At 37.4% G+C, this 144,179-nt stretch overlaps 1 protein-coding gene and 1 long non-coding RNA gene across 4 annotated transcripts; one reads left to right on the forward strand and one right to left on the reverse strand.

Annotated features, from left to right (window-relative positions):
* Positions 1 to 17,528: 17,528 nt before the first annotated feature.
* LOC114027046 lies at positions 17,529 to 37,452 on the forward strand. The gene is made up of 4 exons (XR_003567198.1): positions 17,529 to 17,814; positions 19,877 to 19,991; positions 22,105 to 22,243; positions 36,493 to 37,452. It is a non-coding gene; the product is annotated as an uncharacterized LOC114027046 (long non-coding RNA).
* A 3,161-nt stretch (positions 37,453 to 40,613) lies between these two features.
* On the reverse strand, positions 40,614 to 112,838 carry SECISBP2L (SECIS binding protein 2 like). Of its 3 annotated transcripts, none has more exons than XM_027840882.1 (18): positions 112,663 to 112,838; positions 104,202 to 104,380; positions 101,840 to 102,164; positions 98,841 to 98,976; positions 92,266 to 92,495; positions 91,962 to 91,986; positions 91,394 to 91,509; positions 85,007 to 85,138; positions 80,185 to 80,265; positions 79,450 to 79,617; positions 79,149 to 79,290; positions 76,765 to 76,934; positions 74,563 to 74,695; positions 60,711 to 60,873; positions 59,302 to 59,522; positions 58,100 to 58,254; positions 54,165 to 54,384; positions 40,614 to 42,077 (listed from the first exon to the last, which is right to left on the reverse strand). In XM_027840882.1, exons 1-18 carry the CDS (start codon positions 112,690 to 112,692, stop codon positions 41,407 to 41,409), a joined length of 3,297 nt encoding a protein of 1,098 aa, XP_027696683.1. In that variant the 5' UTR covers positions 112,693 to 112,838; the 3' UTR covers positions 40,614 to 41,406. The 3 variants fall into 3 exon arrangements, with proteins under 3 accessions (XP_027696683.1, XP_027696682.1, XP_027696685.1); XM_027840881.1 differs by having other exon boundaries at positions 98,841 to 98,979; positions 112,663 to 112,837; XM_027840884.1 differs by lacking the exons at positions 74,563 to 74,695; positions 76,765 to 76,934 and having other exon boundaries at positions 98,841 to 98,979.
* Positions 112,839 to 144,179: the final 31,341 nt, after the last annotated feature.

Consider the following 144,179-nt stretch of genomic DNA (forward strand, 5'->3'; position numbering starts at 1 on the left):
AGAGCTGGGTTTTGAACTCAAGCACTCATACATTAAATCTCAAACTCTTTACACTATACCACACTGCACCCTAGTGGAAGCACACAAGAAATATGGTGGGGGTAGAAGAGGCAGTATTTGGTGGCAAACAGCACAAATGTTGAGGGAGAAGGAAGAATCAAAGCAAAAACTCAGGTTTTGAATGTGGTGTGAATGATAAAAAATGGCGAAGTTGGGAGAAGGAGTAGATTTATGGGAAAAGATAATAAGCTCAGTTGGGGACATATTCAGCTTGAAAGGAGACAAGAGTGGGGCAATTAGGTGGTATAATAGATAGAGCACTGGTCCTGGAATCAGGAGTGCCTGAGTTCAAATCCAGCTTCAGACACTTACTAGGTATGTGACCCTGGGCAAGTCATTTAACCTCAACAAGACAGACAGACAGACAGACAGAAAGAAGGAAAGAAAGAAAGAAAGAAAGAAAGGAAGGAAGGAAGGAAGGAAGGAAGGAAGGAAGGAAGAAAGGAAAGAAGGAAGGAAGAAAGGAAAGAAAGAGGAGACAGAGTGGTATGATGGAAATAGCTGGATTTAGAGTCAGGAGAAATAGGTTCAAGGCCCAGATCATCTACTCATTGACCTGTGTAACTTTAAACAGAGAAGTTCTTCTCATGGGTCTCTTCTATTTCTTTTCTATTCTGATCCTTGGAATACTCATTCATTAGCCTGTACTGAACTATATCTGATGTCTACTCAAATCTCTATCTTTGGGACATTGGGAGCTGGTCTTTACTTTGAAAAAGAATGAGGCATGTGTTCACCTATACAAAATAGGGGCAGTTTTGTTATTAGAGTGACAAGTCCTTATCATAGAAAACAGACATAAAACAGATACATTTAACAAATTCAAATTGAATGATATACTGAGTAATTGTGATGCTAATAGAGAGTCAATGGAATGAGCCCTGGACTTAGGACCCAGAAAACTTGGGTTCAAGTATTAGGTAGATCAATTGTTAACTCTGTGCCCTTGAAGAAATCATATAGGATAAATTGGAAATAATCATCAGGGGTAAGGCACTGGCATTAAGGGGAATCTGGAAAGGCTTCTTGAACTGGATGGGATTTTAGCTGGAACTTGAAAGAGTTAGCTACTGAAGTTAGGGGGACAGGAGAGAATTCCAGGCAAGGGAGACAGCTAGAGACAATGCCTGGAATCAGCAGCAGGTGATGTCTTGAACATGAGAAAAGGTTTGTCTAATACTGAGAAGGATTATCATTCCCAGAATATTTGTCATTCAAGGTTATTACTGTACAGAGCAATTGTCTCTGCTTCGCAATGGTAAAAACCTCAAAGCAGGCACCTGTGGGTCCTTTAAAAAGTCAAAGCAAAGATAACAAGGTCTGATGTGTTTTAAATGAAGCAATCATAGGCTCTGTCAGGGTAGAGGGAGATGAGAGTGGATGAGAAGGGCACTGCTTCTCTGGGGCAGAGGGATGAACTCTGGCATGATTCCCTCCTGTTGAATACCTATTGATCCATGGGCCTTGTTGGATTTTAAGGGCTTCAGTTGATGTTCTTCCTTTTTAAGATGATGGTTTTGAAAGGGAATAAACATCCGTTTGGGCAGCTAGATAGTGCAGTGGATAGAGCACCAAGCCTGGAGTCAGGAAAACCTGAGTTCAATTCTGCCTCTGACACTCCTAACTGTATGACCCTAGTCAAGTCACTTAACCCTATTTGCCTCAGTTTCCTCATCTGGAAAGTGAGCTGGAGAAGGAAATGGCAAACCACTCCAGTATCTTTGCCAAGAAAACTCCAAAATGGGGTCACAAAAAGTCAGACACAGCTGAAATGACTGAACAACAACATAAAAATACATCCACCCCCATTTAAGAAAGAACAGTGTTTTTCCTGTCCCCTCAACTGTGCATTTTCAAGTAGAAACTTGACAACTTGCCTGATCAGTGGCCACATGCTTTGGGGACATGAATATGCACATGCTTAGTAATAAAGCATTTATTGCTGTTGAGTCATTTCAGTCGTGTCTAACTCTTCGTGACACCATTTGGGTAAGATACTGGAGTGGTTTGCCATTTCTTCCTCCAGCTCATTTTACAGATGAGGAAACGAAGTCAAACAAGGTTAAGTGATTTTCCCAGGGTCACACAGCTAGTAAACATCAAAGGCCACATTTGAATTCAGGAAGCCAGATACTATCCACTTCACCAACTAGCTGCCCCACCAATACCATTAATCTCCTCTGATCTTGATTACATCATGAGGTAGTTGGCCGTCTTCATTTTACAAATGAAAACGGTGAGATTCAGAGTACTCTGTCCAAGGTCACAGAGCTAGCTAGGGGGTAGTGGAGTTGGTGTTCAAACCCCAGTCTACTGATTCCTGGCCCAGGACTCTTTCTGACACATCTACCGGATTACCTTTTTCACAAATTGATAATGATCCAGGTGATGGCCTTTCAATCCAAGAAACCAAGTAAAAATGAAACATTACCTGGTATCAAGAACCACTGAGTGGATCACCCCAAATGATAGTGCTTGGGAAGTAAATTAGGCTTTCAAAAGATATATGGATATTAAAGTAGGGGTGAGGGATGGCGCTGGTAATAATATCCTCTGACAATGGTTATCTCAGACTGGGGAAATAACCCAGTCACTTTGGAAATTCCAGATATTCCTTTTCTCTTACTCCCAGCATGGGAGTGATCTGCCCTGCCTTTTCCAAAAAATTAAGTCTCATCAGCAGTGGTACCCTCATGAGAGCCACACAGATAAAGGAGGCAGTATGTCTTACAGTCTCTTTTGCAGGGGGCCCTTAGAATCCTCTCATCTCCTGTGAGGTCAAAGTCATAGGATAGAGATGCTTGGAAAGAGTTACTATGAAAAGGAGTAAAATGAGAAAGAAATAGAAGGAACAACTCACGGGGAATGCTGCTCGGAAACTAGATAGAATAGATGGTACATAACCTGGCACCTGAATGATGAGATGACAACTTCTCATCCTGCCAGACACAACAGCTGTGTAAATATAAAAGAAGGCTTCCAAGTCAACATCAAAATACACTCAGTACCACTGGCTGTCACTACACCATCGAAGATCGAGAGACAGGCTTTGTGGGGGCAGCTAGGTGGGGCAGGGAATAGTGCACCAGCCCTGGAGTCAGGAGGACCTGAGTTCAAATCCAGCCTCAAACACTTACTAGCTGTGTGACCCTGGACAAGTCACCTAACCCTAGTTGCCTAAAAAGAAAAAAAACATTCAATCCCCAGTCCCTGGCACATTTTGTTGTTGTTGTTCAGGTATTTGTCAGTCACATACCACTCTTTGTGACCCCATTTGGGGTTTTCTTGGCAAAGATACTGGATTGGTTTACCATTTCCTTCTGTAGCTCATCTTACAGATAAGGAAAATGAGGCAAACAAGGTTAAGTGATTTGCCCAGGGTCACACAGTTAGTAAGTTTCTGAGGCCAGATTTGAACTCAGGAAGATGAGCCTTCCTGACTCCAGGCCTGGCACTCTATCCACATACCTAGCTACTAACCTGACAAATAGTAGGTGCTTAAAAAATGCTTATTGGTTGATTGATGGTGTAGTAAAAAGAGGGCTGGATTTGATGTAAGAGGACCTGGGTTCAAATCCTGGCAGTGCGCTTGGGCAAGTCACAAACTACCAGTCCTCAGTTTCCTCCTTTGTATATAGGAAGACCAGTAACTTTGTGGCTACCATACAGAAGAAAAGCAGGAATGTAGAACAAGAACTAACAGCCCAACTAGCCCTTTTCAGTCTTGTACCCAACTTGATTTATGTAGCCACCAAAGGTACAATGGGATTAAGAAGAATCCCTGTAGCATCAAATATTTTTCCAGCCTTGCTATGGAGTCCTTAGGACTACATGAAGGGAAGCCAGGCAAGTGATGAAGGGATAAAAAATGAATTAAAGGGAATTTTGCACTACACCTAAGATAAGGATTTAGGTCAGAGGTTCCCAAATTTATATGGCCTACTGCCCCCTTTAAAAAAAAATTACTCAGTGCCCCACTGGAAATCTTTAACCCTTTAATGTTTTTTAAATTTTGTGTCATTTCAAAAAAAAATATTTTTTTAAATGATGCATCTTAAATTTAATAATTTATTATAAATTTGTGGGTTTTATGCAATGATATTTTGATGACACAGTATTGCATCATGGGGTTACATGATATAATATCATATTGTAAACAAGTCAGTACACGCACATATTCCTAGTGAGGCTTGCTGGACTTCCCGACAATGTGTCATATGCTTGCCTGCCACCACTTGCTTATTAGGACCTATTGGTGGACTTGACCACTGATCAACTGTAACTTGCATTTTGTGTGTTTATTTGGAAAATAATGTAATCACTGCAACTTTAACTCTGTTACACAACAGATGAAACTTGTACTAACGGTTTTTCAAAATTTTCTTATCTTTTCTTCTTTCCTTATGCTTCCATTGCCCCCTTATTTTTAGTCAATGCCCCCCAATTGCATCCAAAGCTACTACTGCCCCCCCTATCATTCCAGTGTCCCCCATGGGGCAGTATCACCCACTTTGGGAACCTCTTTATACTGAGGTGCCAGGAGCAGAAGTTCAAAAACCAGACTTAAAGACAAGACCTAAAGGTTTCTCAAGCTGTTTGGGTGGGTCTGCCTAGCTGGAGTTTGCATCATAACAGAGCTAAGGCTAATCCCTGAGGCTACCAAGCTAGAGACCCAGGAGATCCCTTCCTCTGCCGCATAGAAGTTGCAAAATAGCAGAAGAGCAGCAGATGATAGCAGAGTGTGACAGCAGCAGCAGAGGAGATGCCCAGCAGAGACTGGCAGCAGCAGGAACAGAGACATCCAGTTAATACAGCACTGAGATAAAGAGAACAAAAGGGCAGAAAACCCTAGCTCAGTGGAGAAAACAGCTTATCCTAGGACTTCACCTAACATCACCAGTTCTGAAACACTAGAGGGATGAGTTTTCCAGATTGTATGTTCCTAGTCATATGTGCTCTGTGTGTGTATCTACTCCCTTTCTGGTAGTATGGTAATCTGTGAGAGAGTGTATGGGGAAAATTTTCTTGTCATTTATCTTGATATGCTATTTAATTAAATATCTTTTGCTTTGAACTATGTAATGTCCTGTGTTTGGCTGGTGAAAAAAAAAACCACTTGGATAGGGGCTCAATAAGCTATAAATGATGACCCATATCTACAAGATGTCTCAAACTTGGGGTAGTGTTCAGGGGACCCACGTACATGGGGGGAATGGGATCCTGAGTGCCACATGTAAAGTGAAAGGTTTGGAATAGATGATCTCTCAGGCCCCTTCTAGCTCTAAATCCCATAATCTGATTTGGAACCAGGAATCTTGGTAGAAAAAGTGCCACAGCCTGGAAACAATTTCTGTGTCATGTTCCAGGTTCAGTTAAATTTGCCCTGAATCCACTTTATTTCCAGTGGGAAAAAGGACATGAATATTAAACAAACTGTCTCTGTCTCTCTCTGTCTCTCTGTCTCTCTCTCTGTGTCTCTCTCTGTCTCTGTCTCTGTCTCTGTCTCTCTCTGCCTCTTTCTCTCTGTCTCTCTGTCTCTCTCTGCCTCTCTCTCTCTCTCTCTCTCTCTCTGTCTCTCTCTCTGTCTCTGTCTCTGTCTCTCTCTCCCTCTTGACTAAGCACAGAGCCTGAGTGAGACTCGAGAGCTAGAAAGTGGATGACAGATGGGAGGGAGATGGGGCCCGACTTCCCCTCTGCTCCCTCCTCCAATGGCAGGGACTAGATGAGACAAGGACCTGAGAGGATCCCATAACACAGATTTGGGAGATTATGCAGAGACAGTGCCACAAGTGGTGGTTGAGATGTCCCACACTGGCAGAGGAAAGCAACAACAGGGACAAAGCTGGGGCCCAGGGCAGCCTTCAGTGAGCGTGGGAAACAAGCCTAGTAGTCAATATTTCAGGGGCTAAACATTACCAAGCCAGCCTGGGGAAGAAATCTAGTTCCTGTTGTGGTTCTCTCCAGCAGAAGTAGCTTTAGCTGAGCTCTTGGAAATCTCAGGCCCCTCTCCTTTCCATTTCCCCTCAAGGGTAACAAATTGAGTCACCAAGGGGCAGCAGGCCACTGACCTCTGCCCAGCCAAGCTCCAGCAAAGGGAATATCTTGACATAGAAGAAGGGGCCACCAGGACACTCCAAGCCTGGCTTGGGGCTAGAAGCCTCATTCTATTTCCCCTTATACCCATGTAAAAGCCCCTGATCCAGGCTTTCGAATGTCCCTCTCTTTCCCCTCCAGAAAAAAGGCAACCAGAATGCCAGACTGAAGCCTGAATCATCAAAGCTACAAAGACCCTGGAGAAGAAAAAGACCAGTGTACGTTTTTTCTTAAATTAAAAAGCTCTTCTCAAGGCAAAAGCAGCTTGGGGGTTGGGCAAGTAGGAGCAAACAGGGATAGATGGGAAGGTGAAACTGTAGTTTCATAGTGTGGGTAGTCAGTGTGTGGGTACCCAGAAAGGACAAAAGAGCCTTAGTCCTAGAGAAAATGTAGCCTCCAGCCCTTTTGGAGAGTATAAAAGGAAGCTGTGTCTCCCACAGGACTCAGGCCCACATTTGTCTTCTGTGTCCATGTCAAAAGGAGGTTAAAGAGGGATCCTACTGCCTTGCCCCCTCCCCCTATCATGGATTGGATTGATAGGAGAGCCAAGTTTTTCTCCCCAGTGAGTTTGGTCAGGAACTCAGATTAAAATAGAATTTTCTAGGCTCTGGCCTGAGTTCTCTGTTGGCCTTTTCAAAGAAGCATGGGCTGGTTAGCAGTGTCCTCTGATCTAGGTTTCTTGCTCAGCTATGCATTCTTTTCTGGTTAGAAAGGGATGCAACACACAGTTCTATTAGCTTTGATGAAGCCCACATTCTTACCCGAGGACTAAGTTCACATTATGAAACCAAAGGTCAGAGGTAGAAAATTAGGCATTGTTACTCTTTCTTTTTGACCTCTCTTGAATCTTTCCCGGCCACTTGTCATATCTTCAGTGCTCCCTGGCTATGTGTCTATTGGCAGTGACAGTTAAGGGGGAAATATTCTTGCTGACATAATCCAAGTTAAATCTCTACAAGGCTAGGACTAATAGTCTCCCTGCCTAATTGTTATGCTATTCATATCTACTACCCAATCAAAATCCTGGTAGCTGTTGTCTACAGATGTCCTGGTCACTCCCCTTCCCTCTCAATGAGTTCGATACCTGGCTCACAATTTTTCTTTCCTCCCAAACTGCTGCCCTCTTACTAGGGGACTTCAACATACATAAACTCCCCCTCAAATACCCTAACCACTCAATTACTCAACCTATTCATTTCCCATGACCTAATCCTCTACCCTACTTCAGCCATACATAAAGATAGTCTTACCCTTGATTTTGCTATCAGCCACAAATGTAGCACCTCCATGTTCAAGAATTCTGAAATTCCCTTATCTGACCATTTGCTTCTCACCTTTCCCTCTAGATTCCCTTATAAGACCCCAGTCTTTGTCCACACCATGACCTCCCATCCCATGGCCCCTCAATTCTCTCCTAGGACATCTTCCCTGCACTGGTCACTCTCCCATCTTTTCTCCACCTTGACCCCTTGATAAACCAATTCAAGTTCCCTTTTCACTTGAATTTCCAGCTCCTGTAACATTTCACTGATTGCACCCTGTTAAGTTTCAACCTTGGATCATTCCCACAATTCTCAGCTTTCACTCCCTCCTCATGTCCACCCACCAGCTTCTCTGGCTTCTTTTAAGTCTCAATTAAAATCCCATCTTTTATAAGAAGCTTTTCCCAATCCCTCTTAATTCTAGTGCCTTCCCTCTGGTATTTCCTATTTTTTCTATATATGTTTGTTTGTTGTCTCTCCCATTAGATTGTGAGCTCCTTGAGGGCAGGGACAGTCTTTTTCCTCTTCTCATATCTTCAGTGCTTAGCACAGTGCCTGGCACATAGTAGGTGCTTAATAAATGTTTATTGATTGATATATCACCTCAAAAAAACTGTAGGTAGGAACTATATTTTGTAGGTTTTGTATAATGTAGATACTTATCATTGCTAACATTTATATATAGTATTATTAAGATTTGCAATGTGATTTATATACTGGGGTGAGTTGGTGAATGTTTAACAACAGGGTTGGGTGAAAGGGAAATGTAGGCACACACAATTTTGAGTTTAATCTGCATTATTAACCCTTTCTTATATCTAGACAATCAACAAAACAAATCAATCAAGACCTGATTTGAAGGTATTATAAATTTCTGAGGCATAATTGCTTATACTGAAAATTTAACAAGATGGTTCAGCACATCTCTGTATATGTGTGTGTACATATGTATGTGTGTGTATATACACACAATGTATGTTATAAATTATATATAGTATATAACATGTATACACACATGCATATATACACATATGCACGTGTGTTTATATGTGTGTATATATGTATGTGTATGTATACACACATATATGTGTGTTTATATATGTATGTGTGTCTATACATATGTAGACACACATACATATATTCCAATAGATCTGTGATCTCATCGACACGGATATTCCACCTAGTGATACATATTGCAACTAATCCATTCCTCATCTTGTGTAATTGTCATCCATATTCTCCTATAAATCCAGAAAATATGCTAGGCAACACTCTCTCCTTAGTTACTACACCCTTAGCTCCATCCTCCCTAGTGTTCCTGCCCAGAAATATTCTTTGTATATGTACACATATATGTATGTGTACATATATATATTACCCAGTGTAAATAGTATGTGTATATATCATACACAATGTATATGTTATATACTCATATACATGTGTGTGTATATGAATATATATATGCTATGTAGCATATATAGTAAGTACGTATACATATATGCAATATATATGTTATACATTGTATATGCACACATATACATGGGTATATATGTGTGTACATATATACTATATAGTGTGTATGTATATATATATATACACACACATATACATACACATATATATAGTGTATTATCACATTTGAGCCTCACACTAGCCCTGTGAAGTAAGTGCTAGTATTATTCCCATTTTACTGAGGCCTGAGGTCAAGTGATTTGCTAACAAGGGTTACACAGCTAATAAGTGTCTGAGGTAGAATTCAAATGCTTATGCATTAGTTTTATTCATTTATGAGCTAGAAATGGGCTGACAGGAAATACAATAATAATTGGTCAGTTAAGAAGCATTTACTAAGGGTCTGCCATATGCTAAGCACTGGGCTCACTGCTGAGGCTACAAAGAAAGGCAAAAATAGATCCTGCCTTCAAGGAGTTCACATTCTAATGGGTAACAACTACATACCTACCAAATACATACAGTATAAATGGGAGGTGATCTCAGAGGGAAAGCACTAGCAAGAGGGGGAGGGCAAGGGCAGGAAAGGCCTCTTGTGGAAAGTGGGACTTGAGTCAAGCCTTGAAAAGAGCCAGGGAAGCCAGGAGGTGTAGGGAAGGAGGAAGAGCAATCCAGGTATGTGGGACATCCAGTGAAAAAGGGATGTAGTTTGAAGATGAAATGTCTTATGACTGGAGCAGTAAGAATTTCAGTGACATTGGATCGTACATAGAAGGGAGTAGAATATAAGAAGACTGGAAAGGCAAGAAGACAAGCTGCGCCTAAACAAATATAGAAAAGAGAGAAATGTGGAAACAAGAATGACTGATTAAAAATAAAGTTAAAATGGGGAAAAACAGGAGAATGGAGAATCTGGGCTTTGCGGAAAGTTACCTTCTACTGCTACCTAAAAAAAAATGTGGAATGATATTTCTGGGCAGGAACACTTCAGAGGATGGAGCTAAGGGCGTAGGGGCTGAGGAGACAGTGTTTTCTAGCAAATTTTCTGGATTTATAGGAGAATATGGATGAGAATTGCACAAGATAGGGATGGATTAGTTGCAATATGCATCACTGGAAGGAATGTCCATGTTGATGAAATCACAGATTCATTGGAATATATGTATGCGTATGTATACACACACATATACATATATAGTGTGTGTATGTTTATATGTATGTGTGAATGTATGTATATCCTAGATTTCTTTTTTTGTGTGTATATCCTAGATTTCTTTTTTTTTCACCAAGAGGATTCTTTTTTTATTAATTTATTTTTTTGTATTTTTTTAATTTAATTTTAATTTATTTATTTTTAGTTTTCAGCATTCACTTCCACAAGATTTTGAGTTCCAAATTTTCTCCCCATCTCAACCCTCCCCCCACCCCAAGATGGCATGCATTCTGAATACCCCTTCCCCTGATCTGCCCTCCCTTCTATCTCTCCCCCCCTTCTCTTATCCCCTTCCCCTTCTATTTTCCTGTAGGGCAGGATAGATTTCTATACCCCATTTCCTGTATTTCTTATTTCCCAGTTGCATGTGAAAACAATTCTTTTTTTCAACATATGTTTTTAAAACTTTGGGTTCCAAATTTTCTCCCTTCCTCCCTCCCCACCCACCCTCATTGAGAAGGCAAGCAACTCGATACAGGTTATATATGTGTAGTTATGCAAAACACTTCCATAGTGATCATGTTGTGAAAAACTAACTATATTTCCCTTAATCCTATCCCACCCCCCAATTTATTCTATTCTCTCTTTTGACCCTGTCCCTTCTCAGAAGTGTTTACTTCTGATTACCCCCTCCCCCAATCTTCCCTTCCCTCTATCCTCCCCCCCCCCATTTTCCTGTAGGGTGAGATAGATTTCCATACCCAATTGAGTGTGTATGTTATTCCCTCCTTAAGCCAAATCCAATGAGAATAAGATTCATTCATTTCCTCTCACCTTCCCCCAGTTCCCCTCCACTGTAAGAGCCTTTTCTTGTCTGTTTTATGTGAGATAATTTACCCCATTCTACCTCTCCCTTTCTCCTTCTTCCAGTATAATCTTCTCTCACCCCTTAATTTTATTCTACAGATATCACTCCTTCATCTTCAAATCACGCTGTGCCCTCTATCTATTTATAATATACATACATATAATTTTTTTCCCTCCAACTACCCTAATACTGACAAAGGTCTCATGAGTTACAAATATCACCTTTCCATGCAGGAATGTAAACAGTTCAACCTTAATAAGTCTCTTATGATTTCTCTTTCCTGTTTACCTCTTCCGTGTTTCACTTTAGTCTTATATTTGAAAGTCAAATTTTCTATTCAGCTCTGGTCTTTTTCTCAGGGATGCTTGAAAGTCCCCTACTTCATTGAATGACCTTTTTTTACTCTGAAGGATTATACTCAGTTTTGCTGGGTAGGTGATTCTTGGTTGCAGTCCTATCTCCTTTGCCCTCTGGAATATCATACTCCATGCCCTCCAGTCCCTTAATGTAGAAGCTGCTAAATCTTGTGTTATCCTGATTGTGTTTCCACAATACATGAATTGTTTCTTTCTGGCTGCTTGCAATATATTTTCCTTGACCTGGGAACTCTGGAATTTGGCTACAATATTCCTAGGAGTTTTCCTTTGGGGATCTCTTTCAGGAGGTGATCAGTGGATTCTTTCCACTTCTATTTTGCCTTCTGGTTCTAAAATATCAGGGAAGTTTTCCTTGGCAATTTCTTGAAAGATGATGTCTAGGCTCTTTTTTTGATTATAGCTCTCAGATAGTCCAATAATTTTTAAGTTCTCTCTCCCGGATCTATTTTCCAAGTCAATTGTTTTTCCAATGAGATATTTCACATTGTTTTCTATTTTTTCATTCTTTTGGATTTGTTTTACAGTGTCTTGATTTCTCATAAAGTCACTAGCTTCCAATTGCTCTATTCTAATTTTTAAGGAAATATTTTCTTCAGTAAGCTTTTGGACTTCCTTTTCCATTTGGCCAATTTTGCTTTTTAAGGCATTCTTCTCCTCATTGGCTTTTTGAAACTCTTTTGCCATTTGGGTTAGACTATTCTTTAAGGTGTTATTTTCTTCAGTATTTTTGGGGTCTCCTTTAGCAAGCTGTTGACTTGTTTTCCTGATTTTTGTGCATCACTCTCATTTCTCTTCCCAGTTTTTCCTCTACTTCTCTTACTTGTTTCTCAAAATCCTTTCTGAGCTCTTCCATGACTTGGGACTGATTCATATTTTTCTTGGAGGCTTTGAATGTAGGAGCTTTGACTTTGTTTTCTTCTTCTGGTTGTATGTTTTGATCTTCTTTGTTACCAAAAAAAGATTCTATGGTCTGATTTTTTTTTTTTTTTGCGCCTTTGTTCATGATCCCAGCCAATTACTTGAGTTTTAAACTCTTTGTTAAAGTAGTGGTCTTCTTCCAGTGTGGAGAATGTACTGTCCTGAGCTTCAGGGGTTTTGTGCAGTTGTTTTCAGAGATACATCTAGGAACCTGTAAATTTTAAGTTCTTCCAAGGTGGTATGATAAGGGGCAAGGTGTTTACTGCATTCCTGGCCTGTGCTCTTGTCTATGAGTGACCACAAGCACTCTTTTCTGCCTTGGAACTGTGAGGAGGATTTCCTCTCCACCACCACTACAAGCTCCACCACGCCAGCACTCCTCCTCACCCCAGGACCACCACTCAGAACTGCGACCCAGATCCAAGCACGGGCAAAGCAAAAGAATCCTGCACCAGCAGAGAGATCTCTGCAATCCCCCTCTGATCAGTCACTCGATTCTCCCTCTGTCTATGGGCCAGAAGCTCTGGAGGCAGCCACCGCCCCGGGGCCAAGCTCGGGGACTGGGGCTGGGACCAAGCTTCTCTCTCATTACAGACACAGACTTTTCCCACTGACCTTCTAAGTTGTCTTTGCTGGTCGATCATGGGTTGAGAAGTCTGGAAACTGCCACAGCTGCCCGTGATTCAGTCCTCTGAGACCTGCTCCAGGTTCACTGAGGCCTGTTTTGCTTGTGCGCCTACGCCAAACTGCACTCCTTTCCCCGCTCAGCATGATATACTTTTCTGAGCAACCATCCAGTCTGTCTTGGGTTGGAAATTTGTTTCACTCTGTCTTTTTGTGGGTTCTGCTGCTTTAGAATTTGTTTAGAGCCATTTTTTACAGGTATTTGGAGGGGTTTGGGGAAGAGCTCAAGCAAGTCACTGCTTTTACTCTGCCATCTTGGCTCCACCCCTTATATACTAGATTTCTAGCACTCTTCTCCCACCAAAAAAATCCTTAAACATCAGATGAATACAATTCCAAAAGCACAACATAATGAAATAGGCATTGGATCAGATTGGATTGGAGTCATTGGACCCAAGTTCAAATCCAGACTCAGCTACTTGCGTGGCCTTGGTTACTTAACCTATCTAGGCCTTGGTTTCCTTCCTAGCAAATAACTAGAGCATTTCTAGTGGGAGGTTGGACTATATAACATTTAAGTTCCTCCAAAAGTAACTTACCAACAAGAAAAGGGGGCCACAGGAGTGGAAGGAGAAGGCAACTGAAGCATAGTGGCCAAGTTTGAAATCACTTAATCTCTCTGGGCCTCAATCTCTTTATTTTTAAAATGGTAACACCTTCAAAGGCTTTGAAGAACATGTACTTAATGTATACAAAAGTGCTTTATGAATTTTAAATGACTACACAAATGGAAGATATTTGTTAATAAGGTATAAAGTAAGTGGAGGAAAAATGCCCCAAAGTAATTATTAGGTATTAATATGTCCCTCTCCCTGTATGTCTTACAGAACAGAAATTATCACTCTTGGACACCAATGAAGACACAGAATCATAGAATCTTAAAACTGAAAAGAGCTTCCAAGGTCATCTTTTCCAAAACATACATGAACAGGAATCTCCTCTATAATATCTCTAGTAAGTGTTCATCCAGCCTTTGCTTGGAGACCCTTCCAGTGATGGGGAACCTGCTATTTCCAGAAGTAGTCCATCCCATTTTTGGGATAGCTGTAATTATTAGGATGTTTTCCCTAAGCAGGATTCAAAAAGGTCCTATATTTAGAGCTAGAAGGGACCTTTGAGGTCATCTATTCCAAATCTCTCATTTTACAGATGAGGAAATTTAAATACAGAGAGGTGAAGGATCCTACATAGGATCATAGGACTTATCTAAGGTCACACAGGTAGTAAGTACAGATCCAGTGTTCAATACCAAGTCCTCTGGCTCTAAATGCCATTGAATCATGTTGCCTATCTGTGGCAAAGCCCCTCTGAAATAAATGCTTACTTAGCACATTGCCTGAAATGTAGTAGGTGCTTAATAAATATTGATTGATTGACTAAGTTCAGGGGCATGGGATCCCTACATAGAAAATGAGAAAAGAACTGCATGGACTTTTTAACCCTAAGTCAGAGTGAAATCTCTAATAAAGAGACATTTGGTGAGTAGGAAATACATTTGAACCTGAAAGTACTAGTTATTTGAGAAAGCTCTGTTCTGTGCACCAAGACAATTTAGAACCTGAGGTGAGAAATTATCCTCTGAAGAAGAAAGCTCATTCGAACAAAGGCTCAGAGAAAAGGATGGATCTTTCCTTACGGAAAAAATAAATAAATAAAAACCAGGAAAGGTTTTTCCCTCCAGTCTCATGACTAAATGTGTGAGATTCTGCTTTTCTTACAGAAGTATAGGGCGAAAGCCTCTGGATTTAAAGCTAAAAGAGCAATGGAAAAAATGGTCACTTCTCCTCCTATAAGGGAGAGGTAGAAACTCAGCTAAAAATTCTGGGTAAGGCTGCAAACAGAAGCACCACAACCTCATGCCCATGAGAGCCATACCTGGCAGTAGCCAGGAACAACCACAGGATCAGCAGGGCAATGCTGGGATCTACCACATGAGACAAGCAGAAAACTTCATCTATACCACTCAAGAACCAATGGGATTAGGTTCAACAGGAGTCAGTCAACAATAAGCATTTATTTAGTGCCTCCTACATGCATAACAGCTCTCCAGAAGACATTAGTGGACCCACTATGGCAGTGGAGGCATGAGTTGCCCCTTTGTGTGCGTGTCCTGGACACACGTGTCCCCTACATAAGTCCATTCTTCCCATTTTGGGGAGAGCGTGCCCCAGATTTAGGAGAAGTTTTATTACTATGTTTCTTACTATGAGATTTCACTAAATACCTATATTTTGAATTAATTATATCCTCTGGTTGCTTAGTAAACATAAACACATCATCAGGGGCTTGTGCTCAGATAGCTATGAGTTGTGTGATTGTGGGCAAATCATTTAACCTTTCTCAACCTAATTTTCCTTATCTTTAAAATGAAAATATTAATAGTTCATGACTCATGGGGTTGTTGTGAAGATCAAATGAGATCATTTCTGTAAAGCAGTTTACAAACCTTGAAATAATATCTAAATGTTAGCTATGAAATAGAAGGGGCCCCATGTGTGGGGAGGGGCTGTCTTCTCAAAGGGAGGCAGAATAGGCTTTTCTAGCCTCTTTTCCTCCCACTTTCCCCAAGGGAGATTTTCATTCCTGTCCAGAGAGGAAGCAAGAAATTGGGACCAGAGGCCACTCTGCTCTCCTTAGACAGAAGGAGCTAGAACTGTATTTATTCCCTTAAATATTTTTAGTCTAGGGGATATGATCAGGTTCAAGTTAACTTCTGATCACTTTGTCTTATTATTACTGGGGAGAAAAGGAAACCTTAAGCTCCATATCCAAGGCTTGACCCTTGTCCCACCAAATACCAGTTCTAAAATTAACACATCTAGTGAGGAGCAAAGAAACCATTTAACCCAATCATAGAAAAACAGAAATTAGAGAAAGTGTACATAGGAGAATATATACCAGACAATACAGAGTGAAGGAGCTCTCCCACTGGGAACAAGATAACTCAGTTCAACTAAGAGAGATTGTCCTTGACGTCACGGAAGGGGAAACTCCCTGAAGTCTCTAGGGTAGCAAGGTGGGGATAAGGACATGATGGAGACTGCAGATCCTCTTGTCTTCGCAGAGTCTTTTCCTTCAGCATTCTGAAGTGGGGTTGGCTTCTTCCTTCCTCCCTCCAGAAGCTAGGAGCCAGAAGCGCCCGAAGCAGTGTGGGCTTGAAGATGACACGAAGCTTGAAGAATCCCGAAGAGAACTCTCTGAGAACTGAAGCTCTCCTCTGTGCTACATACACAGCTTCGCTCCCTCCCTCACATGGGGCAGGGTTTTCATTTCCACCAATGAGGAGAAAATCCCAAATCGAAGGGCAGATGGATGAAGGATGGGGGTTATAGCTATTATCATCAGTACCATCATCATCATTATCATGAACTATGATTTTGTGTGGATTCAGATCCACAGAGTACCTTAAACCTGGAGTTACCTTGTCTAAGGGACCCAACTGTGCCAATTATGGGTGTCTCCAGGTACTAAAGGAATTAATGTAACATCTCATACTTGAGTTTAAAAAAGTCAGCTCCAAAAGTACATGATTAAGAAAAAATAGCAAAATGGTAGTTCCTTTGAAAAAGATCTGGGGATTTTAACAGACTTCAGGCTTAACCTGAGTCAATAGCGTAGCTTTGGCAGGCAAAAAGGTTAACGTTTTCTTTGGCCGCCTCGAGGGAGAATGACTAGAACAAGTGAACTTATAGTCCCACTGTGCTCTGCCATGGTTAGACCACACCTGGAGAACTGGGTTCCATTCTGGGTGCCACATGAGAACAGTGTACACTCTAGTACACTAACAAGCTAGATAATGTACAGGGGAGAGCAATTATTATGGTGATGGACCTCAAGAGCATGTCACCAGAAGTGATATTTAGCCTAGGAAAAAAAAAAGTAGGGGTGAATATGAGAGCTGCTTTCAAGTATTTGAAAAGCATCATATGGAGGAGGGATTAGCATTGTCCTGCTTGGCCCCACAGGGTAAAACTAGGAACAATGGGGAGAAAATGCTGAGAGGTAGATGTCAGCTCAATGTAAGAGCTTCTTACCAATGAGAGCTGTCCAAAAGGGGCATGAGGCAGTTGGGTTCTCCTTACAAGACTGGAGACTCCCCTGTCATGGGTGCTGCTAAAGGAGTTCCAGGCTAGTTATAGGTAGGAGAAAATGTTCTCTGAGATCTCTTCTGATTCTGTGAAAACTGTGCCAGAACCTTCCTTCTGTTAATACCCAATTCATATTTGACTTGATTGATTCAGTCTTTGGGCCCTAAACTTTACTATAAACCTCTGGGGATTGCCTAGAGGAGATGAGTAAAAATGATGCAAGGGTTAGAAAATGTGCTTCCTTCATCCACAAAGCAATACTGTTAATTCCCCATTAGCACAGAGGTATGCACTCTGAAAGATTTCTGAATCCTGGATTTTGTGCCAATCCATCTATAAGCTGGCCCCATTTCTTATGTGGCCTATGGCAAATGTTTTTAGGATAACTTTTTTAATGTGGTCTGGGACTAAAGAACAGAGTGTTTCTTGGACAAAATTGGCTTGTCTGACAAATGAACTAGCAACCTCATTAATGCTTTGCTTTAAGCAACTAAGTTAAGTGGGCCAGACAGCTAAGCAGAGAATAGAGAACTGGGCTTATTTAGGAAGAGAAAAGTCTGAGAGGAACCTAACAACCCCTTGTGCTTCTGTTAGTCCTCTGGACAAATTAATTTGTCATCTGTATTGGCTGTTTGAGCTCCTCACTCCATGACTCCTCCCCCTGGCCCAAAATTCTCTCAGATACACAGCCCATGAGCTGACAGAGCTGGTAGTTCCTTGTGTTATAATCTGAGGGATTCTTTCCCAAATATCTCTCCTAACTGGCTTGAAATTCAATTATTAGAGATTTACTCCCATGGCTCTGGATGGATCACAGATTTGGAGCTGGACCAAGAAAGGGAAGAAGGGAACTAAAAAGGTATGAAGAAATGTGGCAAGGACAAACTTGGCTGACCACCATTTTGCTAAGGGTCATAGCCTCAGGACCTTCTGAAGGTTCCTAAGGTCATGGGGATCCAGGTTAGGAGGCCCTAACAGTGTGGCTCCAGCATAGGATACAAATGAGTGCCATTAGTGAGCTGTCATGGTTACCCAGTATTGGTTTCAGTGTTGGTCTTCAAGACTTGGGTTCTAAAATCAATGCAACCAAATTTACAAGGAAAATCAGAAAACTGGGGGAAAATTTTTGTAACAAATAGCTGTGATAAAGCCTAATTTCTCAAATTTATAGAGAACTGAGTGAAATTCATAAGAATACAAGTCATTCCCCAACTGATAAATGTCAAAGGATATGAACAGGCAGTTTTCAGACAAAAAAAATCAAAGCTATCGGAAGTCATATGAAAAAGTGCTCTAAATCACTATTGATCAGAGAAATACAAATTAAAACAACTATGAGGCACCACCTCACACCTATCAGAGTAGCTAGTGTGACAAAAAGGAAAATGTTGGATGTAGCAGGGGATGTGAGAAAACTGGGACACTAACGTACTGCTGGTGGAGTTGTAAAATGATCCAACCAATCTGGAGAGCAATTTGGAACTATGCCCAAAGGGCTATAAAACTATGCTTACCCTTTGATCCAGCAATACTACTGCTAGGTCTGTGCCCCAAAGACATCCACAAAAAGGGAAAATGACTGATATGTACAAAAATATTTATAGTAGCTCTTCCTGTGGTAGCTTAGAATTGGAAATCCAAGGGATGCCCATCAATTGGGAACTGGCTAAACAAGCTGTGGTATGTGATTGCAATGGAATATTATTGTGCTATGAGAAAAGATAAGCAGGATGATTTCAGAAAAACCTAGTCTTACATGAACTGATGCATAGTGAAGTGAACAGAACCAGAACATTGTATATAGTAACAGCAATATTGTTTAATGAAGAATTGTGAATGACTTAGCTGTTCTCAGCAAAACAATGAACCAAGACAATCCCAAAGGACTAATAATGAAGCATACTATCCACCTCCAGAGAAAGAACTGCTATTGTTTGAATACAGACTGAAGCATGCTATTTTTCACTTTCTTTCTTTCTTTTTTTTTCTTTTATTTGCATCTTCTTGTACAAAATAACTAATATGGAAATGTTTTACATGATTGCACATGTATAACTTATATCTGATTGCTTACCATCTCAGGGAGGGGGAAGGGGAGAGAGGGAGAAATAGAATTTAGATCTCAAAACTTTAAATAAAAATGCCTTTAAAAATGTTAAAAAGAAAAAACTAACTTTTTATTTCAGGGAGCATGATCTACCATTTGACTCATTTCTAATGTTCCCATGGGGGCTCACTTGTCCAGATATTTTCAGATAAAACGAGCTTTTTACTGGCTTAGCTCTGGCAGAAGACTACTTGGTCACATGTGTATGCATGCCTCCCTCTCCCCCTGTCATGTATTTATTTTGGTCACATGTGGAGGTTTGTGAGTAGTCATGGTTCAGGAAAGTACCCCATGGGATGTCCTACTCAGTTGAGAATTGACAGGAAACAATAAATGCAGAGAATATGCTCTCTAGGCACTAACTTTCCGTTTTAATTAGGCAGCTCTTATGAGAAAAGGATTGTTTGGATTTTTCTAAGACACTTAGTCAAGAAACGCCACCTGTCTTGAATGTCCCTGGAGAAGATGAGTCTGAGCTGATGTGTGCTACATCGTTTTCTTCTTTTTTTTTTTTTAAGTAAAAACTATATATGGGTCCTCTGAATGGCTACACTGAAAAGCAATCCAGTAACAGACAAATAACAAAAAAGAAATGCCAGGCACCATGCTATAAGCTAGGAATACAAATAAAAAGGAAAAAGAGGGTTTTTTTCCCCTCAAGGAACTTATATACTAATAGAGAGAGAACACACATATAGAGGTGTCGGGGGCGGGAGTGGGTGGTGGGGGGGGAGGGAAGACAGTTTTGGCCTGAAGACAGTCACAGGGATGGTGAGTGGATGAATAAAGTGGTGACTTGTCACGGTCTTTCCAGGAGCAGTGGCATTATTGTTTTAATTACCGTTTCCAGAGCAAGAAGTAAAAAGCAGGGGCTATTTGAAGATGCGGGAGAAAGCCAGCCCCTGCAGAGCATATGGCAAGATGCCCAGGTAGGCTTTGGTTTCCTAGTGGATGGCTGGATATAGATACAGGCATAAAATTGACAAAGCATCCCCTTCCCATCAGAGGGACCCAGAAAAGAGAAAGTCCCTTCCCTAGGATATCTGTTTATTTGGCCATCAATAAAACATAACAACCCTGTTCATTTTCATTATTGAACAACTAGTGTGTGCTCAGCTAGATGCTAGAGAGGAGGGAGCAAGAAAAGTTCCAGAAGTCTTCAGTTTAAGAATAAGTTCTCTGGAAGCATGCTACCCCACTTCTGATGGATAAATTATGGACTCAGGAGGTAGAGTGAAACAGACATTTTTAGACATAGACAAGTTATCAAAAGTCACATGAAAAGATAGTGCAGATTACTAATAATTAGAGAAATGTAAATTAAATCAACTACACTTCCACCTTACACCCATCAGATCGACCAACTTGACCAAAAAAAAAGGGGGAGAAAAACAAACGTTATAAGGGAAAAGGGAAAATAAGTACATTGAAATAGTGTTGATGGAGCTGTGAAATGGCCCACTCATTCTGGGAAGGAATTTGGAACAATGTCCAAAGAGTTATTAAATAGTTCATAGTCTTCAACCCAGAAATCCCACTAGTAGGCCTAGAAGAGATCAAAGAAAGAGGAAAAAGTCCTACATGTCCCAAAGTATTTATAGCAGTTCTTTTTGTAGTGGCAAACACTTGGAAGTCAGGGGTGTGCCTAACGATAGGGGAATGGCTAAATAAATTATATCAATGTAATGGAAATACCATTATGTAATAGGAAATATTGAAGGAAAAGGCTTCAGAGATATCTGGAAAGACTTGTACCAACTCATGCAAAGTTAAATGATCAAAACCAGGAAAACAATTTATAATACAATAATAGCAATATAAAAAATGATGATGATGAAAAATGCTACCTACACACCTTCTGACAGAGAAATGATAGACTAAATATACAGAATGAGACACTTATTTTCCCCCAATACTTTGAATGGACCTGCCCTCTTATGATTAATCACAGGATCATAGATTCAGCATTAGAAGGGACCATGGAGGTCTTCTAGTCCAACCCACTAATTTTAGAAATGAGGACATTTAGACCCACAGATTAAGTGATTTGCCCAAGGTTACACAGGAAGAAAATGACAGAGCCCGCATTTGAGTCAAGGTCTTCTGTTTCACAAATCTAGCATCCTTTCTCCCAGACTACACTGCTTCCTATTTCCCTGACTTGGTTTGAGTTCATAGTCGTCTAAGCAAGTAGGAATGTAGTTCTTCCTCCACTCCCCTCTCCCCACCCTCCAAGTCAGTTGATATAGTCATTAAAAAGGACAGAATGTAACAATAATACATCAAATAGTTGTTAAGGATTTTTTGCTCCAACCCTAGAAAAATGTAATCACACATGATGAAGTTTTCATGCATAAACAAGATGAGTCTAGCCAGGAATTCATCATGTTTTTTGTACCATAGACCCCTGTGGAAGCCTATGAACCCCTTCTCAGAATAATCTTTACAGATGCATAAAATAAATTACATAGGATTACAAGAGAAACCAACTATATTGAAATTATATTGAAATACATTTATCAAAATATTTTTTAAAAAGTTCATGGACCTTGGGTTAAGAGACCTTGATCTTATGTCAACCCTTTAGAGGGTGTCAATCTCTTTGATTGGGAAACATCAAGAACCATAGGTAAACATAAACACATACACGTATGGTTTCATATATGTATGTGCATATCTACACATATACACATAGATACATGTAAAGTATATATTTGTATTGTGTACATATATACATCTGTATAGTATATATGCAGATACAGATGATATCAATATTGATATGTACTCCTTTGTTCCTCAATGAATTCAGTGTCTGGCTCACAATTTCTCTGTCCTTCATAATAAGGATCTTCAGTATACATATTGATACTCCCTCAAATACCTTAACATTCCAGTTCTTCTGTCTTCTTAATTCCTGTTATCTGCTCTTCTACTTCACCTCAGCCATAAGGTGGAGCTAGAGATGGTCATACTCTTGATCTTGCCATCATCCACAAGCCTTCCACTCCCATATTCATGAAGTTTGACATTTATTTAACACAGGTCTGCACAACATATGGCATGGTCCACTTGCAGCCCACCAAAGGATTTCGGAGGACCCTCAAAAAATGTAGAGGATGTAAAAGAAAGTAAAGATGTAACAAGTGCTTTGTCCGTACCCTGCTTAACCTGCCTTCCACTGGTCAGTATTGTGCCCGTCATGTAACTTGGTGGGTGGGTTGCCACTGCGCACTCTCTCCGTTTGTCACATGACCCATGACAACCAACCATCGTTAGTCTGTGTCTAGTCTGAGAGGAGAGAGAGTCATATTTTTTTGCAGTGTTTTCAGTCATTACTAAATACAAACAGTAAGAAAACCTGAAAAATGTATTAAAACTTGTACTGCTTAGCAAAGTAATTTTTTTAATATTAATGTGATTTCATGATAAATAAAAATCTTAAGTAATAAGTATTATTAATTGATGCTAATTGAAATTTCCCTTTTCTTATATGGCTTATTTGCAAAATAGTTTAAGTATTAATTATACTTTTACTTGGAAAGTGAGCCTCTATATAGCCTAGAAGAATAACCTACTGCCAAGTTGTGTAGGTCTGCTTTAACTGATCATAACATTTTTATAACATTGCCTTCTCTTCACCTTACCACCTCAAACCTTTTCTTTGTCCCTATTTGACCTCCATTCTCTCCAACTCCCAGCTCTTTTATAGTTCTTCACCCCTGCACTGACTATACTCCCCTCCCTTCCCTATCTTGACCCATTTATGTACCACCTCAGTTCTACGCTATCCTCCATCCTAAGATCCCTTGTCCTTTTGCCAACTACATCTTGACAACACCCAACCATGGATCACTCCTACCTCTTTCACTCTTATTCATGGTGCAACTGAACAGACCTGGAGGAACAGAATGAACATGCTTCACAGGTGGCATTGGACAAAAATGCCAACAATTAAAATTCTACAAGATGACATTGTACTTCCCAACCATGCATCCTCCTCTTCATCCCATTTTTTTGCTTTGCTGCTATTCCATCCCCCAAAATGTACCAGAGATCATGCCCAAGAAAAGCTAAGTTACTCAATGCTTCTCTTCCTGGAACCATGCATCCTCATTTTCATTGTGTCATTTACTGCTCTGTTGCTAAGTATGCATCTCACGTCCCTGCCCCTCCCCCATCTTCTCTAATTTCAACCTCCTACTCTGAGAATTGTAATCAAATGCAATCAACTTTACCTTTGCTTAGAGAAGGGACATATCAATGGACTGCTCCATTATTCCATTCACCATCTTCCAGACTTCCAAAACATGCTTCCCTGGCCACTATTACCCTATATGTGCTATCTTCCCTGGTTAGAGTATAAGCTCCTTGAGGGCAAGGAATGTTTTGCTTTGGTATTTGGATCTCTCACACTTAGCACAGTGATTTGCACACATTAAGCACTTATTAAATGCTTTTTTTCCCCATTCATTCGTTTAGTCACTGGTGGGCCGCATGAGCCAGAAGAGAAACCTGCCTATACAGATTTTCCTGTATGTAGACAAAAGTTCACATGTCCAAACTAGCCCAAGTAGGGGACCAACCGTCCTTGCATTTCTGGATAATAGATCAGGGTCCTACTCATAAAAGAAAAACTGCAAATCAGCCTTACAACTCCATCACTGGCAGCCACCTTTTCAAGGATACATTTGCACTCCATGTGGCCTGAACTGCTCTGCCCAGCTGCTTCTCAGCCTGGGCCTTGAAATTTCAGAAAAGTTACCACTTACCCTAAAGCTCCCTTCACATTCTTCCTTGACAGCTAGGTGGTACAGTGAATAGAGTGTTGATCTTGGGGTCAGGGAGACCTGTTCAAGACCTATGACCCAGGGCAAGTCATTTAAACTGTTTCAGTTTCCTCACCTGTAAATAGGGATAATAATAGCATGTCCTTCATAGGATTGTTGTGAGGATCAAATGAGACAACATGTGTAGAGCATCTTGCAAACCGTAAAACACTTATACATATCAGCAATTATCATTCCACCTTCAGGACAGATGAACAAGATAGGTCTATAAAGGATCAAGCATTCGTAGACCTCTTGTATAAGTAATGCATCATATCATTCTGAATACATAGAACATTCTGAAGAATTCTGGGTGGTACTTACGCTACCTGGCTTTTGAAAGTTATCTGTTGACTCAGTATCTCGCTGTTTTCAGTCCTGTTTGTCGATCAGTGTTAGGGGAGGTGCCATCTAGTCCCCTGATAATTGGTCAAGTAGCCAAGTCATGCCCTACCTGTGACCTTTGCACCCCATCTGACAATTGTCTCCTTCTTGCTATCTTGGGGAAGAGCTGAGATACAAGGGGCCAGCCTCTTCTGCTGAAATGGTTCTAGCTGAATTGCCTTAAAGTTACCTATAAAAGCTGTTCCCGCCTTGAAGCCATCCCTAATCTTCAGTGATCAGCCAGTCAATGTGTTACTGCCTTGACTACCCATTATCAGCTCCTTTTCATTTTCTTTTTCTTGAGTTTTGCCTCTTTAATCAGGGTGAAACCCCAAATGAAGGATTTTCCTTTCAACAAGGCCATGAGCAAGTGATTTAACCTTTCTTTGCCTCAGGTTCCTCACCCATAAAATTGTGATGATACCTGTAGTACTGGTTTCCTAAAGCTGTTGCAAAATAATGAAATAACACATAGCTGTATAAATATTGGTTATTGTTTAAAATAGGCTACACTGTTTCTAGCCCAAATCTAGCTTGTGTAAAACTTGAGAGCAGCCTATAATTTTTCAGGACAGCTAAATGGTGCATTGGATAGAGTGTCTGGAGTCAAGAAGATCTGAATTCAAATCCAGCCTCAGATACTAGCTGGATGGCCCTGGGCAACTCACTTAACCCTCATTTCCTCAGTTTTTTTATCTGCAAAATGAGCTGGAGAAGGAAATGGAAAATTGTTGAGGTTAGATTTGGGAGAGTGGTACAGGTATAAAAGAATTCACTTAGACCTTTTCTGTAGTCATTCATTGGGAGTTTTATTTAACGTGTAAGCAGCATGGACCCCATTAGCAAGAAGCTAAGTGAGACCCCAATATTTGGGGGAGTTATGCTTATATAGAGATTTCAGAATGATGATGGAGTTTTAGAGGTTTTTATATGGGTTAAAGCTTAAAGAAAGGATTTTATGACATAGGGTGAGAGAGACAAGGGGAATTCTTTATGGTTTAAGGATTTAAGGACAGGGCATGAGGACACAGGTTAAAAATGAAAGGACAGGGGTAACACAGGATAAGAGACACAAAGGCAATTCTTTTGGTACAGGTTCAAGATATGAGAGAAAGGACTTTAGGATGCCTTCAAGTTACAGAATAAGCTATGGGGCTTCACAAAGTACTGGAAAACACCCCTTAATATTCTGCTTAACCCTTAGGGCATTGTTTGCATCTACATCATTTCCCCACTCAACCACTAGGCAGGAGAACTCTCTCGGGAAGAGGGGTGAAGGTCATTGTCTTCAGTAGCTACTTCCTGCTGGGAGGGGGTGTAGGGCTGTCTCTGCCTGATTGGGGATGGGAAGGGAAGTACAATTAGGCTGAAGCAGCATCCAGGGGATGAGGAGAATGTGGAACAGGTATCGTTGTTGCGTGACCATCTGTAGGTCGATAGCCAATAGTCTAGGAGACACAAATCTGACAAGCTAGTTTAATATGCAGGGCCCAAATAGAAGGAGCATTAAAAGTGATGTCAGAATAGAGGAAAACAACGGAAGAAACCAAGAGTCCCATGATGCTATTTTTCGCTTTTGACATACAAGATTATCTGATCTTGTCATTTCCTCAAAAGTTTCCACTCTGATTCCAAATCTTTTAGGAGGATCAGATGCTATTGAGGATCCAATTCTACACATGTAAATATAAGTAACAACATTTTTGCATGTAGAAGCTTTTCACCCTTGCATTCAATAGTTATACAGATGAATTTGCTTATAAGAGGCTGACTTTACTCCAATTATCATCATATCAATAAGTTGTTTATAATAAAACATGTTTGTGCCACAGGACACACAGAATAAGCAGGTATTATTTTCACAATAGTAAAAACTTTGAATTAAGTTGACTTTTCCATTAATGCAAAAATATTCCGTAAGTTACTTCCCTCTAAGAAATTTGATTGCCCTGAAATTCTTTTCCCCAAACTGAAGATGTTCCTGATTTAGTTTCAGTAATTAATAGAACAACAGCTAGGTCCCTCAATCAGCTGTAACAATATCCAATTATTTTTATACCATTTTGAAATATTTAAGGACCTTATTCCATACAGATATATATCAAGTAACAGGAAAATGTCTAGGCCAAATACCCATTTACTCGGTTGTTTAAGATATAGAAAGGAATATAATTTTAGGTTGAATAGCTCAGATCTTAAACACACACTTTAATATAGTAGCTCAGATGTATCCCAGTCTTAGCCTATGGGATAATGATTCAACATTATGTTTGTACCTTTGTTTCACAAAGTTCCTTTCCCTTTAATTATTCCCATATCATTTAGAAAGAATGTTCTATCCCAGGGGTTTAATCTTTCACATGACTATGCAGGAGTACTAATTTACCCAGTTGTCTGGGGTACGGAATGACTACACATACAGATTGAGAACAGCAAGATTTCACATGCTTGCATTGCGCTTCTATCTTTCACTAACCACTTGTTTTGATTACAGAAATTTGCCATAAAAAGGGAAAGCAAGAACATCACAATTTTCCAACCATGCAGTATCAATTCCACTACATAGCCAGACTCAGGAATGGTGAGGTGGGAAACATTCTTTTTCAAAGGAACACAATGGGGAAACTGAGCCAAAAGGATCCCATCCTAGGCTGAGGCTAAAACTGTCCTCTCAGCTTTTCCAGATGCAGAACTCTACCTGCAACAGTCACATTCTCTCTGAGTAGCTTGTGGCATTTCTCTCAGATGGTGGATTATTGACTATTGATTATTGATGGACTTTTAAGATTCATTAGACAACTCAAAATAAAATCCATTATAGTCTTATGAGCTTTTACCTCAGATGGCAGGTTTCACTAATCAAAAATTTACCAGGACTCACATCTCAAATGTAAACTTGTCCACATGCAAAGGACAATCACTAGAGATTTCTATATACTTGCAAAGTCTCAGCAAGCCAAGTTCATTGTTTAGGAACTCCATAAACCAAACAAGCTTTTTTAGCAAGTTTACACATTAAAACAATAACCAACAATCTTATAATTTTCATAAGTGATAGCCAAATTGTTTTAGCTGTAACCAAATTATGAAAAGTACTTGAAACAAACCTATTACCAATCAGGTGACTGCAATTTTGTTGAATGCTTTTCCAAATTACTTTACACAGCGAATCAGTATCTCATGATTAACATGTTAAAACTACAACTTTAAAAGATCAGGCTTACCCAAATTAGGGTAATGGCTGGCTTCTTTACCTTGACCCATCCCCATTTCTTCTCTCCCCATAGCTGCTGGGGATTGCGGTGGGGTGGGGTGGAGTAGTGAGAAGGATGTGCTGAACTTTGGTGATACTTCCAGTTGCCCTAGGGCCCAAGGCTATTGCCAGTGGGGCCCACGCAGTAGCTGCTGCCCCTCCCTCTCCTTCCTTTCACCAGGTGGGGGAAGGTGAATTCGTAGGTGAGGAAAAGGGTGAAATTCTTTTCCTAATCTGCCAGTTCTAACCTAGGGGCAACTCCCAGGGAAGTCCCACTGAGTCCATCTTTGAGGATCTCCTGGCCTCGTGGCCAGGAGAAAAAGGGGATCCTGCAGGCACAGGAGTGGGGACAGGGAGTCTTAGGGTGTAGAGGGAAAGGAGTAAGCAGCTGCAGTTTTCCCAATTCCCTAGCACTGAGAGAACTGAGAGAACTGAATTGGGCATACACTTCCTAGTAGGGCGTCCATCCTCTGTGCCGTGGAAGATGCGCCAAGGTGTATAACTTCAAACCGCTGGACCAAGAGCCTGAGAGGTCAGGCTGAGTTTGAGACAGTCTTGTAGCTGTCTGACCTAATGGGACCTGAGAGGTTATGCCCAAAAAGCACCTCCAAGTCTTCCTAGGTACTTGGAGAGCATCCCTACCTGCAGGATGAGAAAGGGAGAGACGGGAGGCTTACATGCCTTCCAGTCTTGGCTGGAGAAGAGTTGTAGTTATAACAACACAGGGCACAGAGACCCTAAACTGGGTTGTAGGGACCCCCAAAGAAATGTGGGCACAGAGGCCCACCTCCCCACTTCCCCAAATGTCCCACAGGGGAGGGAAAGGAACAACACAGCATCTTTAAGTTTTGAAGACCAAATTTATTCACAAATCACTTTTCTATACTATATTGACAGCAGGCTGTGTTACAATAGAACACTAGGTGCTTTTTCTTAAGATCTCTCTCAAATTTCTTCCAATGCCATAATAGGCATACTACTGGAGAATTACGGGGTATTGACTGGTTCTATCCCATCCTAACAGTCTCCTAGCAGCCTCTTGCTGCTCATACAGAGGGGAGAGAAAAAAAAAAAGGAAAAAAATGTGGCTGACCCAACACAAGGGTATCTCCTTATTTGAGGGTCAACAGTCTGACTGACTGCCCAGAAGTCAGTGGAGCTTCAAACACCGCTGGCAGTATCTGGGCACTCCAGGGGTGTTGCAGCTAGGGAGACAACGGGAGCAAAAAAAAGGTCTGGGGAAGAGAAAAAAGAAAAGGGGCTTACCTCTTAATCCCAGTGGTTTAGGAGAAGGTCAGAGGAGTCCAACTAATATTTGGACATCCTAGGTATCAGAACCATTGAGGTCAGATTTAGGAGAGCGGTTCAAGTGTGAAAGAATTCACTTAGACCTCTTCTGTAGCCATTCTTTGGGAGCTTTATTTAATGTGTAAGCAGCATGGGTCCCATTAGCAAGAAGCTAAGTGAGACCCCAATATTTGAGGGAGTTATGCTTATATAGAGATTTCAGAATGATGATGGAGTTTTAGAGGTTTTTATGGGGGTTAAAGCTTAAAGAAAGGATTTTATGACATAGGGTGAGAGAGACAAGGGGAATTCTTCATGGTTTAAGGATTTAAGGACAGGGCATGATGACACAGATTAAAAATGAAAGGACAGGGGTAACACAGGATAAGAGACACAAAGGCAATTCTTTTGGTACAGGTTCAGGATATGAGAGAAAGGACTTTAGGATGCCTTCAAGTTACAGAATAAGCTATGGGGCTTCACAAAGTACTGGAAAAGCACCCCTTAATATTCTGCTTAACCCTTAGGGTACCATTTGTATCCGTGTCAAAACCACCTAGTATCTCTGCCAAGAAAGCCCTAAATGGGGTCACGAAGAGTTGAAAACAACTGAACAACAAAAATAATTTTCTCAGTGTTTCTGTGTAACATTCCTTTCACAGAGATTATATTGTAAGGGGTGTTCTGTATTCAGAGGAATGCAGTATATTGGCAGTGATACCAAGATTTGTGGCAAAGGTCAGGAAACTCCTAGTGGGATGAGGGCTGTCTCCAATTTGTCTCCTCCCTTTTTTTCCTTCTTCCCCTCAAAGTGAAAAGGCAGCACATGGAGTAAAAAAGAGCTCTAGATTTGGGGTCTGGGCATCTGGGTTTGCATCCTGGCTCTGGTCTTTCATTTCCCTTGTGATCTCTTGACTTTCCTCACTGATAGAATTGAAGAAATTGGACTAGATGATCTCCAAGAGTGTGGTCTGGGGAAATGAACACTGATGTGGGGTTGGAGGACCAGGGTCCAAATCCCAGCTCTGATAATTAAACTCCTGTGTGACCTTGAGTATGCTACTTCAATATCTGGCCCTCAGTTTCCTTATCTATAAAATAAAGGGGTTTTACTAGATGGCCTCTGAAGGTCCTCTCTCACTCTAAATGTATGATTCTGTGATAGTTTTCAGATCTAAGTCCTGTAAAAATCACTATCTTGGGAAGGGTCATTACCCCCTGAAGAGCTATTTTTAAATTGAGCTTACCATTTTTCTGGACTCTAAGGAGAATATTTTTGGAACAAAAAAGGGTTTAACTTAGGGACTCTAACCTCTAATGCATGTGAAATTGAGCTTCCAATTTTGAGTTTACCAAACGATATTAGAGATGTGATTATACTACATGTGGAGGGATGACATTTAGCGCCACATGGAGCCTCAAAGATGACAATACAATCTGTTCAACTTACCCACAAAGAGGCCTAGAATGAGGAAGTCAGGAAGCCCCACAGGTGGCAGGGTTGAAGCTTAATCCTGCTGGTCTCACTTCAAATCTAGTGATCTTTTTACTGTACTGTATCTTGTAAAAAAAAAAAAAACAAAGACAAAAAACTACTCCTTAGCTGCTCGGTTCAAACCCACTAAACCTCTGAGGTCACATTCTCCTCCTACTTTCCTCCATTTGGAGACTGATCAGAGTACACCCCATAGCCAAAGCAGTGGGGGTACCAGCATTTAACAGTGTTGGGTCCCTGGACCACACTAGGAAGCTGCTGCTGCTTAATCTGCCTGTGCTGGCAGGAGTCACTAAGGGGACGTTTCAGAGAACTTTGATGCAATCCCCGTGCCTCAAACACCACTGGTGAGCCCTGCCATATCCTCCTAGCTCCACTTTTGGTTCTTTCAAAGGCTTTATAATTTTCTCATAAATATTTTTTTTTAATCTCTTTACAAGCAGTGTTTCTCCCCTCCTCCTCTTCCTTCTTTTTGGTACCATAAACTCCTTTGGCAATTCTGGTGAAGCCTGACAGTATTACAAAGGAAATCATTAATACTGAAATAGAATATTCAATATATTTTAAAAACCAGTTCACAGACCCCAGATTAAGAACTTCTGATCTAGAGTCCCTGGCAAAAATCTTGAGGGGTAGGAAAATTATGAACATGGAGAAATAACTAACATGCTTTACACACAGCTGTCTTTATGTCTCTTTTCCAGATTTGTAAACATTTCCTCACTCCATGTCCCCTTTTAAATACATAGATTAGGAACAACAAATTTTCTATAGATTGGTACTGGGGAGAGTGAGGTGGCTTGGAAAAGTGACTGACAGGAGAGGAAGCTAAAATTACAGATACTCTAAAAACCAATAGTTTCAGTCTCATCCATTTTGACTAGAGCAGCTATTAAGAAAGAACTAATTATCTCACACTACTCTTGGGCAAAGGTCTTTATGGGCAGTAAAACTGTACTAAAGTCAGGCAAACAAATGGACCAATAGGAACAGAATGAGAAGTGTGAGTAAAAAAGCAAGGAACCTTCACAATTAAATAATCAATCCCTGAGTTAATCAGTCAATCAATTAAAATTTATTAAGCACCTACTATGTGCCAGGCATTATGCTAAGCATTGGGGCTACAAAGAGGCAAGAGATGGTCCCTGCCCTCCAGGAGCTTACAATATAATGGGGGAAATGACATGCAAACAAAAAAATATATATATACATATACATAAAACGAGTTATATACAGGATAAATAAGAAATAATTATCAGAGAGAAGGCACTGGAATTGGGGAAGGCTTCCTGCAAGTAGGATTTAGTTGTGACTTAAAGGAAGCCACCAGGGAGGTCAATAGGCAAAGACTGGAGGAAGAACATTCCAGGCATGAGGTATGGCCAGAGTACGCCTGGAGCCAAGAAATGGGATGTCTTGATCGTGGGATAGCCAGGAGTCCAGTGTCACTGGATTGAAGAGTATGTGTTGGAGAGTTAAAGTGTAATTAGATTGGAAAGGTAGGAGTGGGCTAGGTTATGAAGGGCTTTGAATGGCAGAGCAGTTTGTATTTGCTTTTGCAGGCAATACAAAGTTACTGAAGTTTATTGAGTGGTGGGAGGGGGAGGAGTGACATGAGCAGACCTGCAAAGTCAAGACTTCAGGAAGCATGTACCATCTCTATAATGATTCCTAGATCTACTTAGCCAGCCCTAACCTCTAGTCTCACATTTCAAAATGTCTGCTGGGGAGGCAGCTAGATGACGCAGTGGATAGAGCATCGGCCCTGGATTCAGGAGGACCTGAGTTCAAATCTGGCCTCAGACACATAACACTTACTAGCTGTGTGACCCTGGGCAAGTCATTTAACCTCATTGCCTAGCCAAAAAAAAAAAAAGTCTGCTGGACATCTTAAACTGGATATTCTGTAGGCATCTTAAAACTCAATATTGCGCCATCTCCAGTGGTCCTGATCTATATCTGGCCAGTGGACCCAGATAACTCTGGAGGAGAAAGCGAGGCTGGTGACACCTGCCCTCCCTCACTCAAATCCAGTCTACTTGCAAGTCATGGCATCATCTTCCTGATGTCATGGACCTCTTCAAGAATGAAGAACAAACCACACACAAGCTCATTAGGTCCAAAAGTGAACTCATTATCCTCCTCCCAAATTCTTCCCTCTTCCTGTTTTCTATTATGGTCCAGGGCACCACCATCTTTCCATGAACGCAGGTTTACAACACAGGTACCATTCTCAACTCTTCCCTCTCATCCTTCATATCAGATCTTTTGCTAAGTCCTGTCATTTCTACCTTTGTATTATCTGTTGTGTATGCCCCCTTCTCTCCTCTGACACTCAGCACTCTGATATGACCCCTCATCACCTCACACCAATATTATTGCAATAGTCTTCTAGTTCTCCCTCCTTCAAGCCTCATCCTTCACTCAGGTGTCAAAATTGATCTTCCTAAAACACAGGTCTGACTATGTTACTCTCTCCTCCCCCATATAATAGAACCCAGTAACTCCATATTACTTCCAGGATCAAGTATAAAATCCTCTTCTTGGCTTTCATAGTTCATAACCTGGCCCACTCCTAAGTATCCAGTCTTCTTACACCTTACTCACTTTCTACTTCTCTACAATACATTAATACTGCCTTCCTTGCTGCTATCTCTCATCTCCCACCTCCAGGCATTTTCACTGGTTATCCCTTCTATCTAAAATTCTCTCTCTCATCTCCATCTTCTTGCCTCCCTGGCTTTCCTTAAGCCCCAGGCAAAATCCCACCTTCTACAAGAAGCCTTTGCCAATACTTCTCAATGCTAGTTTCTTCGGTTATATCCAATTTATCCTGTGAACATTTTGTTCATAGTTTCATGCATGTTGTCTCTCCTATTAGACTGTGAGATCCTTGAGAACAGGAACTAGTTTTTGTTTCTTGCCTTTTTTTTTTTGTATTCCCGGTACTTATTGCAGTGGCTGGCACATAAAGGTGCTTAATAAATACTTGTTGACTATCTACCACTTTAAAATTATGTAATCTCTCCTTTAATGTGTGCTAGCATAAAGGCTTCACATGTATAATAGAAATTATATTGCTTACCTTATCAAGGGATGGGGGAGGGGCAGGAAGAAGGGAATTTGGAACTCAAAACCTTAAATGAATGTTAAAATTTTTTACATGTAATTGGGAAATATTTTAATGAAATAAATAAAAATATATTAAGAAAAAAATAAGTACCAGCACAGAGACACTGGTGTACCAATGCAGAGACACATTGCAGGGGACAGCAGGGAGGACATGATCTCTTCTGGAAAAAGAACACTCATACTGTTTACCCATAAATTATAAAGATACATACTTCACAAGTTTACAATTCCCACTTGTTATCCCAAAGTTCTTTAAACCAAAGTGTGCAAAAGGCAGAACACTGATAACTTTACTCATTTCCTAGTCTTTTGGCAACTGGGTAAGAGGCAATTGGAAATATCAACTAGGAGTCCTTAAGTTCATTTCAGCCCTTCTTGACACCAAAGCCGTGGACACAAGTGGCATTAAATGCAAGAGACAAAGTCACTTAACTATATTCACATAGACATTGAGTGTATTGGTCTTTAGTCACTCCATGCCTGTGTCCAATATGGCAGCCACCATTACAAAGTTGTGAGCTTGCGGTGTTAACTACCACAAATGTCAGCAAATTAGGACAGGTGTAGGGTGGGAAGTATAGAGGTTTTGGAATGTGAACAGAGAGGCTAAAGAGGTCCCCGCCTTCCCATATATGTGATCTCTTAGGACTTTGCCGGGGCACCTTTCCATTGGCCCTGAAATTCAGTAAGCTGTCCTTGCTCTTAGATGCTGAAGTAAACAAAATTTGAATCTCCAATATCAGAAACATCAGTCTCCATCCTTTACTAGGGTAGTCACTAAATAAGTGCTATATAAACCAAACTTAATACATAAAGGAAAACACACATGCCCAAAGACCTGAAGGAATTGACAGTAATATCATGGAAGGAAATAACAGATTGCCCTGAGAATCCCAATAGCTCTGCCCTAACAGCAAGACTTCAGGGAGAATTACTTCATCTATTTGGATCTATTTCATCTTCTGTAAAATAAAGTGGTTTGGGTAAATGAGCTCTCTTCACCTCTAACATTCTATGAATTTATGAATATAAAAAAAAGATTGTAGTTTAAACTAAATGGTGGTTTGTCATGATCACACCAGCACCATAGCAACTTGATCTTTTGTGGGGTGGGGTGGGGTGGGGGGTGGGGGTGAAGGGAACCCAGACCACTGATTTCATTGATGAAAAGAACTCCTGGTAAGTAAATTATCTGCTACTAAACTCTCTCTACTAATGCAGATCAGCAACTGACCTATAGTTTCAGCTGCTTTGTTTCAAAGTTCAAAGTAGCAACTGAGCCACTAACACCACAGAGAAGCTAGTATTTTAGGATTAATTCTGAGTTTTCACATTGTTGGTATCCTGTGACTGACTGCAGGTGTCATGTACACCACCTTCTGGTTGGTTTGTAGAAAAACAACTACATCTTTTGGGGGAAATGGACAGAAGTTGTTTGCATTCTGGGTAGTTAACTACTGTTTGAGAGTTTGGGGGCTGTACTCTAATTGGTTCTGTCAAAGTACAACTCCCCTGCTCTCGCACCTCAAACTGCAAAATAAATGCCAAATAAAGTAAAACTAAAATAGCGGAGAAGGGCAGTGGGGAGAGAGAAACATAACGAAAACCGTGCAGAAAAAGAAATGGTAAAAACTAAACAAACAAACAAAAAAAAGATCCATAATACATGAAGAAATACTAATGGGTAAAAGAATTCTAGGAGAAATCTCAAGGAGTAATAATATGGAAGGAAGGAAGGAAGGAAAGAAGGAAGTAAGGGGAAATAGGGAGGGGAAGGAAGGGAAGAGAAGCATTTGTTAAGCATCTACTATGTGCTAGGCACCATTTTAAGCCCTTTACAAATATCCCATTTGATCCTTAAGACAACCCTGGGACTTGGTTGCTAGTATTATCCCCATTTTACAGTTGAGGAAACTGAGGCAGAGAAAGGTTAAGTGATGTGCATAGGGTCACACAACTAGTAACTAAGGCTCCATTTGAATTCAGGTCTTCCTGAGACTCTAGATCCAGGGTTCTAGCCACTTTGCTACCTAGTGGCCTCTAAATAGAGCTCTTAAGACTTAAAAAATAGAACTGATAGCTTGGATCAAAGGTGGAGAATTTTAATCAAGTAGTGGATATCTAAAAAAAAGGAAATAGCAGAGAATGCAAAAATGAAGTAATGCAATAAGAAACATAAGCACAAAGTCAAAAAAGAACAAAACTGTAATTATTACACTTGAGATCTCCACAAAAGCAAACTACTTTGAAAATTAAAAAAGTATGTCTCCCCTTAGCCACAAAAAAATCCAGTAAAACAAAAGAAAATTATCTATGTGAATCCCTCTAGAACCCCTGACCATCCCTTACCAATTATAAGAATTCTATAATAAAATATTTTGCTATTAAAATAAATGAGTAACTTCCTCTGCTCACTAGCACACCTAGCATATACCACGAAATACAGTGGAACTTTGTAAGGGGCCCTAAGACTTCCCAGAAGAAAAACAATGTTTTTTAATTAGGAGGTCACATCTCAGTCTTTCCCAAGATATCCAGTATCCTGGGGCTTGACTTCAACATGATTATTCTTAGCCATATTGTCCAACATTCATTTGCATTCTGCTCCCTCCTTCACCTACCCAAGCTCCCAACTTCCCTCTTCTTAACCGAGTTTGGAGTCAGCCTCTCAGTGTAACTATAACCTAACTGCAATCCAGCCTCGCAAGGCAGCAGCTTTGGGCTCTATTATTGAATGTTCTGCATACCTCTTCCCCCAATATACACTCCCCCACCCCCAACCCATCATTTTGTGGCCATCAAGTACCTCTCAAGTAGTAACCAGTCAGAGTCCCATCTCTCCCATTTTCTTTTTGGATGGGGCAGAATCCAACTGGATGAGCAGGCATGGATGGGTTGGGACAGATCACAAATCTCATTACCTTATTTTTCTTTCCAGAGGTATCATATTTCCCAGCTACTCGGTTTCACAAAATTACTGTTAAACGGGACGTCTCCTCTCTCACCTAATATATCCCATCAGTTGCTAAATCTTGTCATTTCTACCTTCACAGATCACTTTATTCACATGGTTACCATCCTAACACAGGACCTCGATCGCAAAAGCCTCTCAATCGGTCTCCCTGTTGTAAGTTTCTCCTCACTCCAATTCAGCTGCCAAAGTAACTTTCATAGAGCTCACATTTGACCATACTCGTTCCCTTACTCAATAAACTTCAGTGGCTCCCTATTGGCTCTAAAATTTTTATTAATATATAATAATGAAATTTATTATTAATAATAAAATTATATATTATTTCACTTCTTTTTATTTCTATTTTTATGTAAATTAGATAATGTAACTTTCTTTTAAGTAGGAATGGTTTCAGCTTCACTTCGTATTTGTATTCCTAGAGTCTTGCACAGTGCCTGGTACACAATTCTTACTAATTACATAATTATTAGTACAGTGGTACAGGTACATAACTTACAAATAAACACATTTATGTGACACACATGCTCAAAAATTACTAATAGGAGTATGGAGCCAAAAAATTTAAAGACTACCGTACTAGGATAATGCACTCCAAATTTTTTTCATTATACAAATTCAGCTGCCCGAGTGCCTGGGTAAGATTCGGTTACAACTTCACTGACAGGTTGTTAAGGCCTGGAAAAGAAATGTTGGGAGCTAGTACAGTCTTGGGAGGTGAAGGAGTTGAGGAGTGTTGAGCTGTAATGAGTGAAGGACTGGTGAGGGTGAGTTGGAAATGAGCTCCATTGCCTACCTGGGGAGTGTGTATGATTGGCTGATCATACATCCCTTGGGTTCTAGCCACAACCCCCAACCCAAACTTTGGAGACCAATGGAATAAAAGATACCCCACACAAAGTCTAACTCAGGAGATTTTTGAAGAATTGCCATTGGCCTGGAGCCAAAGCACCTTCAGCACACTGCCTAGAATGCTATGGGTATTGTTTTGAAGGAGTTTCAGAAACATTCAACGACATTCTTCTGGAAACCTGTTTCAGTGTTTACCAACCCTATAGCCAAGATTTTCCCATATTTATTCTATATTCATGATGCTAATGAATAATTACATCTTCACCTATTTATACTATAATAAATGACCAAACTTCTACAATCATTTTATTGGTTATGTAAGAGTCCCCACTAATATTTACATAGTGCAAAAAAGCTGTTATTACTCCAAAATGATTAACAGAACATTTATCCTTAATATAGCAAAGAACCAAAAAAATTAAAAAACCTTCATGTTCTAATTCATACTAAATTTATACCAGAGTATAAGTTTAAAGACATTAAATTATAGATAAATGTGGCATTTCATTAGGAACTATTTAAAATAAAAGAACACACTATTACACACAACATATGAACACTCTGAAGGTGAGATGTGCCAACAGTAAGTTTTCAGTACTTGGGGTTCAAATTTCAAGTTAAACAGACATTTTGGTAGTTTCTGTGGTGTGTGGCTGGGTTGAAAACCCTACAGTTTTTCATTATGGCTTCACTCTGCTTGTTGAGGGAAAGAAAAGGGAAGGGAAGGGTTTGTTTGTAAATAAATCTATTTCACTGCAACTTTTTAAAAAAATTATTAAAACCTGGTCCATATTCTAAATAGATTAAGCTAATATTCTGATGAGTTGGCACAACATAGTAAATACTTAAAATGACAGTTTTTAAAGCAAACAGCAGCTTTTCAAACAGTAATACTCTGCATACATATATTTAAAGTAACATTGTATTAAATTTAAATTTTATGTTAAAGAAATTAACTCAATCGTGTATAGCTCATCACCCATTTGCACATAACACTTCCCACTCCTCCCCTATCCCACCCCAGCATATGTTAAGAAACCAAACAAGTGCATTATTCTGACATGAACAGTTTTTGAATATTTAATTAACAAACTACATGAATTACCTTTTGACTAAATTTCTTTCCCAAGTATTGGAGGCATATAAAATAACTTTTCTGCAAAAATGACCTCCAGTCAGTTCCTTTAAAAACTGTTCTTCCAACTATATCCTCACATTAGTTTCCCCGTATTTAGCCAAAAGAAATATATTACAGGATTTACAAATGGCTAAACTAAAAATTAAAATTAATATGAACATTTGTTTTATGAGTAGTTATCTTCACAGCAAACCAAGCTACGGCAGCAAGAAAATCTGTTTTGGGGAGTATAATAACCCACATAGCAAATCATATATGTTGAAATAGAAATATAACATTTCAAATAATTAATCCCAATAAAATAACCTATCCAAAAATTAGAAAAAAAGCTATGCTTTCAGCATTGACAGAATCACAATTTCACTATCATGAATTCTCTTACTTGTTCTCCAAACTTCCCCCCAAAAAACTCCTAATTTTTGGATACTAGACAACCTTCTCCACATACTGTAGTTATTACAATTATAACATTATTATAATTTATCAAAAGGAAACAAGTCCTAAGCACATTATTAATACTTAAGCATACTCTCTCAGCATGGTAGCACATCCTTTGCCAAATTTTGGTTTAGCCTCTAGAGGTGACCTGTCTCCTATTATAAAAAGGCCATGGTCCCTTGGGGTATGTCGGCAGAATGGGTACCACAACTGTGAGAGGATCTATTGCACACATTATAGAACACTTCTGAAATCTATAGCAAAATTACAAGTAATTGGTGGTCTGAGGATTACCCGAACTTTTCCTGTATACAAAGTCAAAAAACTTTAAAATGACAATTCAAGTTCAGAAAAGATATATAAAATATAAGAAACCATTGTAGTATTTATCTCAAGATCAAGAGTTATCAGAATCACTGACACTGACTAATCAAAGGAAATATACATCACGGAAAGTACTAAAACCCTTAAATTCACTTTTTGAGGGGAGGACAGATTGTCAGTAGTTCAAAACCTCTATCATTTCCTATATTGGCTAATAATTCTATATGTGTAGAGACAGTAAGATCTGCCATATAACTGTCCACGATTACAATTTTAAGAGGCGTCATTCCTTACACACTGCATTCTTAAAATGCCCATTACTTAGTGCCTAGGAAGTCTATACTGGGGAACAAAAGAAAAGACAATAGTGTTCCCCCTTCATACAGTAACGAGGTTAAAAGATTATCAATATTTTTTAGACATCTGCGTCTCTCAATTATGAGTATTTTCTATAATCCACAAATTTTCTGTGGGTCTCAAACACTCATTAGCATCTCAAAGAAGGCTAACATTAATCATTAACCCTAGAACGTTCCAAGAACTAAAATGCCAACAATGTAAAACACCAAAACTAATACAGTAGTTCCAATGAGTTAAATAAATATTCTGCCCAATTCTCCTCTTCTGGCTCTGTGAGGCACAACCTGCCAGGTAGTAGTGTGGCAAGGAGAGAACTCTCTCTCTTCCCATCCCTAGACTTCATGTTTGAACCAGTCTTATTGCCTAGGTAGTTATAGCTGGTGAGCAAAAAGTTGATTTGGTTTTGTTTAAGAGGTGGAGATGGGATGGTCTGATTCTCCTACCATCACAAACTTGAAATGGTTCATGAGAGCCTGTTAGGTGTCTGACTGGAGGTGGAGAATCGAGCTCAGTAAGTTTAACTCCTCAAAGCAGGTAGTTTCTGTGCACACATTGCTACAGAAGGGCAGTGACGTGAACTTTTTTTTTTAAGTGATCAAGGAGTAAATATACAGTACAGACAATTGCTTACTCTGAATCATCATCTGGTAAATTTCACTACAACTATGACAACTTCCTCTCTTCTACATTTACTCTTCTGAGCTTTAAGTCACCAGGACACCTGCTGCAGTTCTGTAAATGCCTTGTCTCTCCTCTATGTTAGTAGCTATGGTCTTCCTTCTTTATTATGCAGGAGATATATCACTAGGCTAGTGCAACTGACATGCAAAGATTTCAGTCTACACAAGATCTTATGTATCAAACCAGATCCTTAACTCAAGTTAAGAGGGTCAAGATCTAGAAACATGCAAGATAATATCAGCATCTATCAACATCCAAGCCTTGCCTTTGAATCCTTTACATCAAGTGCTTCATATACAGTTACACTTAACTATTAAATATTTACCTGTCAAAACATGCCAAATTCTGTATAATATAGATCATGTACAACAGCATTCCTGAGGTAAATGAGTAAAAAACAAATATCAGAATGAGGGTGATCATGGTTTACTTTACCATAATTGTAGAAAATTAGTATTAGCTGTGACAAGCACAGACCATCACTGGTCACCAAGGTTTAAGTTTCCTCCTCTATCATAAAAGTTCTAGAGGTATTATTTTATTTCATTACAATCTGCATCTTTCTATATAGATGAATAGCCTTTGAAATATGCTTCCAAAGGCCAAATAACAGCTTCTTCAAACTTATCATGAAACATTTCTGGTATCAGTCACCCTTTTCCTTTCAATGAGGTGGGTTGTTTTCTTTTTGATGCATTATCCCCACTTTTTTTATAGCAGCCAGAAAAGTTCCCTCCCATTGCTTTCATTAGAACAACATGGGCAGAGAAATTAAAATTACAGTGGGATACTCTGAATGAAAATGCCGGTAAGCTGTTGTTGATCTTAAAACTTGTATCTTCTGCTTTCAAAATATGAGCCTAAGTAGGCATTTTAAAATTATTTCCCTTAAAACTTATCTTTTAACATTAGTTTCTATTACAGAAAAAGCTAGAACTTATCTGCCAAAATTTTCATAGATAGCTCTTAGAAATACATTTTGATGTTAATTAAAAGCTAAGCTACAGATCATAATGAAACAAGTAACAAAGACAACTACAAAAATATTTCTGTTGGGAATTAAATACACTTATTAAACATTTAACAGTGCAAAATGTTGAGATGAAGCATAAAAGGTAATGGCTGCAACCCTTACAGTTAATTTTATGTATATATACATATATATATACATGTTTTTCTTTTAATTTCCTGAGTTATGCATTTTTATGTTGTAATAGAATCAGAATGCTCTTTATTAAGAGAACTGCAGCTGTTAGATTTCTCTTGGACACTGCTTGCGTGTTTATCAGCTGTCCATTCCTCACTCTCAGTTACTGGATCTGTCTGCTCCGGAATCTCTATTTCCTCTTCTCCGCTTTGTTCTATATTATCTTCCTCTGCTCCATTAAGGGTTTTCCCAAGCTGAAGGGTTTCCATAGTTCTCTGGGTTTCTGAGACCCATGATTCAATTCTACTGTTGAGCTGCACTTCTACAGATATGGGTTCATGGGGGTAATCTTCATCATCATCATCATCTTCATCCTCTTCTTCCTCAAGCATCCCCGGTACAAGAGTACTTGTGGTGCTGGTGATAGAAGAATTCAAAATATCTCGACAGCTCCCATCCAAAGACCCTGTCTCTGTACTCTGCTGTGATGCCCACTCTAGGTCATCTGGTTTCACTTCTTCTTTGTCACTCACTGTACATTTCCCAGGGTTTATAGTTGAGGCAGTGCTGCTGGTAGTCACTGAGGGTAGCTGCTTATTAACAGGAACCTTGTCATTTGGAACTTTATTGGATGTTTCAGGTGCAATGACTTTATATGAAGCATCTCTCTCATTTTCGGATGTTTCCAGTCCATCTGAGGTTTCCACCATGTTTCTCCAATTTGTTTCTGTAAGTAGCAAAACAGATAGTTTCATCAGGAGGTTATTTCAAAACCTGTCAACTCTCTATAACCCTAAGCAAGCAACAGGAACTGAACAAATTAAGGGTTGAGTTGGCTCACAATGCAGAAATTAAGAATTTTAGAGTTGCAAGGGATTTCAGCAGGCATCCAGACCAATCTATACCCAGAAGAAATTCCCACCATAAGATACCCATCAAATGGTCATCCAACCTCTGCTTGAAGACCTCCAAGGAAGAACCCTACCACCACCAAGGCAGCCCTTTCCACTTTGGGACAGCTCTAATTGGGAGAAAATCTTTTCCTGACAGAGCCAAAACTGGTCTCTGCAATACCACCCACTACTCCTAGTTCTTCCTTCTGGGGCCTAAGAGAACAAGCCTGATCTCTCTGTATCATAACCTTTCACATATCTGAATACAGCTATCATACCCCCTTGGTGGGTTCTCCTTCTCAGCCTAAACATCCTAGGTTCCTTCAACTAATCTCCATATGATAAGGACTGAAGACCTCTCCCTGTCCTGGTTCTCCTCTTCTGGATGCTACCCAGTTTTTCAGTGTCCTTCTTAAAATGTGGGGTGCAGAACTGAACACAATAATCCAGATGTAGTGTTATCAGAACAAAATACAGTGGGCCTATCGCCTCCTTATTCTTAGAAGCTTTACTTATACAAAGCATAAGTTCCTGTTGCCATAATGGCAAGGTGCCATTAGCTTTTTTGGCTGCCACATTACATTGCTGACTCATCTTGACCATGTCTCTCCCATTTTTTATTTGTGAAATTGATTTCTGAACCCAATTCCCTCTTGGATTTCATCTTTTTTAGATTCACAGCAATGTTCTAAATCTGTTGAAATCTATCTAGGTCCTGACTCTTATCTTCTGGTATGCTAGCTATCCTTCTCAGCTTTGTGTCCCCTAAAAATTTGATGAGCTTGCCGTTTATGCTTTTATTCAATCAACTGATATAAATGTTAACAACATCCAGGGAAAAGTCAAGGCCCCAGAGGTACGGTACTCTGCTGGAGAGGTCCTGCCAAGCCAACCTTGAACCTTTAATGACTATTCTGGGTGTCTGGTGATTTCAGCAGTTCTGAATCCATCCAGCTGTATTATTGTCCAGCCAACATCTCTCCACCTTTTCATAAGAGAAATATGAAAGACTTTACTCTATGCTTTACTAGAATCTAGGTAAAAATTTGTTACAAAGTTGGGCTTTACTGGAGAAATAAAAAGTGTTGTGAGTAGTAGCAGTGATAATGGTACAAAAAAAAAAGAAAAGAAAGAAAAGAGAATCAGTGAAACCCTTACAATACAAAGAAGAAAGCAGATGAAAGTTCAGAAGAGGACATATACAGGAAGGGAAGCATTTGTACTATTAACAATGTTAAAGCTGATACATACTTCAAAAAAACCCTGAACATTGTAGATTCATAGCTTCATAAACAATCCTCTTTTTTTCCTGACCTTCTCTGTATATAGAAATATTTATGTCTGTTGACTACTATCAAGTTCATAATTTGTTTTTTTTTAATCTAGGCAAAAAAGTGAAATAGTAGTCCCCCCATCTACCAGTTCAGAAACTCTATCAACAAAAGGAAATAAGATTGACCTGTTCTTGATGAAGCCATGCTGGCTCCTTTCAATATCTCGAGGATCCATAATTCCACCAGTCTGGTTTACTCCTGTTATTGATTCAGATCTCAAACCCTCTGCGTCTTACAAAGCTTTACGAGTTACTATGGCCAAAATTTTAAAAAAATCATTATCTCGTGGCCTACTCCTTCTCTGCATTTAGATAAGCTCAATCTCTGAGTAAATGTAGATATGAATATGATATAAAGTTTGCTGCTGAGCAGATGCTCAAGGCCATTCTAGCTTTGGGCCTTCCAGAGAAGGTGCTACACAAAGAGAGCCTTCAAGAACCCAGGATCCCCTGCACACCATGATGATGACGCTTTGTGGTAAGACTTCAGGGGAGAGATCATGGTCACAGGAGGAAAAAATAAGAATTTCACATTTAATCAGAAGCTAATTTAATCTCATGCCATAAAACCAATATATGCATTACAATAATATGATCACGGAATTTTAGAATGAGAAGGATAATTTCACTATCTAGATAAAAAACCTAAAGCCAGCAAAATTAAGTGCCTTATTTAAGGCCACACAGCTCACTAGTTAGTAAACCAAGACTAGAAACTACACCTCCTGATTCCAAATAAAATGTTCTTTCTCTTAGCTAAATAAATGAATGAGTAAATGTTTGCATTATGCTTATCTACAGTGAGGCTCAACAACTAATTCTACAGTACAGAAGACAAATAAGTGAGATCAAGAAAAAGAATAACAGACTGTCATTGCTGGAGGGGACAATCTAATCCAACTCATACCTGAACAAAAATTTTGCAACATACCTGAAAAAAGGTCAGCTGGCTTTTGCCTAAAGCTCTCTAGTAGGGGCAGCTAGGTGGCACAGTGAATAGAGTGACAGGCCGAGAGTCAGGAGGACCAGAGTCCAAATCCAGCCTCAACTACTTACTAGCTGTGTGACCCTGGGTGAGTCACTTAACCCAAATTGCCTCAAAAAAAATTTTTTTTAAAAAGGAACTCACTCCCTTCTTAAGTAGCCCCTTCTACTTTAAAAGGTCTAATTGATAGGAAATTTTTTTCCTTACATCAAGCCTAAACTTGTCTCTTTGCAACTTTTATCTATTGCTTCCAGTTTTCTCAACTGAGGCCAAGAAGACCAAGCCTAACTTCTTCAATACGATAGCTCTGTAAATACTAGAAGACAAATATCGTATCCCCCTCCAAGTCTTCTCTTCTTCAGGATAATTATATTCAAATTAATCATTTTTTACTCAAAAGGAGTCAATACAGTAAAGTAAAACAACAGGAATCATGAGACTGGGCTCTGATGTTATCTCTGTGACCTCTGGAGTATTATTAATCTTCATTTTACAAATGAGGAAGTCTGAGGGATTAGTATTTCAGCTTCCTCATCTGTAAAATAGGACTAAGAATCCCTGCCTTACCTACCTCAGAGATTTTGAGATGATCAATAATCAAATATATGTAAAAATGACTTAGAAAATATAAAACTCTAAATAAATATATTAATATTATTATACAGACATATTTGCCGAGAAATTAGTGATCTGTCTAATGACAAGGAAAAAACCCCATCGAATCATGGGTGAGCAAATGTCAAGACACTTAGTGAAATAAAACACAACAAAATAATGGCATTCATTTAAATAGCACTTTACAGTATTTTATATACATTACTCATTTGATCTTTACAACAGCCTTTACAAGGTAAGTTGTGCAGATTATCCCTAATTTACAGCTGAGGAAATAAATGGGTTGAGAGTGCTGAAATAACTTGCCCACAGTCCTACTGCCAACATCTGAAACAAGGGTCTTTTAATTCAAAAGCCCACTCCTCTTGCTACTTACTATACCACAGTTAATAAATAACACCATTAAAAAGGGAAATATATGACTTAGGAAAGAACTCCCTATTTGATTATATGCCTTTCACAGCTATAGGCAAGAGATAATTCTTAACCAAACGAGAGAGGCAATTACAAAACACAAAATTGACAAATCTGATTACCTCAAATTGAAAAGAAGGGAATGAGAAGATAATTAATGAGTAAGGTCTCAGAGGGGAGAGGAAGGGATAAGATCAAAGGCATAGACCAAAGGCTCTGCAAGAAGGACAGAGAAAGAATGAGAGAAGGAAAAAGGAGCAAACCTTTATCAAGTTCATAAGGTTACTTATTCTGGGTTTTTTGTCTGATGTTCTTACAGGTTCATGCCACCTATATGCATCTACCCTTCTTTTCATCTTTTATAAATGTTTTTTTTTTTTTTTTTTTGTGAGGCAATTGGGTTTAAGTGACTTGCCCAGAGTCACATAGCTAGTGAGTGTCTGAGGTCGCATTTGAACTCATGACCTCCTGACTCCCAGGCCAGTGCTCTATCTATCATGCCACCTAGTTGCCCCTACAAATATCCTTTTAACATGAGTTCATCAGAAGATTACTTAGGTAATCACATTGATTTCTTTAGATGCCTGATCCTTCTTGTTCATCCTGACAGTAAGTGATTGTTTTCAAAATGCCTTTGTTTTTATCTTTTAGGGTTTTCCTAGCCATCCTGAGGCACATTTTTCTTAAATAACTAGATAATTAAATAGATAATTAAATAATTCCACAGAATTATTGTTATATTTTTCTGAATTTTTTTTGAAATATGCCTTCCTAATGTCTAGCTTAAGTGTAAGAGAATACTCAGTATTTGTCTAGACTAAGGGTCAGTGGCATTATTGCCCACATTCCTCAAATTTCAGTTTAAGGTCCTCATTAGGCGAGCAAATCTCTTGCTAAATATCTTCTTCACATCTGAGAAATGCACTTGTCTCCTGCTAGGAACCCATCCCGCTGGTATCCTAAGCCCTGGACCAGCAAATCAAATCCTGTTTGAGACTGTCCCTTCAGACAGCTATTTACTTCTCATATCTCTCTCCTTGAAAGGTTTTAGTGTTTTAAAAATTGGACATAATAAGAATGTATATAAAATATCTTGGGGAAAAAACCCTCCTCTTCCTTTGCTATGTAAGTCAAAAGGCATCAAGAGGAACTTAGTAAAATGGAGTCGGTAAACTGAGGTGGGTTGACCATTTCTTCTACGGGTTTAGGGAATATATCATTTCTCCTCTGAAAATGAGCCCTAATTGTCCTCCAAATTAGAAACAGGGACTTAGCAAACAACCCAAAGGGAGCAGACTTTAATAAGGAAAGATACAATGTTGAAATAAAAATGGTGTCCACCATTCAGGTGGCCACTAGAAAGATAAGCCCAAGTGTTGGCTCAGAAAAATAAAACTATACTGCTCCTGCATGTGTTTATAGTGTCTTACAGTTTAAAAAAAAGTTCCCATATATTGATTTCATTAAAGAGAACTAACTTTAATAATGAGTTAGTGATCATAATTTAGAAAAACAGGAAATATCTATGATGGCCAGAGCAAAGATCTTTCCACATTCAAGGGAAATTCAAGAAATCAGAGCAAGACCCCAGATGATGTAGGGTTTCAATGCAGTGGTGCTAGTCTGCTGAGCCAAGCTTACAGATGAGAAAACTAAGAAAAAAGGCAACATTGTCTCCCAGGATAAAATGTAAGTCTTAAGGATAGGGATGGTTGTCTTTGTATCCTCACTGCCTAACATCCTAAATGCTTACTAAAGGCTTGTTGACTGACTAAAAGCCTCCTTAATCTGGCTCCCACCTGTCTTATTTCGTATCACTCCCTTCTACATACTCTACTTTCCGGTCAAACAGTCTTGTTGGCTATTCCTTGAACTCATCATTTTAGTACCTGTCTCTGTGCCTTTCTATGGGATGACTTCTATGCATGGAAGCTCCCCCTCATCTCCAGTCTTAGCATCCCTAGTCTCCTTCACAATTCAGCTCAACCACCAATTGCTATTTGAAATCTTTCCTGATTACTCCTCCCCTCTGTTGTTAGTGCTTTCTTCCTCTTCAAATTATCTTGTATTTATTTAACTGTACGCATAGCGTACCAATCCCAGTCCAGGAACAGGTAAACTCCTTCTAAGTTTACTTAGAAAGTAGCTATATTCTACGCCTTGGGCAGTATAGAAGAAGGAAAGCAGTAGTATATCCAGAGTGGCTGAGATGTAGGGAAGCAGAACTGATGATCATACTAACTCCACAGTCATAGACTATGAAAATTAAGAGCAAGAGAGACAGAGTAGTAGCTGGCAATGGAGTCTGAAGCCCCAATCTGTTTGGGCTCTTCCCTCACACCAGCATTTAGTCAACATCCATTACGTGCTTGGCACTATTGCTAGGCACTGTGAAAGACAGAAAATAAGACCTCTGTCTTCAAAGAGTTTACAAGCTAATTGGGAAGACAAGACAAATATACATGAAACAAATAAAAACAATTTAAAGGGTTAATATGTGCAATGAGAGCAGCATGGCAGTGGATAAATGAGTGGCTCTGGACTCACAAGGCCTGAGTTATACTCTTGCCTCTGACACATACTAGCTTCATGAACATGAGCAAGTCATTTAACCTCTAACTATCCCAAGCACTGTTCTAAGACTAGTTCCTGATCTGCATCAATGGAGGAATTTCCATACTGGGAATTCCTTACACCACTGAAATCTTAAGCAATGGTCCCTCTTGTCCCCCAAAACATATGTAAGGCATGAGGAGTCAGAGGAGAGGGTGGTAGGGCTAGAATAGTTAGGGATGGCTTCATGGATAAAGTGAGATTTGAGCTAGGCCTTGAAATATGAATAGGTAAATAAGCGAAGGGAAAATACCAGCATAGACAGGAATGAATATTTTGTGTGCATATGATAACACTGAATTTTTTTCAAGTCTACTTTCATATATCAGGGGCCAGTCATTCCCTGTGGTCTTTTGTACCGTTCCCAATGTCTGAAGATGTACAAAACAAGGGTGTCCTACAATTCTAGCTGCTACAAGGGCAGAATAGAATTTTCCACCCCACATCCAATGGTTCCCATCATTTACCTGGCTTTTTTGACCAAAGAAACATATTTTAATTTCAGCAAGTAGAATTTGTTATTTTTCTTTCTCCTCAAACATACTTGTCAGTTCTTGTATTTTGCCCCCCTGGAAGCTTGACTTTTTTTATGCAAAAGGGTTTATTGTCATCTACAAACCTAGAGATATTACTACATAAAATATTCCAGATCACTTGTGAAAATGCTAAATAAAATCTACTTAATGCTATCTCTGGGAGCCCCAAGGTTTTATACTCTCCCTATTTAGTTTATTGGTATATTTAAACCAGCTTCCATCCTTGACATCACAATTTCTATCAATCCTATTGTACCTTAAAAATAAAAGTAACATAAGATAGGGCAAAAGATTTTAAAAACTAATTAAATCATATCCACTGGTTCCTCCTGGACCATAAGCTTACTTACTACCAACTGCTCTAGGTAGATTACTTTAGACCCAATTTTCACCTACAGGAGCCATGATGGTTTTAATACCAGGTTCTTAACCTTTTCTTGAATCATAAACTCCTGTGGCAATTTGGTGAAGCCGACAGACCTTCTAATTTCATAAGAATGTTTTTTAAATGCATAAAATAAAATAGGATCACAAAAGAAACCAATTACATTGAAATATAATCAGAAATTTTTTAGAAACAAGTTCACAAACCCCAGGTTAAGAACTCCTGCTCTAAAAGGTTATGTATACTTAAGTGATCCTGTTCTTAATTTTGGATTCTAGCACCTTAGTCTATGCCTGTATGATCTTCTGAGGAATTTTCAAGGAGCTCTTACTTGGAAGAAAAATTCTCTCTACATCAGAATTGCAATTTTTATGTAATTTGCATACACTGCTCCCAATAATGTCCTCTGCAGCCTAGAAGAACAAATCTAATCCTACTTCTACATAACATTTCTTCAGAAACTTGAAGGCAATTACCATATCGCTTGAGCTACTATTAACAGCTCTTTCAAAGGATTAATTTAGTCTTGGCTATAATTTTCATCCCTGAGTACAGCTTCTGTACTGTCATCAAAAAGTGATTCCTGGTTCTCCAGCTAGCTTCGAGCCTTTGAATTTCTAGTGGCAACTCTTGTAAGATGTCTGTTCACTTTTTCTTGGGACGTATTTCTTCTGGAACTCCAGTAAGCATTTTTTAGTCTCCAAATTTTACTATGGGTAATATTTTCTTTGCAGCAACTTTCAATTTTTTCCCCTACAGAATGTTCATATTTTATTGTATTTCCCTTTCCATGAATTTAAGCAATTTTCTGAAGACATAAGATCAAAAAATTTAGAGCTAGAAAAGTCCTTAGATATTACGCAATCTAATTCCATTATTTTACTTCTACTAGGCAAGGTTCTGTTTGTCTAATTTGCATTAATAAATGTACTTTAAGAATAATAAAATTTCCATGTACAAAAATATTTATAGCAGCTCCTATTGTGGTGGCAAAGAATTGGAAATTGAGGGGATGCCCATCAACTGGGGAATGGCTGAACAAGTTGTGGTATATGAATGTAATGGAATACTATTGTGCTATAAGAAATGATGAGCAAACAGACTTCAGAAAAACCTGGAAAGACTTGTATGGACTGATGCTGAATGAAGTGAACAGAACCAGGAAAACATTGTACACAGTAGCAGCCATGTTATGCAATGACTAACTTTGATAGACTCAGCTCTTCTCAGCAATGCAAGGATCTAAGACATCTCCAAAAGTCTCATGATGGAAAGTGTAATCCCACTATGGAATTCGAATGCAGATCGAAGCATACTATTTGCTTTTTTTTTCCCTTCTGTTTTGTTTTTTCTTTCTTGTGGTTCCTCCTATTGGTTCTAATTCTTCTTTACAACATGACTAATGTGAAAATATGTTTAATATGAATGTATATGTAGAGCCTATATCAAACTGCACGCTGTCTTGGGGAGGGAGGTGAGGAGGGAGGAGGAGAAAATTTAAAACTGAAAAGCTTATGGAAGTGAATGCTGAAAACTAAAAATAAATCACTAAAAAAAAGAGTAATAAAATTTCCAAAAGTGTTCCATAATTTAAACTTTCCACCAATTAAGGCTGGCTTTCTCACCAATTTTTCTAAATAAAAAGGGTTTTCTTAAGAGCTAAAATTTTATTAGATGTTTTACTCTTTTCACAGAACACTTTAAACAAAGAGTAAAGGAATAGTCAGAGGAGATTTGGGTCAATTAGTAAAGGTTTTCTGGAGGATGTAATTTTTAAAAATAGGTAAATACAAGAAGAGGAGGAATGAGTAGGGCATTCTAGGCCAGGAAAATTCACAGGATGAAATTATATGTATGAGATAAGTAGATATGTTTGGTTAGAGAGTTAATTATAGGGAAAATAAGAAGATAGAAATATATCTATAGCAACAGAGAGACAACATAGTATGCTAAACAGAAAGTCAGTTTTACCTTTGACACATATGGACTATGTGACCCTAGACAAGCCATTTACTTCTCTGTGCAGAGGCGATGACTATAAGGTGCAGAGCAGTTTCTGACAAACATTGGTAGACGGAGTTCCCTAAACCAGAGATGTCAATCACACTGCCTGTGGGCTACATGTGACCTACAACACTCTCAAGTGCAGCCCAAACCAAAATAAAATGAAGCTCTCACCTGATTTTACAGAGCTTGCTGTATTAATTTTAAAAAGCAACATATAAACATATATGGTTTCCTAAGTCAATATGTGGCCTCCTTAGGTATCATTTCGCAGCCCCTGTTTCTAGTTGAGTTTGATGTCACTGATGCAGACTAAGCTAATTTGTGAAATCAATTTATATTTGGCTTCTTTAACACTTTTTTGAGGTAGTTCTATTAGCTGTCTGACCAGTCAACATGGATGTCTCCTATAACTTAACTGCCATTACTCAACAAGCTTGGGAAACTCACCTTCCTATCTGTATGTAGATGATTCCTAAATTTTCATCCCCAGTTTTAACCATTCAATGTGTCTCTAATTTCTTCTCGGATATACCTAAACTTAATATTCATAGAAAACCAAGCCCTTCATTCTTTTGTTTCCCCTGCTTCCTTTTCAAGTTTTCCACAACACTACCATCTTCCTAGTTTTTCAAGTTGGAAATCTCCATCATGTTAGTCACCATCCAACTCAAGCCCAGGGCCCATATCATTACCTCATACATCAGAATTATTGTTGCACATTCTCACTTTTTCTCAACTTTCCTTTCTTCTTTCCTCTTTTACTTTATGCTATATTCCTAAAACAATCTGACCTGAACATTGTTTTAATTGTACTACTGCTCCCAGACCTAGAATGGCTACACTATCAAATCTAAGCTACTTTGCGGAGCTTTCGGGAATCTATCAACCTATCTATAGGTATAAATATATACATGCTTAGACTAAATGGGTTTTGGAGATTTCTATTAAAAAAAAACAAATAATTTAAAGCTAAAACTGACTAGAATACTATGCATCTATCTGATTAATCTGACATTTTAAAATTCAGAAATTTATTTAGAAGATATTAAATCACAGTGATATTTCTCACCTTACAAAATTTCTCCATTTTTTAAGTTTCTTAATATGAGTCACAAAAAAATTCTATGACAGCTTTTAAAAAAAATTTCACTGATAGGCAAAGTCATTTTTCTGATGTTCTTTGAAGCACTTCTTTGTAGAAGAGAAACAGGATAATCACAGCATCAAATCTTAAATGAAAAGTTTACCCTTAAACACAAAGTATTCACCTGATAGTTTATAATTTGAAAACTAGAGCTTCAATTTAAACCAAACAATTAATTAACAAGAGGAAGCATAGAAGGCAAGGGATAAATCTGACAAAGAACTCTAGGAAGATCTGATATAGGAGAAAGCACTAGCACCTGGAGGAATGAAGGAAAATCTCAAGAAGGTAGCACCTAATATAAGCCTTCAAGGAAGTTAAGAAATCTAAGCAGGGGAGTTGAGAAACCAGTGCATTACAGGCAATGAGGGCTCAATCTGTGTGAATATACTGGAGTGGGAGGCACAATTTTTAATTTGGGGGTAAGCAAACTATCTCAATTGATTGGTACATAGAACTAATAAACTAGAGTATTGTGAAGTAAAACTGGAGAGGAAGGAAAATTGGAGCTAGACTATGGAAGGCCTTATTCCAGCCAAAGGAATTTGTATTTTACTCCAGGTAGAGTGCCACACTGAAGGTTTCTGAGTAGGGGAGTGATACTGTGATGAGTTCTATTTTGGACATATTAAGTTTGAGTTATCACCAATGGGATATCCAATAGGAGAGGTCCAGAAGGCTTTAGGATTACATTTTGGATCCGCCTGAACAGATAACTGAATGCATGGGAGCAAATAAGGTCACCAAAGAAAATTCGCTGGTGAACATCCTTACATAGGAATTTGGAGGCAGATGATAAATGAGCAAAAGAAAACAAGAAGGATTAGTCAAACAGGTAGAATAGCATGTGGGAAAAGCAGAGTCACAGAAGTCAAGGGAGAAGAGAGTATCTAGGAAGAGTGTCCTGAATAGAGTATCCAAGAATGACTCATTCCTCTGATACATTCAGGAAAAAGTTTATGGACGTAATCATCCAGAATAACAAGATATAGGGTAAGGGTTGTGGGGCAGAGAGGAGGATTTAAATAGGTGGAATAGTTATTGAAATAATGAAGGAAGAGAAGAAGAAATTCAGAAGAAGCTCGCAGGTCATAGGATTCATTAATCCCAAAGGAAAGAACAATATGTGAGTCTAGGGAGGAAAACAAAAGAGTCTCCCAATAGGAAAAAATAAACTGAATAAATCACTTAGTAGATCCTTGGGTTAAATCTCTGGGAACGACATTTCCATAAAGGAAAAAGACATGAAAGGAGATTACTGTGCTGGGGAGCACACAGCTTCAAGGGTCAGCTCCAGAACCCAACAATTGGATTCCGAGGAATCCTAAGTTGTCTGATTCCTCAGACTAGTGTGGTATGGTAAACAGAGTAATGGATTTGCAAAGGACTTTGTTTTGAAACTTAGCTCTGCCAGTTACTGCCTGTGTGATCTTGTGTAAATCACTTAACCTCTGTGAACCTGTTTTCTCATCTTTAAAATGAGAAAGCTGAACTAAATAACTCCAAGATCCCTTCCACCACTAGATATATGATACTATGAACTTCTGGAATTAATTGGGTGCAGTTCTAAATAGTGTTGAAGTCTAGAGAACTAATTCAACTATAATCCCACCTATCCATTCAATCTCAGCCCCGAATCAATTTTTAATTTTCTGTTTAAAAAAAAAAAAGAAGTATTTTTAAGATAAATTTAACAAGTTCATTTTTTTTAAATATATACATAATTTTAATTTTGGGAAATCTGATTCTGATTATAAACAGAATGAAAAGAGGTAAGACTTTTAAAAAACCTTTTAAAGCACTTCTCCATATTAAGGTAAATGAGTAATTAACCCCCCCAAATTTTTTTTAGACATTTAAAGTTAAAATTAATAGATAAAATCACTTACCATATTCCTTTTCATTTACTTCAGAGATGGGTTCAGAAATAACACTGCAAAAAGAAATTGCACTTGCTGCAGAGGGATTCCGGGAATGGCCCATGTGGTGGGGTACCTTCTTAACATTCTTCAAGGCTTCCTCAGCCTGTTCTTGTTCCATTGCAGCCACCATGTCTTTATAAGCTTTCCTGGCTTCCTCAGTCAGTTCTACCAACTTATTAAACAAGCTCTAAGTAGAGAAAAAGATTTTAGTTAATAATTCCTCTTGTTATACAGTTTTATTCAAGTTAATTAAAAACACCTACACTATTTTACTTAAACTAACGTATATTCTGAGATAATATATTCAAAGAATAAAGTTATATTCAGTTCTGACACATTCTTGGATCAAACATCCTAATGAAGCACTTCCATAAAACATGTATTAATTTGTGTATGTAAATACACACACACACATAAGCATATATCCTTTCCCCACAAAAACACATATTAATACACATAGATTTTCACATACATGAAAATGTGTGTATAAACGCTAAGCCATGAATAACTTGAAAAATAGAACAGATATTGGTCAGAGGGTTAATAGTTTCCCAACTGAAAGGTTAAATGGGTAGATGAAACCAGTGATCAGGGAAAAGGTAGTGACTTTATAGACAGGTAGGTAGGTCATTAGGTAGGGGACAGTAGGTAAGAAGTAAAAAAACGGGCAGTTTGGAACTATGCCCAAAGGGCTATAAAACTGTGCATACCCTCTGACCCAGCAATACCACTTCCAGGTCTATATCCCAAACAGAGCATAAAAACAGGAAAAGAACCCACACGTACAAAAATATTTATAGCAGCTCTTATTGTGGTGGCAAAGAATTGGAAATTGAGGGGATGCCCATCAATTGGGGAATGGCTGAAGAAGTTGTGGTATATGAATGCAATGGAATACTACTGTTCCAAAAGAAATGATGAGCAGGCAGATTTCAGAAAAACCTGGAAAGACTTATATGAACTGATGCTGAGTGAAATGACCAGAACCAGGAGAACACTATATACAGTAACAACCACACTATGTGATGACTAACTTTGATAGACGGGGCTCTTCTCAGCAATGCTCGGATCTAAGACTCAAGATGGAAAATGCTATCCACATCCAGAAGAACGAACCATGGAATCTGAATGGATACTATTTGCTCTCTTTTTCCTTTGTTGTTTTGTTTTATTGCTTCATTCTCATGGTTCCTTCCATTAGTTCTAATTATTCTTTACATCATGACTAATGGGAAAATATGTTTAATATGAACATATAAGTAGAGCCTATATCCGACTGCATGCTGTCTTGGACGGGGGGAGTAGGGGGTGAAAATTTGAAACTCAAAATCTTATGGAAGTGAGTGTTGAAAACTAAAAACAAATTATTTTTAAAAATAAAATTAAAAAAAGTAGAAAAACTGGTGAAGTAAACTCCCAAGAGTACAGCAATTTTTATAAACTTTCTTATGAATGATTATGCAACAAACATTCCCTTAAATTTCTGATAAAAAACAGTAAGGTTGGAAAGGTTGAATAACCCATCTGTAATTTATAAATACATTTATTCATTCAATCAGTACTTAATGAGTGCCTACCGTGGGTAAGGTGCTGCCCCCCAATCCCTAGATTCATCTTCCTGAGTTCAAATCTGGCCTTAGACACTTACTAGCTGTGTGAGCCTGGGCAGGTTACTAAACCCTGTTTGCCTTAGTTCCCCACCTGTAAAAATGAGCTGAAGAAGGAAACAGCAAATCACTCCAGCACCTTTGCCAAGAAAAAACCCCAAATGGGGTCACAAAGAGTTGGACACACTGAACAACAACAAACTAGAAATACTATCATTCAATTCTACAAACACTTAAATGTATTCTATATATCATATTGAGTAAGAGATACAAGGATGTAAAACAATGTAATCCCTACTCTCAGTCTTAGCTAATAGATGAATGAGCTATACACATGCTTCACAAGATAGAACATGATTAAGTGTATGACAGAGGTCAAATAGAATGACTGGAAAGATTCAAGGAGAGATCATCTCCAGTTGGGAGGTAAAGCAAAAGTGGTTCCTTAGCTGGGCCTTGAAGGAGGACAAAGATGTCAATAGATGAAAATAGGAGAAAAGAAGCCTTTTCCACCCATAAGGACAGGACAAACAAAGGTATGGAAGCAAAAGTGGGCAGAGCAAAAAGATGAGACTTTCCCTAAAGTGTCGGAGAGGGAATTATATGGTGAAGCCAAAAAATAAAAAAGATCATTGTAACATCTTTTTAAACACACAGAAGAGAACCGAAAGAAGTTCAGAAGGAAGCACAAGCGGAATCATTTTGAAAATAACATGCAGAATTTATTATATGTATATATATTTTGAAAAAGTGATATGAAATGGAGATTCAGTTTCAAATCTTGTGTTCTGTTACACATATAAACATTCTTGGTGTTTAAAGTCTAAAAAAAAAGGCAATGGGCAGGCAGCTAGGTGGTACAGTAGATAGAGCTCCAGAGCTGGAGTCAGAAGGACCTGAGTTCAAATCCAGTCTCAGACACTTGACACTTACTGGTTGTGTGACCCTGGGCAAGTCACTTAACCCCGATTGCCTTACCAAAAAGCAAAAAAACAAAAACAGGCAATGGGGAATGACTTAAAGATTTATTTTTTTTTTTAGCAGACTGGTGCAGTATATAAATTACTTTGGTAATACCTTGAAAGAGAATGAGAAAGGCTGGAGGGAAGGAGAACAATTAGAAGGTCATTGCAATAAGCTAGAACGAGAATCAGAAAGAGAGAAGGGATAGCACAAGTAATAGTGACAACAAGCACACATATGAGAGGAAGGAAGGTGATGAAAAGCTATGAAAGGAAAGCATCAGTATGAGAGAAATCTCAGAACAGAGGATGAAGGAAAGGGCAAAAAGTCAAGAATGACCTCAAGTGTTAGAAGTTGACTTCGGTAATATCTATGGAAGAAGGTGTTCTAACTAGTCAGTATTCATAATCCAGTCTATTTTCCAGATATATCACTACTGTGGAGAAGACTACAACGGGATGTCACAGCATGATGAAAATATCTCATAAAATTAACACTCTTTGTCTATGAAAAATACCAGTGAATAACCTTCTGATGTTGATTTATTTTCCCAAGGATGCTTTTCTATTGGGAAAAGAATTCACTGACAGTTGACAAGCATTCTAAACTACTTGGCAAACATTTTGCTTATTTTAAATTGATTCCAGCTTATAAATCAGTTATTTCAGTAGGCTCACCATAAGCAGCCAGCTAGTCTCTCTTTCTCTAATGCTATCTTAATTACAACAAATTCAATATACTGAAATAAACTAATCACACACAAAGACTTGAAACATATAATATCCTCTGAATACATAAATTGAGTACTTTGATAACTACCCTATAAGAAAAAATACATGATAGCAACTAACTTGAGATGATCTAAAATAATAATGGTACTTTCCATAATGTTACAGATTTAGAGGAAGGGAAAGGAATTAGCATTTAGATAGTGCCTACTATGTACCAAGTGCTTTTTTACAAATATTATCTCTCACAACAACTCTGCAAGGTAGCTGCTATTATTATTTCCATGTTACAATCAAAGAAACTGAAGAAAAGAGGTTAAGTGATTTGCCCAGGGTCACAGCTAACACGTGTCTGAGACCAGATTTGAACTAAGGTCCACTGTACCACCAGCTACTTCTACAGAGACAGATTTAGTCTACTCATTGCTGTAAATGGATTTATTTCTATAAAAATTCTCTCAAGACTGGGGGAAAAGTATAATAGTAACTTGGGAATTTTCTATTTACTCTGCCATATATTAACTCATTTTTTCAAACAAATATTACATTGACATGTGCCTCCAAAATATGCTACATATAACTATATCTTCTGAATTCTTATTACCTCAGCACCAGAGTAGTTGAATATCCCGACAACACTGACAGGCACCAGCTTGTTTACACAGCGGCCTAGAGCTTTCCGTCCAAGTGCAAAGACAAAAGGGATTTCTTGTTCCCGTGCCATAGCTATAACATTATAAAGTGCCTCATCTAGGCCACCTGAGAAAAAAGTCCAGTTCACAAATTTAAGTGATTTTACTCCCTAAACTGAGCTAAAACTCTACATCTAATATTCCATATGCTCTAAATTGAGCTAATATTCCATTTTTAAGTGGAAAAAAAAAGTAGTTCAAATGACTTAAGTTCCTATAGCACACTGAACATAAAATCTCACATCAATAATATTACCTTCTATTCTACATCTTTTCCATGTATGTATATCTTGTTTCCTCAACTAAACTGTAAGCTTCTCAAAAGTAGGATTCTTTTCTTCTACGTCTTTTGTAGGTATCTTTTGCCTAGCAAAGTGCCTGGGAGTTGAATAAACTTCAAATCAACAAGCATTTAACTTTTCATAACGAACTACAAATTAGTTTGCTGTTATAAATAGACAAACATTCTTTTTCTCTCATTCTCAGCTCAATTAATAAACACACTATGAAGTAATTAAGAAAATCACAGACAAATGTTTTCAATATGTTGCCTATGGACAAGCCTACAGTTAATGGCTCCAACCTATTATTCCATTTGAGCAAAAGAAAACCAATGGCACTTCTCTGCTCTTTGAGCAAACAAAGTATAAAAAAAGGGCAAAAGTGCATTTGTTCCATAGAACATAAGTCTGTAACAACAGATTTCATAGTACTAAACCTTTACCAATGATGTTAAGAGTAACATTCCTTCTGTTACTTTTAGCAGAAAGAATGTAAAGGAGAAGAAAAAGAAGCATTTGGAAAGCAGATGGCTTCAAATGGGTTGAGAAACACACTTACTGGACACAGCTACTATTCTTATTTTTTATGATCTTAAGATGGTTGAGCAAATATGTATCCTCATTAACAAGAATGAGTATTTTCTTTGAAATGCAAGCTCCACATTTTAATTAAGTATCCACGTTTTGAAAGACTCTTTTTTTCTCTTCAATATTTTATAACAATGTCAATAGAGAAAAAGCTACATCCTCCTTCAGTGTGTAGCACACTATACACTACAGTCATATACATACATACCTAGGCACTTCAATAGGTAGGCAAACCACATTCCTACCTTTTGACTGTATTTTTTCACAATTGGGAGAAATAATAACACACTTGATCTTGTTTAACTTCATATGCTTGGTAACCTCCCGAAGGCCCATAACTAGACGTCTTCTTGCTTTTGCTCTTACAGGATCCTTTTGGTAAATGCGCTCCTGAAAACTAACAAGCTCTTGAAGAAGCAGAGTCACACATTCATCAATTTCTTTACAGAGAACCTGATTACAGTACCTGTTAAGAAAAATATTTTTTAAAAGTTACATCTTTGAACACTGGCCCCAAATTTATTTTCTTGCATCTTTCTTTCTTCTTACAATGACTCTTAGGAAACATTTACTATAGAAAACCTTAACTATAATATTAAATTAAACACTCCCTTTATCCAAAAAATAAGAAAGTATATTATTAGATTCGATTAAAAAAAACATAATATGGAAGCTTCTTAAATCCTTTAAGTAACTTATTTATATGCAAAAAGAGGAAAACCCCAAAATAATGAATTGGACTTTATTGTTTTCAAATTACAGCATCTGACATTTTTCTAATCTAAGCAGGAATAATTTGACAATGGCATTAGGAGAAGGAAGAGAAGACAATATAGTTCAAATAAGTATCTAAGTTCCTAAAATATAAAGGGAGACGGTTTCAAGCATAAGTTGCAATATTTTTAACATATAAAATTAAGTTCAGTAAGTTCTTATTTCATTCTGGAATTCATTCCATATATTATTACTAATGGTTCACAGGAAATTACTCTCAGCTGACACATGTGCTGATGATGCACAATGGTCAATTCCTTAAGAGTTTACATGACAGTTTTGAAAACCTAACAAAGATCTACAAAAAATACCAAAAAAACCTTTGTGTAGAAAGCATTTTTTGTAGTGGGTTGGAAGAGTTTGTCTCAAAGGTTGATACAAAGTACACAACAGCAAAAGGATTTCATGGAAAATCCAAGATAATCCTAAAAGTAAGATACTGACAAGGTATCCCAGGCATGCAGATCAACAAAGTTTTACATAGAGAATAAATTCATTGTTAAATTATTTCTACGTGAAATACATTTTGATAGCTGCTGAAATAGGTAAATGTTTTAACTTAATGAAATTGTTCATTAAAAATAATTTTTCAAATAAGTATTTCCAAAGGATATTAAAAAAAGATTTGTGAATGAAAGGCAAATTTTATTCAGAGTTCAACGAAAATACAAGTCTATGCTCATTATATTCTTGCATATGCACACACAGTAACAACAAAATATTAACGTTTAAATTCAGGACTGCCATCAGGATACTGCATCCTGATAATGTAGTCACTCTGGTTCACTGTAACTCTTCACATGGATTACTACCAAACCTCATTTCATAAGGCACTATAGGACCTTCTCCTTGTAACAAAGAAAAATATCTAAGATCTTACTCTCTAAATCTTTTGCTGTGGATTTTGGTAATTGCTGAAGATGCCATTGGACTGCCTATCCCTGAGCTGGCAGGAGAGCCCTGAGACACAGGTGTCATGCAGTATGGAGAATTCTGACTTGCTGGAGAGAGTGAAGTATCACTAGGCATACTTAGTCCAGTATCTGAAAGTTAAAAAAAAAATATTAGTTTAAAATCTTTCCAAACTCTCAAACTCCAAGCGTACTAAAAAATTTGGTATGGCAGATGGTTACTTCTTCAAAATGTTCAGAAATTATCGACAGTACATTAACATCTTTTAGATTACAAAAAAGGAAACATTAATTTTATATTATTAAAATGTGAAATTTTCCTATTTCTATTTAAATAATTTTTTAAACTCTCTAATGGCCTGAAATTAATCTATGTAGAAATATCAAAGGCATGGAGATGTTAAATTCTAAAATATGAATACCTAGAAGATTTACTGCTAAGAACAAAAGGTGTTAAATCCCTTAGCCATTGAATTTCTTCCCATACTTCACTTTTCCTAGCCTTTTCTTTGTACTGCTTCAAACACTTATTCTTCCCATCTACTCCTCAGATTTTAGTCTACTTTATTTGATTTAAAAACTTAAAACTCCACAAAACATAACAAAGCACCAATATAACCATATAATGATAATTATGAATAAAAATATGCTTTAGCCAACAAATAATGTCTCCCTCAAATCTCTGTGTTCTTTTGTAACTATTTTTACATACTCAGTCACCCTGCATACTATTTAAACTCTACTCTGTAGTATTTCCCATCCTTTTCCTAACCTCTCAAAACACTTAACTTCAATTAACATAGCAAAGCTTTATCTCAATCTTTCTCTTCCATTTGGCTTTTTTTACTCTTTATTTAGACCTTCTCATTTTGTAAGTCACACTTTCTTAATGCTACCACTTTTCTCCTAGTGATTACTTTTCTGTTTTCCCTTAACAACTAAATCCAATGGAAAATGCTATTTCTCCATATCTCTATCTACTATTGGCTGCCCTTTACTCACTTCAATACTCATGATTTTAGAAGGCAGCCAAATACTACTCTTTCTAGGACCTTTCTTTCTAGATCTCTTGAATAACATACTGCATGTGAAAAAGTTTTATATATCATAAAGAGTTATTGAAAGCTAAGTTACTATTGTTACCTTCAGCACAGTCAACCACTCACTTCTCTGACCAACTTAATGGTTTTTCTTTCTAAAGACAGTAATCTAGTCTGAATGAAGCACCTCCTTCAGCTACTCCTCCTTCACCAACCCCAATTTGACCTCACTGTCCCTCCTGGATTCAGTTCTTGATACTCTACTATATATATAACTCCTCAGGGATCTTATCTTCTACTAACAAATACAATCTGATCTAATTTATAGAACAGTACCTCTTGCTCTCTAGAACAGTATCAGAATGTCTTTCTAGATCACAAATAGGCAAACTATGGCCTGTAGGTCAGTCCATTACCTGTTTTTGTATAGCACAATATTTGCTTTTCATTCTATTCCAGTTGCTTAATGGTAGCAGCCATCTGATTTGTCTTCTCCTTCAAGTGACTGTTTAATTCATTTTTTTTTTGACTCCCAAATCTGAACTCTGCAGCTTAATGGCTAATTCATGCTTTATTTCTAACTAGCTACATTTAACAATGTAAAAACCATTCTTAGTTCACGGACTGTTAAAAAAAAAGTGGCAGGTCAGATTTGGTCCACAGGTTATAGTTTGTTGACCCTTGTTCTAGATGATTGGTTACCACATCTAGCTAACCACAGTAAAAAGAAATTTCCTGTTTTCTTCACTATACTTCTACTGACCAGTTCTTCAGTCCCTTTCTTTTCTTTTCAAACAAATAAATTAAATTGATGCCTTTTGTTTTTTACATAAGTCATTTGCAGGTATATTCCTCTACCTCTACTTCAGCCATTTAAGAATCAAACTCTCCCTTGTTAATAAAGAAAAACAATGAATCAAAAACAACATGATACAGTGACCTTATCTGACAATCTAAACAATATGCTGCCCTTAAAATTCCACATCTCGTTAGTGAGAAGATAGAGATATTTTTCATTAACTGTTCTCTGGGATAATTATTGTTTTTTCCAATTACTCAAATCTCAGTTTCCTTTTAGTAATCTTTTCATTTACATTACTATAGTCAGTCAAAATTGTTGTTCTGGTTCTGTTTATTTTACTCTATATTAGTACATGTAAATCTTCCCATGTTTCTCTGAATTCTTCATATTCATAATTTTTGGGGATCCAGATCTACAATTTCATTAGTGTGGAGAACTTCCAATGAGGCAACTCCTACCAATGCAACAACTTGGGCCCTTCTCTGCCTCTTATGATCGTAGTGAATTGCCTGAAACACTGAAAAGCTGGGTGAACCAGTGGACAGGATCAAAAAGGACCTCGACTCACACCCTCCCGACTCAAGTGCCAGCTCTGCTGCCTCTCATTTCCTCTCATTTCTAACTGCATTGTAATATTCCATTACATTCATATAACACAGCTTCTTCAGCCCTTCACTACTTAATGGACACCCACTTTGTTTCTAGTTCTTTGCTAACACAAAAAGTGTCGTTGTGGCCATCCTGGTCTCTGTTGAAATTTTCTGTTTTTTATCTTTTTGGCTTATAAACAGATTAGTAACTTTTCTCATGTAATTTTGTAATTAGTAACATAATTTTAGACATGCTATATGTAGTAACTTTTCTCTATAATTCTGTAATATTATGTAATTAGTAAGAGAGGGTATGATAAGATTAGCTTTTCTCATGTAATTCTGAATTATTTTACAAATAGTTGGACCAAGTCACAATTTCACCTTGCAATACTGATTCCATTTTTATGACCTTTGCTAATCTGCAGAGTGACAGTTAAAAACTTGGACTTGTTTTAATTTGCATTTATCTTTTTATTGGGGTTTAGGTCATATTTTCACATGGACATTGATAATTTGCAATTCTATTTATCCATATTCTTTAATAATTTATCCACTAGGCAAAGGCTTTTGATCTTAGATGTTTGTGTCAATTCTATTTCTTTGAATATCAGATTTTTATCCAATTGATCCAAGATTGTCCCCACCCCCAACAAATTAAAGTTTCCCTTATTTTGATTTTGTGTCTACAAAAATTTTTCAATTTAATTTTAATTTAATGTAATGGAAATTATCTGTTTTGTCTTTTATGGTTACCTCTATCCTTTGTTTGGTTAAGAATTACCTTATTGAGAAACACAGCTCCTTCAGTTCTCTTATGATTTTTTTTTTTATGCTGTGACCTGGATATTCAGGCCAATTTCCTATTTGGAAACTATTGTATTATATGGTGTTCCACTGTTTCTGACATTACCACCAACGAGATGGTCCCCTAGACCAGCACTAAAGGAAAGTCGCAAGTGGGAAAAGTTTAAGAAGCCCTGCCCTAGACCAAACCTGAATTGATTCATCATTATTCTTCACTAAGTCAAATGTAAAAATTATGCTACTCTTGTACCAAGAGAAGCTGCATAAATCTGCCCTTTCCTTTCCATTCCAACCATAAAAGTAGGTTCTCCTGAAATTCTAGCTGAAGTTATCACCTCTTCACCAGCTTCTTCTATCTAAAAAGTTACTGTCAAATATCAAGTATACTTTGATCTTGTCAATTCTGCATCAAAATTCTAATTCATCTCAATTGTTTTTCAAATAAATTTCAAACTCTTGACAAAGCTGAACTTCAAGCTATTATGCCAGCTGACTAGGGCTAAAAATCTTTATGTTCTGCTAGTCATATGTATCCACCTACAGTCCCGACCAAGCTGCCCCTTCCTTCAATGGTTCCCCATCCCCAGAGCTCATTAAAGGATGCTAGAGGATAGAGATTATTGGGCTGGTGGAGGAGTTCTCTTCCCAATGGCTCCAGCTTAAAATCTGCTCATTTGGAGCAGCGTTAAGGGAACCAGTTAAGGGAACTTCTTTCTACAATGGTCCCAGTCTGTCACCTGCACAGAGCTATCTAGTAAAACAGAAGCCCACCAAGACTTAGGATCTTCCTTGATACCAGGTCCAAAGGCTCATTTGCACTCTAGGATCATTGAGCCTTTTCATCCACACTGCTGTTTATTCTTCTGATGTGCTGTCTCTCCCAACTAGAATGTAAGTTCTTAAAGACAGAGATCGTTCCTGTTTGTATTCTAAGCACTGTGCTTATTGCTAGACACAGTTAGCACTCAATAAGGGTTTTTCCAAGGCCTAGCACAAATACTACTTAGTCCATGAAGTTTCCACTGAAGCTACCTATGATTTTTCTCCTTCCAACCTTGCATAATCTTTTATATCTCTTATGTGATGGAGATTAGTTATAAAAATATCAAGTGATTAATGAATACATAAATAAACTATATGTAACAGCAATATGATACAATGATTAACTGTTAATGACTTAGCTATTCTCAGTAATAAATGATTCAAAACAATTCCAAAGGACTCATGAAGAAAAATGCTATCCACCTCCAGAGAAAGAAGTAATGGAGTCTGAATGCAGATCAAAGTATACTGTTTTTCACTTAAATTTTTTTTGGTCTATGTTTTTTTTTTTTCCCCACAACATGACTAATATGGAGACATGTTTTACATGACTGTACATGTATAACCTATATCAAACTGCCTACCTTCACAGGGAGGGAGAAGAGGAGGGAAAGGAGAGAATTTGGGACTCAAAATTTTAAAAAACAAATGTTTAAAAATGTTACATGCGGGGTAGCTAGGTGGCACAGTGGACAGAGCACCGGCCCTGTAGTCAGGAGCTCCTGAGTTCAAATCTGGCCTTAGACACACAACACGCACTAGCTGTGTGACTCTGGGCAAGTTACTTAACCCCAACTGCCTCAACAAAAAAAAAAAAAATTGAGCTTACTGGGGCAGCTAGGTGGTACAGTGGATAGAGCACCGGCCCTAAAGTCAGGAGGACCCAAGTTCAAATCCGGCCTCAGACCAAACACTTGACACTTACTAGCTGTGTGACCCTGGGCAAGTCACTTAACCCCAATTGCCTAAAAATAAAAAAATTAAAATTGGATTAAATTAAAATTTAAAAAATAAATGAAAATGTGACATGCAATTGGGAAAAAAATAAAATATTATTAGAAAAAAATAAATATACTGTATTATGTCACATATTTAAGTATATATGTTTTTTTTTTAAACCATGCTAGAATGTAAGGGGCAGAGACCAGGTCTTACTTATCTCTGTAGCTCACATAATGCCTTATAAATAAGTACCAAATAAATCAAAGGTCACTTTACCTGCAAAATCTTTCCTAAAAGCAAAGCACTCTACCAGTATGTCAAATATTTACCGAAGCTCCATTGTTGTCAGTCAGTCGTTCAATTGCGTCTCTTTGTGACTCCATGGACTCATCCATGGGATTTTCTTGACAAAGATACTAGAGTGGTTCGCCATCTCCTTCTCCAGTGTATCCTCATTTTACAGTTAAGGAACTGAGGCAAACAGGAGTTAAGTGACCTGCCCAGTTAGGAAGTGTTTAAGACCAGATCTGATCTTAGGTCTTCCTGACTCCAAGCCCACTGTTCTATCTACTCTACCACCATCTGTGCCACCAATCTACATAATTAAAATGCACTATAAAATACATATTATTCACAAATAAAATAAATAGTAAATAACATAAGGATCAAATAACTATATACATTAAGCATCCAATAAGAAAGTTATGTGTTATAGTGGAAAAAGCAGTACATTTAGAGTCAGGAGACCTTGGTTTGCATACCACTCTCATATTTAGTATTATAACACTTAACATCTTCAAGTTTCAGTATCTTCACTTTTAAAATGAAAGTAATACACATACTAACCAACATTACAGGGCCATTGTGAGGAAAATACTTTATCAACCTTTTTAAAGCACTTTATCAAAGTGCTATATAAATCTGAATTATTTGAGTTATGTACAATGCACACCAAAGTACGTATGGAGCACACAAAACATCTTTCCTCTCACTCGTACAGATTAGTAGTGTAAGGGAGATAAGTACACACCAAAAATTTAAAACAGTGTATTCCAAAAGTCTTAGTCCCAACCCTGTATAATATCTGGCACTTTCCAAAGCTTTTATAAGAGGTGGAAACAGTAACCCATTCTCTATACAATTTCAGTGACAGAAAAGATGATTATAGCTTAGAATACTCGGAAAGGGGATCATGGAAGAGACATTCTACTCAGTCTATGTTAGCAATACAGTTCTTAGAATATCTAAGCACATTCCGTTCTCATATATTTTATATACTGACTTCTTTCCATTTCAAATTATGTCTGCTACAGTGTGGGAGACAGGATTAGTATATGTCTCATAGTTAGTAGTAATTTGTACTGAAAATAATGATCCTTACTTATTATTACACAATAATTATGTGACTTTAAGCAAGTCAGGGAAGGAGGTCAAGAGCCCTGTATTCTAGTCTCAGCTCTATCACTAATCAAATCTGTCATCTCGGGCAAAGCACTAAACCCTTCTGAATTAGACAAAATGGCCTCTGAGATCTATGATACGTAACATTCTATGACTTTAGAAAGGGTAGGATTCAGATGGCAGAGTTGAAATTTGGGGACTCCACGAGAAGGAATCTATAAGCAGAGGTAGAAAAATAGGAACATTTAAGACACATTCTGGGAACAGTGAGTAACAGTTTGGCTGCAGCAGAGGTTAATGTAAGGGAGTAGTGGGAGAATGGAAAGGTGAGTCTGAGCCAAATTGAAGAGGGCCTTGAATCTGAGTGGAGAGTGTAGGCTCTACTTCCATAAACATAAAGGAAGATTTGTGATTAAAAGACAGACATGAGGAAAACTTTTTTTTTTTAATAAAGACTAATCTGCCAGCAGTGTTGTGCAGCATTGTGGCACAGTAAGCTAGCCTCAATGTGAAGAATCAATCAACAAGCATTTATTAAGTGCCTGGGATACAAAGAAAAAAACAAAACAGCTCCTGCCCTCAAGGTTCCTAACGAATACTGGCTATGTAACTCTGGGCAAGTCACTTAACTTCTCAGTGCCCCCAAGAACAGGAGCTGAGCTATTTGATGGAAGAGGTTTCCCATCAACCCTAGACCTGGCTTCATATCCTATCCAACTATCTACCCTGGTCATCTCTTTGCCATCTGCCCTGCACTGTACACATGATGTGAAAGATAAAAAAGAAACACGGGAAAGCAAGAATCTGCTAGTGACTAAATAAAAGGGTTAAATCAAAGGTGATTCCTCTAAGTCTCTGATCTTCTTTGACTAGAAAAATGTTAGAGGTGGTTTGAAGAATAAAATTTCTGTTTTAGACAAGTTGAATTTGAAATGCTGATAGAACAAAACACTATTAGGTTTTGTGTTCATCATGTCTGGTGCACATTCAAAAACATGGGTGAGTCAACTATGGTAGAGGAGAAAGCACTAGCCTTGGATTCCAAAGACCAGCATGGAAGTCCCATTTCTGACACTGAGTGAGCTTTGCAATTGTGGACAAGTCATAATCTTTCTCATTCTGTTTCTTCATTTTTCACATACCATTCTGGTTTAAACACGGACAATATCTCAAAAGGATGCTTGAAAGGAAAATAATTGTACATAATTAACATACCATACCCTGTTGTCTCCAAGATCAAATACAAAACCATTCCAAGCCCTTTATAATCTAGCTCTTGCCTACTTTTCCAGTCTTCTTTATTCCCCTCCACATACTCCGATCCAGTGACACTGGCCTCCTGGCTGTTTCCTGAACAAGATGCTCCATCTCTTGTCTCCAGGCATTTTCTCTGGCTGTCCCTCATCCCTGAAATGTTCTCCCTCCTCATCTCTGCCTACTGGCTCCCTTAGCTTCCTTTAGGTCTCAACTAAATCCTATCTTTTACAGCAAGCCTTTCCCAATTCTTCTAATTTCTAGTGCCTTCCATCTGTTAAATTGTTTATCCTATTTTTCCTGTAGATAGCTTGTTTTTATATATATATATATATACACACACACACACACACACACACACACACATATACATATATATGTAGATATAGATATAGATAAAGATATTTGTCTGCATGTTGTCTTCCCCATTAGATTATGTGTTCCTTGAAGGCAGAGACTGTTTTTTGCTTCTTTTTGTATCTTCAGTCCTTAGCATAGTATCTGGCACATAGTAGGCACTTAATAAATATTTAATGATTGGTTAATACTGAAAAATACATTGTTAAAGCTTTAAAGAACTCAAATCAAATTTAGTCATTCTATTTAATCATAACTTGATTTCTGTCGTAATTTTTGGTGTATAAGATTTTTGTACAAGCCAGGTGTGGAGAAAAGTCTGGACTATGTTAGGGGCAATACTTTGTGTCAATCAGTCAACAAGCACTTATTAAGTGCTTTCTATGTGCCAGGCATTGTGCTAAGTTCTGGAGATACAAAGAAAGGCAAAAACACTGTTTCTGCTCTTGAAAAAAACACATTCTAAATAGGAGAGAATTCATGTATAAAACAATACATATCAGATACATATAATGTAAATGGAAGTAATCTCAGAGGGAAGGCGTTAAGGAGTAGGGAGAACCTGGAAAGGCCTCCTCCAGAAGGTGAGATTTAATCTGAGTCTTGAAGGAATTCAGGGAAGCTAGGAGTTGTAAACAATGAGAGAAAGCATTTGAGGCACGACATTCAGTGAAAAGGCATGGAGTTGATAGATGGAATGTCTTATGTAAGCCAATAGCAAAATCACTTTATTTCTACAGTATATGAAGAAGAGTGAAGTATAAGAAAAGTGGTCATCTAGACTCTGCTTAAAGCCTTCAATAGGAGGAATCCATTAACCCTTGAGGTAATCCCGTCCACTTTTAGATAAATCTAACTGGTAGAAGTTTTTGTTTACATCAAGCCTAAATGTGTCCCTTTACAACTTTCATTCATTGTTCCTATTTGTACTTCATGGGATCCAGAAGGTCAATATAATCCCTCTTCTACGTCACAACCCTTCACATAAGTGAAAACAACTATCATATCCCTCCTTGGTTTTCTCTTCTTCAGACTAAATAGCCTCAATTCCTTCAACTAATCTTTGGGCAGCATAATGACTATGCCTTACATCCCATTCAGCCATCCAACCAGGCCATTTTATCATCTGTCCTGTTACTGCACATGTACCCCCAACTCAAACCCCACCAGTTTTCCACCTGTTGCTCTAAGCACAGTAATCAATTAATACTACCATTTCTTCAGGAATCAATGTGTCAACTGATTGTCCTATGGGTCAACTCACCATCCCTATGATTCACCAGACCAAAACCTGCCTTCTCGGCTACCATTTCCTTATATATTGTTTCCCTCTATTAGAATGTTCCTTGAGGAAAGGGACTGTCTCAGTGTTTATAACTGCTTATCTAGTGCTAAACTAGCACAATGCCTGATGCATAGTGTTTCATAAGTGCTTTCTGTGGATTCATTCACAATCTAAAACCATTCACTGTTCTGGACCAGCCTTTTTAAGATTTATCTAGCTTAAAGATAAACAGGGCACCCAGAACGGAGTACAACATTCTTGATAAGGTCTGACCAGGGCAAATTACAGTGGCACTATCACCTCCCTAATGCCAGCCCTTTCTTGGTGCTACCTAAGACTGCATTACTTTTCTTAGCTCCTATATCACATGGTCTTTTGTGCTGTTTGCAGTACATCAAGTCCTCCAGAACTTCTTCAGATGAACTACTATCTAGTCATGCTATTTCTTCAATCTTGTACTTGTGAAACTGACTTTTTAAACCGAAGTGTAAGATTTTATACTTATCCCTACTAAATTTCACCTTATCTGATCTGGCCCAACGTTTAAATATGTCAAGATCATGAATTTTTTTTTTTTTTTTTTGGCTAGGCAATAGGGTTAAGTGACTTGCCCAGAGTCACACAACTAGTAAGTGTTATGTGTTTGAGGCCGAATTTGAACTCAGGTCCTCCTGAATCCAGGGCCGGTGCTCTATCCACTGTGCCACCCACCTGCCCCAAGATCATGGATTTTATCACATATGTTAGTTATTTGCAAATTTGTTCTCTCTGTCTTTATCCCAAGTCAGTGAACACAATTTTAAACAGAATATGACTAAGCAAGATCCCTAGGGCATGCCACTGGAAACCTGCTAACTAACTGAAAAAGCATGGTGTACTGGGTAGAATTCCAACCAGAAACTTAAGTTCAAATCACACATATGTATGACTATGGTCAAGTCATTTAACTTCTGTAAGACTCAGTGTCCTCATCTGTGAAATATGGGTAATAATAATATCTACCTTACAGGATTGCTGTATGGTTTAAATGGAATTAAGTCTGTAAAGAGCTTTGCAAATTTTGAAGTACTATAGAATGTCAACTATTATCATTATTAACATTGTCATTAATGAGGACATTTTGGAATCAGGTGTTCAACAGTTTCCAAACTAGTTAATTTCTGACTAGCCGTTACCTTCCTATCTATCTTTTTCAATAAGAATAACTTGAAAGACTTTGTCAAATGCTTTCGTAAAATCTAAGTAAACAATGCTACAGTACTTCCTTGACTGACCAGTTCAGTGACACTGTAAAACACACAACTGAAGTCAGTCAGGTCTGGTATGTGTTATTCTTGATAAAGCCTTGCTAACTCTCTGTGATGACCGTATCCTTTTCTAAATGTTTACAAACTATTCCTTTAATAATATGCTGAAGATGCTTGCAAAAATTTAAAGTTAAATTTAGAAGGTTTTAGTTTAGATATCTGGTTCTATTCTTTTTTTTGAAAATTAGAACACTATTTGCCCTTCTGTAAACTTGCAGTATTTCTCCAGTTTCCTGTGATCTTTGCGAGGTCACTGGCAGTGGCTTAGTGATAATATCTACCAGTCCTTTCAGTACCCAAGGACACAGTTTTATCTGGGCCAGGTGACAAACTCAAAGACTGCTAGGTCCTCTCTTATTATTTTCATCCCTATATCTGGCATCAATTCCCTATTAACCACTTTTATCCCTCTCAGGCCAAAGAACATTCTCCTTAGCAGAGGAAAGACAAGCAAGAGATGCTCTTCACAACTGTCCTTGAATTTCATCCTAACCCAGAGCAGTAGTCATATCGCTTATTTGGTTCTCTTATTTTTCTCCCAGTAAAACAAAAAACAAAAGACACTGATCCTTTTTTTGTTACACCTGGCAATCAGTGCCAACTCTAGTGCAAACCCTAATATTCCTAATCCTATTTCTATAGGTCTGTCCTGTTACCTGCACTTGCTTTTTTCTTCTGTACTTGTCTTTAAAAAATTTAAGTTGTGCTGAGTTCCCTCTTTATAAAACTGGTAAGCCTTTTTGGAGAATCCTCTTTTCTACTCTTTATTAGAATGGTTTCTCAATGTAATTATCTTCAGAAATTCATTCCTGAGTGTTTCCCATCACTCCTGGGCTGACTCCCACAGCAGAAGATTAAGCCATGAAAGCCTATTTATCCTTTCTTCAACAATCTGAAACCTGCTCTCCCCAAAACTTGGATATATGTCAAACTATTTCCAGCCTTACCCTTTCTCTTTATCAAAAATTCTATGCTGGAATTTCTATGATACTTCATCTAAGTTTCCCATCATTTCTACTCCATCAACCAGTTCTTTGCTGCTGTTGAGGATCAAATCCAGAATATGATTTCCTTACTTTGTTTCCCTTGCCTTTTGAAAGATGAAATTATCATTAAATCAGGTTGAGAGACTATTAGCTACTCTACTTCTGGCAGAAAGGAAATGTTCTCACAGATGTTAAATAATGGAAATCCTTCATCACTATCATATCATACCAGACTTATGATATTTATTCAATTTCTAAGTTATTTTCATCTTTCGGGTCCTCCAATAAGAATATTACTTCTGTTTCTGCCTCCAGGGATCATCACTCAAATGTTTTCCAGTATGTTTCCCCCATCTAACTCCTGGATTTACTCCACCCCTCTCCATCCCCACCCTTGTTTTTACATCTCCTGTCTCCTTTTAAATAAGGTCCTTGTAGAGCTACATTATAGCCAGAAGTGGTATCCCACAGGATCTCAAATTCACCTTGCTGCTTACTTTGTGCACAGACATTTGACACTATATGTTTTTGTTTCCTAGAAATTTCCGGGCATTTCTATTGCTCTTCTTTTTCCAACACTCTAGTCACTCTTTAACGCAAGGTTCAGCAACCTATGGCCCATAGGCCAAACCCAGCCTGCCATCTGTTTTGGTATAGCCCACAAGAAAAAAATAGTTTTTACATTTTTATACATAATTTTACTTAAAATTAAAGTATAAGCTTTATTTAAGCTGCAAAGTTCAGATTCGAGGGCTAAACAAAAAAGCAAATTAAAAAGTCACTTGGAAAAAGAAGACTAATCAGATGGCTACAACCATTAAACAACTGAAACACAGCAAAAAGTAAATAAAACTTTATTTAAAAATGTAAAAAACACTGTTGGCATGTGGGTCATACAACAATAGGTGGCAGGCCAGATTTAGCACATGGACTACAGTTCGCTGACCCAATTACTCTAATGTAGCTAATCTGGTGGTGATGTGTGTGTATACATATAATATCACGTGTGTATCCTTTTTTTGTTTATATTTCATACACATATGTCATATTACTCCCACTATCATCATAGGTAGGGGCTATGTGTTTCTTCATCTTTAGATATGAAACACCCATTTGCACTTAAAAACACGTTGAATTCAGCTAAATTTTGTCGTCAGTATTTCTTTCTCTAGATATATATAAAATCAAGGGCAGAGACTAAAAACCCAGTATAATTTTACATATTTCTACATATTCCCTCAGTTCTACTGATAACCTACTTATCCATCAAGGCTTAAATCAAACACTACCTTCTCCATAAAATAAGACACAACTTTTCCCTCCTTTGTTTGTACCAATCCTACAGCAATGTTTTATAGCATCTTCTCATCTTTCCTAATAAATTCTAGTATCTTTAGAGGATAGGGATCATGTCTTACACATTTATTTTTCCACAGCATTTAGCATGATATTTTAATAATATTGTAAATCTTCTTAGTACAGAAAAATTTCAAAGTGCTTTCACCTATGTTACCTCATTAAAGCCTAATAACTTTAAGCAAAAGAGGCCACATGGCAAATTAGATAGAGAGCTGGCCTCAGTCAGGCAGACCTAGATTCCAGTCCTGCCTCTGACACATACTACTAAGCAAATCATGGTAGTTCTTGGTGCTTCAGGCAATTATCTAAGACTCTAAGTTGTAGAACAGTAGCTAAATAGCATTAATAAAGTGAATTTCCTATACCAATGAAATCACAGATCCAGACCCGCCCACCCAAAAAAAAATCAACAACAAACAAACAACAAAATGACCCCAAGCTAGACATTATCCCCCTCCTCAGTCTTACAGATGAGGAAACTAAAGCTCAAAGTCTTTAAATAATATATCACAGGAACTCTCAATATTTGTTGAAATGTTGAATAAATTAATGTGCCTAAGAACTTCTCAAAGGAGAATGGCGAAATCAGGTATAAAGGATAATCCTGATAAGATGTATGGAAGATGAACCATCATTAGGAGTAATTTGTCAGAATTACGGAAAGTATGCCAGTATGGTAGAGAAGGATCAAAGATCATACACATTCTCAAAGAAATCACTATCAAAAGTAAATAAATGTGAAGCTCCAACATGGCACATGCTCTAATTAGCCTCCACTAAACACCTATACATGGTCTCTTTCTCTATAAATTACTAATGTACTCCGAACAATTCCATTAAAAAAAAAAGGAAAAAGTCAAACTCTTTACCTTCCTGGGAGGCAATCTCCTGTGGCAAATCATCAATAAAATCTAAAGGCATCTCTATTGGCTCCTCAGATCCCAGAAGACTACGGTCTACAGTGAAACGCCCTTTCTTTTCCTCTCTCTCTTTCAGAATAACCTAAAAGCAAATATCAGTCTTCAGTTACTAATCAAACAAATTTGTATCTAGTGCCTAATAAGTACACTATTTAAAAGTACAGAATGGAAAAGACTCAGCTTGACAATATAACAGTTCATATGAAACAGACCTGGGTGTTTTAGTTGACCATAAACTCATTAAGAAACAGAAACACAATATGGTTACTGGAAAAGCAAACAAAATCCTTAGCTAAATTAAAAGAAGTACATCTCTACTGGTTAGATTATATTTCAAAGTCCAGTGATCAGTTCTGGGAATCATATTTTAAAAAAGATACTGACATACTGGAAAATGCTCACAGGAGAATGACCATGACAATAAGTGGTAAGAAAACCACTTCATGTGAGGAAGATTGAATAATAACATTTTACACATGTAAGGCAATTTGTTTTTTTGGGATTATAAAGTGTTTTTATTCAAATAATCATACTTTAAAGTACACTGGGCAGTCACAATTTGTCTCATTTTATAGATCAGCAATATTATTTTCAGAAAGGTCACATGATTGGCCATAATTACATAACTGCTAAATTGCATAAGTGAGACTAGAACCCAATCTAAGAGTAATCTAATTTCAGGTCCAATGTTCATTGAATACTGTTTAGCTTGAATAACAAAAATCTTAAGATTATGACAGGATAGTGACTAGAACTGTGAGTTCACTGGTCCAGGGGAACTCCCTTTACCAATGCTGGTTTGTACCTTCTCTGCAATTTACAGCCTCAGAGAGATGCTTAGAACTCTGAGAAGTAAAACATCTTGCCTGGGGTTACAGAGCCAGTATGGATGAAAGAAGTGAGACTAGAGTCTTCCTAGTTTCAAGGCCAGCTTTCAATCTACAATCACCCATTGCTTCTCAGAACTGATAGCTGCCTTCAAATACTTGGGAGGAAATCACCTGGAAGAGGGCTTAGACTTGATTATACATGCATCAGAGAACTGAATCTGAACTTTTGAGAACAATTTAGAGGGAGGCAAATTTCAGATATTTGGTACAATTAGATTTGTCCAACAACAGAACAAACTACTTGAACAGTCTACTACAAGAAGTACTCATGTAGAAGTTAGATAAGCACCTAATGGAGGTGTTATGTAAGTGATTCCTTCATCGGTTGAGAAGCTAAGCTAAATGGTGACCTCTTTGGTCCCCTCTAACTTCAAGATTCTATGAATTTATGATATAGCACTGCACTGGAGATTTAGACTTATAAATTACATATACTTCAAAGAAGGCATGAAGTTAAAACACTGACTGCTAATTGAAACAAAAAAAAATTGCACTTTCAAATTATTTTAATACAGAAGTCTAAACAAGGACTTGGAACTACAGTTTAAAATGTGTTTGACAATTTCAAATCGATATTGGTCAGAAAAGGTTGCATATCATATGGCATTCTTAAAATATTAAGGGCCTCAAGAATCATACATATGAAATTTCCATAACTGAATGTACATCCCAGCTGTGGCAGATTATTTCTAATTAATATTTGGATATGAAATATTAGCACAAATATTCTATAAATAGGATTAGTTTTATACCAGAATTCATTATACTATAGCAGAGAGCTTAGGTTCTTTTTGAATGCTTAGTATTCTACCATTTATTTAATCTTTAAGAAAGTAGAACCAACTTTCCAGGCTTTTACTCCCATAGGATTAAAGTGAGCTATAATAATTTTCTTCAATCCCAAATCAAACAGCCAACACATGGAAGCAAACATCTAAGGAAAAATCCAAAAAGGAGTTGAAAATACTACTACCACTGGTAATTTAGCCCACATGTATATATACTATCAATATTCCTGAGGATTAGTTTGAGAAGCAACATGGCCTGATAGAAGGCTGGCCTTGGAGTCAGGAATCCCAGAGTTCAGGTTTGGCTTCTGCCTCATATTAGCAGGTAACCAAAGGCTGAAATCACTTAACTGCTCAAAACTCTGGGTAACTCTCTAAGGGAAAGGTAAGCTGCTAACTACTGGGATACTGGGAGCCCTCTACACTGATGAAACCACAGGTCTAGACCAAAAAAAAATTAAGTTTTGGTTTACCTTTTTAAGTGCTGTGGGTCGTTTAAGTTTTGCAATTTCTTTCTCTTTTCCTCTTTTAATTTTGGGGGAAGTAGTGTCCAAAGGGTTAAGAGGTGCCAAACAGGGTTGACTTTTGGTTAAAGGCTTTCTGTTGGCAGAATCTTTAGACTGTAAAGGAACAGCACTGACCACTGAAAACAAACAAGGACATTAGTTTCACTACAGAACATTCCTGGAGGCAGTTTCACATGCTTTCAAAATTCCCAGTGACAAAACTACAAAAACAAGAACATCCTCTTCCTGTGGGGGAAAAAAGGCAGATAATGACAGTAGGAAGCAGCCTGACCCAATGACGCTTTTATCCACCTTTCTTATCCTTGTAAAGGATAAAATAAGACAACTGTTATGGGCCTGGTATCCTAAGCCAATATGGCAACCCAGAAAAGTGTTCCAAAGTGGGTATGAAAGTGCAAAACCCAATGGAATTAAGGAAGTCAGAGGTGAAAAGTACAAAAAAGCCTGTCCTGCCTCAAAAACCTGCTTCATCACTGTGCTTCTTTTAGCCCTAACTCCTGCAATCCTGATCCTGACCAGCCATTCAATGTTAACCATTTAACACTTTTTTCATTTTCAATCATCAAAACTATGACCTTCAGTAAAGTCTTCCCCAAATGAGCTAAATCTCTGTTTCCTTTGCAAAATGTTGTCTATATTCTAGACAATATGGAAAGTTCTATATCTGTATCAGGATGACACCTGACAAGTCAAAGGAGTCTACCTTTTCAGCCTCATTGTATACCATTCCCAAGAATGGATTAAGCACCTACTCTGTGCCAGGTATTATGGTAGGCACTGGGGATAAAAAGGACCAAAGAAACAACCCCTGCCCTCATGGAGCTTACATTCTATTAGAAGTTATGTAGAAAATTAAGTACAAAATAGATATAAAGTCAGTGAAGAGGGAAGAGCACTTACACCTAGGGCAGAGGTGGGGGAAGACCAAGGAGGACAGGCTTCTTAATAGGTGGTGCTTCTTGAACCCTGGTTCCAGTTCAACTGAATGACAAGCTGTTCACTGCACTCTCCATCTGGTCTCCCACCTCTGGGCCTTTGCACAAACTACTCTCCACGCCCAGACTGCACTCCCTACTCCTCTCCACCTCACAGATTCCCTCCTCATCCTCTTTTTCAAGGTTCAACTTGGAGGCCACTTTGTGATCAACGATCCATCCCAGTTATTGGTTTGCACACTCCTGAATTCTCTTTGCACTATTCGTATTTGTAATGTTCTACATCTCTCCCAACTCCACCCCGGCACTCCTCAGCAGAACGTAAGCTCTTTGAGGGCACGGATGGTTTTGTTGCTTTGTTTTTGTCTTTGCATCTCTAGTACAGTGTATATACCGGGCACTTAATAAATGTTTGTTGAGATGAACCAAATCTTCTTGGGGCTGCCTGGGATGAAAAATATTAAAGACCTAGAATAAAGTCTAGCATGTCACATTTCTAAATCATTAATCTTTCTAATCCTCTAGAAATAAAGCTCTGTATCTTAATGTCTTATTCTATATACTATTATGAGCACTATTACATATACAATATGCATGCTATTGTATACATATTATGTATGTAATACTATCTTAAGCATCAAATATTAAAAGCAAAGGCTCATATCCAAAGAACCCACAGAATAAAAAACTAGGTACTAAATTAGATGTTCAAACTTTTCGCCCCAGCTCAGCTCTTATTATGACTTAATTATGACTTAAGTTGCTAGTAAATAGTCCCTACACAAAGAACAAAGGGATAAAAAAAAAAAGAAATTTCAATGCATTTCACATCAATGGTAATTTTTTGTAACTGGCCAAAAAAAAAAAAGAGAGAGAGAGAGAGAGAGAAAGAACGGAGGAAAAAAATTAAAGAACACACAATAATGCTGAGGTAAAGTTCTAAACCAATGACCAAATCAGCCAGTGCCCTTTTCAGGTTTTCTCAATGACATTTCACTGAAGACATAGGCGTACAAAATTCAGAAGGCACATTTTACAACAGAAATTATTATAGCAGAAGACAAGCTAATTTCCACACAAATATCTGATGAATTTTAAATCACCAGTTAGCTTGCACTTAATTAAATAACTAAACCTGGCTAAATTAATGTGATTTAAAATTTATGAGATTTCAATCTACTAAATTACTTTTAAAGAAAATATACAGCATCCCAAAAGTCTTAGTGCAGTTTTAAGCATTAATAGGTTTCTGGGACACTCTGTTAATACATACCTGAAAAACAAATACATCAATATAAGCACACATAAATTTAAATACTTCTAAATACTGGCACCACTTGAGTATATATCACTAAAACAAGATCGCTTTTTCCTCCACATAAATAATGTTATCACCTGTATATGACAATGGTCTGGTGTTTGTGATCTGCCGAGCTTTCATTGCTTGCTGTTGCTTTTCCAGAGCTGCTAACATATCCCCTAAATCAAGCTGCACAGGAGTCTTACTCTTTTTGCCCGCTGCCTTTGATAAAGCTTCCTGCAACATGAACAAAAAATGTTTACCTATATATACAATATAATATATTGGCGAATTTAAGACTGTTATATTTATTACATCCCTCCCAACCTTTTTTTCCCTTAGCATTTGGCAAATTAAATATTAAAAACCCATGAATGAAAATTATTTTTAACAAACCTGTATTTTTTTTTGCTCCATACTGATCTCTGAATATTCCTGAGCTGTGGCAAGTGCTGCTGCTAAAGCCTTCTTCTTTTGACTTTTTGCACGTTTAGGTACAGAGGTTGTAATAGGAATTGGAGTCTGAACTATGTTAATTGGTGAATTTTCAGGTAAGTCATCCAACTAATATTTCCAAAACAAAAATTAAAATAAAAAAAAAAGAATGGGGCATTCAATTTAAGGATTACTTAAGGATTCCTGACACCTATTAGAAGAGTTATTTCCTATAAATTAAACTGAATAAAATAAAATAGCTACAATAAATCAAAGTTTCAATATGGATACAATTAAGATAATTTATCAAGATGTTTTCTGAGACATGAGTTTATCTAATGACACTTTGGAATACTTCCATCCTCCACCTCTTAACTTCAAATATGTATAAACAAAAACAAATTCTACATATTTTGTTGACCAATGTTGACTTTAAAAATCTACTTAAAATCAGTGTCAAGAAACTATCACGTGACCTATGCTATAGGCTTTGCCAATTATAAGAAGTTAAATTACATATTAGTATGTAAAAAATATATTTGATCTGTTTTATTAATGAAACACTGGTTCAAAAAAATGTGCCTGATAAGGGGATTTAATACTTGTATCAATGGCTATATATAAAATCAACATTAGTCAGCAATTCTGCTAGTCTGTCCATATTTGGGAACAAATTATTGCAAGAGTCAGTCTTACGACTTTTGCAGAAATCTTTTGTTGAATGTTCTCATCTTTAGCACTTGCAGTCTCATTCAGCTCTGTAAATTCATCTTCATCCTAAAACAAAGTAATGAATTTTAAAGTAAAAACCTAAACAGCACAAAGCAACAACAAACTAACTTAGGTGATTTTTTAATTCTTTAAAAGCATTGAAAATGTCTAAGTTTCTTTTCCATTCACTTTTGCCACTATTCAGGCCCTGATTATCTATAGCCAAGTATACTTTAACAGCCTCTCAACTGTTCTCTCTGCTGTCACATTCTTCCTCTATGTGAACCCTCCCTTCTACACATTGTAACTATAATAACCTTCCTAAAACAAAGTTCCTCTTCCCCTGATCAAAGACATTCAATGGCTCTCCATGGCCAAAATGAAATTATGTGTAAATATAACCTAGAATTTATGGCCCTACATAATGTGAGCCTAACTTTATTTTATCTCATTCTCTTTGACTTCTCTGTAGCTTTTGACACTTAATCATCCTCTTGTCCTTGATATTTCTCTAGGTTTTCAGGACACCACTATCTCCGGGTTCTCGTTCTATTTATCAGACTACTACTTTTCAGTTTCCTGTGCTGGATTCTCATCCAGATCACATCCTCTAATCATAGGTGTTCCACAGGGTTCTGTCCTGGACTCTCTTTTCTCCCTTTAAACTACTTCATGTGGTAATCTCATTAGCTCCCATAGATTTTTACCATCTCTATGCTGATAATTCTTTTTTTTTTTAAATTCAATTTTATTTTACTTTCAGTTCCAAATTCTCTCCCTTCCTCCTCCTCTACCCATTGAGGAGGCAATAAAAATAGAACCCATCAAAAATATGTATGGTCATGCCAAACAAATTTCCATATTGGCCATGATGATGATTCCCAAATCTACGTATCGTGTCCTAACCTCTCTGCTGTTGTCCAATCCTCCTATCTTCAACTGCCTTCAGACATTTCAAACTTGATGTCCAGTAAACATCTCATCTTAAACTAAACATGTCTAAAATAGAACTCATTATTTTACCCTCTCTAAACCCCATCCCCAACTGCCCTGTTACTTCAGAGGGTTACACCATCCTCACAGTTTCTTAGGCTTAACCTAGGCATCATCCTCAATTCCTCACTATCTCTGCCCCCCGCCATAACCAATCTGTTGCCAATGTCTGTAGATTTCACCTTTGCAACATCTCAAGAACACCCCCCTTTCCTCTGACACCGCCACTACTGGTAAAGGCCCTCATCACTTCACACCTACATTATTGCAATCGACTATTGGTGGGTCTGCTTGCCTCCAATTTCTCCTCCACTCCATATACTATTGGGCCACTAAGGTAATTTTCCTAAAGTGCAGGTCCAACCATGTCATCTCCTTACTCAATAAATTCTAATAGCTCCCTGTAGCTCTCCAGATCAAATAGAAAATCCTGTTTGGCATTCAAAGCCTTACGACCTAGCCCCATGCTAGCTTTCCAGTCTTCTTACCCCTTGCTCCCCACCACATATTCTATCCAGTGACAATGGCTGCCTGGCTGTTCCATAAGACACTCCATCTCTTGGCTCTGGGAATTTTTTTTTGGTTGGCTCTCCCCTCCTCATCTCTGCCTCCTGGCTTCCTTTAAGTCCCAACTAAAATCCTATTTTGTATAGGAAGCCTTTCCCAGTCCCCCTTAATTCTAGTGCCTTCCCTCTATTAATTACTTCCTACTTATCCTGTTCATAATGTGTTTGTGTACATGTCTGTTTGCTTGTTTTCTTTCGCAACAGACTGTGAGATCCTAGAGGACCGAGACTGAATTTTGCCTCTTTTTGTATCCCTAGCACTTAGCACAGTGTCTGGGACAAAGGAGGCAATTAATAAATGTTTATTGACTGACTGATCTTCAAGGTCACTTCAAATGCCATCTCATATTTCCCTCCTCTGAACCCCCATAGCACTTTCATCTTGTCTATCAGCTAATTACTGTACTTGACTTATTCTCCTACCAAACCATAACTTCTTCAAATACAATTTCTTTACCTTTAACTTACAGTGGTGCCCTGCATATGATGCTTATTAAGTACTGGATGATTTAAAATATTTGGAAAAGGAAACATTTAACTCTACTCATAAGTGTTCTAAACAAATATTTATTGAAATAAATAGGCAAGACACTGCTTCACAGTGTTTAAAAAATTCTGACATTTTCTGTCTCTTCAAAAACTTGTAATATTCTACTTCTCTATATGCCTTACCCATTTCCTAAATCCTTGTCCTCATTGTGACATCCAATCTCCAGCCCTCAATACTTACAGAAATTCTGTTCTAACTTCAGTTTTCTGCTATCTTAATCTTAACCCTATAGTTAACCAGTTCAACACCACACTGTCTTCTACTCTCACATTCCTTGCTCTCCCCCAGCCTTCCTCCCCTATGTTATCACCATACTGTACCAATCCTTAACCCTGGACTACTGACTTCATTCACGTGCTCTTCGTACTCTACTAAAGAGAGCTGGAGGAAGCCCTAAGAGGATGGTATCTGGGAGTAACCCTTGACATCATCTTCCACTATTTCCTCACTTATTCCATTCTGAGGAAGAGGAGGTCCTTCTCCCTGCCAAGGCTTTACATATGCTTTAAACCCCAAGCCCTCCCATTTCCTCCAGCAAATTGCCTTGCCTCAATCATCCCCAATCTCTATCTCTTTTTCTCTCTCCCCTCCCACTAGTTAACTATCCCTACTAACTAGCATTCTATCTGTTTCTATCATAGCCAAACTCCTTGAAAAAGCCTTCCTTCTCTTCTCTCTTCTGAACCATCTGTAACTTTGCTTCTGACCTCACTCAATAGAACCTGTTTTCTCCCAACTTTCCAGTGCTATATTCACTGCAAATCTAATAGCCTTTCCTCAATCCTTAGCCTTCTTGACACTGTCGACCACCCTCTCCTCTCCTGGAAGCTCTCTTTTCTCTGGCTTTTTTCTGGCATTATTCTTGTATGGTTCTCTTCTTTCCTGTCTAACTTCCCCTTCTCAGTCTCTTGTGCTGGATCATCATTCATATCATACCCACTGTGGGTAAACCCCAAACCTCTGTCTTGGACCCACTTTTCTTCTTTTCTCCCTACACTATCTCACTTGGTAGTTTCTCATCAAGTTTATCCATCCAGATCCATATATTTAGTCCCAGACTCTCATTTAAGTTCCAGTCCCACATCACTGTCTAATTTCAAACTGCACATACCGTTGACATCTCAAATCTAACATATCCTAAAAAAAAAGAGCTTGTTATCTTTCCCTCCAAAAAACCCTGCCCTTTTCCAAACTTTCCAATTTCTACTGTGGGCATCACCATCTTTCTAGCCTTCCAGGTAACTTTAACTCCTCATTTTCTCTCTCCACACATATCCAACTAGTTGCCAAATCCTTCTACTTCTACCTCCACAACATCTCTTGCACTGGTCCCCTTCTCACAACTCACATAACCAACCACCTTAGTTTCAGCCCTAATCACCTCTTAAATGGATTATTTGAATAACCTTCTAAATGGTCTCCCTGCCTCAAGCCTCTTCACTCTCTTGCATCTGCTCCATGCAGCTGCCAAACTGTTTACCCTTAAATGTAGGTCTGACTATGTTACTCCTCTAATCAGTAAACTCCTGCCTCCCAATTGCCTTTAGGGTCAAATACAAATTTTTGTTTGGCTTTTAAAACCTTTTATCATCTGGACCCAGCCAAATTTTTCTACTCTTCACATAATTTCTCTTCCCATAGAGTCCAATCCAAGGCCTTCTTGCAGTTCCTAACATGTGGGACTCCTTATCTATTCTCCATGACTTTGTACTCACTGTTTTCAATGCCTAAAATGTGTTCTCTCCTTCCAACCTCCATAATCTCTCAGCATACCTTACTTCCATCAGCACTCAGCTCAGGTACTACCACATACCCAAAGATTTACCAAATCCTCATAAATGCTAGTAGCATCCCTCCCTAAACTAACTTGTATTTATTTTGTATTGACTTATACGTGTGCATGTTGTTTCCTTCTGCTAGAATGCAAGCTAAGCTCTTTGAAACACTGTCACTAAGCTAAGACTAGAACTAACATGAAATCATTGTAGTCCTTGTAGATACCAAAAATGTCATCTACAAAACAATAACTGGTGTAGCAAACTGAAAAAAATGGATTGTAAACAGTATTAACCTTCACATCTCAAATGATGATATCCGTAACTTCTTTATCCCACTTGTTCTTCAGTTTTCACAGAAAGAAAAGACTAAAAGTTAGTTCCTATTTGCCATTTTCAAGTTGGGATTTTTTGGGTTTGCCTTTTAATGGCTTGATAATGCAGTAGTTGCTATATTAAAATTGGTCTATTAAGCATAACTGGTATTTCAATTCTGAATCAACACATAAAAAAGAGACAAAATAATGGAAACAATACAGAATTTGGAATCCAAGAACCATATGGCCTACGCAATCAGTTATGTTTTATGAGCTTCAGTCCTTTCATCTGTAAGATGAGGAAATTGGCTCTCATATCTAAGGCTTCTTCTACCACTAACATTATGACCCTAAAAAGGTACTTCTCTTATCCTCAAGAAACTTAAAATCTAATACGGGATTTATGTTTAAAAATATTATATGATCAGTGTACTTACACAGCAACAACAAGCACTTATTAATTATCTCTGTATCAGGTATCACATTAAATGCTGGGGATATAAATACCAAAACTTAAACAATCCTCGAGAGAGTAATGAAAATAAAATCCAAAATAAATGTCCCATGGTACAAATCACTAACATCATACAGAGGAAAAAAGAATACCTCAAAATATAATGGGTCAGGAGTTGGTTCTACTCTGTGAGATTGGCCGCTTAATGGTTTATTGTCTTGTCTCTTCTGCAAACTTTGTCTTCTTTCTGAGGACGTACTATGTCCACGGCATCTGAACCCAACCTAAATAAACCCCAAGAACAAAAAAAAAGAATACTAGGATTTCATACTACTAACCTTTAAAAATTACTTAATTTAATACAATAATCACAAATGAAAATGTTAACAAAAATATGTTTTTTCAATATTCACTATCACCAGCATTTTTAAGTTACACTTTAAAAAAAAATCTGTTTAAATCTGGAATTTCCAAGAAAGCTGATACATTAAAATAGCTTTTTCATTAAAACACACTCAAGTAAAATGCTATTACTGTTTACAATATAGCAAAATGCTCAGCTTTAAAAAGGGCCAAAATAAACAGCATATTAAACAGTAATTCTATAATTAATACCTATTTTCAGATCATGTCTTTTGAAGTACTCAATTTTTTATAGTGCTAGATCCTTTCCTTATGCAGAAAAAAAATTAAAGGATTAAAAACTATAGTCTCCAGGTCACCTCAGCTACCAAAACTTTTAACTAAACTCAAACAGTGAATTACCAGAGCAAGAAAGACCTTGAGAGGAAATGCTTTTACACATGCCTTGAATTCTTTAATCTGAAGCAAATACAAGAGGGTTCTGAAACTTTTTTACACTCTTAGGAGCTGATTCTTATTTCTAAGAGACAAGCTGATAAGGGTACTGACTCTATGTTGCAGAATCCCGTCACATTAACAATGAGGATATACTACCAGAGCCACAGCCTGAGATTCTGTTAGAGTGATACGGCTCTCACTGGGTTATCAAACACATGATGAGGGACTAATGAAAATATCAGGCTCCAGAAAGCAGAGTAGAAAGATTGTAAAATATGGCATCAAATTAGCTAGGATCTAACCTAGCTCTGAGACTTTAGGGAAGTCATTTAATTTTTCTGGGACTCAGTTACCTCATCACGTAAAATATAAGAACTAAAGTAGATGACATCTAAGATCTCTTCTGCTTCTAAAACTATGAGCCTATGAATTTAAAAATGGTAGATTTATATCAATTCAGGTTTCTCTATACAAAGTCGTGATCTAATATTTCATCCTGTGGAGGTGACTACGGGTCCTAAAAGCAAAAACCAAACTTAGTCATTTATAGGTTTGAGAATCCCTAATAAAGATGGAAGATATCATTTACAAAAATCATTAAACTGAAAAATATAAGTTTCACTACAGGTAAACACTTATAATTTCCAGATTGTTATTTAAAACATTAATGCTTTTCTTAAATGTTGTATGTTAAAGTGGCTTGAATCCTTTTTTTAAAAAAAAAAAAAAGGATTTGTTTTTTGCACAAACAAAGCCAATGCAACCAAGATTAGGAGGGAAGCAGAAAACTGGGAAAGAACTTTTACAACCAGTGTCTTTGATAAGGGCCTCATTTCTAAAATATATAGAGAACTAAGTCAAATTTATAAGAATATAAGTCATTCCCCAATTGATCAATGGACAAAGGATATGAACAGGCAATTTTCAGATGAAGAAATTAAAGCCATCTATACTCATATGAAAAAATGTTCTAAATCACTATTGATTAGAGAAATGCCAATCAAAACAACTCTGAGGTACCACATCACATCTATCAGGCTGACTAACATGGGAAAATGATAAATGCTGGAGAAGATGTGGGAAAATTGGAACACTAATACATTGTTGGTGGAGCTGTGAACTAATCCAACCATTTTGGAGAGCAATTTGGAACTATGCCCAAAGGGCTACAAAAATGTGCATACCCTTTGACCCAGCAATAGCATTTCTAGGGCTGTATCCCAAAGAGGTCAAAAAAATGGGAAAGGGACTCACATGTACAAAAATATTTATAGCAGCTCTTTCTGTGGTGGCAAAGAATTGGAAATTGAGGAGATGCCAATCAATTGGAGAATGGCTGAACAAGTTGTGGTATACGAATATAATGGAATAGTATTGTGCTACAAGAAATGATGAATAGGCAGACTTCAGAAAAACCTGGAAAGATTTATATGAACTGATGCTGAGTAAAATGAGCAGAACCAGAAGAACACTGTACACACAGCAATAGCCACACTGTACAATGACCAATTTTGATAGACTTAGCTCTTCTCAGCAATGCAAGGATCTAAGACATCTCCAAAAGTCTCATGATGGAAAATGCTATCCACACCCAAAGAAAGAACTATGGAGTTTAAATGCAGAACAAAGAGTACTATTTGCTCTTTTTTTTTCTTCTAGTTTGTTTTGTTTTTTTCTTTCTTGTGGCTCCTGCTATTGGTTATAATTCTTCTTTACAACATGACTAATGTGTAAACGTGTCTAATAGGAACGTATATGTAGCGTCTATATCAGATTGCACATCATCTTGGGGAAGGAAGCAGAGAGGGATGGGAAGAAAATTTAAAACTCAAAAGCTTATGGAAGTGATTGCTGAAAACTAAAAATAAATTAATTAAAAAAAATAAAATATGCGTTTAAACTGCCCACAGAAAAAAAACTAGAAAGAGTAAAGAAAAAAGTCCAATTGACTACAAAATAAAATTATCTGCTTGTGAAATAAATAAAAATTATTTTTTCAGTTTTGCAAAATAAATTCTTCCTGGTTGAGACAAAACATATACAACAATATAAAATCAGTAAAAAAAGTCATTTGTGGGCTTTATTGTTAAATTATAAAGCCTAAAGTGGAGTAGGTCAAAACAAAGGGTTGCATAGACCTTCTTCAGAAAACAATTAAAGACATGATTTGACTACTATGATAAATAATAAGACAAAAAAAAAAAACCAGACACTAATCTTCAGGTATCAATATTAGAAATAAATATTCTGTTCAACATGATATTCACTGACACACTATACTTCTCCCAACTTTGCCTGTTTTATATTTCTTATCCTTCCCACTGAGGAAAAAATACAAGATTTTTTTCTCCCCTCCATAGACTTTCTCCTCTAGCAGGCTGCCAGGTCAAAACTGAAGCCTTGAATTTCTAAAAAGCTTAGTAAAATCAGAATTTATAACCTGAAGGTGGGAATTTTGACACTTTATATATTTTTAAAATATGGCAATGAAACTTAATAGAGTTAATAAAGTCTTTCATTTGGGTTTAAAAAACTGATTTTATAAGTATCTGGGCTTGCTAAACAGCAGTTTATCTAAGAAAGAGCTATAAGTTTTAGTGGCCTTTAAGCTTAATGAGTCAACAGAATGATCTGGCAACAATTTTAGGCTGCATTAAGAATCCAAAACTATGAGGTAACAGCCACGTTGTACTTAGCTATGGTTAGACCACACTTGAAATATTCCATTCCTTTGTGGGTGCCACATTTTAAAAATGATATTGATAAGCTAGAGACTAATCAGAGGAGTACCCAGGATTGTAAACGGCCTTGAGTCCATGCCATTTGAGAATCAGTTGAAGGAACTAGGGATATATATCATAGAGAAGAACAGGACAGTGGTCTTTAAGTATTTAAAGGGCGGCTACATGGAAAAATAATTAGACTTGTTTCGTTTGGTTCCAGAAGGCAGACCTAGAGCAACTGGTGAAACTGCAAAGAGGTAAATTTAAGCTTGATTAAAGAAGGAATTTCTAACAATTCAAGCTTATCCACAAACACAGACAAGACTCTCTCGGGAGGTAGCAGATTCCCCTTCATTTGAGGTCTTCAAGGAAAGGCTGAATGACCTTTTGTTGGATTGCAGGAATTCTTTTTCAGCTACCAGCACTGGAAAAGACCACAGACCATGAGGACTCCCAAGTCTAGCATTCTACCAATATTTATCTGTTAATAAAAACTAGAGAGTTGCTTACAATTACTGCTTTTAAAAAAAAAGGTAGATCTTTGCCTAATAGTTTTTCATAAACAACAATAATTTGTTCTTACAGCAGTAACTGCAGGTCAGTTTTCCAGTGTGAATTCACAGTAAAGGTACCTTAGTATCAGCTTTCCTAAATTTCATCAAGACCAGACTAAAGCAAAGATTCAGGTCAGTAAGTCATTTAGGCAGCCGAGCACCCTATTGACATCAAAAGAATGTGATTTTTTTCTTTAGAAATGAAAATGGAATTTAAAAATTCTAGGTAAGTTCATTACAAATTAGGGCTAGTTACCAGTTTAGCAATTTAATAAGCATTTGTTGCCAGGGGGTTTAAAAGCCTAAACCCCTAAGACAAAGAAGTTCCAGGTGGCATTAATTCTGCTTCCTGGAAAAAAGCTGATTCTTCCTAATAAGGACAAACTGGCTGAAGCAGAAATGATGGGAAACATCTGGAGGAAGTGACCATGCCATGTTAGAGTTCACAATAGTCAGTAAAGGGAAAAGCTGGGCAGAGTTTGATGCCCACTGTAGATTTTGGATATTCAATTTTCAAAGTTCTAGTTAAAATAAGTAGAATAACTATGACCTAAAATTCTACAAAGAAAGCTAGCCAAAGAGAGACAAAATAGATAAAATTTCAAAATCCTGACAATTCCTGCAAAGAAGAAAAAGAATTTCTATTTAAAAACTAATGTAAACACACAGGGAACTCACCAAACAACTTTGGTTTTAAAAATATACATACATAAAATGGAAGCAAGGGGAAATAAATGACAATAAATACAAAAAGAACAGCATTGTACTGTCCTATGAAAACAGTGTCAAGAATACTAAAGCTCAGAACAAGTTAAAGTTGATAAGTGCTGAAGGTAAGAAACGGATTTTTTTAAAAGCTATTCTGCAGGTAAAATGAAGACCTAAGAAGGGATAGAAATGATGTTCTGTCCCCTAAAGAGAAGGGAGCTTTACACTCTAAAGAGGAAGCAGCTGCTTGTTCTCCAAGGAGTGATACTATAATGTTAGTAGAGAGATTACCTAATGAAGATCACAGGAAAAATTACTACTAGTAGTACTTAGTAACTCCTTGCTGAAGGGTACTGAAACAGGTATTTATAAATCTGATAATAAGAGATGTCTGCTACCTTCCCAGGGTAGTCTGCTCCTTTCCCAGGTAAACCCGAGACATTTAAAAGAACCATCCAAGACTTGTCAAGTCAGATTACTACTACCCACTTGTCACCACTCACATTGGCACTATCAAAAAGAACAACCTAAAAACAATTATCAAATATTGCAAAACCTTGGGTAAAAAAAAATTGAAGGCTTTAGGGGTATAAGCAGTGTTTCTATCACTTCTGCTCATCCAAGGCAAGGGATTAAAAAAGAAAAAAGCAGATTTAGGAAGTGGTTAAGGAAGCTGGTTAAGATGATTATCTCTGAGAATGAATTTCAGAAATGGATCTGGACTATGGCTAAAAGTATAGGAATCACAAGTTCCTAAACAAGGCTGGCACCTAACAAGTGCTGATAAGGATATTCTTGCTTAAAGTCTTACAAATCTAATCAAAAGAACTTTAAACTGAAAAGGAAGAGCGAAGGAGAAAACTTCTTAAGCATATCTACCAAGTTAGACATAGAGTTGCTAGAAATATAGGAAAAATAGTTGAAGCTGAAATGCTCAGAGGATAAACACAAAAAAGAAGCAAATAATACAACCCTAGGCCTCAGATGTCTAAACATAAATGCACAAAGTATAGGTATTGGCAAGATTTATTAGGCGACCTAATATACAGAGGCAAATTTGACCTCATAAGTATCATATAAGACCCATGAGTAGAATATGGCTTTAGAAAAATCTCAGCCAAAAGAAAGATGCTAGATCAAGGAGTAGAAGGCACGGTAATAGGGACAAGGGATTACAGTAGTACTGTATATTAGAAAAATCTAATCAGAGAAGGAAATCCAAGAATCAGAGAAGGGAAACACAGTTAAGAACATTTGAATAAAAATCAATGAAAAGCATGAGGAAAGCAATTAAATCAAAGAAACCAATCAAAGAAATGGAGGCAAGATTTTTACTGGATAAAAAAAAATAATAAATGAGGAGTGTGGAAAATCTCTCATGGAAAAGAACCAGCAGGGGAAGAATATCTAAAAGATGCAGTAGAGAAAGGGGATGAATAAAGAATCAGGGTCCTATAAGAAGTGGGAAATAATAAGATCAGGTAGAGGAGATTAACCTTAATGAGGAGTAAGAACACTTTGTTCTTCGGCTTAGAAAAATAAATGAAGATGTTGAGATAGTATTCCCCATTCGATGGCCTCAATCTTTTAGTGAAGTAGAAGGCTAGATCATTTATAAATTTGAGGGGTTAGGGTACAGTTGGGTTTGGAAGAGTCTCTATGAGGAATAAGATAGCTGATAAGGGTAGAATAGGATTTTTGAATAGTACAGATTTTTAACTCAGATTCTATGAATATATGAAACAGAAGTTACCTGTGAGTTATTTCTTTGCTCAGTTTGCCTTCCACCTCTAGAAAACAGCTGATTTTTTTCCATCCAAGGTTTTTTCTGAGTTGCCTGAGAAGTTACATTGGACCAACTTGTTCCACCTACAAGTTATGATAAAGATTCAGAAAAAGAAACAAGAAGGTCAGGGGGATGGGAGTATGGGAAGGAGAAGAGGAAAATTATTTCCTATATTTCATAAAATTCCATGTCATAAAAATCAGACAGACTTTAATCCCATACTTAAACAGCATTTGACATAAAGTTGGGAAAATTCTCAAAATTTTTTTTGTAACATTCTTATTTTGAACACATGCTGTAACTTGCCATATACTTTCAAAGTTTTTTTTAATTTGCTCAGGGCAATCATCTGAGTTAATTTTAACTTTTTGGGAACATTTCTAGTTTTTTAGGTTTTTTTTTCCATTTTCAAGTCTCATCTATAAAAGCTAAAACTCTTAAAGGATCTAAAAGGAGGAAAGAAGAGCAAGAAGGATGAAACAATATGGAGATTAGTAGCAAGCAGATGATAGTATCAGAATACTTAGATAAATACCTGAACATAATGATGGTTCCACAAGCTAAAAATAAGGAAAAAAAGTGTTAGAGGTTACCACTTTAAAATAAACACTTTTAACTCTGCAAAAAGCTTCACACCATAAATATAGCACACTCATTACAATTTTTAGAAAAATAAATCTCACTCTATTCATTACTTTAACAATAAATTTAAAAGAAAAAATAAATTCAATGTAAAATAAATTTTCAACTAACATCCTCTCATTTCCATAGCAACTATTAGAGAAAGTAAATACTTGAGCACAGTTACAAATGTATAAATCTAGGCAATGGTCACATACATTAATTGTACCAGAATCAGTATTTCTGGAAGTCATCGCTGTAGCCTGATTGTTGCTGTGTTTGGGACTGCAGTAACCACTGTCGCTGTCAATGTCAGCTTCACTAGCTCCTTGCTCACTAGAGGATTCTGCTGTAGGGTGGGATGATCTTCTCCTTCTTCCTTTTGATTTCCAGAGCATTGTAGAAGTACTCTCTGAAAGAGACTTATTAGCAATGTCTGATGGGAAATCTGAAAGGTAAAGAAAGCATAACAACAAAATGTCATTTTTATGAATATCAAAGTTTATAAATCATCACAAAATAAAATATCTGGCTGTAAAAGAAAAATGCAAGTTATGTATCAATCCTTTAAAATGGAGGCCAAGGAGCAGGTAGGTGGTGCAGTGGATGGAGCACAGGCCCTGAAGTCAGGAGGACCTGAGTTCAAATCCAACCTCAGACCAAACACTTGAGACCTCCTAGCAGTGTGACCTTGGGCAAGTCACTTAACCCCAATTGCTTTAAAAAATTAAATAATTAATTAAATTTAAAAATGATAAAAAGTAAAATGGAGGCCAAAAGTTCACTGTACCTTCTGAAGTTATGCATCAATGCCTCATCATAGCAAGAAGGTGATTTTTGAAGGCTATTCTGGCAGAGCATGGCTCTGAAAGGTCTTGACTAAATTAGAAAAACTTTTGGTATGGATGTGGTATGAATTATATTGGTCCTCTGAAAACTCTTCTAACCAAATACAGAAAGACTCACCATCAAGATAAACACTCAAAAGGTCACTCAGCCCTGGATAACCCCATGGTATAGGGGATAAAACACTGGACTTGGAGTCAAGAAGCCCTGGGTTTGAAGCCTGTCTTCAGTAATTATTACTTGTAAGACTGTGGGCTAGTTACTTGATATCTCTGAACCTCAGTTCCCCATTTATTAGATAAGGAGGTTAGAATTATCAATAACCTTTAAGGTCCCTTCCAGCTATAAATCTATGATCTCCATTCTATAGTGATGATGGTGACGCATCAAAAAAGCATAAAATGCCAAGAACTGCAGTTTTAGACAATCTACAAAACATTAATTTAATCGTTGGTACTTAAAATGTGATCTTTGTCCAAAACAAATGAGTTAAAATAGACAAGAAATAATTAATTTCATGAATGACATAATTACAGATTCAGTTACCTGTAAGATTCTTAATTGGTAAATACCAATTACATTACATGCAATTATAGAAGCTCCAATGAGAACAAGTTGTTTACATTTTAAAAATGGAAAATGGACAAGGGTAAAGGCATTGACTTTTAACTGATGCTAAACAGTTAAAATGAAGCAGTCACAAAGCCCTAGAAAGGCCCTCAGCAAACATATGATCTCCCTGCTAAGAAGAGAGAAGTAGTAGCCAAGGGTAACACTGGTTTAGAGCACAAGCTTATTTGCAAAACACTACCAAGGACAATGAGTAAAATTTTTGTCAAAACAGCAAAAAGTAGTTGAGAAAGGGACTTGATAGATAGCTTGGTGTTATATTCAAATCATTCCAAGAATATCTGTTGATGAAACTGGAAGTAGGACAAATAAGATTTTAAATGGAACAGGTTATCCAGAATTTTTATAGTCATCTATTCTCATTAATAAAAGCCAAATATCATCACACTATTCTCATTAGAAGTAGAACCTCAATACCCAATGTACAATGTAAGTTAAGTGACAACAGTAAAGAAAAAAAATGAAGTTGGGAAGAATGGATGGACCTGATCAAACATATATGGAAGAAATCAGTAACAGAAGCAGTCCAATTTTAAAATAACTCAGGGAACTCAATATTATTTTAAAAAATGGTATACTCCAAGACTACAGAATGCTTTTGCCAAAAAAGAGAGACCAAAACATTAGCAATTATCAACTCACAGTTCTCTCATCTAAATAAAATATAAAATTTCTGCAAGAATGCAATATACATGCATTATAAAGATACTTGACAGGGGCAGCTAGGTGACTCAGTGGATAGAGCTCTGGCCTTGGAATCATGAGGACCTGAGTTCAAATCCAACCTCAGACACTTGACACTTACTAGCTGTGTGACCCTGGGCAAGTCACTTAACCCTGAATGCCTCACCAAAAAAAAAAAAAAAAAAAAGGCAAAAAATGAAAAAAAAAAGATACTTGATATATGGAGTATAAGCAAGCTTTTGCAAACTATTTTCTTATATAAACCATATTTTTATGATCACACAAATGAAAGAAAAATACAGAAAATAAGATTCCATTTTATTATAAAATAGCATTAGACACTGTAGCACAGAATGCAGTTTTGAAGGCTCCCTTTAAACAAGGATTTAAAATCATACAAAGTTATGATAGTTGCAATTATGGAAATAACATTGTTCAATGATGTGGCACCATGAAAGCTGTGTGAAACTATGGAAAAAGTACTTAATCTATAATCAGAAAAACCTAGTTTCAAACCATTCCCGTACAGTTTTACGACCTGTATAACCTTGTGTTGTATAACTCACATAAACTCCAAAGGCCTCAGAGACTTTGCACATGTATAAAATGAGGCTGAACTTGATGGACTTTGAGGTCTCTTCCACTCTAGATCTATGATCTGCCTAATGTGTTTGCCATTGTCAAGGAAAAAGTCCCACAAAAAATTCAAACAAAAGGATTCACAGGTCACATCTTGTTAACTATTTGAGCCCTAGAATGCTTTTATAAAGACTCCTCAGTGAAATCCACTGGAGTGCAGGCAAAACAAAGTGGATGAAAAACACACACCAATTCTACTATATGGCCAGACCTGTAGCTGTACAGGCAGTCTCTCAAGTTTGTCCAAAAATGTGTGTATTGTATCTGGAGTAGGCAATGCAAATAGAAAATCTAGGCTCAGAATTGAGGAGCAAGAGGAAAAAATTAGACTAGACTGAATTTGAAAAACTTAAATTACTTCCAATAATCTCTACTTGTTCCCAGCTACAAAAGCCCATCTTTAATAAAAGCATTACACCCAATGATGAGACACTCCAATACTAGAAGAATTAAAATTATCAATAACCCAAAGGGCAATGGAAAGATTTGTAGTGGGCATAAGGAAGGTATATACAGCATGTTAATTGTGATTTGTAAGGAAGTGGTATAAAGATAATATCGAAAACACATTTGACCTAAAAACAAGTTGTGCTGTTCATGAACAACAAACAGAACAAGAACAATGCGCAGAAAGTCTAAGCCATACACTAGCCTGTAGGTTAACAGTATAGGGATACACTATTCCTGTAAGTTTAATGATTATCTCTATGTATATGACTCTTGGATCCAGCCCTTGTCTCTCTCCTGAGTTCGATTTCCCTATCTCCAACTTTGTAGTTGTTCTATCATTTCAGTCGTGTCTGACTCTTTGTGATCCCCATTTGGGGTTTTCTTGGCAAAGATACTGAAGTGAATTGCCATTTTCTTCTCCAGCTCATTTTACAGATGAGGCAAATAGGGTTAAGTGATTTGGCCAAGGTCACATAGCTAGTAAGTGTCTGATACCTGATACCTTTAAGTGTCTGATACCTTTAAGATCTTGGATGAATGAAAGGAAAATCTCCAGAGCAATGGGTAGTCTCCCTATGGGTGATTTATAGGATAAGAATTAGATAGGAGGAGAGGGTATGGAGGGGCTGCAATCTATATCAATGGAGGAAATGCCTATATCAATGATATCACAGTATCACAGTACTAACCATCCTTTCCAGTTGAGCTTAAAGACACAGGAAAAACAACGATACTTAAAACATAACCATTTGTTATCTACAATCACCAAAGTAAGCTTGTAAATTGATTTGAATTAAATCTCAGCAGTAACATTTAAGAACTCATCTAAAACTAAACTTGAAATATACAGCAATCGACTCTAGTAGCTACCTATTAATTCAAGAGCTGGCATTTAAAGCTCTTCACAACATGGCTCCAAACTAACTTTCCAGCCTTATTACCCAGTATTTGCCCTTCACAAACACTAAGGTCTAGTGGATCTCACCACATATATGACATCTCATCTCCATGCCTTTACACTGGTCATCCCCCATGCCTAGAATATATCTCTTCTTCACTTCCACCTCTTAATACAGTTACCTTGAACTCAGTGCCATCTACTACATGAAACCTCTGCTGATGTACCCCGTTGCCTTCCCCTCAAAATTACCTGGTACTTACTTTGTATATACTTTGTATATACCCATATATATGTACATGATGTTTTCTTTGGCTAGATCATAAGGTCCTTGAGGGCAAGGATTCTTTCACTCTTGTCTTGGTATCACCTACACCTAGCACATTCCAAGTACACAATAAGTGCTTAATAAATGCTTGTTGACTGACATAAAAAATCTTAAAAACAAACAAGACATTAAGGCAAAAAAATTACCTTGCTTCTTTTATCAATTTTAATGCTTCAGAAACTACCAACAAATTGATATTATTAAGTAGAATAAAAAAAAGTATTCCCAGATATGAAACATGCTGAAATATGGCATGGTAGGAGGGAGAAAAAACTCTGGAATATTTGCTGTTCTCTTCCATAACCAGTGCAACAAATCTCAGAAATCTGTTTTCCAGTTGTGGTTCTCCATTATACCCTACAGAGGTGTTATTGTACTGATATTAGCAAGAGTTTTTAAAAAATTAATAAATTCCATGGTCCTCAGGTCCCCTCCTGGGCCCTCTTCTTTCTCTCTACTCTCTCAATCAATCAGTAGGCATTCATTAAATGATTACGTGCCAGGCACTGTGCTAGGCCCTAAGGAAATAAAGTTTATATTATATTGGTGACCTCATCAGCTCCTGTAGGTTTAATGATTATCTCCATGTAGATGACTCCTGGATCTAACCCTTGTCTCTCTCCTGAACCTCCTTACTGCAGCTGACGTGAGCACCATCTTTTCAGTCATCCAAGTTTATAACCTCATTTGTCATCCTTGACAGCATTCTCATTCATCCCACATTCTCAATCAATTTCCAAATTCTGTCTTTTCTACCTCCACAAAATCTATTTGTCTCCCCTCACACATTCACAACTACTACAGTGTTGACCCTTACCATCTCTCACTTGGGATTTTGAAATAGCTTCCTGTGGGGAGTAAAATATAATCTAAAGGAAACAGGCACCTCCCTCCAAGCACAATAGGTTTATTAACAGTGATGCATATAAACTGTTAACATAGCAGGTCAGACTGGCCCCCTCAGAAAGGCCACTGCTCCTCCCTTAACGAGAAGGGAAAGACTAGGGTGGGGAACCTTTGGCCTAAAGACCACAAGTGGTCCTCTGGGTCCTCAAGTGTGACCCTTTGACTGAATCCAAACTTAATCCCCTTAATAAAAGGGTCTGTTCTGTAAAACTTGGACTCAGTCAAAAGGCCACACTCAAGGACCTAGAAGGCCACATGTGGCCTTGGGGCTACAGTTTTCCCATCCCTGGGAAAGACCATTTCTTTTGAGATGCAGGAAAGGGGAAAGTTAGGGAGCCTTAGGATTGACTAAAGGCGGGAAAAGTGGGTTGGCCTTCAGGTGTGGCTGAACATACTTCCCTTGAACAGCAACTGGCATGCTAATTGCTTTATGGGCCTCAACTACCACTAGCAATCTTCACTAGAAAATAAAAATCACCTAAATCAGCCCTCTTTAGTTGTCCCCTTGGGGGAGATCAAACCATCCCTACAAGCACAAGGAAGGGCAAGGACGAAGAACTGTCCATGGGGAGGGGCTCCAGTTTAAGCTGGTCCACTGTTTACAAACAACAAACAGAAGTCCCAGGTTAAACTGCAAGGCAAGCAAATGTCCCAGGGGCTAGTTGCAGGAGTTCATTTCCTTTTTACTCTTAGGACTGGGAGAGACCTCATTTTGAACAGATGCTAATCATTATAAAAATCAATAGAGTATAAAATCATTACATTGTAAAATCAATGCAGTAGAAATCAGAGAAAATATTAATTTCTGTCTTTTCAAATCTCTGATTGGTTTTGTTGCCTCAGATAAAGACTCCAATTCATGTTCCACACAGCTGCCAAAGCAATTTTCCTAAAGCACAGGTTTGACTACATCACTCCCTTTCTACTCAATATACTCTCTAGTAGCTTTCTATTTTCTTTAGGATAAAATATAAACACCCCTCTTTGACATTTAAAATTCCTCACAATCTGGTCCAATTCTAATTTTCTAACCATATGTCTCAATTTATTATTTTTCCTTTAAAGAAATTAAATATAATTTCATTATTTAAAATTTTATATAAACCAATGGTTCTTTAAAAAAAAAAAAGTCAGTGCCAAAAGCCTAGTACATAACAACCACCTTAAAATAACAAAACAATCTGTACAGACAATGGAGGAAATAAGTTTAAAAAATAAAGGAAACAGATTGTGACTCCCTACTTCCAAGGAATTTTATAAACTGGCAGACCAAAATAAGGGAAAAATGGGGAGGTTTTCTATAATAGTAAAGTATTATTTTACCATATACTTTAAAAATGACATCAGCAATTTTTAAAACTAAGATTCCACCTTCAGAAGTCTAGAACCTTCACATGTACCCCTTCTCTTACCTGTTTGCTGGGCAGCATCCACCAGAAGCACAATTTTTGACCGATTATCAGGTCCTGCTGCACTGGTTTCTTTCTGAGTAGCTACACTTTTTACTGGTGGCCTTTTACTTTTTACATGTTGCTGTAAAAGCTGCTGCTGCTGATTTAAATTGAAAAAATAATATACTACTTCAATAAAATAATACTGTGAAAATAAATACAAGTAAAATGAGGAGAATGGACTAGATCAGAGGTGTCAAGTTGGAGGCCCATAAAACTCTGAAGTGCTAACCAGATTAAAATGCATTGTTTAACAGAATAAATAAAAAGACAATATGACATAAAGCTATTTTGTGATTTTCTAAGTCACTATTAAGTCAGGGTTCCTTAATAATTAATTGATAATTCCTACATCCCCTTTTAACTACAAAATTCTATTATACTAAGTACTTGACACAGAAACTTATGATCTAATATTAAAACAGATCACCTTTACCAAGAAGCTGACTTTTTGTTTTACTAAAATATACTTATCATGTGGTAAGAATTTTCTCCTGAGAACAAAAAAGCATAAAAGGTTTTCTGCCAAAAAAGAAAAAAAAAAGGAAAACTCTGAATTCCTATTATATGGCTATTCTTTGCTTAACAATAACCGACTTGATAGAATTTTGAATTTAAGGAACTAAGCCTAGTTATTAATCCTCTCTAATATAGCCTCTCTCATTTTTTGGAATGTGTGCATCATGTGCTCTCACCTTATTTCTACTATCTCACAGCTTCCATTCCTTAGAAATTCCAAACAGATGACTATCAATGCAATGTAGATTTACTTGGGACAGAGACAGACCCAATGTGTATTGGTTTTTTTTTTTTTACAGCAACTGCCTACTTCTGGTTTCTACTTTTTTCCCCCCCGAAGCACACTGTAACAAATGGCAAGTCTTTTCATGGGTCAGGGAGAAAGTACTGGCTCTCTGCTGTGCTGATAGACATGGCAACTGAAAAGTCATCTTTTAGGCTTCTAGTTCTTATTCAACTCCCAGTGACTAAGCAGGACAGAATTTTTATTTGCCAGTTGAAAAATTATGGCTTCAAGATAGGAAAGTATCCTTCAGCTAAAAAGCCTTAAAACAGAATTTGTTGTCTTGTTTGCCATAACTTAGCTTCAACAAATTCATTTATGCTCTCAAGGACTTCATTAATTCAGGGATATTTAGTCAAAAGTGGGGGTGGGGGAAGAAAGGGAGAGGAACTGTTCTGTTTCAAAAGACTATCTTGAGCATTTATCTTTAGTCTTGATCATAAATGGAGTAAATGACTCATCCTCCCTACTCACTTGCTAGCCAGCTTTAAATTTTCATTTTGAAGCTACTCTAAGTTGTACCTAGAAGGGATGATTCTATGGTATTGTTAATACTGAGTAATACTATTAATGATTATCATCAGTTTAAAAAAAAGGGAAAAAACTTTTCTTAGTGGCTGTATCCAACGTCTTCATGCAGATGTCTGTTTACTATGCACATTAAACAGACCCATAAAGAAGGTCAACCTGAACTACCTCTAACTGATGAGTAACCACAGATGATGGAATATATAAGAAGAGAAGGAAAAGACAAAAACCTAATCCTTGGGATGGGAAAAAAAAGTTGGACCAAAAGGAGTAGTTCAGGATGGCATAGAAGGGAAAGAAATAAGCAAGACATTAGTCCCAAACTACCTGATTTTCTCTGAAAGGTTATTCAACATTCTTAAGTTTGATTTCATTTTTTAAGGTTTAGGAAAATTTATTTTCTGCTAAATACGGTGGAATTTTTATTTAAATAAATGAGAAAAACAGGATGTTAACAAAATTCACTTTTGTAGCCAAACTTTGAAGAAAATATATTATTCCCAATATATAGCAGCTATAGAAATGCTTCTTTACTTATATTGTCCAGCATTTTATACAACATAATTTTTTTTCCAATTCTATGCAATAATATAAACAGAATCAACCTAAGAGTGAAAGAGAACTTGAGAGAAATTCATAAAAATAACATTACAAGAGGCCGCTAAGTGGCACAGTGGATAGAGCACTGACCCTGGAATCAGGAGGACCTGAGTTCAAATCCAGCCTCAGACACTTAATACTTACTAGCTGTGTGACCTTGGGCAAGTCACTTAACCCTAAATGCCTCACCAAAAAACAAAACAAAACAAAACAAAAAACCAATCACAGCAGATATGGGTGCCAGTCAGGCACCTTTCAGAATCCCAGATATTGTTTAAGTTCCAATTCTCACTACTAAATTTAGCAAATTGCATTAATAGTGTGTAAAATATTTATTTTTTTTGCTTAGCATGACCCTAAGCATAATAATTGCTTCCAAGTGATTACATTTAAATCCTTTGGAAGCACAAGGATATTGTGATTACATAAATTTATTTGAAAGACTATGAGAGGTAATGAAAAAGTACTCATAAAGAGTTTATTGAAAATAACTGAAAGGCAGAGAAAAAAATTTAATAAATGTTGTTTGTCCTTGTACATGATACAACACATATGTCTTTTGTCCAAGGACCAGTCTAGCTAAATTTGGAAAGGTGCATCACCAGATTGGTGACACCACCAAATGAACTCTCAGAAACTATCAACCAAGTCACAGAGAGGCTAGACTTTGGGATGGTGGCAGAAGTACCTACACTGACAAAAATCAGACAAAAACTGAAACAATTGATATTTGCCCTGGATCATGGCAAAAGGGCCTTTCAAAAGATTTCACTTCCTACATATTTTTTTTATTTAGTGAGGTAATTGGGGTTACATGATTTGCTCAGAGTCACACAGTAGGAAGTAGGAAGGGTCTGAGGTCGCATTTGAACTCAGGTTCTCCTGACTCCAGGGCTGGTGCTCTATTGACTGCACCACCTAGCTGCCCCTACATTCTTTAATATAGTTTAAAACAGCAAATGATAAGTTATTTGCACCAACAATAACAAAACATATTCACACTTTTAAAGAAGTCAAGGAAGTTACTTACTTTCTGCACAACAGGACCTCTGTTACTACTTCTACTTCTGTGGCTGGACAGTGGAAAGACTTGTCCAAGTTGATTTGGACGGTCTGTGCATTCTGTGGGAATAGTATTTAAAGTATTTGCTGCTGGAAAGGTGCTCGAGTAAGGTGTAGGAAAAGGATGATAAAATCCCATAACTTGGGCACATGGAGCTGGCATCAACTGGTAGTATGTATATTCTGTAGAAACAGGTGGCTGAGCAGATATAATGGGATAAGCAAGGTATGGCCCTGGAGGATTTGGATTTGGTTGCTGCCATCGTAGGTCATTGTTATATAGTGGAAACTGTCTGTAAAGTTAATAGAAAAAGAGAACAAATTTATTAAATAAACAAGTCTAAAAAATCATGTTTAAGGTCTAAAAGTTTTGGTCTAAATTTAAAATCTAAAGCAAAAACAAGAAATTTTTTTCTATCATGAAAAAGAAAATAGTTCAGTAGAACCTTCTGGTAATGCTATCATGGGCAATAAAGTTTACCTTGCTTTGCTCTAGTGACTCAAATGTTATATATATGTGAAAAGATTTATTCTGTATTAAACATAAATCCAGTATGGTTTCTAACAGAGTTCAACTGCATCAGAAAATACTGAACAGAATCTACCACATTTACTTAAGCCTACAATTTCCTTGAGTTCTCACAGTTTTCATCTTAAAATCTAGGAAATAAAATTTTATTTAAGCAACTCACTATTAGATCTACCAATGACAGCACCCTCCACCCCCAACAAATTCCAAAAGTTGTAGCAGTATTCTGTAAAGACTTATGCTAAGGTCATCATATAAAGATCATCATATAAGATTCTACTTTTGCTTTTTTACTCCTTTCTCATACTCCTTCCTTAATAACATGGGTAGATACTCTCTTGAGTGCCACTTCCCTCCTCTAGCAACAGAAATGCTACCTAAGTGCAAGAAGAGAAGTAAAAACAAAAGCAATAAGCCTGACTATTCCAGTAGCACTAATCTCAGTAGGGCACACTTAGGAGGTTCTCAAATATAACGGAGGAAGAGGGATATGCCTCCTATTTTATATTTACAACCTCTTCAAGGACTCTTCTGATGAGGTGTGCAAGGGGCTTAGGTCCAGGACTTCATATAAAACAAGGTGGCTGGCGAGGGGGGGAAGAAGGCAAGGGGCAGATGTTAGAAGAGGAAAAGAGAGAACGTTATAAAGAAAATCTTTTTTTTTCTTTATTTTACTTCCCCAAATATAGAAGATATGCAAGCACATAGGAGATATGCATACATAAAAGACACTGGGTTTTAAAAAAAACTACTATTCAATATAATTTCAAAAATATTAACAAGGTTTTCTTTTGCTTATGAATTCTCCAGGATAATACGCTAACGTTGTTAAAAACAATTCCCTTAATAAAAACAAAATACATGCTGTCAAAAGTTAACTGAAATCCAGAAAAGCTATCACATGTAAATGACTATATTAACATACATCCCATCAAAGGAAAAGTTAAATGCTGTCCTTAATTTTCTGTTATTTCTTTTAATATTGTTTTCTGTTACTTCTATTACTCAGTAACATTTATGAAATACTAGCAAAATCCCAACCAAAACAATTCCTTCAGACCCCATTATACAGCCAGCTCAACAATACTCAAAATCTAAGAGTCTTGAACATTTGGGGACAATTAACTTGAGTGTGTAATATTTCTGGAGTATAGATTTACCGTCTTCACAGCTCACATATTTTGTGTAATAAATGGACAAATTAAGTAGCAATTACATTGCTAGTTATGACTAGAAAAGTCTATACAGATTCAAAAACAAGTAAGTTCTAATCATTAGACTATAAAATAGTTGATTGAAAAGTAAATATTGCACTAGCACCCAATACCTAGAGCTTGTAATAAATGTTTTCTGACTGAAAATAAATGCTAAATAGTCATACAAGATCTTATTGCTAAATCAAAGATTGGGAATAATTTATCATTGTATTAAAACTTATCTTAGTAGGATTAATAGAATATAGACCCAAGAAGTTTTTATTGGCTTCTTCCTGCATCTTTCATTTCTCTCCTCTCATCAATTCAATTTTTAATCTAAACAAGATTGAAGAATTTCATGGAATGATGAAAAAACATTCCTGTGGTCATCACTTTAACATGAGGTGTATATCCACAAACACACAGAAACACGTCTGTTTGTACTTCATAATATAAAAATACTTTTAAAAATTGATTTTTCAAGCTTTAAGCAAAGGTTTAATTCTATAAGGCTCTTCAGTCATTTTTATGAACCTGAAAAAGTGCCAATGTTATAAGTCACACACACACACACACACACACACACACACACACAACAAAAGTACCTATTAGACTGGTTTTCCTGCACAAAGGGATAACAAGTTATCAGGTAGCTGGGAATTGGAGCTGGTTCCACTCCACCCACACTTCCACTGTCACCTGGAAGTGCCATTGGGATCATAAGTGTATCAGGAGTCTTTTTCTGAGGAACAAATGGCTCTACTTCGGCAGACAGCTTGACATTCTTAAGAGAAAAAGAGAAAAATGAATTAATATCTGATTAAAAGAAACGTAAAAACCAATACAAATTTGACAGAGGAGAAAGTCTTTCAGAATAGCAATGAATTCTCTTTATTCAGAACCTTCACAGAACATTTAAGAGAAAACAGTTGTGTCACTTTAAAATAGCTGAACAGCAACCAAGTTATTCATACAAAACCATCAATTAAAACAACAGAAAGTGCATAAAAGGTTACCAAGTTTCAATGAAATCACTCCTTCTTGCGCAACCAAAGCTGTTAAAGCAATCAAGAATACAAGGAAGTCATACTTCAGAGGCTATAAATAAACTTGGTAGTAAGATATTTAATTCCACAGACAAAATAGTTTGGGCTTTACTAATTTCTGCCTTTTGCATTCAGATTAAGGCTAAAACAGTTACTTCAAAAATATAAAAGCATGCATTAAGATTTCAATACACAATATAGACATTTAACTCAAAAGAAAGCAACTAAGTTGAAATAAAACCTAAATATTTAACACAAAGAAACAACTTTCTTAAATTGATAAAAACTGCTGGAAAACTGAAGATGAATTCAGTATAAAAATTTTAAAACTTCAAAAAATATATAATTTATATTAAATTTTTTTTCTAAAAAAACGGATAAATTCAAATACAATATCTTTCTTTGAATGGCAAAGTGTCACTAATGTAACAATACACATTTTAGAATATTTAATGTTACATTACTGTAAGAAAATTCTGATTATCAAGCTCATAAACTTGAATGTGAAATCTTCAGCAATTATAAAATCACAAAAAATTTTATGCCACAAAATTTCAATGAAATTTGTGAGAGAAAAAATTTCAGCACCTATTACTTGATATCAATTTAATTCATTTGGGTCAGAGATTATTAATTAGAGACCCCTTTTGCAGTCTGGAGAAACCTCTGGACCTTTTCTCAGAATAATGTTTCAAAAAGCATAAAAGAATATATATATATAGGATCACAAAGGAAACCAATTATATTGAAATATAATTTTTTTAAAGTTCAAAGACCTAGATGAAAAGCTTAAGGTTTTAAAAATCTGTGAAAACCAGACTTACAATGTCATTAGCTATTATTATTTTTTTTATTTTTAGGCAACTGGGGTTAAGTGAATTGCCCAGGGTCACACGGCTATTAAGTGTCAAGTGTTTGGTCCGAGGCTGGATTTGAACTCAGCTCCTCCTGACTTGAGGGCCGGTGCTCTACCCATTGCGCCACTGAGCTGCCCCTGTCATTAGCTATTAAAACCCACATGGCACAGACTTCTTAACACCATTATGAGTTAGTGTCAGGCAATGCTGTCAAAAAAATATTACAAAGTCCCTGTACAAAGCATAGGAATCTGTAATCGAGTAGCAGCAGAGTGAAGAAATGTGTTTAAGTCCTACCTCTGACACTTCCTAACTATGAGGCCCCTTAATATCTACGAGCCTGTTTCTTCAACCTTAAAATGGGCGTGAAAAGCACCTGTAGTATCTAATAGGATTATTGTAAATTTCAAAAGATAATCTCTAAAAACCAGTTTGCAATTATCAAAAGACCATGTTAATTAATACAAATAGTAATTGACATTGATATAGATCACATTCCTCTTTCTTAAATATTTACCTACTATTAAATCTATTAACCTACTGTAAAACATTCAAACAGTATTTACTTAAAAAAAGGAACAGCAAAAAACCACACCATTAATTGATATTTTTTTCCTTAACAGTCTTTAAGCTCCTTACTCAATTTTGCTCTTCTCCCTAACACTCTCAAGTAACTGAAGCAGATATAATATTAACGCTTTGCTATCTACAGTCGTATAAAAAATGCTGTAAATCACTACTGATTAGAGAAATCCAAATTAAAACAACTCTGATGTACCACCTCACACCTATCAGATTGGTTAATATGACAAAAAAGGAAAATGTTGGATATTGGAGAGGGATGTGGGAAAATGGGGACACTAATGTACTGTTGGTGGAGTTGTAAACTGATTCAACCATTCTGGAAAGCAGTTTGGAAATATGCCCAAAAGGCTATAAAACTGTGTATACCTTTGATCCAGCAATACCACTGCTAGGTCTATATCCCAAAGACATTCAAAAAAAGGGAAAAGGACCTATTTGTACAAAAATATGTAAGGCAGCACTTTTTGTGGTGGCTAAGAATCGGAAATCAAAGGGATATCCATCAATTGGGGAAAGGCTAAATAAGCTGTGGTATATGATCACAATAGAATATTACTGTGTTATAAGAAATGACAAGCAGCATGATTTCATAAAAACTTGGAAAAATTTACATGAACTGATGCATAGTGAAGTGAACAGAACCAGGAGAATTGTACACAGTAACAGCAATATTGTTCAATGAAGAACTGTGAATGACTTGGCTAATCTCAGCAATATAATTATCCAAAACAATACCAAGGGACTAATGGTGAATATCTGCCTCCAGAGAAATAACCAATATTGTTTGAATACAGACTGAATCATGCTATTTTTCACTTTATTTTTTTCCCTTTTATTCGCGTCTTCTTGTACAAAATGACTAGTATGAAAATGTTTTACATAATTACACCTGTATAACCAATATCGGATTGCTTACCATCCTAAGGAATGGAGGGAGGGATAGAATTTGGAACTCAAAACTTTAAATAAAAATAAAAAAACTTTAAATAAAAATAAAAATAATAAAGACCTTTAAGAAGGCAAAATTTAAACCACAGCTTACCTTAACCTTAGGTAAACAGAGAGCAAAATGTCACTCCCAAACTATCGTCCAAAAAGTTAGCACTTCTTACCAATAGAATTTTAAGTGGTAGGAGAAACGCCTCAAATGGCTCACCAACGAACAGATAGCAAGGGACTATTATAATAATTGAAAGTTTCTCCAAATTCAAAAAAAAATGTCATGTCTTCAAATACAGTTGAAAAAGTAGTAGATATGGGAGCTGAAGGACCTGGCTTCAAGTTCTGTCTCTACTTACTGTCAGACCTTGTGTGACCTTTCCGAAGTCACCAAAGCCTCTCTTAACCCCAGTTTTCTCATCTCTAATTGAACTAGACAACTCCTAAAGTCCTTTCCAATTCCAAATTTATGCTCCTATGAACAAGAAATTTAAAGATTTGGGTTCCGTCTGCTTTGATAATGCACATGTTCCTGCCGAGTTGTGTTTAAATAATTTTTTAAAAGAAACAAACTGTTTAATAAACCAGAAATATGTTTAAAACCCTCTTGCAAAACAATGAATTGTTTTGAAAAGTGAATAATGATAATCTAACAAGACTGTTTGGTAAATCTGCATTTGTGTATATTAATGTATTTTTAAAGCAAGGAATATTTCCAGATCAAATGAACTATATTTTAGCAATACTAAAAACTAATAAAAACAAAACTCCCAAATGAAAATAATCAATATAAATGGTAGTAATCTCTCCACAAAAAATATATATCTCTTCAAACTATTTCTTTTATTTGCAGTTAAAGCCTTGTTCAGTTCAAAACTTAAGAAACAGTTCTCACTCAGTTGAGTTTGTGGTGCCCAAAGTACATTTTATAAGACTTTTACCAACCTGATCAATGAAATGCTCAACAGGTCACACGTATAATTTACAACAAATTTTTTTGCAAGCAAAGAAAATTCATATTTATTCAGTTCTAAGCTTGTTTTTCCTTTGATTTGATATGCTTTTTTCAATAGTACTAGTTATATATTTCATTCCAACAATTAAAATAACAATAAATATAAATGACTCCTTTGTTCTTTGCCTAGAAGAAAGCTACTGTAGTCATCACCAGCTGCAGAGACAGAAGATGTCACTAGCAGGAACAGACTGGTAAACTATATTCTACAGTTAGAGCACTGGATAGTTTTTTTAAAGATCTTGTTTGTTGTGTTTTTAGGAAGTTCCATATCTCAAATTAAAATGCATTATCTCCCCTCCCCCAACCCAGAGATCAGGAAAGCAACACTAAAATTTCTAATTGTTCTCCCATATACCACAATTTGATAAAGCAGATACAAACAATATGTTGGGAGTGATTATAGCACTAAACTAGAGAAAACTAGAGAAATGATCCACTTACATTTGTTTGAAAGTGAAAAGGAAAATTTTGAAGCTAGCAAGAAAATGTAGTGTGCTATGGGAATGTAAGGGAACATGCTATATAGTTATGTTAAAATTTAGTTTTATTACTAGATATTTGAATTTGGGTTTTAATTAGAGATTAGAGAAAAGTCATTGTTTTTCAAGACCTATTTTTCAGACATCAGAAATCTCACATCAAGAATCTGACTCTTTCAAACACAGTTCTAAAAATACAGTAATGCATCCAGGGAAAAAACTAGTAAGACCAATGCTAAATTATACTTTTGCCTTAAGTTATCTAAAAAAAAAAATCAACTATGAAATTAGATTATCTTTCATTCTCCAAAGTTCTTCAGACTCAGTATACCTTAAATGAAATTATTTCATAATTTAAAAATTATCACTGCAAAAATTATGTCCATATAATTACACCTATAGTAGGTACATTAGGGAGTTTATTCACTTCTTCATTGTAAACTATCGTAGAGGGAAATTACAGAAATAGAGGCTATTAATTACATTGTTTCTGCAGCTAGCATATTCAAGTTACCACCCCCTAAAATTGAGAATTCAGAAAGAGGTAAAAGTCTTACTTCAAACCTATTTCATTAGTCTACTCAAACATATTCAATGGACTACTGAGAGCCCACTTAAATTCATTAAGTGTTTACTGAGGCAGCTATGCTAGGCCTGCTGTGGGAGGGGATAAATACCATCTACATATTTATTATTTGTTGATAATCTAAATTGCACATTTTTTGGTGATAAAATTACCAAAAAAGAAGGTAGACTTTTCCTCCATACGAAACAATGTAAAACTAAGTCTAAATGTCTACATTAGAAAATAATAATACTGTCTCACAATGAAGGTTCAGAAGAAATTGTATCTCCCACTTAAAGGAAAAGAAAAAAGTCAGATCAGAAAAACACTTTGGATTTTGTCCATCTCAGAATGGAAACTGACGTCACTCTTTAAGATATTTTGCCTCCTGTAGCCAAAAGTACATTCTGAAGGAAACTGTGATATAATGAAGTAAAGAGTACTCAAGAAAATCCCAGAAGCTATCCTCCTAACTGCCTGGAGATTTACTCAAAATGTTTACACTGACTAAATAAAGCACTTGCCAAAACAAACTACAGGAATAACTTTAGTCTGAAGTAAAAATTTTGCAAGACTTCAGAACACATTTAGAAAAATCAAAGTCTGAAACTTTAACTTGTTAACAATCAGTTTTCCTACCCATTTGCATTCCTATTTACCTGATTTTTTTTGCTTTAAAAAAAAAAACTAAGTAGACATAACCTAATCCAATTCAAATAAAATATGGGATGTAGTACAGCATATATACATACTACTTACTAGTACTATTTATTAGTATTTACTAATTATTGACACAGCGACAGAACAGTCCTGAAATTTGTGTCATTTACTTTTATATTCAGACATAGAAGCCAATATCGGCTACCCTAACTCTACAGTTTAAAAATGAACTCATTTTGGGGTAGCTTAACATCATTAATGATGTTATTAGTATTTTAAAGCATTGGGAATTATGAAAACTTATTTTGAAAAGGAAGTCATCATAAGAAATTCCACTCCCTTATAATTCCTGGCATATGCATACATACACCTCATGGCATTATTGCTTTCTTTAATTCTTAGAAAGTAACAAAATAGTCAACAAATTCTAAGTACAGAATTCTCCATTAGTTATTCACTGGAAAGCAGGCCAATTTTTGAACTTTATGTACTCAGTTCTTATGTCTGTGTAAATAAATTGGTTAAATACTTCAATTTCAAGAAACAAGAAGATTTCTTTCACTGTGTGTAATAGATTATGATCTGCAATTTTTGTTGCCATGTTTGAAATCAAACATTTAATAAAATAAAATCTAGTTACTAATTCTTCCTATCTCTCCTCACACTACTTTTTTCAAGAAAAAGCTACACATTACACCTACTGCTCCTAGAACACTTAAATGAAATCTAGAAATCTGCCTGATTTTCTTGGCAATTACAATTAAAATATATGCTTTTATATAAAAGTATCTAAAAAACTACTAGAATTATTTTCTAGTATGTAATATCTCTTCCAAATGCTGTAGTCATTATCACAATTACCATTATTTACAGAATCACAGTACTTTTAATGACTAATAAGTTTATGTTCTTAGAAATCACTTACTCCAAATCCCTCATCAGAAACTGTTAAACATGCTCTTTTACATTAAGCAAAGAGATCACAGGCAAGTATAACTAGATAGAGAATTAAGAGAATACTTATCAAGAAAAGAACCAACTAAGTTTTTAGGTAGAAAGATAAACACACACATAGAATACAAACACTCCAGCCTTCACCAGAAATTATTTCCTCATACACTTCATGTTACAAAGATGACCACATTCAATTAAATAGCTATGTTAAAAGTTGTTGTTTAAATGGTTAATTGCACTTCCTTTAGGATGAAAGGGACTTTAAGTACACACTAGCATTACTAGTTACTGCTCTGGCATCCTGGTGAATAACCAAAATATTTAACCCTCTCATTAGCTTACACCTATAAACGAGGAAATGGTTCAACAATCTCTTATTTTGTCACACTTCAAAAAGTCAGCCATCTTTGATAAACACTTCTTTCAGACTTGAGTCAAACAAGCCACAAAAATTAAGGCAAAGGTATTAACAAGGTTAACAGAACACAAAATATATTTGCCAAAGCCCTTTTCTATGAATATTCCCTTACATAATTCCATATTCTACCAAATCCATTCATGTTTTTAGTCATGTGTGTGTATATACACATCTAAAAGTGAGAGAGGGGGAAGGAGAGAAAAAAGAGAGGGGGAGGAAGAGAGAGGAGGAAAAAGTGAAAAGAAAGAGGGAGAGGGGGAGAGAGAGAAGAAAGAGTGGGAGAGAAAAGAGGGGGACAAAAAGGGAGGGGGAGAGAAGAAAGGGAGAGAGGGATCGGAAAGAGGAAAAGAGAGGGAGAGAGGGAGAAAGAAAGGGAGGAGAGGAAGAGAAGAGCGAGAAGACAGCCTAGATCATAAAGTCCTAGGAAAGTTGGGAATCCCTTTCTCTATTAACTTGCCTCATGCTTTCCTTCCCCCAAGAAAGATCCACATTGAATCTCTCCTCTTCTTTCTCCATCCTATTACCCATTTCATCAACTAGTTAAGGACTTCAGCAAAAGATACGGGTGGAAACGAAGTTTATCTATCAAATTTGCTTCTCGTTAACAGCTCTAGTAGAAAGTTCTGGGAAAGGGAGAAAAAAAAAGGCTAAAACTTTTGACAGAAACCCCCTCCCCTTTTTTTTTGGACTGTGCATTTCCATTGTTCCTGTCAACCAGTCACTATCATCGCTCTGCAACTAGTAATCAAGACTGTGGAATAAAAACAAATAAACCAAACCAAAGTAAGTCCTTCTCGGATTTAATTAAAAAAACAAACAACCAACTAACAAATTAATTTGGTTCGCTGAATGGTCCATCTCTTTACAAACCCCCACCCCGAACTTTTAGAACAAGATATCTAGGCATCTATTTTTTAAGTGTGCCCTACACTCCCTCCTGTTTAGAGTCCGTACCTGCTCTCCCGCGGGGGGGGGGGAGGAGGGAGCGCGAGGGGCCGTCACTAAGCAGGAGGTGGACCGCAAGACCACCTAAAATACCTGCAAGCACCTGGGTGCAGGTATCCCCCAGACTGACATTTCTTTCTAGGACACCTCCGCTGAAATGCCCTCTTTCTCACGTGTGCCTGCATTCAGACGACACATCCCTCGGACTGTCCTTTCGAAGCTCAACACTATTGGGGGTGGGGGTGGGGGGCTGGGAGGATAAACCCACAGAGTGGGGGAGAGTACCTGGAATCACGCAGGTGCTCAAACCAGCTGTCAGACCCCGCCCCCCCCAAGTAGAACCCTCGGGGCGGGGGGCGCGGAGAGCCCCCCACCCTCCGGCCGGCCCAGGGTCGGAAACACTAAAGGGGCTGCGGGCACAGGCGGGGGTGGGGTGCGGAGGGGGCGGGGAGAACCCGCCCGGGACTACGCGAGAGCCCGGTGAGAGGGAGCTGTCAGACGCGGCCCCGGAACGAGGCTTTCTTTCCGCATCCGCACCGGGCCTCGGGCCTTTGCAGGCTCCGGGGCTCGCCCGGACCGGCCCGGCCCGGCCCCGCGTACCTGGTCCCCGGCTGCGGCGGCTCGGTCCATGGCGCCTCCTGCGGTAGCGGGAGCCGCTCTCAGTCAGCGTCGAGAACGCCCAGGGCCGCTTCCCCCATGGCCCCCGCCCGGGACGTGACAGCGATTCGGGCCCTCCCGTCCCTCTCGCTCTAGCCCAGACACAGAGTCCGGCTACGCCACTGACCGTAGCGGCGGCTCCTGCTCCCGGAGATGATGGAGAAGGAGGAGGAGGTGCAGGGGGGGCGGGGGCAGGGGGGACAACCGTGTAAGGAGGAGGCGGAGGGAAAAAGAGGCAGAGGGAAGGGCGGGGGGACGGGGGAGGGGGAAAGAGAGATTATCTAGGACGGGAGCCGAGGAGGCTCAAATGACTGCGGAAGGCGTTGTCAGATGCAGAAAGAAGCCGCCTTCTGAGGAAAGAATGGGGCAGGACTCGGGCGGCTGGAGTGACGGAGTTTCCTGGCCAATGGATGGGACTCACAGCAGAAGGCTCAGCACCCTGTACCGGGGCCCTGTCAAGGTACAAGACTCGTGATGAAAAATGCTGTCCACCTTCAGGGAGAGAACTCATGAACTTTGAGTGCAGACTGACGCATACTTTTTTCATTTTCTTTATTTTTTTCTTGCAACGTGGCTAATATGGAAATAATGTTTTGTATGACTTCACGTGTATCATTGATATCTCAATGGATGGGGGTGGGGCTGGAGGGAAGGAATTGAGACTGAACTGGGGACGGGTGGCCCGTCTTTGAACGTGAATTTCATGCCTGTTGGAGCCCGTACTGTAAAGCTCTGTGGTTTGGGAGGTGCCCCCAGGGCCTTGGTATCTAGGACACTTTGATTCTGCCCCAGAGTACACTCAGGATCCTCTCCTCTCCCTTCTCTGTGTCGTAGGAAGGAACAATTTGTTAAGTTAATAGTGTTCATAAGTTAATATTTAAAAGACATTCTTTATTCAGTTCAGCAAACATTGGTTCAGCACCTGCTGTGTGCCCCACCTGGTTCTTGATTATGAGTATCTGAAGATTTATCAGCATAACTTTCACCCTCAAGAAATGCACAGTCTAGTAGAGGAAGACACATGCAATTCCACTCTACAGACATTTATTTATTGGGTCCCTGCTATGTGCAGGACAAGGTGCCGCTTGCTACAATGTGGCTGTCATGGTACAAGGAGGGGTCAGTGACCTAAAGACAAGTCCCCCGACTCACACTTAAAATTTCAGTGACTTTAGTAAGGTCACTTAACTTACTTAGACCTCAGTTTCTTCACCTGTCAAATGAAGAAATTGAACTAGATGGTTTTCTAGTATCCCTTCTTACTTTAAACTCGTGATCATGCAATCAGACTCTTCTTAAACTTACCATTAGGGAGGAAATGACATGTCCACAAGAGAGAATGAGATATGGGCAAAAGAGAGGCCCAAAGTGCTAGAAGACATTTGAGGAGGGAGAGATCACTTTCAGTTCATGGAGGAGATGGCACTTGAGTTGGACCATGAAGGAAGGAAGGAATCTCAATAGATAAAAGAATTGGGGGGGGGGGGGGCGTAGTCCATTGAAGGCTTGAAAAGCTATGCAGACAAAGGCACAGAAAGAGAAGAAGGTACAAATAACAAATAGACAAAATACTATACCACAAGTTACAATATGACCAAACACATTTGCATTTTTATTACCAAAGCCAACCATTTGTTTATTTTAAATTAAATGTTGTACTTTACCTAACCAAATGAAAATAAGCTTGAAATTCACAATTATTTTATAATATCCCATTTGGCCGAGGCTGATTCTGGGTTCAGCCTGTTACATGGTAGTTAAAAGATGTAACTTAAGTAGATAAACAGATACTAATTCTTCTTATTGGAAGGATTAATGGAATCCTGAATTTCCTAATTTGTTTTTTCAGTGCTGCCAAAAAATTATACTCTACTGGTCTTTGGTCATAACATAACTAATCCAATGCAATCTAATTCACAGTTTACTGAAATATTTTCCCTTTTTAGGAAAAAAAAAGTTCAGTTATCCTATTAGGGGAGTGAGCTAAAGAAAAATACTGTAAATGACTTTTATGTTTTACTACTTTTTATTTCAAAATATATTTGTAAATATGTGAATTAATAAGTTTCTGAGTATAAATGAAAACAGAACTAAAATTAAATTAATATATTCTCCTTTTTATGATCTATTTAAATTTTCATTTGTAGAACGGAGAAAACTTTAATTACATTTGCTACAGATATAATGAAAGAATAACAGAATTACAGAGGTGGAAGTAACTTCAGAAGTCTTCTAGTCCAACTCATACCTGAAATTAAATCTTTTCTATAACACCTAAACAAGCAATTATTCAGCCTTTTCTTTAAGATTTCTAATGGAGGGGTGGAAGGTGGCAACTACTTCCAGGGAGGTCCATTCTACTTTGGGACAGCTCTAGTTTTTAAGAATGTGTTCCTTATACAGAATTAAAATCTGCCTCTCTGTAGCTTCTAAACCTTGGTCCTGATTGTATCTGTTGAGCCCAAGTAAAACAAATCTAGTCCCCTTTTCACATGATAGGCCTTCAAATATTTGAAAACAAGTATTGTCTTCAAAAGATCCCAAGTCTTTTCTTCTCCAGGCTTAACCTCCCTAATTCCTTCAACCAATCATATTATGGCATGATTTCCAGTCCCCTCACTATTGAAGTTGTCCTTTGAATTTTCTCCAGATTATCAATATTGTCCTAAAAATATGGCACCCAGAATTGAATCCTGCAGTTGTGGTTTAACTATTGCAGAGGACATTGAGGTTATCATCTCTCTTGTTATGAACACTATTTTTCTATTAACATAGCTTGAGTGTCTGGTTTGGTTTTTTTTTGGCTGCTTTATCATACTGTTAGGTGAAATTGAACTTACAATCCACTAGACCTCCTTCATAATAAATGCTTAATGATTTATAGATATCACCTATTGCCTAAACATGCCTCCATCATCCTGTAATTATACAGTGTTTTCTTGAACCGATGTAGGAATTTTATATTTACCCCTATTAAATTTCATTTCATTATACCCAGCCCATTTTTAGTCTGTCAAGACTTTTTTGTGTTCTGATAACGTTGCCTACTATTTTAACTCTCTCTCATCTTCCTATTATCTACAAATTTGATTAAATATAGCAGATATCTCTTGATTTGTCATTGATTAAAAGATTGAAAGAAACAAGGACAAGGAAAGATGCTAGACAGCATTCTGAATCTGGCCGTTCACATGTTTCCAAATATATCTAACTTTACTAAAACCTAGCTTCCATCACTTCATCTTGTCCATAGGGATATTATGAGAGAGACTCTGTCAAATGCCTTGCAGAAACCTATATATGTAAACTGCATTCCCCTCAGTAATCAGTTTAATAAACTTTATGACCTGTTCTTGATTAACTCATGTTAGCTCTTAGTGATCATCACTCTCCTTTTTAAGTGTGTACAAACCATTTCCTTAATCCTTTTAAATAATATGTTCCAGAAGTTTGCCAGAAACACCATAGATTTCTGAGTTCTCTTAATTTCATGATATTGGAAGATATGTACACATGACTAGAAAGAGAGAGGTTGTATACAAAAATATTTATAGTAGCGCTTTCTGTTTTTGCCAAGAAAACAAGAGGAGTGCACATCAATTGGGGGAATTTCCCTTTACCACAGTGCCATAACTCCATCTCTGGAGGGGCTTTTGAGGTCATTTAATCCAACCTTCCACCACAACATTCCTAACAGGAATTTAGATTCTGCTTGGACATTTAGATTCTGCTTGAACAACAAACTACTTCAAAAATAAAATACAAATCTAGAAAGATAACAGTCTACATCCAAAAACCAATTATGGCAACCTAAAAGTAGAAGTGTGTGCTGTCAGGACTTGAAAGAAGACATGCAAGGTAATTAAAGCAGAATTGCAACAATTGCAAAAGAAAAGTCATAGGCAAGTGCCACAGGATTTACACCTACTAATTTTAAAGAGGCTCAAGAAGAAATAATGATTGCAAAATACTGAAAGACAAAGATTACACTAGAGAAAAGCTGAAAACAAAAATGAAGTTGCAAAGTCAGCTAAGCACTGAAGATACTAAGAGAAAAAAGGGGCTCACAGTCTAGTGGGGGTGACATGGCCTCTGTGTGTGTGTGTGTGTGTGTGTGTGTGTGTGTGTGTGTGTATGTGTGAGATGCATAGTCTTAGAAGGCACTAAGATTAAGGAAGACTGGGAGTGTCTTCTTGCAGGTGGTGGGACATCTGGTGCAGACATTCAGTATGGGGAGATTAAGTGTTGTGTTGGAGGAGGCCAGGGTCACTGGACTGCAGGGGGTATACAGAAGGGAGTAAGGTATAGGAGGACTGGAAAGGAAAGAAAAGGCCTGGTTATGGAGGGCTTCAAAAGCTGAATAGCAGATTTTATATTCAATCATGAAGGTAACAGGGAGGCACTGTAGTTTATTGAATGGAGGGTGCTATGGTCAAACCTGTGGTTTAGGAAGGTCAGTGTGACAGATGAGTGGAAGAGGAGCTGGAATAAAGAGAGACTTGAGGCAGGGAGAAGAACCAGCAAGGGATTGCAATCATATACAGCGAGGTCGTTAGGGTCTGTACCAGGGAGCAGAATTGATGGAATAGAACAAATAAATCAGTCATACTATCACAGAACTTTAAAGCTGGAAAAGACCCCAGAGATCATCTAATCTTAATGGTTCACAATAAAGGGTCTAAGACCCTTGGGTGATGGCAGATTTTTTTATAAAGTATTCATGAATCTACATGCCAGTCTATAACTAAGCAAACATTTTCTATAGACCTAGTAAATAATGTGTCCGTTGTAGCCTTTATAGACGACAGGGTCATTCTCCCAATCTCATACTTCAAACTGTCCCCAGAGATTGGTTTAATCTTCATTGTGACCTTTCTCCAAGTTACATACCAACTCAAGACTTTGAATGTCTTTCTCAACAGATGAAAATACAGACCATACCCCCACCCCCATATCCTTTATTGAGTGGAAAAACATAATTTTCAGTATTACTATCCCAGGGTCCTATTTGTGTTGTTTCAGAAGAACCTAGACAGGGTCTCTCCTCGCCACCTTTCCCCCTGCCCCCAGAATTGCTTATCGGTGGATTTCCTTGCTGCCACCCAAATCCATTCAGTATTGTAGAAACTCTTTTGATCAAGCCTGGGGGCTTTGAACTATTTTCTTTTTCTTTTTCTTTTTTTTTTTTTGGTTAGGCAGTTGGGGTTAAGTGATTTGCCCAGGGTCACACAGCTACTAAGTGTCAAGTATTTGAGTCTGAGACTGGATTTGAACTCAGGTGCTCCTGACTTCTGGGCTGGTGCTCTATCCACTGTACCACCTAGCTGTCCCAACTTTGAACTATTTTCAAAAATATTTTTGTAACTGTATTTCAATATAACTCATTTTCTTTGTAATATTATTCTGAGGAAGGATCTGTAGGCTTCACCAGACTGGCAATGGAGGTCTAAGACACAAAAAATGTTAAGAATCCCTGCACTAATCTTTCCCTTAGAGTTGGGGTCAAATGACTTGTCCCAAGGCGATGACCTCCTGTGCTGCCAGGCCAAGACCATTCATAATCTGTAGGTAGTACCTAGCTATGGTAGCGTGGTCTACAGAGTCTCTCCTGGCCTCAGATGTCTCCTAGTCTTCCATTGGGAAGTTCTGGTCCTATTGTTCCACCACTTTCCAGATTTCAAAAGGGAATGTTGACAAATTCCAGGTCCTATTTTGCTTTGAAGAGGTGGGCAAGGAAACTGGCTGAGTCATAGTTTCTACTCCGTCCACCCCTTCCTAACCTGTCTTCGGATTTGTTCGTTCTTACCACGTGGTCAGCTAACAGGTTGACTATATATACATATGTGTGTATATGTTTATATGCATGTATGCATGTTTATATATATACGCACATATATATCAGGTTATATAGACACAGACAGGAAGTATAAGGTCAATTTATGTATATATACGTATATGTATATGTGTGTGTTTGTGTGTATATCAGGTTATATAGACACAAGCAGAAAGTATAAGCTCAGTTTCAGCAACCCCTTCCACTCTTCCATGAGGCTTATTCCTTCTAGGTGAAAAAAGATAAGACATATTTAAAAAATTCTTAGTCTATGAGCTGTATCTCACGGTACAGCTTTTGGGAAGGAAGGTTCCTTCAGCATTGGCAAACCTCAGGATTGCCCAATGGGAAAAAGTAATTTTTATTCAAGGCCCCCATTGGTGGAGGCTGGACCAGGCAAAAATATAACTAATATAATTATCAATGATTGGGAAGCCCTATTTCTAACCCATCGGAAAAGGAAGTCAGCCTAATACTACCTGTGCGACATTGGACAAGTCCGTTAATCATCCTAAGCCTCCATTTCCTCGCCTATAAAATGGGAGAGTTGGACAAGATGGCTTCTGAGATCCCTTTCAGCTCTGAAGCTGTCATCCTATGAGCTTATGGATCCTCACTGGGGCATGATTCAGAGCTGCTGTATCTGATACAATGAACCTCATCCTTGGTCGGCATTAGCCCTTCATGTCAGGGTCCTTGCTGCCCCTTGGCTCAGGACAACTTCTTCCATTCCTCTAGGTAGCTGAAGGTTTCCTAAATGGAGATGCAGTAGCTCTCAGTGCGATAACAATTACAGAAATGTTCTCCCGACAAAGGAAAGATAAGGCACGAATAAAACAACAGCAATAGAGCTACCAGTAATACAATGCTACAAATCACTTTCCTAGAATCACCTCAATCCTCACCAACCCTGTGAGGTAGACACGGCAGGTAGTATTATCTTAACTTTACAGATGGGGAAACTGAGGCCCAGAGAAATTAGTGTCATGCCCATGGCCAAACTGTTAGCTAGTGGCAGGTATGGGATACAAACCCAAGTCTTATGACTCAGAAATTTTTTTGCCATTGTGTTATAGTTACTTATATTTTTATGTCCCTGAGCCCAGTACAGTAATTTTCACAATGTCTATATATATATATCTAATAAATTAAATTAAGTAAACATTTGCTAAGCACCTACTATGTATCATGCCCTATGGTAGATGATGGGAATACAAAAGCGAAAACAAAAACCACCCATAGGCTCAAAGAACTAATTCTACTAGGGAGAAATAACATGTGTACAAATAAGGAAATACCAAAAACATGCAAAATAAATACGAAGTAATTTGAGGTAAGGGGAGTACTAACAACCTGGAGAATTAAGAAAGGCTTATTGAAGGAAGTGTCGTGTGAGTTGAGACTTGAATGAAGCTAAGGATTTCAAAAAGGAGAGATGAGGAGGAAGAGGACGTGGGATGGAGATGGGGCCTGAGGGGAACAACCTGTTAAAAGGTGTGGAGGAAGGAGATGGAATGCTGTGTATGGGGAACTGCAAAAGGCCAGTTTGACAGGAACGCACACCATGCGAAGGATGTGTAATCATCCAGGAAAAAATAGGCTGGAGTCAGACTGGAAAGGATTTTTAAATAGCAGGCATTGAAGAGTTGCACTTTATCTTAGAAGCAAAAGAGAGACATTGGAGCTACTTGAACAGAGGAGTGACATGGGTAGACCTGTACTTTAGGAAAATCACTTTGGTGTCTGTGCAGAAGATGGATTGGGAAAAGAAGAAACGAAGTACAGAGACCAATTATAAGGCTCTTGCAATTGTCCAGCTAAGATGTGATGAAGGCCTGAATTAGAATAGTGGTCATGTGAGAGGACAGAAAGGAGCATGAGGGCCAAATTTCTGTTGAATCAGAACTTTTTAAAAGTTCTGATTTAAACTCTTTAAAAAAAAAGTTTTATTGATGTTTTTAATCTTTACAGAATACCTTTTCCTTTCAGATACATCTCAAGCATCACCTTTCTATATGAAGATATAGCTGGTCCTCTCTCCCAAACTACCTTGCATTTAACTACTTTGTATTTGCTTGTATTTATTCTCCTCATATTTATTCCATATCTACTTAGATATGTACTTTTTATTTTACCCATTAGAATGTAAGTTGTTTTTTAGTAGGGATTGTTTAACTCTTTCTATTTGTGTCCCCAGTACTAACACAGTGACCGACACTCAGTGGTCATTCAATAAATGCTTGTCTGTAGATTGTATGATTGATTTACATTAGAGCCCTTTCCTTCCCCACCACCCTCCAGTGCTCTCTCTTATAACAAATAAAAATAATTAATCAGCAATATGCAATGCAGAATTTTTTTCCTCATAGTGTATATTCCATCCTATTTTCTCACCTCCATGAGGAAGAGACTATATCTATATCTACATACATACATACATATACACACATGTGTATACATGCACACATATGTATGTATATATAATTCTCTTTTCTAAGACTTTCATTGTTGACATTTTTAATTATTCAGAGTTGAAGTTATAGTGATTTTTTTTTCTTTTTTACGCTACTATAATAGTTTTATATACTTTTCTCTTGGTTCTGTTTACAGCCAGCAATCAATATGAGTTCAAATAATGCAAAACTCAATTTAGTGTGAATTACAAAATGATATCAGGTCTCATTTTATGCAAACCCAAATTCAATTATAGTGATACCATGGATGATAATGGAGGGTTGTCTTCAGTCTGCACTTTCTTATCATTGTGAGTGGATATGATATAGTGCTGCGTACTCTATTGCCAACAGATTGTGTTAATCTTTTTTAAAAAGAGCCCTTAACAAAATGGACAAGAAGAAGAATATTTCAGATAGAAACACTGCCAATACAAAAGGAAGAGGAGGAGGAAAAAGAGGAGGAGGAGGAAAAAAGACAGAAAAAGAGGACGAGGAGGAAGAGGAGGAGGAGAAGAAGAAGAAACTGCTTGCTATTACATTAGAACAGATATATAACTGACCAGCATAGACATGGTCTTAACTCTAAAACAGGGTAAGATGTCAGAATGCTTGAATCTGTGGTACAGAATATTATAAAGCGCAGAGGAGAAGTAAAAGAAAAAGGCAAAATTGTGTCAGCTTTTGTTGGTTTGTAAACAACTACAAGGAACAGAAGTGTTAACAGTGATAGAAATGGAGTCTTTAGCTCTCTGGTTTGACAGTTGCAAAAAAGCCCACTCCTCTTAGCAGAGTATGCATTCAGGCAAAAGCTTCAAGTTTATTTAAGGTAGGGAAAGAACACAGAAATGAAGCAGATAATGAAAAAACTTTTACTACAAGTGTTGGTTGGTTTAACCACTTTTAAAATCAAATTCTATTGCATAAGTTTAAAATTACTGGAGAAGCGGCCAGTACATATGAGGACATCGTAGCTGAATGTCCTGATGAAAATAATCAAAGGTGTATATACACTGATCAGCAGTTTTTAATGTGAATGAGACTGGTTTATTCTGGAAAAGGATGCCTTCCAGCTCATAAGAAAAAAAAAATTCAACCTGAATTTAAAGTGTCTAAGTATTTGCTTACCACTTTTGTTGGGAGGTAATGCAGAAGTAAGGGAATTTTAAGTTAAAATCAATGCTTGTTCACAGGTCTCAAAATCCATGAGCTCCTGAGAGGCCATACTTGTCTATTGTTTCCAATTCTTTGGCATGGATGACTGAAGCTGTTTTCAAAGACCATTTTCAAGTTATTTTAACCAAGCTGTTGAAAAATATTGCTGGGACAACAATATCATATTGAAAGCATTACTAATTTCAGATTATGCCCCAGGTCATCTAACTGCGCTTGGTTCTTTGTGTGAGAATGTCGGCATGCAAATTTACTGATATGTGGATAAAGTTCATTGTACCTACCAGCATATTTATGTAGATTTTAAAAAAGTGAAGACAGTTCAGCTCATGCTGCTAAAGTATTTTAAGTGATGGTAACAATGTTTTCATCATATTGTCATCGTAGAGAATATCTTTAGGTACAACATTCAATTACTTTTAATTTTTAAATTTTTGCTTTCTATAACTATTATTTTGTAATAAACTTGATCAGAAATATAGTTTTCTTATCCTTTGCTCTTATATTGCATTGATAAACAGATAAAAAACTTTTAACATTTTTTCATTGGGTATTTTCATTGGGCTGGAACCAATTAGAACATTTTACTTATAGCCATAACTTAGAATAGTGCAAGTTTAAATGTGACTACTTCATGGAACTGATTATTTGCACTTATTTGGACTGAGCTGTATTTTTTTCTGCCATAAATTCATACAGATCTCATGTGCCTCTGAATTCCTGATATCCATAATTTCTTACTGTATGGTAATATTTTATATTCCTTTTCCATGGTGATTTTTTTAGTCATCCCCAGATCAGTGGGCACGCACTTCTTTTCCAATTCTCTGCTACCACAGAGAATTGGGGGGGTATGGAGAGGCAGGAATAAGCATTTATATATCACCTACTATGTGCCAGGCACCATGACAAGTGCTTTACAAAAATTATTTTACTTGATTTTCACATCAACTCTGCAAGGCTGGAGAAACCAAGGCAGACAGAAGTTAAGTGACTTGCCCAGAGTCATAAACCTGGTATCTGAGACTGGACTTGAACCCAGGTCTTCCTGATTTGGCCCAGTGCTCTATCCACTTTGCCACCTAACTGCCAACTATGAATATTTGGGAACATACTGAATCTTTGTTTCTGTCTTTGATTTCCTTGAAGTATATGCTTATTAATGGAATTGCTGAGCTGAAGAGTGTGACAGGTTAGTCATTTGTGATAGTGAAGGCAGATTAGTCCTGGCATTTCAACTATATGTGGAAAATTGAATAATTTTATTTTGTAAAAACTCTTTCCAGTACATGTGCTCATTTGATCATTTCATCAACAGCTGTTTTGGTCTTGCTTAGACTATTTTAATTATCATTTAACCGATCTCCCAATCTCCACTCCTTTCTCTTTTTGCTCCCATTCCCTTAAATACAGAGTAAGTATGACCTCTCCTTCCCAAAGTTCCTTTTACTTTGTACATTGATGGAGGGGAAGATAATAGTTTCCAAATCAAATTAACACCAGTGAACAGACATTTAAGCAGTCACATACAGAGAAACAAAAAAGAAATTGAGCGCTCAAATTTAATATTAAAACATAATACTCACTTGCTAATTTTCTCCAGCTTGATCTTTCTTACACCAATTTCTTCCCTTTTCTAATCCATCCTTTTTTGCAAGTAGTTCCCTGCTCAAAATCCTTCCATGATTGTCCATTATCAACCTAATAAAATATAAACTCCTTTGTATTGAATCCAAAGCCTTCTGCCATCTGGTGCCACGCTCCCTTTCCAGCCTTATTTCACATTACTCTCCTTCACTCACTTGACTTTGCAGCCAAAATATCCAGATTTTCATTTTATTTAATAAGTAATGGAGGGCCGCTGACTTTTTGTTCCCCTTTCCAGAGGCTATTCTCTGGGCTTGGAATACACTCTTCACTCCACCAATAACCTATCTCCATGTATTGATTCCTTTCCTTATTTGTATTCCCAGTTCGAGTGCTTCCTCGAAGTCCTCAGTGGCTCTCTCATCCAGACCATAGCAGAAAATAAAAAAAGATGTGATGTCCTATCAGATAACCTGTATTCCAATTCCCAGGCCTCTGTGACCTTGGGCAATTAACTTCTCTGGGTTTCAGTTTTTTCATCTACAAAATAAGGGAATTAATTGTACAAGACGATCTGGAAGTCTCAACTTTAAATCCTATATATTGAATTTCTAACCTGTTATTTATATATGTGCCTCATTCCTCTGTACATGATTGTAAAATTCCTTAAAAAGTTAGAACAATATTTTCATCTTTATGTCTCCAGTACCTAGTACCATGTTGTACACATAGATGTTTGACATTTGTTGAATTGCATTACATTTTTTACTTTTTCACTAAGAAAATAACACACCTTTACTTACAGGTCAGAAAACATCAGGCTTTTTCTTCCTCCCCCCACCCCCACCCTTTTTTTTTTTTTAAGTATAGCAAGATAACCAGTAAAACATGATTTTTCAGAGTTAGGATTAAATGAAGCCAGATCTGCCAATGTGTAACACTTCCCTTAGGCTTTCAGTCTTACTGACCTGACAACCAGCAGCACCAGGCCCAGCAAGGCAAAAATAAGAAAAGGCTCCAAAGGCACTAGGGAAAGTGGCTATTGTTCTGGATTAGTTTAAAGACGCAGAAAATATAATTCAGGAAATGTGGATGAGACAACACTAGGACATGCCATCCCATTATGTCTTCCATGTCTCTTCAATGGAGAATACTTGTGGATCAGCTTGGGGGAATTTGTTTTTCTAAAATCTTCTTCATCGTCTTCTTCTTTTTCTTCTACTTCTTCTTCTACTGCGTCTTCTTCCTTCTTCCTCCTCTTCCTCTTCTCTTCTCCCCACCATCTTCTCACCAACCTTATTTGAGGCACCACAGGCTAGGCTCTGAATAACTTAACTCTCAGCTCCAGGGCTCTTGCCTTGAAGTGCCCAGGTTCTGATTAGTTAATACCTCGTGGTCTACTATATGGTCCACTATATCAGTCCAGCTGCTCCATTGGGTCTTCCCTGTTCTCTCTTACCATCCTCTTATTAGCACTTTTTGGCCTTGCACATTCCTTCTTTGCTTCCCCCTTCACACGCACACACCTCTTTCCGCCAGCCCTTAAAAATTTTATAGTTTTGGAACCAAACTGTATCAGCACTTCCACTGCTGCTAGAAATAGTGCTTCAGTCTATTTTTTCCTTGAGTCCACTCATTATCTCTGTAACTTTATGAACCACAATATACCTCCCTGGCCACCACTGCTCTATATGTATCATGTTTCCTTCTAAGGATGTAAGTTCTTCGTAGTCAGGGACTGTCTTTGTATTCGTAGCATTTAGCAGAGTGCTTGGAACATAGTGGGATCATAGGATTGTAGATTTAGAAATCACTAAGGCAATAAATGGCAAAACCAAGCTTTGAACCCAGGTCTTCCTATTACAAACGTAGTATTTTTTCCACCATATCATACTGCCTCAGGTGCTTAAGAAATGCTTTTTCATTCATTCATTCCTCTTATGATTCTAGGATCATAGATTTAGAGGTAGAAGGTATCATAGTGGCCATCTAGTCTAATCCTAGAATTTTACAGATAAGAAAATAAAAACTTGAGGGGTTTAGTGGTTTGTTCAGAGTTTTTTCCTTTTTTGATTTTTTCCCCTTTCTTATTCTCTGTCTCTGTCTCTTTTTAGAAGAACCGTCAGTGTTCAGGGAATTAGACCAATTGAACTGAATTGGGAAATTCTGCGTTGTCTTCACACAGACACTGTAGAATATGCTTGCCATAGCAGGTAGAAAAAAAAATAAGTAAAGTCAGGTATGAAGTGTTATCACATTTTACCTTGCAGGATTATTGCGAGGAGAAATAAGATTGTGTATGTGAAGTACTTTGAGATGCCCTGAAGAAATATGCTATATTAAATTCGTATTATGATTTTTAGGAATTAAATCAACAAGAAAGCTAATTTTAGGCCAGGGTTTAAAATAAGATTTTTACAAATCATATTATTTTGGAAAAGAGAGTTTAACAGGGCAGAGGAAACACCTGTCACCGTGACAGACCTGAAACCGCAGAGAAAATCTTAACACTTAGTGACTGATTTCTGCTTTGTTTCAATTCTCTAGAGTGCATACATAGTCAGGTTATACCATATTAGTTTTCATTAAGTTGCATGCTCTGGAGTCTTATTTGCCTGGTTTTTTGCGTTGTGCATAATAAGGGCTTAATAAATGCTTTTCCTTAATAAATGCTTTTTCCATCCTAAGCTAGGCTAAAACATAGTACCCTGTGTTTAGTGACCAACACATTTTATTTCTTTGTGTATTCATATAAAACCTAGTATAAGTCTTAGGACAATGGTGCATTTTAAAAAAAAAACAATTTATAGTTTGATTGATAGGTGAAGTTTCATTGATCCCTGAATTTAAAAGTTGTTTAGGCAATTGTTGACTGTGTGAAAGGAGAAAAGCCAGAAATAATTTCTCTAGTCTCTACTACGAAGGGAAGGATGAGTCTGAGAGGATTTGGGGAATCTTTGACCCATCTTTCTCTTCAACTATAAGTCTTGGTGCTTCCTTTGAAACATATTTTGTACCTATATTTTTCCCTTCCCACTGATAATCATTCTTATCCCCTCACACTTGAATTATGCCAACAGCCTAGTAGCTTGTCTTCCAGCCTCATTTCTCTCCATCCAACCCGTCCTGTACACCATTGCCAGAGGAATCTTCCTAAGACATTGCTTTCATCATTTCACTCCTCTGCTCAAAAGCCTTCATTATCTCCTTTTGCCCAGTACATCAAGGACTAACTCTCCTACCTGTCTTTCCAGGCATTACACCAACCCTATAAAACCATGTTTTTCACTACTTCCCATTATATATTCCATGCCCCAGTTAGGTCACGCCCCCTTCATTAACCTGCTTAATTGTATTGCTTATTCCTTCCTCCATGGATTGACCATGCCCACCACCAGAAATGCCCTCCCCTCAACCTTTGCTCTATTTATTCAAATTTTGCCCACCTTTTTTTTAAGGGATATATCCTTTATTAAATCTTCCCTGAGTACTGCATCCCACATTGACCTTTCCCTTAATTGCTATAGAACTGAGAATCTGTAGTACTTAATACCATCATATTAATTCTCTCTATTGGTTTTATGTGTGCAAGTCTTACTTAATAATGTGATTTGGAGGCTTTTTCAGGACAAAGGATATTTCTAACATGTTTGTTTGCCTTTCCCCACAGTATCTAGCACAGAACTGGACATTCAATAGCTACACAATTGATTGATTGACCTCAAATAGGATACTGAGCCCTGCTGAGAGGCTAGAAGACAAAAGATTCTTTACCAAAAGAACTGGAGAGAGAGAAAAATAAACATCCCTCTCCAAAGAACTAACAGGAGTCAGGTGGATTTTCCACATTTTGAATGGAAGTATGTTGTGTCCTTATCAATAAATGGAAGCTCTTTCTAAAAGCACTCTTTTATTTAAATCTTCAAGTATAGATCATTCACATAAAATAAGCTATGAAAAGAACTATTTCCACATTTGGTGAAATTTTTCTTTAATAATAACTTATAATTTTTTATTAATTTTAAAAAAAATTCTAAACTTAAAAACAGTAAGTAAAATGAGCATTTCCAAAGTAGAATGTAGAAAGAAGGTTTTATACGAAACCTCAAATCTCCCTTAAGAACTACTTTCTTTTACTTTTAAGTATATAATAACTTCAGCATAAAACTTTCAAAGTTGTTCAGCTTGTCTGTGTTTCCCAGTTGCTTTCCTTCTGTTCTGTTCTGGGCATTAAAAGAAAAAACTGCCTCAGTGACCCTTATTCCTTTTTCTTCTCTCCCCTTTTTGGACAGTCTATCACTATGCACCGTCCCGCCCCCCCAAATAAAAACCTTTGTAACAAACATGCATAGTCAAGAAAAAAAAAAATACCACATTAGCTGTGTCCAACAATAATAACTGAGAGTTGAAAAACAATCAAGTTTTGATCATAAGCCATACAATTCACTATTACCCAATCCTGTTTTGCCCTTTCCTGTCTTTAATCTTTATGCACATTCAGCACTGTAATTAGTACAGAATGGGTGGTTTTTATATGGTGGTGGGCATGCTAACTTCTTCCCCAATATGACTGTAGTCTTCATAACTATTGTCCTCATGCTTCTCAGAGTTCTCTGCTAGTCCATGCTACCATGTGGCAAACCACTCCTAGACTCCTGCCCCACCCATGGTTCCATCACTCTGATGGCTCTTTCATAAGGCTGCCTTCCTCCCCAATCCCTGGGGACTAGGAGAAGGAGTGAACCACCCATTCTTCCAGAGTTACTGTATTTGTGGTCAGCCTATCCTCTGTGCCACTACCTCCCCCAGCTGCTTGTCCCCTACATGAAAATATTCCTAGACAGGGCCTAAGCAAACATTCTCCCCATGCCTGTATGGTCTTTTCCTGCTGAACTAAGTCTCAGATTAAAAATGTTGCTCCCTTCTCAAATTTCACCTACTATTCTGTTTGGACCTCTCCTAAACTTCAGGCTACATTTAGAGAGGCAGTTTCCAGAAACAAGAAGACAATAGTCCTACTGTATTCTGCCCTAATCAGATTACTTCTGGAGGTTTGTGTTCAGTTCTGGGTACCACATTTTATTTTATTTTACTTAGTTTTTGGTTACATTTTAAGTTATGAACTGACTCCCGCCATCCCTCCCCACTCTACACTAGAGAAGGCCACCATTTATCACAGAGATAGATGGATAGAGAGAGAGATAGATAGATAGATAGATAAATAGATAGATAAAGGTAAATAAATATGTATACATATACACATGTAAAACCATACTATGCATATTTCTATTTATCAGTTCTTTCTCTAGAGGTGAATAACATCTTCTTTCGTAGGTTCTTTATAGTTGATTTGATATGATACTCAGAATAACGTTTGTTCACAATTATTCTTCGAACAATATTGCTACTGTACACAATGTTCTCTTGGTTCTGCTAATTTCACTCTTTATTATTTCATGCAAGTCTTTCCATACTTTTCTAAAATCAACCTGCTTCTCATTTCTTACATCACAATCATATACCACAACTTGTTTAGTCATTCCCTAATTGATGGGCATCCTCTCAATTTCCAGTTCTTTGTCACCACAAAGAGAGCTGCTGTAAATATTTTAAAACATATAGGTTCTTTTCCTTTTCCCCTCATCACCTTGGAAAATAGACCTATTAGTGGTATTGCTGGGTCAAAGGGTATATATAGTTTTATAACCTTTTGGGCACAATTCCAGATTATTCTCCAAAATGGTTAGATCAGTTCACAGTTCCACCAACAGTATATTAATGACTCAATTTTTCCACATCCCCTCCAATGTTTGTCATTTTCCCTTCTATCATTTTAGCCAATCTGATAGGTATGAGATGATATCTCAAAGTTATTTTAATTTGCATTTCTCTAATCAATAGTGATTTAGAGCATTTTTATATGACTATATACTTTGATTTCTTTATTGAAAACTGCCTATTCATATCCTTTGACTTTTTATCAATTGGGGAATAACTCATATTCTTTTTTTTTCTGCATTCTTTTTGGTGAGTCTATTAGGGTTAAGTGACTTGCCCAGGGTCACACAGCTAATAAGTCTCTGAGGCTGGATTTGAACTCAGGTCCTCCTGACTCCAAGGCCAGAGCTCTATACACTGCACCATCTACTGCCCCTGAATGACTCATATTCTTATAAATTTCACTGAGTTCTCTATATATTTGAGATAAGGGACCTTTATCCAAGAAATTGTCTATAAAAATTTCCCTCCAATTTTCTGCTTTCCTTCTAATCTTAACTATATTGGTTTTATTTGTACAAATTTTGTTCTTCCTGGTTTAGGTTTTAGCACCATATTTGTTTCATAAAAGGAATTTGGTAGGACTCCTTCTTTGCCTATTATTCCAAATAATTTATTTAACATTGGAATTAGTTTGGTAGAATTCACTTGTAAATCCATCTGGTCCCGATGCTTTTTTCTTAGGAAGCTCATTTATGGCCTGTTCAATTTCTTTTTCTAAAATAGGATTATTTAAATATTCTATTTCCTCTTCTGTTAATCTGGTAATCTGGAAAGTTTAAGCATTCTTCCATTTCACTTAAATTGTTAAATTTACTGGCATATACTTGAGCAGAGTAACCTTGATTTCATCTTCATTAGTGGTAAACTTGTTCTTTTAATTTTGGATGCTAGTGATTTGGTTTTCTTCTTTTTTAAAAATCATATTAACCAATGATTTATTTTATTGTTTTTTCCCATAAAACCAATTCCTAGTTTTGTTTATTATTTTGGGATTTTCTTATAATCAATTTTATTAATCTCACATTTAATTTTTAGCATTTCCAATTTGGCATTTAATTGGGGATTTTTAATTTGTTCTTTTTCTAGGTTTTTAAAAATTGCATATGCAGTTTATTGGTCTGTTCTTTTTCTATCTTATTGATGTTAGCATTTAGAGATATAAATTTTCTTCTGATTACTGCTTTTGCTGCATCCCATAGATTTTGGTATGTTGTTTCATTATTATCATTCTCTTTAATAAAATTATTTACTGTTTCTATGACTTGTTCTTTAACTCACTCATTCTTTAAGATCAGGTTATTTAGTATCTATTTAATTTTTAATCTGTGTTTTCATGGTTTCTTATTAAATACAATTTTATTTCATTATGATCTGAAAAGGATGCATTTAATATTTTTGCTTTTCTGCATTTAGCTATAAAATTTTCATGCTCGAATATATAATCAATTTTTTTAAAGTTACCATCTACCATTAAGAAAAAGTATAAGTTGATAGAGCACCGGCCCTAAAGTCAGGAGGACCTGAGTTCAAATCCAGCCTCATACCAAACACTTGACACGTACTAGCTGTGTGACCTGGGGCAAGTCACTTAACCCCAACTGCCTAAAAAAAAGAAAAAAAAAAGAAAGAAAAGAAAAAGCATATTCCTTTTTATTCCCATTCAATTCTCTCCAGATATCTATCATATCTAGCTTATCTAAGATTCTATCCATCTCCTTGACTTCTTTCTTATTTATTTTTTGGTTAGATGTATCTAGTTCTGAGAGGGGAAGGTTGAAGTCCCCTACTATTATAGTTTTGCTACCTATTTCCACCTGTAATTCATTTAACTTTTCCTTTAAAAATTTGGATGCTGTAGCATTTGGTGCATATAGATTTAGTATTGATAATTACTTTTTATCATAATGTATCATAATGTAGTTTCCCTATTAATCTCTTTTAGCTTTAACTTTGTCTGAGATCATGATTGCTAGTCCTGCTTTTTTTTTTTTTTAATCAGCCGAAGCATTATAAATTCTACTCTAGAGCCCTTTATTTTTACTGTGTGTATCTCTCATTTTTCAAAATGTGTTTCTGGTAAATAACATATCATTGGAGTCTGTTTTTTAAACATTTCTGCTATCTGTTTCCATTTTATGGGTTGGTTCATCCCATTTACATTCAAAGTTGTAATTATTAGTTGTGTATTTCCCTTCATCCTATTTTCCCCCACTGTTTATCCTTCTCTCCCTCTTTTTACCCTCTTCCTCCTCAGACATATAATTTACTTCTGACTACTACCTTCCTAATCCATACCCCTTCTAAGAATCCCTCCCTTATCCTCTCCCCTTCTTGTTCTATTCCTTAATCTACCTACCCTTCTAAGAGTCTCTCCCTTATCCTATCCCCTCACCCTCCTATTACTCTATAAATTAAGAAAACTTTTATACCCTTCGAGATATATATGTTATTTCCTCTTTAACCCAGTTCTGATGAGAATAAGGTATTAGCAGTACCAGCCCTCCATCTGCTCCTGCCCTACACTGTAATAGTTCATCCATTCAAGCCTTGTTTATATGAGTTAATGGCTCCATTTTACCCTCCCTACCAATTTTATTTTTTTAGGGTCATCCCATCATACTGAACTCAATCCCAAGCCTTCTATCCATGTATGCTCTTTCCAACTACTCTAGAAATGATAACATTCTTAAGAGTTACAGAAAATTTTTTCCCATATAAGAAGTAAACAGTTTGACCTTATTAAATCCTTTATAATTGGTCTTTCATGTTTATCTCCTTATGTTTCTCCTGATTCTTGTAGGTCAAATTTTCTATTCAGTTCTGGTCTTTTCCTCACCAATACCTGAAAGTCCATTTAAGTCATAAAATATCAGTTTTTCCCAAGTAGGATTATACTCAGCTTTGCTGGGTAAATTATTCTTAGTTACAAACCCAGCTATTCTGCTCTTTAGACTACCATATTCCATGCCCTGCAGTCTTTTAATGTAGATGCTGTTAAATCTTGTGTTATTCTGACTGTAGCTCCACAGAAATTGTTTCCTTTTAGTAGCTTACCATATTTTCTCTTTGTCCTAGGAGCTTTGAAACTTAGCTATAATGTTTCTGTGAGTTTTCATCTTGGGATCTCTTCCAGGTAGTAATTGCTGGATTTTTTTTTTCAATTTCTATTTTACACTTTATTTCTAAAACTTCAAAGCAATTTTCCTTAATAATTCCTTGAAGTATAGTGTCTAGATTCTTTTTTTGATCATAACTTTCAGGTAGTCCTACAATTCTTATATTATCTCTCCTCGATCTGTTTTCTAGGTCAGTTGTTTTTCTAACAAGATAGTTCACATTCCTTTCTATTTTTTTTCATTCTTTTGATTTTATTATTTCTTGATGTCTTATGAAGTCATTAGCTTAACCTTATGCAATTCTAATTTTTAAGGAGTTATTTTCTTCTGTAAGTTTTTGGATCTCTTTTTCCAGTTGGTTAACTTTGTCTTCATAATTTTCTTGATTTTCTTACATTACTCTTATTTTTTTCCCTAATTTTTCCTCAACCTCTCTTATTTGATTTTTAAAGTCCTTTTAGGGGGCGGAGCCAAGATGGCGGAGGGAAAGCAGTGACTGTCTTGAGCTCTCTCCCAAAGCCCTCCAAATACCTAAAAAAATAGCTCTAAACAAATTCTAAAGCAGCAGAACCCACAAAAAGACAAAGTGAAACAAATTTTCAGCCAAAGACAGTCTGAATGGTTGATCAGAAAGGTATATCATGCCGGGCTGGGAGAGGAGCGCAGTGTGGCGTGGGCAGGCAGGCCGCAGCAATCCTGGAGCAGGCCTCAGAGGACTGAATTGCGGACAGCTGTGGCAGTTTCCAGACTTCTCAACCCAGAAACGCCAAAGACAACATGGAAGGTCAGTGAGAAAAGTCTGTGACTGCAGTGAGAGAAGAAGCTAGATCTCAGCCACAAGTCCTGAGCATGCCCTCGGGGCAGCGACTGTTTCCTGAGCTTCCAGCCCACAGACTGAGGGGGAATAGAGTGGCTTATTAGAGGGGGATTACAAGGATCTCTTTGCCAGTGCTGAGGCAGGAATCTCTTGCTTTACCAGTGCTTGGATCTGGGTCACAGTTCTGAGGGGCGGTCCTGGGGCAAGGAGGAGTGCTGGCGTGGTGGAGCTTGTTGTGGCTGTGGAGAGGAAACATCTCGCCCCTTATCCTAGCACCTTGGAAGAACTGAAAATTTACAGGTCCCTAGAAGTACCTCTGAAAACAGCTGTACAAACCCCCGAAGCTTGGGACAGTACACTCTTCACATTGGAAGCAGACTTTTACCTTAACAAAGAGTTTAAAACTCAAGTAGTTGGCCGGGATCATGAGTAAGCAGCGCAAAAAGAGTCAGACTATATAGCTTACTTTAGTGACAAAGAAGATCAAAACATACAACCAGAAGAAGACAGCAAAGCCAAAGCTCCTACATCCAAAGCCTCCAAGAAAAATATGAATCAGTCCCAGGCCTTGGAAGAGCTCAAAAGGGATTTTGAGAAGCAAGTAAGAGAAGTAGAGGAAAAACTGAGAGTGATGCAAGAAAATCATGAAAAACAAGTCAATAGCTTGCTAAAGGAGACCCAAAAATATACTGAAGAAAATAACACCTTAAAAAATACCCTAACCCAAATGGCAAAAGAGGTCCAAAAAGCCAATGAGGAGAAGAATGCCCTAGAAAGCAAAATTGGACAAATGGAAAAGGAAGTCCAAAAGCTTACTGAAGAAAATATTTCCTTAAAAATTAGAATAGAGCAATTGGAAGCTAGTGATTTTATGAGAAATCAAGACACTGTAAAACAAATCCAAAAGAATGAAAAATTAGAAAACAATGTGAAATATCTCATTGGAAAAACAACTGACCTGGAAAGCAGATCCAGCAGAGAGAATTTAAAAATTATTGGACTATCTGAAAGCCATGATCAAAAAAAGAGCCTAGACATCATCTTTCAAGAAATTATCAAGGAAAGCTGCCCTGATATTTTAGAACTAGAGGACAAAATAGAAATTGAAAGAATCCACCGATCTCCTCCTGAAAGAGATCCCCAAAGGAAAACTCCAAAGGAATATTGTAGCCAAATTCCAGAGTTCGCAGGTCAAGGAGAAAATATTACAAGCAGCCAGAAAGAAACAATTCAAGTACTGTGGAAACACAATCAGGATAACACAAGATTTAGCTGCTTCTACATTAAGGGACCACAGGGCATGGAATATAATATTCTGGAGAGCAAAGGAGATAGGATTACAACCAAGAATCACCTACCCAGCAAAACTGAGTATAATCCTGCAGGGGAAAAAATGGTAATTCAGTGAAATAGAGGACTTTCAAGCATTCTTGATGAAAAGACCAGAGTTGAATAGAAAATTTGATTTTCAAATACAAGACTCAAGTGGAACATGAAGAGGTAAACAGGAAAGAGAAAATCATAAGAGACTTATTAAGGTTGAACTGTTTATATTCCTGCATGGAAAGATGATATTTGTAACTCATGAGACCTTTGTCAGTATTAGGGTAGTTGGAGGGAAAAAATTACATGTACATATATATAGATAGATAGATAGAGGGCACAGGGTGAGTTGAAAATGAAGGGGTCATATCTGGAGAATAAAATTGAGGGGTGAGAGAGGAATATACTAGGAGAAGGAGAAAGGGAGAGGTAGAACAGGGTAAATTATCCCACAAAAAAAAAAAAAAAGAAAAGGCTGTGGAGGGGAAACAGGGGAAGGTGAGAGGGAATGAGTGAATCTTATTCTCATAGGATTTGACTTAAGGAGGGAATAACATACACACTCAATTGGGTGTGGAAATTGGTCTTACCCTACAGGAAAGTAGGGGGGGAAGGGGACAAGAGAGTAGGGGAATGATAGAGAGGAGGGCAGATTGGGAAAGGGAGTAATCAGAAGCAAATACTTCTGAGGAGGGACAGGGTCAAAAGAAAGAATAGAATAAATGGATGGGCAGGATAGGATTAAGGGAAATAGAGTTAGTTTTTCACAGCATGTCTACTATGGAAGTGTTTTGCATAACTGCACATATATAACCTATATTTAGTTGCTTGCCTTATCAATGAGGGTGGGTGGGGAGGGAGGAAGGGAGAAAATTTGGAACCCAAAGTTTTAAAAAGGAAGATCAAGAATCTAGAATCTAGAGCAACAAGTGTCCAATTCAAATGTAAATGAACCTGTATGGGCTGCATATTGACTTAGAATACCACAAATTAACATTAAAAAAATAAATAAATAAAAAATAAAGTCCTTTTATAAGCTCTTTTGAGAACTCTTTTTGGGTTTGTGACCATCTTACTTTTTTTCTAAATAGAAGTAAGCTGTTTTGACCTCACTGTCTTCTGAGTTTGAACTCAGACCTTCTCTTTCACTATAGTATCTAGCTATGGTTGGGCCCTTTCTCCTTGGCTTACTCATTTTTTGGCAGCTTATTTCTTGGCTATTGACTTTATGTTAGAATTGGGCTTTAGTGCCAAGGTGTGGGGAATAAATGTCTCAAGTTTCATGTTTTTCATGCTGTTGCTCTCTGACATCTATCTGGGGATCTGACCTCAGGTATTCCTCTCCATCCCTGAGCTGCGCCCACAGCCAGCAGGGCCCTGACTCTCTGCAACTCCTCTCACTGGCATGTACTCATTCCTCCTTGCCCACAGCCACAGCCTGGGACCACATCTGGTCAGTACACCTGGGCCCTGTGTCCAGTACACCAGCAGAGGGCCCTGCAATCTTCCCCTGATCAACCATCTGACACCCAAATTATCCATGGGGCAAAAGTTCCTGAAGCTGAGGCTGCCACCAACACAGCTGCCCCCAAGGCTTTTTGTTTGTTGATTCCTCAGTATCTACAGGGAGGTATCTGCACTTCAGTCAGGCCAGACCACCACCTGGGAGGTCAGGCTTTTCCCAGAGTCCTCCCAAGTTGTCTTAGGCTGCTTTACCCTGACTTGCAATTATTTCTGCTACTCTATAGTTCACCCTGATGCATTATTTTAAAGTATTTGTGGGGGAATTTGGGAGAAGCAGGTAATTTCCTGCCTTATCCTGCCATCTTCGTAGAATCCTTTGGGTGCCACATTTTAGCGAGGACATTGATAAATTGGAAAGCTTTCAGAAGAAGATGACCATAATGATAAAGGGGATCCAGTACATGCTGTTTGATCAGCTTGGAGAAGAGAAGGTTAGCTGGGGTATAGCTGTCTTTAACTCTGCAAGAAGCTGTCCTATAGAAGACGGGGTAGACTTGTTCTCTTTAGCTAGAGCCAGTAACAGTATATGGAAGTTGTAAAGACAAATTTGGGCTTGATATCAGAAAATATTTCCTAATTATGAGAGCTATTTAAAAGTGGAATGGGCTATTTTTGGAGAAAGTGGACTCCTCCTTTTTAGAGGTCCTGAAGCAGACACTAGATGGGCACTTGTCAGATGTTGTATAGTAAAGATTCTTCTTGGGGTATGGATTGGAGTATATGGCTGCTGAGACCCCTTCCAACTCTTAAATTCTATGTTTTTATAACAAGTATAACTTGTATTATGGTTATTTGTCTTCCTTTCCTTTCTTTCTTTCATTCTTTCTTTCTTCATTTATCTGAGAAGCTCCTAGTGAGGGAACCCTCTCCAGTGATAGATAAAAAACTTACCTGTAATTTATATAGGTTAAGTGACTGGTGCAGTATCACACAGCTAGTATATGTCAGAGGCAGGACTTCCTGGGACCTCAAACTCAAAGTAGGTTGTCTATCAACTACACCAGGCTACTTCTCAACAAAGATAAAGGCCACTTAAATGTTTGTTGAAATGATTTGGCCAAAGGCCCAAACTAACTGAGAAAAGTAGAACTAGTGATGAAAAAGATGACTAACTTATGTGGACATTCAAGTTCCTATCAATTAATATCCTTTGAGAGCTCATTGTTGGCATGGTATGATTCCACATCCCTGTAAAGGGAAATACCAAAACTAATTACTAAAGACATGTTCATCTGCTAGGGGCTTACACTCCAAAACAAAAACAGGGAGGCTTCTATAAGGAGAAAAGAATAACCTACAAAATAACAGTACATAAAAATAGAGAGTTTGATAAACATTTCAGAAATTCATTTCAACAAACAAATATTTATTAACCACTTACCACGTATGAGGCACTAATTCCAGGCTCTGAAATCATAAAGGAACAAAATGAAACAGTCTACAGGAGAGGAATGTGGTAGATCTCAGAAGAGCCTATTATTTGAGATGGGTGAAAGTACAAAGAACTGGGGACAGGAGAGAGAGGGTGGGATCAAAGAAAGCTTTGTGAAGAAAATGGTATCTCAGCTAAACTTTGAAGGAAGATAAATAAGGAATTAGAGAGTTGTTAATTAGGGGAGATTCCCGTGGTTAGGAATTCTAGGCATGGAGGGCAGACAAACAGTTGATGCAAATGTGCAGTGGTAAGAGTTGGAATTTCAAAAGTTTTATGAGTTTTCATTTTTCAGAGAGTAATGGAAGCGCTCTATAGTTGTGCTGAAATGAAAAAGGGTAGAGTAAAAAGATATGATTAATGCTCAATTACTTGTGGTCATCTAGGGACAGTGATTATTGGGGGGGAAAATTAGACATTAAAAAAGTAATTTTACCCTTTAGCTTCAAGTTCCAGTACACCAAAACTTTTTTTTTTAATCAGAACTGCTAATAAGTAACATACAAATTGACTTGCGTTTCACCCTTTAAATAATAATGGCAATGCTATTAGCAACTCAAATACATAGCACTTTATGGTTTACAAAGTGCTTTCTTCAAAACTTTCAGAGAAAGGCAGTATATTATTATCTCTGCTTTATGGACATGTAAACTGAGACTCAGAGAGATTAAGTAATTTGCCCATGGCTAGCATACATTCTGACTTCATATTCAGTGCTCTTTCTAGTGTTCCATGCTGCTTTTCCCTTTTCTCCAGAAACCTCTGTTCTAGGTTCCTAATGAATAGAGGAAATTCTCTGCACCTGAAGATTCCAGATTCAGTTTCTGTGCCAACCCAAGTTCTTTTTTTCTTCAATTTGTTTCTAGTGAAAATAGGGGCTTTGCTTATACAAATAAGGAAGGGGAAGGGAGGTAGATGATGTATTCTGTGCCACCAATTCCATGTATCTTATTTGGCAAACTAGATAAGGGTGCTGGAGGAAAGGTAATAATGGAGGAGGTAAGGAGCATAGGAAGCTTCACTTAAAAAAAAAGATCTCCCACACACATTAGAGATTGATTTCAGATGACAATGTCCTCTTTTAAAATAAAACATTCTTTGGGATCATAAACCTCATTTATACCCCAGTCCGAATTTTTATCATAAAATTAGAATACTTTGCTGCTTCAAGAACTGGTGCTTTAATATGCATAAGAGACAGTTTTGGAACAGGAGGACAAGCCTGGGTGGAGGAGGAGACTTTGGACAGTGGGAAGAAAGTGTGAAGGAATTATTGCCAGAGACACAAGATAGGCTGATAAAGGCTGACAAATTCAAACATTACCTACTTTCAGAACCAAGATAAACTCTTAGTCCAGATCTGAAAATTGATTCCTCTGTTTCAATCTCTACTAGAGCGAATGTGGTAATAGGTCCCAACATAAATGCCTACTATGCCATGGAGAGGGGAGTTTTCTGGCATTAAAAATATGCTCCTTTGTAAGAGAAATATGTAAAAATTCCGTGTGGGCTGGGTCCTAGGCAGTTTCCTCTAATGCCTGCCCTAAGTCTTGACTCTGCCTGCTTTATCCTGGGGCTTTAGGGCCTGGAGGCATTTGTGAAGGTTTGCTGCAAGGCTGACAGCTTCAGGTTCCTCCGATTCAACCCAGTCAGTCCAGGTTGATTGTCCCCAGGTCATTCTATATCTTTCTATCCAATCCCTGTCCTCCCCATTCTGGGAGGAGGAGAACAGGGACAGGAGAAAAAAAAAAAGAAAAGAAAAGAAAGGAGGAAGAGGCAATATCTACATGCATCCGGAGTTCCTCCTTCCCTCTTTTCTTATTGCCAGTTTAATTTGATTATTCTAGATGCACTCCTTTAGAATGTATTTCCTGGGAAAGCCAGGGGCTTGCTGTAGTCAGCTGACAAAGAGAAAGAGAAGAGCACAAACCCTTAATCAAGAGTTTCAAGTAGTGAATGTAAAAAAAAGTAATGGCTTGGTCTCCTTCATGGAGCAAAGTAACATCTTTTTATTGTAAACATTCTCTTACATAGCAACTCTGAATTAATTGACTCACATTAATTGGACTCTGATTCCTGAAGAGCAAGGACTGTTTTTTGTTTTGGTTTTTATGTTTTGCATCCCTCATGTTTTGCATTCCCAGAATTTAGCCCAACATTAAGCATGTATTTGGTGCTTAATTAGACTAGGAGGACATAGGAGAATTAATTGTATCAACTGATGTAAGAATTTTAAAGTATACTTATATAATTTTGCTGTAATTTACTATAATCTCTCCTATCTTGTAGCAAATGTACTTTAAATAGAAATTATTATAAGGAGATATTATAATTTTACTCTGAAATAAAAATTTTCATCCTGCTATCTCTAGTATGTGCAGATGCAGTATGTTCATTGACACAGCTTGGTCCTTCAAGGTATTCTTAAATTTTTGGTTCTTCTTGCTTGTTAACTTGTTTTCCGTGGTTGATCTTCTCTGTTATACCATAGGTCTCACCATAATCACCAGACCCTTGAGCAGAAGGTAGTAACAGAAGCATTTGAATATTTAAAAAAATTTTTTTAATCAGATCTGTGATTTCACAGGATGAGGAAACCCTAATTAATGCAGTTCATCACCCACATGCTTGGCAACTTAGAGTCTTAGAGAGTTGCTTGAGGCATTGAAAGGTTACCTGAAATGCTCCAGCTTCTCATTGCCAGTTTGTGTCAGAGGTCTTCCTAGGTGAAAGCCCTTCTGAAGGCTCACTTGCCCTCTTCATGGTCTTGGTCTTGACCATGGCCCTAGTAAAGGTATCACAGTCTCTTCAGATATGCTCAGAGGCTCACAGATTTAGATTTATAGGTTATCAATTCATAGATTTATAGGTAATCAAGAAATTACATCAAAGTCTAAATTGCTCAGGGATGTTAGAGAACCTAGGTCTTCCTAACTCTGAGGTGGACTCACTGGCCACTATTCCATGCTGCTCTTTAGAAATCTTTATTTTATTTTAAAATATAAAACATGTTTCCCAAATTGTATGGCAAAGATGTTCCTGCTTTCCTGGAGTTTACACTTGCAAAGGAATAAGCCAAACACAGTCACCTGAAGGCAACAGTCAGGTGGCACAGAAAGGGTACTTTGACTTGTTGCTGTCCTGGAACATTCATCTAATCTGGCAACATAGTCCAGGAAGCCCCATTTTCTTTAATAGCCCTGCCTCTCTCCCAGTTCATGAGATTGTTTGTTTTTTTTTAATATTTTATTTTTCCCAGTTACACGTAAAAACAATTTTTAACATTCATTTTTCAAACTTTGAGTTCCAAATTCTCTCCCTTCCTCCCTTCTCACCACCCCCCCTCATTAAGAAGGCAAGCAATTCCATATAAGTTATACATGTGCAGTGATGCAAAACATTTCCATAGTAGTCATATTGTGAAAGAAAACAGAGAAAAAAAATTCAAGAAAAATAAAAAAGTTTAAAAAATATGTTTCAATCTGTATTCAGACACCGTCAGTTCTTTCCCTGGAGATGATAGCATTTTTCATCATAAGTCCTTCAAAGTTGTCTTGAGGTATTGTATTGCTGAGAATAGCTAAGTATTCACAACTGATCATCTTACGATATTGCTGTTACTTTGTACATAGGACATTTCACTTTGCATCAACCCATGCAAGTTTTCCCAGATTTTTCTAAGAGCACATTGCTCATCATTTCTTATAGCACAACAGTATTCTATTACAATCATACACAATTTGTTCAGCCATTCCCTAATTGATGGACATCCTCTCAATTTCTGATTCTTTGCCCCCATAAAAGAGCTGCTCTAAGTATTTTTGTACATATAGATCTTTTTCCTTTTTGTTTTTTTTTTCCACTCTTTTGGGATACAGATCTAGTAGTGGCATTGCTAGGTCAAAGGGTATGCATGGTCTTACAGCCCTTTGGCATAGTTCCAAATTGCTCTGCAGAATGGTTGAATCAGTTCATAACTCCACCAACAGTTCATTAATGTCTCATTTTTCCCACATCCCCTTCCAACTTTTGTCATTTACCTTTCCTGTCCTATTAACCAATCTAGTTAGTATGAGGTAGTACCTCAGAATTGTTTTAATTTGCATTTCTCCAATCAATAGTGAGTTAGAGTATTTTTTCATATGACTATAGTTTGCTTTGATTCCTTCATCTGAAAACTGATCATTTCTTTTGATCATTTATCTATTGGGGAATGGCTCTTATTTTTATAAATTTGACTCAGTTCTCTATATGTTTGTGAAATGAGGCCTCTATCAGAGAAACCTGCTTCAAAATTTTTTTCACAGTTATTATTGCAAACTGTATTTCCCTCCATCCTATTTTCCCACCACTGCATTTATTCTATCATGAAGTTGTTTTGAGGAGAAATAAAGTAACTGATGTTGCTGGCTAAAAAAAACTTTGCTTTTACTTATTTTCATTCAAAAGGTAAAGGTAGTGACTACCTAGCAAACCACAGAATCATAGGTTTAGACTTTGGAAGTTTAACCACTTTGGAAGACCAACTATTTTGAAAGTAGATGTTGGAATGCCATTATTTTACTAGTTCTAATGTCTAAAGAGTAACATATATTCTTGAGCTGCTCATGATCAAGGTATAACCAGTCTCTTCAGATAGGATCAGAGATATATAGCTTTAGAGTGAGGAGGGATATTTTATGTCATCAAGGGATTGCATTAAAATCTAAATTGCCCAGTGAAGACAGAGAAGAGTCTTCACAAGTGTTTTTTGACTTGGCAGTGAACAGTGACCACCAAGTGCTGTCTGCCTGGCAGTAGCAATCAGTCAGTTAATCAACAAATATTTATTAACCACCTATTGTGTACTAGGCACTATACTAGGTTCTGGGGACACAAAACTGAAAACAAAAATATTCCCTGCCCGCAAATAGTTCACTTCCTTTAAGGGGAAACAATGTGTGTACGTAAGATATATGCAAAAAATAAGTATATACGGAATTAATAAAAGATAATTTGGTAACTGGAATATGGAAAAACCTTGTGTAAGAGGTGGCTTTAGAGCTGAGCTTTGAAGGAAACTGGGGGTTCATTCTAGGAATGGAGGGGGTGAGGGGAATGGGGGCAGCCTATGCAAAGGCACAGAGACAGAAGAAGAAATGAAATGTGTTAGGATCATCAGCATGATCTATTTGATAAGACTGATAAGTTTGTGAATGGAAATAATATATGATAGGGAAGGGAAGGAAATAAACATTTATACAGTGCCTACCATATGCCAGCCACATAGTTGAGTGCTTTTACAAATACTTGATTCTCACAGCAACCCTGGGAGGTAAGTGTTATTATTATCATCACCATCTTCAGGTGAGGAAATTGAGGTTAAGTGATTTGTCCAGGGTCACAAAGCTAGTAAGTGTTTGATACCAGATTTGAATTTAGGTCTTCTTGACTCCAGTCCCAACACTCTATCTATTGTGCCACCTAGCTGTCTCTATTAAGGCTGGAAAGACAAAATCTGCGTATACTACAGAAGCTAACATTTCTGTTTAGGGTCTTCTTTTTGTGTAAGTTATTCCTCACAACACTGCCATGACATAGGAAAGCCCAGTTTTACTGATGGCAAGGCATTGTGTTGCAGCGGAAAGAACACTAGTCAAATAGACATGCATTTGAACCCACAGCTCTGTGCCTCAATTTCCTCATCTGTAAAATGAGAGGGTTGGACTAGATGATCTCTATGGTCACTTCCAGCTCTAAATTCTAAGATCCTATTACACACAAAAAACTTAATTGATTTTGTTTGGGGATTTGAGAATCATGTTCTAAACTGGGATGAAGCCTCCAAGTCTATGAATCTAGTCCAGTATCTAGCTCATGCTGGTATCTGGCAACCTAAAAGGAACTGGAGAGGAACATAACTTCAAATCCAATGGGGTAACTTGATTAGGAAAGAAAGAATAACTGGGTTTGTTGGTCAAAGGTTTTCCTAACAAGTGTATGCATCACTGTATAGCACAAGGAAATGGTTGAGTATTTTTCAATCAGTTGGGAACAGAGAAGATCAGCAGTAAAGCAAAATTGCTCCATAGTCAAGAGATGTCAATATTTCAGTTTTCCTAAGGGAAATTTCTAATGGAATGCTGCCACACTATGCCTTTCTCCTCCTACCACACACACACTTGCTCACACTCCTCTCTGCCTCTCTTCCTTCTTCATTGCTATTCTCCATCCTAGTTTTTTTCTTTTTTCTTTTCCTTTTTTTTTTTTTTTTTTTTTTAGTCTCACATGTTCTTTACACTTGCAGTGAATGGCCAAGATCAGCAGGTATTTAGCCTTACTGGTCAAACTTGATGTTAAAGTAGTTGATCACTCTTCTAGTATGAGTTGTTCTGAATCATGTTACATTTTTGTAAATGAGTTGAGGGAAAGATCACAGCCG

Source organism: Vombatus ursinus, unplaced genomic scaffold (assembly GCF_900497805.2).
Source record: "Vombatus ursinus unplaced genomic scaffold, bare-nosed wombat genome assembly UNPS02014848.1, whole genome shotgun sequence".
Classification (NCBI taxonomy): Eukaryota; Metazoa; Chordata; class Mammalia; order Diprotodontia; family Vombatidae; genus Vombatus; species Vombatus ursinus.

What these genes read in the sequence shown, in the direction of transcription:
- SECISBP2L (XM_027840881.1), bottom strand. Translation starts at nt 112,692, where the DNA reads ATGGACCGAGCCGCCGCAGCCGGGGACCAG. An exon ending in CAGGAAAACCAGTCTAATAG is followed by an intron (nt 102,165 to 104,201) that starts GTACTTTTGTTG and finishes TTAACTTTACAG; the next exon opens with ACAGTTTCCACTATATAACA. An exon ending in CTGACCCATTATATTTTGAG is followed by an intron (nt 80,266 to 85,006) that starts GTATTCTTTTTT and finishes ACTTTGTTTTAG; the next exon opens with GATGAAGATGAATTTACAGA.